Source organism: Hakea prostrata, chromosome 10 (assembly GCF_041222555.1).
Source record: "Hakea prostrata isolate BN-2017 chromosome 10, UWA_Hpros_2, whole genome shotgun sequence".
In the NCBI taxonomy this organism is placed as follows: Eukaryota; Viridiplantae; Streptophyta; class Magnoliopsida; order Proteales; family Proteaceae; genus Hakea; species Hakea prostrata.
In genome coordinates this window covers 8,387,633-8,531,811 of record NC_142609.1, presented here as the reverse complement: position 1 = coordinate 8,531,811, position 144,179 = coordinate 8,387,633, and the positions used below count along the sequence as shown (strand labels likewise).

The 144,179-nt window shown below is 39.4% G+C and overlaps 2 protein-coding genes across 4 annotated transcripts; both read right to left on the bottom strand.

Annotated features, from left to right (window-relative positions):
- Positions 1-21,675: 21,675 nt before the first annotated feature.
- On the bottom strand, positions 21,676-36,641 carry LOC149001801 (transcription factor RF2b-like). Its single transcript, XM_089136962.1, has 4 exons — positions 35,789-36,641; positions 26,409-26,541; positions 23,751-23,835; positions 21,676-22,276 (listed from the first exon to the last, which is right to left on the bottom strand). The coding sequence occupies exons 1-4, from the start codon at positions 36,409-36,411 to the stop codon at positions 21,909-21,911; spliced, it is 1,209 nt and encodes a 402-aa protein (XP_088993088.1). The 5' UTR covers positions 36,412-36,641; the 3' UTR covers positions 21,676-21,908.
- Positions 36,642-50,436: 13,795 nt separating this feature from the next.
- Positions 50,437-96,776, bottom strand: LOC149001800 (uncharacterized). Of its 3 annotated transcripts, XM_089136383.1 has the most exons (9): positions 96,627-96,776; positions 96,024-96,520; positions 95,603-95,915; positions 90,518-90,599; positions 85,559-85,616; positions 53,551-53,639; positions 53,301-53,396; positions 53,154-53,224; positions 50,437-50,821 (listed from the first exon to the last, which is right to left on the bottom strand). In XM_089136383.1, exons 1-9 carry the CDS (start codon positions 96,692-96,694, stop codon positions 50,701-50,703), a joined length of 1,395 nt encoding a protein of 464 aa, XP_088992509.1. In that variant the 5' UTR covers positions 96,695-96,776; the 3' UTR covers positions 50,437-50,700. The 3 variants fall into 3 exon arrangements, with proteins under 3 accessions (XP_088992509.1, XP_088992507.1, XP_088992508.1); XM_089136381.1 differs by having other exon boundaries at positions 50,734-53,224; XM_089136382.1 differs by having other exon boundaries at positions 50,734-53,224; positions 53,551-53,624.
- Positions 96,777-144,179: the final 47,403 nt, after the last annotated feature.

The following is a 144,179-nucleotide window of genomic DNA, read 5'->3' as shown; positions in this document are numbered from 1 at the left end:
AAAGCAATAGAGGAAGAGTTAGAGTAGATGAAAGTTAACCATGTCTGGGACTTGGTTGACTTGCCGCCGGGCCGAAAGGCAATTGGGAACAAGTGAGCTCTCAAGATCAAGAGAAAGGTGGATGGATCTATTAAGAGATTCAAGGCTCTTTTAGTGGCAAAGGGCTACACCCAACGAGAGGGCATTGATTATGAGGAAACATTTTCCCATGTGGTTAGGTTTGCCTCATCCGCCTCATACTAGCCATTGTTGCTCAGTTGGACTTGGAGCTTTATCAGATGGATGTAAAAACTATTTTTCTCAATGGAGAACTTGAGGAGAGATCTATATGGATCAACCTCAAGGCTTTGAAGCTAATGGACTTGAGTGCAAAGTGTGCAAGCTTAAGAAGTCCATATATGGCTTAAAGCAAGCATCTAGACAGTGGAATGTGCGCTTCCACCAAGCTATGATGGAAAATGGTTTTTCCATGCTTGAGGAAGACCACTGTGTTTACACCAAGAGATCTAATAGTAATTATGTCATTTTGACACTGTCACATCCACCCAGCCGATACCCTATCTGGCATACCCGAGTGTGATCCACAGTCCACAAGATCCAGTAGTTAGTAAAATCAACCTCCCACATTCACAACAATAAAATCAAGAACAAGACTAAATCAAGGGTAACAATATTATTCAAATGAATCAAAGTAAAGTAACGAGATAATCATCAGAGTGCGGAAATGATACCAATAGATATATAAATCAAATGTAGAGTGAGGCGGAATCTCACTCCACGAGTACAGCGGAATGTAGTTTGAAAATCGAAGGAGATTACAACTGATTCTAAAGATAAGAAAGAAAGATATAATCTAACTAAGCTAGAGTCTTTTCTACTTTATAAAGAACGTCTTCATAAACGTAGACTTCATCAATTAAGCTCAGAAGCTCCCACTCCACAGTAGAGCTAATCTTGGTAACCAGTGAGACCACTCGAGGAATCCTCAAAGTAATCTTCATAGTCGCCAACACCTTGCGTATGGTACACTTCTCCATCTTGCGCTTCCTCATATTGAGCTTCATAGCCATCAAGACCTGTAGAATAATCTAACAAAAGATGTTGTACAAAAAGGAGTGAGTTTCAAAAGAAACTCAGCAAGGCAAGTTATTCCATAATAGCATAAATAACATAGTAACATAAACAAAGCATAAAGTGATATGATATGAGACAGACAATGCATGTATGAATCTAACTCTATGTATGCTGGTCTCTATAGGCAGACATGCTTTAAGTCATAGCACCATACTTCTTTGGGTAGGTCTCAATTCACTCATCCTCGGTTGGCAAAGGGTCTTTCATCCCTCTCGGACAATCCATGGCTAGGGGTTAAGTCACCTCTCTCTTACATCACCGTTTGGTCTAAGTATTGGCGCATGTCAGGGTTAAGCCTAGCCCAATGCAAGTCTTCTACTTAGTTACATCAACTCAGATCCAGATACGTCCATTCCTCCCCTCTCAGGATCCTTTTCGGTATCCTTCAATCTAGAGTCAGCGTTTCCGACTCTCTCAAATACGGACTCATCAACCCTATCGGTCATCCACATATAGTAAACGGGAAGCTCTCATGTCCTCTCACAGGTTGGTTACCGGTCTTGAACGCCCATGAGCCCAAGTCTATCTATATGCAACTCTACCCATAAATGGTCCCCACAATGTGATTCATGTCCCCTCACGGATATAACTCACCGGTCTTGAGCACCCATGAATCCCCATTGCTACCACGGGTTGTTCGGTCTCAATACCCTTCCGAATCGGGTCTGATATAACAAGGGTATAACCTAGCCAAACACTGCTAGACAAGTCCTAGGTATGACAACCAATAATCCGGGAAAGTGTCAAAGGGAAACATTGGAAATATCCCATACTACTCCCAATGAGGTCCAAGGACAGAAATGTCAAAAGGACATTCCCCAATCCCAAATCATACCTAAGCAATCACATTCATAATTCAGTCATATCATCCACGATAGATATCTCATCATATGAAAGAGTATAATAAGACAAGATTAAATGAATAAGCAACATACATGAATAAGTATACATACATGATCAAGTACACAAGGTAAATAAGGAAATAAGATCTTAATGTACTTGCAGCATTCATATCATAATAGAAACTAACATAACAGTAGCAAATCTAAGTAGTTCCCAAATTAGAAACTAAATCTATGCAATCTATGTTAACATGGTAACAAATTTCCTTACCTTAAATAGATTTGAGTATATTCTAGACGGACATGAGGTTGAATCCAAAGTTAGCAAACAAACCCTAGAATAGCATCACATAATCATTAGGAAGTAGTCCTAAAAGAATAAACATCAATCGAATCGAATCGGACAAAAAAATCAGATTCTGTTCTTTCGGGTTGATTGGCTGGGTTGACTGAGCCAGTCGACCCAAGCAATCTGCCCAAGAGCAAATCCGAATTCAAGAATAGAATCTTGATCCGAAACCTATGCTACACAATCCAGAATGCGATGAAACTTGGAGAGAATGTCTAACACATTAGTCTAAGACTAAGAAGCATAATTTAGACATCAAACAACCATTAAAACCATTACTTAGTAATTTGAAATCATAGTTTCTATTTTGGTAAAAATCATGGTTTTCATTAGAAACATGCTATGAACGAAAGAGATGAACTAGAGATGATAAGATCGCATTCTAGTACGAGAACACAGTAGATCAGAGGTATGAATAATCATGGAGAGGCCTCTACAATGCTAGAATAAATCAAAATAAGAATATGATCATAGTTTAAGAAGAAATCATAAAAATCATGTTAAGAATGATGATCATGGCATAAGAGAATGAAAAGAGATTGTAAAGATATGACTACAAGGTTGCAGCATCTTCATCATAATCTCAGTTCAAAGATGAGAGTGATCATGGAAAGAATGAATCAAGAATACAAAAGATTGAATACTAACCTTTGATTGATGAACAAGAGAGAGAATTTGCAAGATTGCAAGATTAGGTCTTCTTCTTCACTCTTGGAGGCTTGGAGATGGTTTCCCTTCGTTCTCTAAGTGTTTTGGAGGCTAGGGATACTAAAATCATGAAGTCATGGGGTATATAAAGCAAAATACTCAAAACAGAAGATTCTGCTCGAGTTTAGCAACTCTGGGTCGATTGGCTGGGTAGCATGGCCCAGTCGACCCAAGCAGTCGACCCAGGCAGACAGCAAATCCAAAGACAAGGATTTGAGGGTCTTCCACTACTTGGAATCAAACGAAACTTTAAACACATATACTTTAACATACCTAGCATGGAAAAATGGCTTTAAATCATATCCCACCAAGCTCTAAGGTCATCAACTAAACTTCTCTTCATCAAGGTGCAGTCTCTTCTCTATATCCAACATTGTATTCAAGTATGGGGCATCATCTTCAATCTCCATAGGTTCGGAGTCGAACACTATGTCTTCTACTAATATGGCACATAGTTGACTTTCACTTCTACTTCGGGTCTTCGGACCTACAGTCAAAGAGTATCCGGGTTAAGGTTAGGGCCAAGTTTCACAGACACTGTACGTAGATGACATACTTATGGCTAGCAATAGCAAGGAGCTATTGGAAACCATTAAGAAATGGTTGTCCTCCGTATTTGATATGAAGGACATAGGTGAAGCAAGCTATGTGCTTGGTGTCATGATTGTCAAAAATAGGCAAAATAGATTACTGGGTTTATCTCAGGAGACCTATATTGACAATGTCTTGGCGAGATACCAGATGCACAACTGCAAACCAATTGATACTCCAGTGGATAAGGGTTTGCATTTGAGCTTTGATATGGGTCCTAAGACTCCAGAGGAGAAAACCAAGATGGAAAGAGTTCCATATTCCAGTGCAGTGGGTAGCCTAATGTACGATATGATGTTACCTAGGCCGGATATTTGTTATGCAGTGGGTTTGGTTAGTCGGTACCAATCAAACCCAGGCATAGAGCACTGGAAAGCAGTCAAGAGGATATTGAGATATCTCAGAGGAATGAGTAACTACATGCTATGTTACCAAGGATCGGATTTGTGGTTAGTTGACTATAGTGATCCCGACTAGGCCGGAGACATTTATGAGAGCGAATCAACCTTTAGATATGCTTTCTTGCTGAATGGCGGGGCCATTTCGTGGTGTAGCAAGAACCAGACTTGTATATCACTCTCGACCATGGAATCAGAGTATGTGGCATGCTCAGCTGCAGTTCAAGAGGCTGTTTGGTTGAGGAGATTCCTTCGACATACTGGGATTGTGATGACATCCAAAGAGGCTGCCCTTGTCTATTTTGATAGTACGGCAGCTCTTAGCTATGTTAAGGACCCCAAGTATCATGGGAAGACCAAACATATACAGGTGAGATATCACTTTGTTAGAGACATTACATCAATGAAGAAAGTTGTACTTAAGCACATATCTACTAGTCAGATGGTAGCTGACCCTCTTACCAAACCTATAGCCAAGGATGTTTTTATTTCTCATGTAAAATCCTTGGGCTTGTTTAGATTGTGACTTACTTTTGTACTGAGACTTTCTTATTATTGAGTAATATGAGTTCATTTCAGCATTTATTTTATTCACTTTCTATGTGATTGTGTTACTTCTAGCATAAAACAAGATATGTCAATAGGCAAGAGAATGGCTCACTCACACGAGCATTCGCCTCTAGCGCCTTGGAGGCGAGCAGAGATGAGACGGATTGTGAATGACTTTGTGTAGGTCAGTTCATAATCATGATGTCGCCTTGACTTGGAATCAAGATGAGTTTCTCTATTGTGAAGAGAATCGACATGAGTGTTCCCATTATTCATGTTGCCTATAGGAGCCAGTGTGAGTACTTTATGTGGCGCTAGGGTGGCGACAATAAAGAAACTCGGGTTAGGCGCAAGAGGTTGCGACTAGACTAAGACCTGTATGGTGTTGAGATGGACATACGTTCTATTGTATATAGAATGCTCCACCATAGCACGTATATCATACTATGTGTGCTTAGCGATCATTGGAAGGATGGATCCCTGCTCCTCTCATTGTGTGAGTCCTGAACCTTATGGTCCATTAGTGTTCTTAGTGACTTTCGACGACATCATGAAACACAAGATTGATGTGGCTACTTTGGGGTGTTACCTATGGTCATGATAGATTCGATCTAAAGGTGCACTACCGGGAAAGGAGTCAATCCTAAGTGTAGTGATGGTCTGGGGCGAAAGGATTTGTTTGATTCAACTGCACCCTAAATGTGTTTGCTGGCGCCAACTGTATGTGTCATAGTAGTGAACATTTTAAGGACAAGAAGGTGATCTTTCAGAGGGATCGAGATACCTTCAGTCTGGTGAGTTTGAATAAGCCTAGGACACTGTGTTATACTAATGCTTATTTGATATGTTTCTTTGAGTGATGTGCCATTCTGGCCTTCTGGAAAGGTTTCTAGTTTGGGGCTCAAGCGTGCAAGTATATCACCGGTCGCACAACCCATTTTGCCAGTATGACTTGTGGATATTAGTGTCTGGGACACAGGTGGTCTATGTATCTGGGATACATAGTGAAGAGATCAATATATATATACATATATATACATAGTGAAGAGATCTATATATATATATATATATATATATATATATGTATGTATGTATGTATGTATGTATGTATGTATGTATGTATGTATGTATGTATGTATGTATGTATGTATGTATGTATGTATGTATGTATGTATGTATGTATGTATGTATGTATGTCTGGGACACAAGAGGTCTATGTATCTAGGATACATAGCAGAGAGATTGAATGTGTATATCTGGGATATACATGTGTGTCTGAGACACATTGAAAGATTAACACTTGCTCTTGTGCAAGTGAGAACTGTTGGAATTTATTAATATAATTAATAAATTAAATGCCCAAGGGCAAATTTGGAAACTCACTATTAGGGCGGTTACAAAATAGGGTTATATATTTTGGTAACCACCGCATAAGTGAGTGTGTTTACATTACGCAAGTTTTCAAAGAAAAGGAGGCGGCTCCCATTTCTCTCCCTCTCTCCAAGAAATGCAGGAAGGACAAACCTACTGGAGGTTTCCTTCCTTTGCCTTAGATCTTTATTCCATCTTCTTTCCACATGGCATTTGGTTGTGGAAATACTTCCCTTTCCTTGTGATTGTGGAATCATCTTGGTAGAGATTTGGTGGTGGAACGAGAACGTGGATCCAAATTTACTTCCGCTGCGAATACTTCACAAAAAGGAAAGCGAATCCAAGTAATGAATCTTTTCCCCGTCAATTAAATTGAATTGATATATTTGAAGAATTACCAACAGTATTCTTACGTGATATTCGTTGTATTACTAGTATCAATAAAGCGAATGAAATTTGAAGGGTTTAATCACCTTCATTGTCATTTTGTAACTCCTTTTAAGTTGTGCCATGTGAGGAAGTTTGATCTAACCAATAAAGACATCTATGTTGAAAATCCAAGTGCTAAATCAATTCCTCCCTCTTTTAGCTCTCTCAAAACCAAAAAACTCAGTCTTATATTCTTACATGATATTCACAGTTAGAGATGATGTACTGCCTTTGCTTAAAAGCATTCCATTAAACCCTAATCTTTGACACAAGATTCTATACTTTTTGCAAGGTAAAGAAAGATAATATAGGAAAATTGAGAATACAATATATGCTGAATCATTACGTAACCCCATCATTATAAGGGGAGTAGTGTTGATCTTGAATTTGCAATCAATTACATCTATTAACCCTAAGAAAAAATCAATTACAAATGTCCTCATACTATTTTGGATCTAAAGTGAAGTGATGTTGTCTCACTAAACAAATATTTGAAATACCAATTTTACCGATCCTTATCCAAGTAATTTTTACAATACCAATTTTACCGTCATCCCTTTATTTTATTCTCTCTCTTCTTTCCACTCTCACTCTTTGATCTTCTCCTTCCTCGGGTGACAACTACTGGTTGATAGTGAAACTAATACTTGCAAAGGATACCAGATAATGAGAGTGGAGAGAGGAGAAAGAATATAATAAAGGAATGAGTATTGATACGGAGGAAATATGATCGAACCTGGTTCGTACTCGGTTTGACCCTCGACCCCGGTCCAGGCGGAGGGAATCGACTCGCTTCCGAGCGAGCCGGGTCCAGAAGATAGCTTGCTGAGGAAGAAAACTAAATCGGCAAGAAGCATGCCCCTAATCCGACTTATGGATTAGGTTAATTACCCTAATTATGGCAGACACAACTTGGCGGCTGTCACTTATCATTATTGAAGGGATAATCATTGAATAACCGTGAGGTTATCTCAGGAGTCCTCTACTAGTTCAAACTAGTAGAAGTCTATCACTCAACGGATCTAACTGTTAGAATCCAACGACTATCCGAAGAAGGCTCAAATGCATCCAATGAAGAAGATTCGAAGGTACACTCTATATAAACCTTACTTACCTATGAGGTAGAGGAGGACTCAGATCCATATACACACTGGTAGACGTAAACTATCAGAGGCTTACGATCTAGATCACTTCCCAGTTTTTCATTCCTTAGCTCTGTGTCTAACAAAGCCTTTTGTGATTAAGTTCATCAACTGACTTAGCCTTCGGAGGTGCACTCTCGACCCCAGCAGTCGGGCCACATCTGACGCTTTCGTTTTGCAAGTCATCACAAGGAGATCTAAGGGCTGAGCAGATTTTGGACGCATCATTTGGCACCGTCTATGGGAAAGACTTATAAAGCTATGGTGACTAGATTGGCAGCAGCCGCTGCTGCACAACGTGATACTGGTGTTCTAATTCCTGGAGAGAATAATCCAGATATTCCCCAAGGAAGTCTACCTCCTCTTGAGGTAGATGGTGGTCAAGGAGGACATGATCCTTCGGGGACATTCCAAGATCAATTGAATCAGATAAAGATTCAACTTCTGGAGGTGAGCCAAGCACTTCGTGTGCTAACCAGACGAGTGGTATTACCACAAGAACTGGATCATCGCGATTCAGGGAGGCATGTATTGCCACGTGATCAAAGATTGACTGAAGATCGGAATATCGGTCAAAACTTTCACGAAGGTGACCGAGGGCCTAGGAGTAGGCGGGACGATCGGTTTGATAGACCACAGGAAAATACAACCGACTCAAATACAAGGTTGGATACACGAGTAAGGACTCACTCACCGACTGTTAGATGAACCGTTCGTGATGATCGAGCAGTTCACGATGAGCCGAATGTTCGTGACGGACGGGCCGTTCGTGATGATCGGATAGCTCGTGAAGATCGTGTTGTTCGAGGTTGTGATCGTAATGCAGAAGATCACTCGACTCATTTTGGTCAGGAATTGGCCAATATCAATAAAAAAAAACTAGGACAATTGGCTAGAGGAAGAATAACTGAGGATATTTATTCAGTTATTCGGAAAACCCCCTTTGCCGAGCCAATTGCAGGATATCAGTTTCCCCACAACTTCCGTTTGCCTACATTTTCTACATTCGATGGCTCCGGAGATCCTACGGCCCACATCGGCTATTATCAGCTTACCATGGCAGTTGCAGGTAATTTTGATGAAATTCTCTGCAGGGTTTTTGGTTCATCTTTAACCGGAGCAGCACAAAATTGGTTTTCGAGCCTCCCATCTGGAAGGATCGTAAACTTTGATGAGTTGGCGTGCAAATTCATAGGGCGATTCCAGAGTGGAATCCAGGTCAAGAAGACGGAAGAAACCTTGTTTACCATCAGACAAGGAAAGAGCGAATCGATCAGAGAGTATCTGAAAAGATTCAATAGAGTAACAATGGAGATAGAGAATTTGGATGAGCAAGTAGCTAAAACTGCTCTATTCACTGGACTCACTAACCGAAGACTCCTGGAGTTATTACTACAGGATATGCCTACAACTTATGCTGAGTTGGTACAGAGATGCCAAAAGCAGGCTGAAGTCATGGAGATCTTAGATGCGCGCCAGGGAGACAACAAAGCCTCCACTAAAGAACCAAAGGCTCCTGAGCAAAAGCAGGAGCCAAAGCAGAATGTTTGAGATCGGGTTGGAAAGCCTTAGGCTTGGCGACAGAGATCTCCTGGTAAAAGTGAGTATACTCCATTGAATGCTCCTCGGGCGGATATTCTGAATATCATCAAAAGGCGAAATATTTTGAAGTGGCCACCCAAAATTCCTTTAAAGCCTGGAGAGCAGCAGGATCGAGAAAAATATTGCCGATTCCACAAGGATTATGGTCATTATACTAATGACTGTCGTCATTTAAAAGCAGATATTGAGAGATTAATATCTTAGGGACATTTGTCCAATTTTGTTAGTAGAAGAAGGGAGGAGCCACGTGAGGCTACCCCTAAAAGAGATCGTTCGGTTAGTTCAGAACGACCGAAGGAGGCTTCGAAGTCTAAAAAAGGTAAGGAGGTGATTGATGCTACTCGGTCACCGATCCTTACAATTTTTGGAGGCCCAGAACCCGAATCACTCCGGAGGTTAAAGACAAAATCTAAATTTGTTGGAACCGGAGAGGCGCAGAAGTGGAAGAGGCCAAATGGTGAAGATTCTATCACCTTTGGCGAGGAGGATGAAAGAGGCGTTTGTCTACCTCATGATGATGCCATAGTCATCAAGGTAGAGATTGCGCACGCCGAGAGGTACATAGAGTTTTAGTTGATACAGGGTCTGCAGCTGACCTAATTTCTTATGAAGTGTATCAAAAGCTGAAGGTGGATGAGGATTTGATGGAACCGTCAGCCACGCATTTATATGGCTTTACGGGATCGTCCGCAGTAGCGGAAGGATCTGTCCAGTTGGATTTATCTATTGGAAGTTTTCCCAAGGAGACTACCGTTCGAATCAATTTTTTGGTGGTTCGGGAACTTCCAGCTTATAATGTTATCCTTGGACGGCCATCATTGTCCAAGATTGGTGCTATTGTTTCGACGAAACACCTGAAGATAAAATTCCCGACTAACATGGGAATTGGTCAAGTTTCCTCTGATCAGAGGATCTCTCGGCAATGTTATGTTGCCTACTTAAAGGACAAGGAGGGCCCGAAGAAAGTGATGGCCTTGCCTATAGAAGTTTGAGATGATCGAGAAGAAGCAGAAATGCAAAGGCCCGAGCCAGTAGAAAAGCTAAAGCAAGTCCAGCTGTGCACCGAGGATGAGAAAAAGATTACTTATATCGGGTCTGAGCAGCTGGAGGAATTCAAGGAGGAGTTGAAGTTTTTTCTTCAACAAAATAGTGATGTATTCGCATGGTCTGCCGAAGACATGCCAGGAATTGATCGGGCTGTCGCAGAGCACAAACTCTGGATAGATCCTAAGGTGAAACCAGTTATCCAAAAAAGGAGAAATTTCTCCATTGAAAAATATGAGGCCGTTCGGGGCGAAGTTGAAAAACTGAAGAATTCTGGTTTCATAGAACCAATTGAATGCCCAACTTGGTTGGCCAACATGGTAATGGTCAAAAAGGCGAATGGGAAGTGGAGGATGTGTACAGACTACACAGACCTCAACAAGGCTTGCCCTAAAGATTGCTATCCATTGCCACGGATTGATCTCTTGATAGATGCAACTGCAGGATATGAAACTTTGAGTTTCATGGATGCCTACTCAGGGTATAATCAGATCCTTATGAATAAGGATGATGAAAAGTATACGGCTTTCATGACTGATCGTGAAAACTTTTATTACAAAGTCATGCCATTTGGCTTGAAAAATGCAGGAGCCACATATCAGAGGGTCGTCAACAAAATTTTCAAGGATTTAATCGGGAAGAAGGTTGAAGCTTATGTTGACAACATGCTAGTAAAGAGCTTTACAAGAGCAAGTCATATCGCAAATTTAACAGAAGTATTCTCAGTACTGTGAAAATATCAAATGAAGCTGAATCCAGAAAAGTGCACCTTTGGAGTTTCTTCAGGCAAATTTTTGGGCTTCATGGTATCGCAGAGAGGTATTGAGGCTAATCCAGCCAAAATACAGGCTCTAATCGACATGGAGGCTCCCAAAAGTGTTCGTGATGTGCAGTGCTTAACAGGGAGAATTGCCGCTTTGAATCGTTTCATCTCCAAGTCTGGGGAGAAATGTTTACCATTCTTCAAAGCACTCAAAGATTTGAGGGGCAGCAAGGAAGCGAATTGGACTGAAGAGTGCCAGAAAGCTTTCGAGGAGTTAAAAGAAGCACTGGGACAGCCACCACTTTTGTCCCGACCGGAGAAGGGGGAAATCTTACAGCTATATCTAGCGGCGTCCCTTTCAGCGGTCAGTGCAGTACTTGTTCATGAAAAAGATAAGAAGCAGTGGCCAATTTACTATGTGAGTCACGTATTACTTGATGCGGAGACACGATATTCGCAAATTGAGAAGCAAGCTTTGGCTCTCATGACAGCAGCCAGGAAGCTACGGCCATACTTTCAGGCTCATCTGATAGAGGTATTTACGACTTTCCCTCTTAGTAAAGTTCTTAATAAACCTGATTTGTCTGAAAGGATGGTAGCCTGGTCGGTCGAACTCAGTGAGTTCCAAGTGAGTTTTAAGCCCAGAACGGCAATCAAAGCTCAGGTGTTAGCTAATTTTGTAGTAGAAACTACTACACCAATGGAGACCACTATTGAAGATCCCATTATACCAACCATTTGGGAAGTATATGTGGATGGCTCGAGTAATAAGGATGGAGCAGGCGCTGGAATTCTATTGAAAAGTCTAGCAGGATTTATCATTCGATATGCATTGAGATTTGCATTCGAAGCTAGTAACAACGAAGCAGAATATGAAGCCCTGATAGCTGGACTTAGGTTGTCAAAAGCATTGGCCATAGTACATGTTACTATTTATAGTGACTCTCAACTTATAGTCAACCAAGTCCAGGGGGAGTATGGTATTAAAGAGCCTCGCTTGCAGAAGTATCAAGAGATTGTGCAGGCATTTCAAAAAGAATTCAGGAGTTTGAAAGTATGTCAAATTTCGAAGACAAAAAACACAATGGCAGATGAGCTATCCCGATTAGCCAATGCCAAAGAAAAAAATCTAGACCCTTCGGTCTACATTGAAGAGATAACATTTCCAAGTTATCATGAGAAAGAAATTTTTTATATTGAAGCAGAGCGTTGCTAGATGGATCCGATAGTTGAATATCTGAGAGATGACAAACTACCTGAGGATCCGAAAGAGGCAAGATTGATCAAGATACGATCAGCAAGATTTATCATGCAGAATGGGAGATTATACAAAAGATCTTATCTGGACCCCTTCTGAGATGTTTAGGTCCCGAAGGAGCAAACTCGGCTCTCGCCGAAGTTCATGAATGAATTTGTGGAGCTCACATGGGTGGACGAGCCCTGGCACACAAGATTCTAAGACTTGGGTTATATTGGCCTAAAATCCAAGAAGCTGCTATGGAGTATGTTCGTCGATGTAGCAATTGTCAAATTCATGCTACAGTATCAAAGCGCCCAGCGGAAACCATGACCTCGATTCTAGACCCCATCCCCTTCGCGATGTGGGGAATCGATATCATGGGTAAATTCACCAAGGCATCAGGCGGACGGGAATATCTGATAGTAGCAATTGATTACTCAAAATGGGTTGAGGTCAGCGCCTTGGCAACAATCACTGAGAAAAAAGTGGAGAAATTTGTGCTTGAGTCAATCATATATCGCTTTGGGATTCCAAAGATTATCATCACTGACCATGGCACCCAGTTCGACTGTCCACAATTCGAGCAATTTTGTGGAACGTATATGATCGAGCATCGTATGTCCTCAGTGGCATACCCCCAAAGCAATGGACAGGTAGAAGTTACTAACCGAACGCTGCTTGAGGGGATAAAGAGAAGACTTGAGGCTGACAAGGCCTTATGGGTCAAAGAACTGCATAATGTACTGTGGGCTTATCGAACTACAGTTCGAACACCTACAGGAGAAACTCCATTCAGGTTGGCATATGGGTCCGAAGCGTTGGCACCTGTGGAGATAATGGCGGGAACACTACGAGACAGAGAGTTCGAAGAAAAAGCGAACGACCAAGGACTGCTTGATAGTCTTGATTTGTTGGACGAAGTTCGGGCAAAGGCAATAGCACGAACTCAACATTATCAAAGAAGGATAGCGTCACATTATAATGCCCGAGTAAAGAATCGTCGGTACTTAGCGGGAAATTTGGTATTAAGAAATACCTTAGTTTCATATCCACGCAACCAAAGAAAACTGGACCCTCCCTGGGAAGGACCTTATATGGTTGTAAAACCAGTTGGTTCAGGAGCTTACAAGCTGAAGAACATCAACACCCAGAAAGAGTTGGATCGTTCGTGGAATACCAGGCATCTCAAAAAAATTTATCCTTGATGATGATTTCAATTTTGTTCGTGATGTAACCATTTTGAACTCAATCAATGCAATTATTGGCTTTCAACAAATTATCTTTTGATTGGGGGGCATCATACACCACAAGATCCAACTACAAGGCATCGGATGAGAATCCGTGTGGGTCCTTCAACACTTATTGAATTTTTTTGGAATTTCTTAAGTCAAGGCATCGGATGAGAATCCGTGTGGGTCCTTCAACACTTATTGAATTTTTTTGGAATTTCTTAAGTCAAGGCATCGGATGAAAATCCAAGTGAGTTCCTTCCGCAAGGCATCGGTTTGAAACCAGAGTAAGTTCCTTCAAGACTTATTGAATTTTTGAAATATCTTTAAGTAAAGGCATCGGTTTAAAACCCAAGTGAGTTCCTTTTACAAGGCATCGGTTTAAAACCCAAGTGAGTTCCTTCTCAGACTTATTGTATTTCTCCGGAAATCCTTAAGTAAAGGCATCGGTTTAAAACCCGAGTGAGTTCCTTCTACAAGGCATCGGGTTAAAACCCGAGTGAGTTCCTTCTCAGACTTTTTGTATTTCTCCGGAAATCTTTAAGTAAAGGCATTATGACTGGCAAAGTTCAAGATGAAGTTAATTTCTTATTTCTTCAAAAGACCGAAAGAGGCCAACCTTTATATCAAACATACATATGAGATTACAAGAGTTGGGATACAATCTTCGGTCAAAAAAGAAAGTCATCACCGGTGATTATTAAGAAATCGTACAAGATCACTACAGCTTTGCCAGAACAAACACAAGAGTCAAGCAGCAGCATGGATTCAATAAAAAGAAGAGGAGAAACGAGGATTACAAAAGCATTTCAGTGTGTACAAAATCCTCTGCAATTTCATACTCTTTGTCCAGCTTGTCCAGAAGACGTATGGTCCTCGACCAAACTTGCATTCAAGGCGAGCTCTTCATAATTGAATCCTTCCAGGGGAGAATAAACAGGAGAATCTTCCAGGTAATGCATAATATCCGGATCAGAAGGCGGAGGATCAGTCTTATTTTTGGTCCAGTCAGGAGAAGGAAGACCCAGGTTGGTAAACACTTCAGGATGGCAAACAGCACTGTAGGGAGTCGTATCAAAATGGGGATCTTTCCTTAGTATCAATTCCCATACTTCGTTCTCACCATCCCGGTATGCCTGCAAGTTATAAGCATTCAGCATGTCAACAAAGGGCTTACTGTGTAAATACTTGAAGATGCAAGCTCTGCGAACGTCAGCTAGAAGGGATTCGGGCAAAGGAATGACAGCTTGCCTTTGAGGTAACGCTTCAGATCCTTTGGCTCCTGACTTTCCAACTTCTCGCTCCAGTTGCCGGATCTTCTCCCTGGCATCATCCAAGTCTGACCGAAGACGCTCGATCACCGAATTCTTTTCTCCTACAACCTCCCAAGCTAGCTTCCTAAGGCGAGCAATTTCAGCATCCTTGGCTTTGGAGTCTTCCCGAAGCCTGGAAACCTCATTCCTCGAGCCTAGAGGCTGCTTCCACTTGGTTGTGGAAGTTACCAGTAAGACTCCTGCAAACAACTTCCGAGTTAAACAGAAGCAGAAGAGTAACCTTCAGAATCAAAAGATAATGAAGAAAGACTTACATCACCGTTGACTTCATAAAGTCCTCGTCTGGAAGTTTGGAAAGAACTGTGCTCTCAGAAGTCATTCGAGCAGCAGTACACCATTCCAACGCTTTGTCAAACTCGTTTGACACTAATTCAGGCGAAGGATGAGAAGGATGAGCTACATCAAGAGAAGGATGAGCTGCATCACTTGCCAACCGACGATGCTTCCTAGTGGCAAAATCCTCCGGCTCCAAAGAAGGAGAGGCAGAGGATGCCAAACAAGCTCTAGAGTTGGAAATAGAAGCAGCACTTGCGGGGACTGCACCTTCATCAGACGCCAACATAGTTGCCTCAGATGTCCGAAGGGTCTCCTTCGAGGATGCACGAACGGTCACTACAGCAGGGGCATCAGCAACGGAGTGATCAAGATCTTCCTAGGAAGAACGAGCGATCTCTTCAGGCAGAGGAAGCGTAGGAGTGGCATCAGTAGAAACTATGGGAATTTGACTTGAAGATTCACCAACAGTAGTCACCTTACGCTTAGAGGATTCACCAGATGAAACCACCTCGCTGGCCCCAACCGCCGCCGATACTGGAACGATTTTCTTATAGGATTTCGCCCTAATAAAGTTCGGATCGATTCTGGGAGCCACTGTGTACACAGAAAAAGCCGTATCAGTACAAAAAACCAACAAAACAAGAAACAAAGGAAAACCCTAGTTCTCTATTATATTTGAACTCCTCAGAAGACCCATTACTACTGTGAAGTTTACTCAGGGGGAAGGAGAAGAGATTGGTGATAGCAAAAAGCTCACTTGTTCAGAGGCTGATAGAGCTATTGTTGGAGTACGAGGAATACGGATGCAGAAGACGGAATGTCGTTTTTGCAAATCTAACTTGCAGATAGCAGGATAGATGGAGAGTACCCTCGAAGGACTTAAATAGCCTCAGGTATTAAGACGACGGTTGAGAGCCAAAGGCAACCAATGGCCCAGATCGAAAAAACGCTTCGAAATCCTCAACAAGCAAGATCAATGGTCATAGGGAGGCCACGTGGAAAGGCACCTGATACGAGAATACCTCCAACCGTCGCACCACTGGTTGTATTACCAATTCATTGAAAACAATGAATGGTATACCAAGGCAAGAAAACGTTTGGACTTCGCAGCAAATGAAAGGAAACGTGTGGACTTTGCAATAAATGAAGGAGTAAGGAAGGATAAAGGCTAAGGCATCTTTCCAAAACATCTCTTCATGATATCTTTACAAGATTATCATTCGTCGAGGAATGCGAAGTTAAGTGATAAGTTTTATCATTTATATTTGGGATAATTACTGTTGCCCCCCTGTACTTTGATTTTATTACTAATAAAACCCTGTTCTTTACAAAATTACTGATGCCCCCCTTCCTTATAACGGTGTTAAGTAGCCGTTAAGTTTGAATATGTAATGTCCACTTTGTCCTTCATTAAAATTAAGAAATCAAAAGACGATACTACCCCATTTATAAAAACCAGATTAAATGTCAATTTTACCCTAACTTCATTTATTTTGAATTAAAAAAAATATTGGTTTTCTACCTTCACTAAACTTATTTATTTTGAATTAAAGAAATTGGCAAAATTCAAATTCGATTTGGTTTCCCACCTTCTCCTCTAGCATACGTAGGGAAGGAAACCACAATTTTTTTTTTTTTTTTTTGGGGGACTGGTGCTTTTTTAATATTGGAAACGAAACGTAACACCTCCCCATGGGAGTTTAGACTTTTAACCGCTTTACTAACCCACCATTGACGAAACCACAAAATCTTGCCAGAGAATGAATTAACGAAGTAGGTGATATTCAGTTTCCAAATTTGAGTTGAATTCTATCTTCCCTCCTCTTCGGTTTCTATTTTAATTTTATTCAATTATTATTTCTTTATTTTGGTGATTTTTTTTTAGAGTAAAACAGATTATGATAATTTTTTTCTCTACAATTAATTAAGGGTATTACTGTAACTTGACAAAAGGGCAAATAAGTAAAGAGATAAGTAAAAAGGTATTTTGGGATTTTCAAAAAATATGGAGATGCCACATCATCAGTAAACTAACGGAACTTAACGGAGGGGGGGCATTAGTAATTATAGACAAAGTTAAAGGTTGGATTAGTAATTTTTCAAAATACAGGGGATACATTAGTAATAAAATCAAAGTACAGGGGGGCAATAGTAATTATCCCTTTATATTTTGATATTCAAGACAAGCTTTCGATAGGAGACGAGGAAATATTAAGGCAAACATGGAAGAAGTATCTATTCATTAATGAGGAGGATCAATCTTTACAAAAAAAAAAAAAGGGTAACTCCCTAAGCTTCTTCCTCATTGTTGCCCGAAGAGTCCTGCACAAGAGAGCCTTTCTCAGGGTCCTGAGAAGAGCCTTCCTTAGGATTGTCATTATCAGAGTCCTCTTCAGCAACAACTTGTGACTTTTCCTCTTGGAGTGGCGGTTCGTCAGCAAGATATTCCTTGTATTTTGGGTCAGCTGGAAAAGGATCATCCTCTTCCCGAGCCCAGTCAGGGAGATCCATTTTTAACTTCCCGAAGACCTCTCTGTGACACACCTCACGAAAGGGAGTTGTATCGAAGGAAGGGATGGATTCAAGAATTTTTTTTTCCCAAATGTCATTCTGCCCCAAGCAGTAAGCTTGGATGTTGAAGGCACCCGCAGCAGTTTGGAGAAAGGTACGTTGTTCAGGTACTTCCGAACACAATCCTTTCGAAGCTCCGGCTTGATATGCTCAAGTTTGCTAGGAACCGCTAGCTTCAAATATTCTTCGTTCTCTGTGCACTTAAGCTCAAGTCTCTCACCAAACAATGTGGCAGCTGCTTTTTGCTTCTTAGCCTCTCACTCGGCAGCAACAGCGCGAGCCGTTGAAGAGTCGAGGGCCTTCTTTAAGGAGTTCATCTCCTCGTCATGCTTTATCTGCAGCTCCTTAGCAGCTGCTGTCAGCTGGTCTATCTCGGAATTGGCCTTGGCCAAATTCTCTTCACATGTCTGCAATAAGGAGCCGTTGCAGCCAACCCGGCTCAATGCTTCCATGTGCTGATAAAAACTCAACACGGCATTCCTGGGGAAGAGGAGATTATCAGAAGATGTCATAAGAGATTATGAAAAAATCAATGAAAAATCAGGAAGGCCGGTACCTTGTGGACTGACTAACAAGGGCATCATCGTTCAGGGCTTCAAAATCCCGACGATCGGAGGGCAGAAGACTGAGGGAGCTCCATTATGCAGCTCTCTCAGGGTTTTGTGTCACCCTATCAGTCTACTTTAATGTCCACTTAGGAATGAAAACCTCCTCACAATCTTCAGTATTTTTGGATTTTTTGTGGGAGGAAGCAACAACTGTATCGTGCTTCCTTTTGGTTCGAGCGAAGGAGGAGATATTTGACCTCTCCACCATCGGCTTCTTCCCTTTTCCCTAAGCGTCAGCCATGGCTTTGATATTCCTGATACCCTTGTAAGAAGGGTCGGGAGAGGGAACAGAAGCCTCTTGATCAGCAGTTAGGGCTAGGGGCGACCGTTGCTCAGCTGTCACAACGGCCCTAGCAGCCTTTGCCTGAAGATGCTCAGGGTTCATTCTTGGAGGCACTACAAAGAAGAACAAGAATCAGAATTACGAAAAGACATATCACTTTAGTAAATTTGAAGGATGATGGTTAGAAGCTCACAATGAGCCAAGCCCCAGTACTGAAGGATGGAGTTGTACTCCACCTCAAGACCATGTATCTCTTGATACCATGGAATGGATTTGATCGTCTTGGCTGCCGTCTCGTCTTCTTTGGATAAAGGAAGGACCCGGTTACTTTCAGAGTATGAAGTATACTGTTTCTAGACGATCGAGAAGTTGAGATTTGACTAAGGCGCAAGACAGAAAAAGTATCGTTCGCGCCATCCTTTGTGGTTAGAAGGGCAAGTTCCTTTGGCAAGAATGCTGCCCCTCCAGTCAAGCTCAGTCTTATTACACTTGAAGAGTACAACCCAACCGGGAGGATGGGAGATAGAAAGAAGATGAAAGTGCACAAAAAGAGCAAGAGATGGCGTAACGCCAAGTTCAAAGCACAAACCCAAGAAGCCGACGATGAGACGCCAGCTATTGGGAAGGAGCATTCCAAGGCAAATGTCCCAGTGATTCAGAATGGCTGAGAACAAAGGATTGAAAAAAGGAAAGCGAACCCCACTTTCCAGTGCATCTATGTACAGGGAAAACTCGCCCGGAAGGGTCGAATCAACCCTCTCATCAGAATGGGGAGCCCTAATATGATAAGAGGAAGGAAAATCAAAACCCTGGATTGCCGAAAGAAAGGTTTCCTCCTTGTAAGAGGAGGGAACAGAACCAGGTCCGCCATAAGACTTGGAAGTTTGTTTTGACTGCCTAGAAGACTCGGCAGTCACCCTAGGAGTCTTGGAAGATCCAGACTCAAGAAGGGTGGAAGAAGTTTCGTCCTTTCTCTCTAAACTTTTATGGGAAACTTCAGCAAATTCACGCCAAAGGACAGTTAGGGTTTTATTATCACTATGCGACTGTTCGGAAGGAAGGGAAGCAAAAGCTTCGTTACCACTACTATTACTGACACTGGGTACCAGGGAAGAAGAAACCCTATTATTCTCCATTACTAGTTTCAGTAAGGTACAAAAAAAAAAAACTGGAGACAAGAAGTTTAAACTTTGCAAAAGGATCAGCAAACTTATTGATTTGGTGAAGCAAAGGCTTGAGAGCGAGAAGGCGTGAAGCAGACGACGAAGGTTCAAATTCCAGACAAGAAGAATGAAACCTACGAAGACAACGAACCTCTTTTAAGCACCCACACGAGTGTTCGAGGACCTGAACGATCGAGATTGATTCAGCATCTACGGTCGAGATTTGAAGACGTTTTGAAAGTTTGAACTCATGAATCAAAAACAGGCATTCGAAAACCGTCGCTTGGGTTACGTGAGCCACGATAGATTGCCTGCAAAGAGACGCGTGGCATTGCCCTCACAACGCTCGAGGAAAAGTGACCACCGCATTAAATGTGATATGACATTTAGTGGGATATGCAGAGACTATTGCCTGACGAAGAACCCAGTTAAAAACCAAGCCCTCGGGATCGACCGAACGCTTGGTCTGGGGGGCTCGTGATACGGAGGAAATATGATGGAACCTGGTTCGTACTCGGTTTGACCCTCGACCCCGGTTGAGGCGGAGGGAATTGACTCGCTTCCAAGCGAGCCGGGTCCAGAAGATAGCTTGCTGAGGAAGAAAACTAAATCGGCAAGAAGCACGCCCCTAATCCGACTTATGGATTAGGTTAATTACCCTAATGATGGCAGACACAACTTGGCGGCCGTCACTTATCATTATTGAAGGGATAGTCATTGAATAACCGTGAGGTTATCTCAGGAGTCCTCTACTAGTTCAAACTAGTAGAAGTCTATCACTCAACGGATCTAACTGTTAGAATCCAACGACTATCCGAAGAAGGTTCAAATGCATCCAACGAAGAAGATTCGAAGGTAAACTCTATATAAACCTTACTTACCTACGAGGTAGAGGAGGACTCAAATCCATATACACACTGGTTGACGTAAACTATCAGAGGCTTACGATCTAGATCACTTTCCCAGTTTTTCATTCCTTAACTCTGTGTCTAATAGAGCCTTTTGTGATTAAGTTCATCAATTAACTTAGCCTTCGGAGGTGGACTCCCGACCCCAGCAGTCGGGCCACATCTGACGCTTTCGTTTTGCATGTTATCACAAGGAGATCTAAGTGCTGAGCAGATTTTGGACGCATCAAGTATAAAACTAATATGATAAAAAGTACATGAATAAGAAAGAATAAAGTTAGTATTTCAAAAAAAAATTCTTTTTTTTTTTTTTTGGTAACCTTTCAAATATTTATTTAGTGATAACATTATCATTTTAACTCCAATCCTTAACAGGTAGGAAGTGATTGTAATTTAATTTTTTCAAGGGGTTTATACGTAATTTGCTTTAATAAATAAGGTAGCTTAATGCTAGATCATTATAACCCACCATCATTGCCGCCGTTACTCCTCAATCTTTACACATGTTTTCAACCTCAATAAATGGTCATGGATCTAAAATGCTCTTAAGATCGCTGCACATTGAGAGAGCAACCCCTTTTAATAGACTTCCCATTAAAATCAGTAGCCTGGAGAGTGGGATTTCTATTCCAATCTGTAGCTGGAATGGTTTTTTGGGGTAAATAATAGTAGAAATATAAATTAAGGGTTTGAATCCATAGATCAATCCATGGGTTCCAACTTTCTGGAGGCGACCTGGTACAGAGATTAACTTGGCCCAATCAACCAGGACAGAAAAAGAAAACACTACGACTTCAATAACCAATTCTTCCATAGTAAACCACAAAAAGAATGACAACGGATTCAACCTCACTTCCCCAAGTAAAGCAACATTACAAGAGCACAGTCAAAAACATCCAGTCAACTCCCATCAAATAGAACGAAATGAGAGAGAAAAGTTAGCAGTCCACCAGGAGAGAAAGAAAATTTAGCACAGTCCACCAGGAGAATGGATACCAAACTGAATGGGGAGATGAACTCCTGAAACTGCCACAACATCACAGCCTGAATTTTGACACAGAAATACATATGTATAGCAAAAAGGAGATCTCCTGAACAACTCCTTCCTTCTTTTTCTTTTTTTTTGGGGGGGTTGGGGGGGGGGAGGGTGGGAAGGAGAGTTAGGGTTCGGGGTGATCCTTAAGAAAGGAATAAGGCTTTTCTTATTAACAAATATGATAAGGAATGAAAGAAAAAAGAACATAAAACAGTAACAAAGAATGATAAAGAAGACTGGATAATCGACTAGATGCCGAACTATAGACAGTGTAACAAATGAATTGGGGGCAATGATATGTTTTGCAAGTCGATGTCGATACTGATACCAAGTTCAGTTCAATAAGTGCTGCTGCTCTCACTGGCAGATAATGAAGGGCCTTCAGATTTCACAAGATGTGAACCCCTGCTACTGATATCAAGGCCCTGAAACCTGCCGATCTGGTCCTGCTGTAGCATATCTGAGAGAAGATGAGGTTGGGCCCCAATCATGGGATGGCTTCCCATATTAGTGTGGGAAGGGTGGAACTGCTGTAACTGAATGTTTTGATGGCCTCCAGAACCAGCTTGTTGTGGCAGTGAGAAGAATGATGGAGACGCATACTGCATGTGGTGCACTCCCAGGCTAAATGTCTCAACAGGGTTTGATATTTCCCCAGTTGCAATCTTGAGCCTCTCAACCTCCTGCTTCAGTGCTTCATTCAAAGCTGCAAAACAGCCAATCAATAAGATTTACATGCTATTCCATAACTGATATCAATGTAATTAATGTAGCTTGAGGTCCATCCCTATGTGGTAATCAGATGAACCATGTAACTACGAAGGACTTTATGCATTTGCAATATTTACTAATGGAAGTTTATGTTTCATCATCAAAAAAAAAAAAAAAAAAAAAGCAGCTAATATCATTCAAAGATAACAATTAAAATATCTAGACAATGTTTCACCTGACAAATTAAAAGTATACAACATTATAAGATGAATGAACTTCATAAGTGAGTAATTCGAAATATAAGAATGTGTGGCATAGTTCAGGGGGTGTCTATGCTTTTCGCTATACATCTTCGGGTGTCCCTGAAATTTTCACTTTATTAGAAACAAGGACTCATGTAACATTGACATAAGTTCAAGATTCTCCTGATATATTCTTCAGTATTTTCTGTTAAATGTAGGGGCTATTTAACTGCTAAGATATTCTATTTTTCAAGGAGCTAGTCAAGCACAGGGTAGCTGATTAAGGAACCCCTGTTCTCCCGTTACGTTGTTCAGACAGGAGAAATGCTCCAACACAACAAATGAACTATATTTCAACATGTTCATTTTCTGGACAAGCACCAAATCAGCTTTCAGTACTATTTGCCAAACAAAACCTGTACTCCAAAGTTTCAACCCAACCTTTCTACATTCCTAGAACCACAAATAACAACCCTGATGTACATAAGAGTCCTGGCTGTTTACTTCTAAAATTCATTTTACACCTTGGCTTGCTTTTTTTCCTAACAACACTTCTCTAGGTCAGACATACCATTACACGGTTACAACAGGTGTAGGTGTTTACCAATTTGAGATGCTACGCATAATCGCATATACACATATTTTCTGTATAACAACTGCAACAACATTAATTAATTGATTCATGACGAAAACAATCTTCACCAATTTGGATCATTTTGTGTGCAGCTGTGTTGCTATTTTCATGATCTAATGATCATTTTCTTTTACCAAAATAATCAAAATAAAATATTTCTTCATAGAAATTTCCAAGGATGCAAGCATTCATTTTTTAAACAGAAGTTTAAAAGAGGCAGACTTAAAAATGATATATTGATACTATATAAACATATTAGTTAATTGAATATACAAGGTTCCAACGTGAAAGTCAACAGGATTCTTTAAATGGGACAGGCTTTATTTGGACAACAATTTGTAAATGCAACCTAGATGTAAAGAAGGAATTTTCCTTGATTGGTTGGAGTAAATCATGAGATGCAGTTTGACACATGCAAAACAAGTGAGCTAACAAACAGACCACCACTAGTAACATGAATCCCCTAATGGAGCATTGTTTCATGTCAGAAAAATGCCAGGAACAGGTTTAACAGACTAAACCTTACACTATTGATAACAATAAATAAATTAAATTAAATTAACAAATAAAAGAATCTAAGAATGAAACATTACCATCACGCAACTGAGCTTGTTGTTCCATAGCTTGTAACCGAATCTTAAGCTCTGTATTCTCAGTAGTCAGACCTGTTGTATCTCTCTAGAAGGAAAGACAAGAAAGTAAGATTCAATCACATAGAAGACAAACACCAAGCTTGAAGAAGTTTCACATTAGAAAAGCATAGCATAGTTGTCAAGGCAGTGGAGGGGTACAAAATGTTTAGGTGATGAGGCACCTGCCAAGGCACTTGAGTGTTAATTCTATTTCCTGTCTTTTCTAACATTATTTATCAAGTTACAGTGTATCCCTTATATCATTAAAAATCAATAATAAGCTGCATCAAGTCAAAACATTTAGAAAGATCAAAATATACTCTCATTCTTTTACTGTATTGCTGTGCAGATCACCCTGATGTTGATTTAGAAAAATATTCTTGTTCTCTAAGAATATTGATTGGTAAATGATTTATTTGAGCCTTAGATATTTTGTATTAGGTAGGGGGAAAAAAAAAAGGTGCCCAACAAGTCAAATATTACTAAAATCTAATTTATGTTGAACAAGTTAGGTTCTGCAAAAACCTTATTTGGTGTGTGCAAAACTGCAAATACTATTGAAACCACTCTATATCAAAACTGATATATCTTCTACCATACTTTTAAATTTTAGCAAGTATTTAACCATGCTAAGATTTAAGAAACTTTTAGATTTGTGCAAAAACTCATCATTAGAAAATTGAAAATTTCACCTACTGCCACATATCCCATCTCCGTCCTTGAACAAGTGTTGGCTTTTACTCTCTTTTTGCAATTTTACTTTTAAACTTTTGAACAGGGGTGAGTTAGTTTATTATGAATAATATCTTAGTTTATTATGAATAATATCTCCAGCAAAAGAAATAATATTTTTTTTTTAAATTATACTTGGCATAAATGAAGGTGAATGCATTGATAGAATCAATACCACTAAGGCTAACTAGAGTCCTAGACCCTGAAAAATCCACCTAGATGCCTAGGTGGCAAAATGAGTGTAAAAAGCCACCACCAGTTCAAGACAAAAATGGGATATGTCTTGTAGGTGAAATTTTCAACTTTTTAATGTTGAGTTTTGGCACAAATCTAGAAGTTCCTTAAATCTTAGCATGGTTAAACTCTTGCTAAGATTTAAAAATATGGTAAAAGATATATTGGTTTTGATATAGAGTGATTTCAATAGTATTTGCAGTTTTGCACACACCAAACAAGGTTAGTGCAAACCCCCAAAAACCCACCCGGATGCCTACGTGGTGCCAGTGACAACTCATTAACCATGTAGCAAAGTCAGAACACCTGGGTTTTGGAAGGTGACTAACCAGAATGACCATGCTGAAACAGTCAATTAGGTAACTTCAAATTCTCAAGAACTAGGAAATTTACCTAATTTTAATCGCTGTGAAGATAAATACCAAACCATTAAACCATATGCTTATAATAAATCAATATAACGGATCTCATGGCACCTAGGTGAACCAAGAAGATCGAGGGGGCATAAGCCAAAATCAGCAAGGAACAATCCAGACAAAGTAGCCTGAATGCAAAGACATCACCATGGCAACAATGATTCTTACAATCACTCCTGAAATCACACCTTAATCCTAGACTTCTAGAATATAAGGAGTTTCTTCTTTAGGTAGCAGTTGTTCAACCATGGTTTTAACTCAGTTTCAACCACAGTTGTCAAAGCATCGCCTAGGAGTCCAGGCCCTTTGGTGGTTCTAGGCCTCCAGGTGTCGCCTAGTCACCTTGGTTTTCTTTGACCTCTTAGACACCCTGTCACCTAGACGTGTTGACAAGTTGGTTTCAACCCTGCATTTTTTTTAACAACACTAAAGCACTGTTTAGGTGCCAGTCGCTTAACCATAGTTTTAAGTTTCAACCTCAGTTTCAGCCCCAAACACTTCTTTATCAACCCAAAGCATTGTTTAGAACTGAACTCAGAAAACATAGCAGTGGAAGTTTCAGATGTACCCCAGCAAAATCACCTAATCTTCCCTAACCAAAAAGATTACTAATGCCGCCCCCCCCCCCCCGCGGAAGAACACCATCAAACAGATTATCTGACTACAATCTACATGCTCAGGTCAGCTCCAGAAAGTTCAATATTATCTAGTTGAAGAAAGTAATGGTATTGTTTTTTCAGTTGTTTTATTTATAATTTTGTATATGACCTTGGATGGAGCCTATTGAGGATCTAGCATTCATGTTATTGACCCCATCTAGCTAGGTTTTTGCTGACTTTCTGGGCTGGGTCTCTCTCCTCTTAACTTTTCTAGTCTCACAATTCTAACATCTTATGTCTACCTAGCTTCTTTCTCACTTACCTTCAGTCAGCTCTCCGTAAATTTACTTGGATTCATGTAGTAGACCCCATACAGCAAAACCTGTTAAAGAGTACAGCAATCACAGAAAACACGTTGCGAATTTAACACCCAGTAAAAACAGAGACCAGAAAATAATTACTCCCATGCCACATCTCCAACAATATTCTAAAATAGACAGGAAAATTAATATATAAAAGAAAAAAAAGGAACATGAGTTGAAAAAAAAAAAAAAAAGCAACCAACATTATATAGACTTTTCTGAGTTAAATCTTAATTTACAATAGACTTTTAGATGACGGCTTTGATGATTACAAACCTGGAATAGTGTGAGTTGTGCAGAAAGAGTAGTTGCTTCAGTTTGAAGTGTCTGAACTTTTCGCTCAAGCTCTGAGATGTAATGGGCCTTCCTCTCTTTTGAGCGAGCAGCAGATTGTCGATTTGCTAGAATCCTGTACGACAAGGAATTATGAATGTAATGCATAAGTGAATTTCATGAGTGCTACCCAATAGACTACAATCAAATGTACAGACAAAAGCTAAGAAATCTCATATTATACAACCAATTGATTACGGAAATCAATGTACCAAAAATAGTGTCATTAAACGAGTCCCAAAAAAAGAGGCTCAAGCAGAGATTAGTTGATGCAGTCCAAAGCAATTAGAAGACGGTAAAACAAGGCCCAAAGCCATGATGAAGACCAATACTAAAAGGCCATACTACACATCAACACTGTGTCTGGCTGGAGAATAGGCAGTGTTCAGACTTTAATATTGACCTTCGCTCCTAGTATTTCCCTGTTTTCCTGTGACTGAATTTGAGTTTTAATCCAGTGTTAACAGCACCTAAGATCCTACTGTAGGGTTTAGGACATCTATGACCTAGCTCTTACATCATCAGTGGTGTATTTCAATGGCTGATATTAGTAATGCGAGGTCCAGCTGATGGGCTCATTTCTTGTGATTGCATGATAACCCAATGCAGTGGCTGCCTAAAAACAGCTTTAAACGTAAGGATTCCTCAATATTCCTACACTAGCACCACAATCGTGACACAGTTAGAATATTTAAATTTTTTTTAACTAGTTCTTTAATTAAGTCATTATGCGAAGTAGTAAGTCTGAGAATTCCTAATTACTCCCTGTTGTTTCATTGTTTTCCCACGACCTAAATCACCCACTGACCATTCCCACCATCACAAGTGTCCATACTAGGTTCAAACCTCAACACAACCCTAGTCTAAAGGCTGCGCGATTCTGGCCATTCAAACCTAAAAATTCCATCTCAGGTTTCTTCCATGAAACCCTAAAATTTCAACAGCCAAAACTAACCATCAGTATTTTATACATATATGACCAATTACTCCCCATATCCTTCTAACAGAACCAGTCAAATTTGGTCGAATTCTGATCATTATAACCTTAGATTCCACCCAAAGTTTGTTTCCCAAAACCTGGAAACCAAACTGTTTATTTTTTATTCAAATTCACCAAAAGTCAACCATCAATGAAACACCAAACTTTCACTGATAGACTCCCATAATATCAACATAACACAACCATACCATCAATCCGTAGGTTCTACCAAACCCTGACCATAATTTTCACCTAAAACCCTTTCTTGACCTAACCAAGCTTACAGTTATCCCAGGTCAGGGACCAGGCCTCAGGATCCTCTTTTAGAGAATCAGCAGTGATTAGGATTTAAACTTTGCAGTATTAGGTCAAATCTCAGTCTATTCTTAATGGACAGCAGCCATGTTTAATCAATTATAACCTGCAGTCGTAGGTCTAGAGCTGGATAGATGGTTCTAAGGTTTTAGGAGGGTTTGGCGGCTTCAGATAGCATTAGGATTGTAGGGTTTATAGAATTCAGTTCAAAACCTTGCTGTAACTTAGAATTCAGAACTACTTCCAGCTTGAGGATTCAGAGAAAAGCTAGGGCTTGTGTTTAGGTATTAGGGTTGATTGGGGGTAGGGAACATGATTTGGCTATGTAATAAACTTGTTAGAAAATAAGCTTTAATCAATCAAAACAGTATCTAAACTTGGAAGATAATGGAGAAGAAGAAGAAGCAGCAATGGCCTGCGACTCTAGGAGTGCTTAGCACTCCTAGAATCGCAGCCTCTTATTTATAGATATCAGTAGTTTAGATTACAACTTGAGAAGCAAGCCATCTTGCCCTCTAAAAAAGGAATTAGAGAGTACAACTTATGGGCTCATGAATCTGTCCAAAATAGAAAGTGTAGAAAAATGAAATTTCTAAAAATAGAAACTATGCTTTCTAGAAATTACCAAAGCAAGATTCCTACGCTAGAAATAGAAAATATAGTATATCTAAAAAGGAAACAAGGTACAATGGCATAATACTGTTCACTTTACTGTTCAGGTGAACAGTAAAACAGCCCAAAACTTGCGTATACTTCAAAACTAATACCCTGCTTTGATTTTATTATTTTAATAATCAAGTTGGGCAGCAAGGACCTATCTAAACTGGACCAAAGCCTAAAGAGATTTAGGTTTGAAGGCCTTGATTACAATTAGCTAAATGGCTTAAGACATGGTGTTTAAGTAGTAACACAAGAGTTAGATTGATTTAACCCTGAACTAGTGGGATGGTTAGGTTCAAGGATTAACCAATAAACCAGGTTATAAATAGCCTAAAGTCTTCAATAGCAAGGAAAACCTAGACTAAAAATGATGGTAAAGAAGAGAAGAAGTGCAGTGAGAATTGAAGGGAAACTGGAGCAAGAGGAAGTGTGGATTCAAGGGGGTTTTCCTTTGATGATTTTGAGCTGCACATAAGGAATGCAACAGCTGAAGCAATAGTGAGGAAATTCAACCAAGATCTGGAACTAGATATGAGGTAAATGTGAACCCAACATGTGTTTGCAGAATTTACATTAATGGAGTTTTGAAGAATCCATGATAGGGTTGTTCTTGCAAAGTAAAAAGAAAAAGAATTGAACCTATATATGCTGAACTTAAACTAGGTTCGTTTTGAGTGTTGTTGGAGGGTAAAAATGATGGTAAAGAAGAGAAGAAGTGCAGTGAGAATTGAAGGGAAACTGGAGCAAGAGGAAGTGTGGATTCAAGGGGGTTTTCCTTTGATGATTTTGAGCTGCACATAAGGAATGCAACAGCTGAAGCAATAGTGAGGAAATTCAACCAAGATCTGGAACTAGATATGAGGTAAATGTGAACCCAACATGTGTTTGCAGAATTTACATTAATGGAGTTTTGAAGAATCCATGATAGGGTTGTTCTTGCAAAGTAAAAAGAAAAAGAATTGAACCTATATATGCTGAACTTAAACTAGGTTCGTTTTGAGTGTTGTTGGAGGGTAAAAATGATGTTTAAATCCCTTTTTAGGAGACCCTAGGGGTCGATTCTGTATATATCATAGTTGTCAAGGCATCGCTTAATCGTCGCCTCGGCGTCTGGGCTCCTTCGGAGCGCCTCAAATTGGCGTCGCCTTATTTTTAGGCAATAAGGCTTCCGCTTTTTTTTCTTTCTTTTTTAAATCACGAGAAAGATGCCTAATCGAAGGCATATATTGAAATACTTATTAGATTCTGATTGTAAAGTATCTATTGTTTGAACCTATATGCATATGTATAATGACGCTACATGTGATCAAATGTTAAAATAAAAATAAAAACAAACAAAATTGAAAGAGATTAAGTTCTTGACTCAAGTCTCTCACTCTCACTCTAATCCCTAATCTTTTTCTCTCTTCCTCTCTTCTTCTCTTCCATTCTTGCAGCGACACTTTGGCAAGCAGTGGTCAGTGACAAGCAACTTCTTCTCTTCCTTTTTTCTTGCGACTTTTTATTTAGGACCTATTATGTGTGGTTTGTAGTATGTTGGATGACTTGAGGTAGTCTGATATTAGTTTTTTTATTATATAAGATATGATAAATTTAGAGTGAATGAGATGTACACTAAAAATTTCACTTAAAACGCCTCAACCGCCTCAAAAGCGCCTCGGAGGGAGCCTCGTCGACTCATCGCCTCAATTAGCCTAAACCGCCTTGCATCGCCTCGTCGCCGTGACAACTATGGTATATATATAAGCCTCAAAATGTAAATCAGGGTATGAAATCCCTCACAGCCCTAATCTAAAAAATCTATGTTGTAGGTCCGAAGACTCGAAGTCAAGGTAGAAAATAGCTGTGGACCCTCTCATTTAAACCCATTGGGTCTGACCTAGAACTAATGGAGGTTGATATGAAGATCCTATTATGGAAACCTTGACTGACTTTGGTAGAAGATGTAGCTTTAATGATGATGGACTTGGAAGATGGACTATGAGTACTGTGATGACACCTTCAGAAGGTCCTATAAAGTCAGGTAAGACTCTCTCTTAAGTTGGAAGAGGACCCAAGTGGAGCTTGTGGCTTTCGGAAACCAAAAGGACCATTTGACCAAAAGGCACTACCTTGGTCAATTGCCTTGGGCGACCAAAGCTAGTTTAGGGCAGAATTGTCACTTTTTGAAAATTTAAGTTTTTGAAGCCCTATATATACAAACTTCGATCTAATTCGAACCACTTGCCTCTAAGCTGTTGGAGAACGTGAGAAGAACCCTAGAGCTTCCTCTTCAAGGCTAAGGAAGATCCCAAGCATCCATGAGAGATTCCTCCATTGAATCTTATTCTACAAGGTTAGTATTCACTTATATTATCTCTAGATCTACTCTCTCTTCTATTTCAACCAAAACTCTATTCTTTCCGTGGACAACACGGTGTGTTGCGGTATTAAACCTAGTATAATCTTCATGATCTTAATTCTACTTGTGTTATTTGACCTCTAATCTATGCTAGATCTATTCTTAAGTGAATTTTTTACCATAATCTACTGTTTTCTTATCTCTAGAATGAATTCCCATTCATTCTAGTCTATCCGTGAAATATAAGTATTAATTTCGGATTAAGCCTATTATGTGATCCAATAGATTTCTATTCAATGACCATGCTAGATGCTTAAATCATGCTAAATAGTCTTCTTATACTATTTCAGAATTTTCCTATTAATTTCAGAGTGATTGGAACTCAATTGATGAGTTTCCGATCAAAACTTAGCTTTTCTGTCCACACAGTCTGCTTGGTTGACTGCCTAAGGGTGTCTTGGACAGCAACTTTCTCCATTTTGACTCCATTTCGCCTCCAATCATTAGGGTTTGTTCCTTATGTTCTATACTTGTTTGTTTAGGGTTACTTTTGTGACTTTGGACCTACCCTCTTTGATCTCTTCTCTTTGAAGTTAGCGAATCGGATATAAGGTGAGTATGTTCACTCACAATTAACATGGTTACATGCTTTGATATGATATTTATGGAATCATGATGTGATGTGATTGCCTAAGTTGTGGTTGTGGAATGGGGAATGCCATTTGGGCGTTTCTGTCATTGGACACCAAAGGAGGTGGTATGGGACTCATTCCTATGGTGCCCCTTGGCGCTTTCCACAACTACTGGATGTCATACCTAGGACTTGTCTAAATGAGTTTCGCTAGGAAACCCCGTCATATCTAACCCCATCGGCAAGGGTATTGAGGCCGAGTGACCCGTGGCAGCAATGGAGAATTTGGGCGCTCAAGACCGGTAACCAACCCATGAGAGGACGCAATCACATTGTTGGGGTCATTCATTGGCAAGGCCGCACATAATAAGCCTGGGCTCATGGGCACTTAAGACCGGTAGCCAACCCGTGAGAGGATATAAGAGCTTCCCGTTTATTATATGTAGATGACCAATATGGTTAAGAGTCTGTAGTCCGAGTTGGTTGGAGCCATAGGATACGATGGCTCTAGGGAGGGAGATACCAGAACGGACTGTCTAGGCACTGAAAGGAGGCTATCATACAAGAACGAACTGTCTAGTGCACGGAAGGGAGGTATCTGACTCTGAGTTGATGTGACTCAGTAGAGGACTATGCATTGAGCTAGGTATAACTCTGACACGCGCCAATACTCATACCAATGTGGAGTGAGAGAGTGGTGAACTAAACCCCAGCCATAGAATGTTTGAGATGGATGCCCTGACCCAATTATTGCAGAGAACCCAAGATACTGAGATGGTTACGAGAAGAGTGACTGAGACTACCCAGAGGAGTATGATGTTCTACCTTAAGGCGTGTCTGCCACTAAAGACCAGCATATATAGAGTTAAAAGCATACTTGCATCATTAACTCATATCATTTGCATCATGCTTGTTCTGAACTGTTTGTAATTGTTTATTGTGATTGAACTACTTGCTGAGTTCTGTTGAGCTCACCCTTCGGGATATGTTTATAGATGATTTTGCAGGTTTGGAAGAGATCCCGAGCACCAATGCGGAGGACCCTTCCATATGTGATACAGCTACGGACTCAGTGGGAGAAACTGGTGACCAATGGTACGACCCGTACACCGGTCTGGACCACTTTGATAGCTCCTATTGAGAGCAATAGACACCGTCTTATTCGTCGTTGGGAACGTCAGTTAGATACTGATCCGAAGATGCAAGTGTATAAGCCCAAGGTGAAAAAGACGAAGATTGAAGAAGAAGAAGAAGACGAAGAACCTATGGAAGAATTTAGAATAGACTTAGTCTTTATACTTTTATTCAGTTGTAATGTTTTAAGGTTTTGATCTACCTTCCGCATTGATCTATAGAGTTATTTTCCACTATACTCTATAGTTGTTTCTTTGATTGGTATCATTTTATTTCGCACTCTAACATACTTTGAAATTTATTCTGAGATCTTTCTTTAATTGTTTCTTAATATAATTATACAATGATTATTCTTTACTTTCGATTATATTATTGTGAGACTGTGGATCACACCTCCAGGAATCGCAGTTAGGGTATACTGGCTGGGGGGATGTGACAGGGATTCTCTATGAAAAACCCCAAAAATCAATCTAGGAAAAGTGCAACAGAGCAACAAGCGGCTTGCCGCATGTTACTGCCGCTCGTGCTCTACCTAGTGCCACAACTCAAGTGTGCAGCCTGTTGTCCCTTGACTTCCTGGGGCTTAGTTTAAGGCCTTAAGAACTTTGGTTTTCAATGAGAATGGTGGTGTAAAGAGGCCATAAATAGGGGTTAAGATGACCCCAACACCTTAGGGAATTCAGCCAGCTCTTGGTGCCTCATGATTTGTGGGTTGTTTTGGGCCCAAATTATGCAGTGCCCTATACTTGTCAATCTTGGTTTTACATCAGATCCTAACCATCATTCCTAGTTGGATACTTTCTGATCTAGGACTAAATTATAACCTGCCAGTTGCCAATCTGAAATTTTTAATTAGTTAGATGTGGGCTATTTAAAAGTAAACACCTTTGACAATACAAGTCTCAAAATTTAATGATTTATGGGTGTGAAATGTCCAAAGCATTACTAAACAAACTTAGCGTACACAAACAATTGTCAGCTACACAAAAAATGTTCTACCACTTGGCTCTATTTTAAAATGCAAGCTTAAAGAGCTTTTTTTTTTTTTTTTTTTTTTGCTAATCTTTTATGTAGAAAATAAAACTTACAGAAGTAGAAAAATGTCAGGCAGAGTACCAAACTTTATTATAGGAGGATACAATAATTAAGCCATATAGGCTATTAGCTAGCCAGGGAACTGCCTACTTTAAGTAACAGGAAAATTATCACACTCATAAGTGAACCCATGGAGAAGTTTTGGTTGAAACCTAAGTTTCAGCCCAGCAAAAAAACTGAAATTTTCATGTTTCGACCAAAATTTCGACGTAAACCTAGTACTTTTTTAAAAATTTCAAGCCTTATATGACTTCCATTTCTTCTAATTTCTAGCCTTCTACCTATTTGAAACCTAATAAACACAATGGAACTAATATTTTGCCCCAGAAAGACCACTCAAAAGTTATCATTCAAGTATACTAACAAATAATTGGTTCTGACAAGTACAGACTGTATTGCATACATGCATAGAATTATCAACATAAATGAATTGTTTGATAGAATGGTTATATATACAACAAGTCAACAAAATACAATGACCAACTAGATCAAGTGATGATGTCTCACATGTATTAAGTTCAAGCTTATATATCATCTATACATATGTATTTTGAAATTTCCAAAATAGTTTTTAAGATTAAAAAAATTTTAAAAAAATAGTTGCAATGACCAAAATATAAGTTTAACAACACATAATCATTGATCAATAGTCCTAGACTAACCTAAATTAATTTCAGAGCAATACAAGATCATTTAAGGCTTGAAGAAAACAAAAATGAAAAAATGGATGTTTGGAACTGTTGGGTATGGGTCATGCTTCACATTCTGTTGTAGAAGAGTTTCTTTTGTAGTCAGGGCTTAAGCCCATGAATAGCTATTGAGGCTTAAAAGGTGTTTAAAGGCAAAAAAAGAGCAAAAGAGGTGTTTGAAGGCAAAGTAGTTGTGAAATTTAAGTGAAAATGGGATAGAAATTAACAAAAAAACTAAGTAAAAACAACTTTTAGTGTTGAAACCTGCAAAAATTCAGTCGAAACTTGCGAAATGGTCAAAATTCCAAAATTTTGGTCTAAACTTTGAACTTCAAGGAAATTCTTGGAGTTTCGTTTTGTTTTCAAATTTTGTGGATATTTTGGTAAAAATTTGGGAAATTTCGACTGAAATTTTTTCCATAAGTGAACCTAAAATCAGGTATCTCCTCAGCAGAGTTTCCCCTCAAAGAACACGTTGGATATATGGAGTCTAAGATTGTAACATAATAATGTATAATGGAAGGGTTCAGGTAAGTGCTCGAGGTGGGAGCTGGCAAACATGCCTTAACCTTAGTAAATAAGCACGGATCCACAGTAATCCTACCCTTTTTTTCAATTGTTACTTTCTTCTCTTTAGCTCCTGTTGTTTCATGGTAAAACTTTCTTAGCAAATGAAATTTTATATAAACATTTACTTCATGCAAATAATACTTTTTTTTCCTTTCTTTTAAAGCCATTTTTTACAATTTTACATTGACAGAAATGGCTGAAAACCTTTTTTACATGAATTTCACTTTTTCAGTCTTTCTATACTGAGAAACAATTTGTTTCCAGTTAAAAACTCTGAAATTACCAGAGAAATTTCATGTAAAATCCTGAATTTGTTATAACTTTATAAGCCAATATTTGTCATTTGGTTTTACCAGGAAAAATTAGAACCATATTCATTCTTCATTTCATCACATACTTCAAAAAGTTAGAGCAGAAAAGAAGCAAGGAAAAACCAGCTTTCCCAACTCCACATGTACTCTAGGTCAAATTATTGCTAAGATGGCTGCTGGTTCCTCTCCCAAATACTAATCTTCACTTCTAAGTAATCAAGAAACTCTAGTCCCCATCTGAGAAACAATAAACCCAAGTAGATCCTGCAACTGAAAATATTCCCTATGTAGGTCCCCCATCAATTTATTACAAGTGCACCAGATGGGCCTTCAAATTGAATGATTATCCTTATGGACATCTCAGGAAACTCGCTAGAAACAAGAAGATGATTGCTATGCTTACCACAGCATTATCATACTCCACTCTTCTTCTTTTACCTTTTATTGTTGGAAGGCAACTTTTAAAAATTTTGTGCTTGCACTAACACAACACAAACAACTTTACCTGAAAACAAACAAAGAAGAAACAAGCTCCAAATACAGAACCCAGAAGCAACAACCACCTATATCATTGAAAGAGAAATAAAAGAAAGGATACCTTTTGGCCCGCTTGGGATCCTGAGCCCAAAGCTCAGCAAGCTTGTCAGGAGCCATAGCCTTCTTGGGCTCTATTGTTTCTCCAAACAGAGACTGCTCTTTCGAGATCGAAGTCCCATCAACCGAATTGCTATGTCGATGCCTTGGCCTCGCATTTTTCTCCCCGATATTGTTCTCATTCTGTGAACCTCTATCACCACTGCCACCAGATCCCTCTGCCTCTCCTGCTCCTCTTCCTCCTCCATTACTCTGATTCACACCATTCCCTGCCAGGGAAGCGACATTGCCATCGTTGATTCGAGAATCTCCAGCCTTATTTCCTTCGTTTGGGCTATCATTAATTCTGGATCCAAGCTTCTCAATATCCAGATACGTGCAGATTAGATCGTCCTCAGATCCAACATCTTCGAAACTCCCAGTGGAGGCGTCAAATGGCTCGTTGTTGAGACCCATATCATCTGCAAACCTGAAATTTACCTCAGAATGGGCTCGCCTATGGTTAGAAGCCCGGAAAGTATGGTCGCTTCCGCTGCTGCTTTTAGGGTTTCCGACCACGTTTGTTGTTGCCTTAGACTTTTGAGCATTCAGGGAAGAGTTGGGATTTGCAGGATCTTGCATTTCCATGCTACTCTCTCTCTCTCTCTCCCCTTCCCTGCGTTCCCCTTGCTACATGTCCGATTGTCGTTTCAGTTTCACCTTCATTGCAAAGGCAATGCTGGGAAGAGAGAAGGAAGGCCAGGTTATAAAATGCAGAGATGATTACTTGTTGGATTTGGTTTGTCAAAAATAGGAAACAGGAAGATTTCCGGTTTTCGTTTCTTTTTCTGTATTTTGTTCGTCTCAAATGACAAATCTCGTTGTTATCTTTTTAGCCCCAAAAATTAAAAATCCTAACGTTCTTTAAATTTTTAAATTTGGATTTTTCGGTTCAACTCGGTTTGATGCACGAGGTTAATCCCATTGCTTCTTTTTTTTTGGGTTAAAAGGTTAATCCCATTGCTAGACCCAGCGGTTATCCTTTTTGCAGGACCCAGGAATTATGATACTATAAAATATAGTTTTGGGAAATTTTAGGGCCCCTCAAGTAACTTAGAAATCACAGACACCTCTTACGAAAAGAAGAAAAAAAGAAGAAAAAGAAAATAAATCAGAGACACTTTTTTTGGAGTATGTTAAATTGGCAATCATCATGATGAGCACATTTATGTATGAAATCTTAGGGCATAAAGCATGCATTCTATGTTGTTTTTACAGTTTTAGAACTTTTCAAAATTTAAGCAAATATATGGAGTATTTGGTATCAATCATGCAATTTACATGTCAAGAGGTCTGTTTAAATTCTCAAATACGAAAATGGGCCAGATCATGATGCACTAGAGATGTGATTATGGGCCAACTCTGAAATATTTAAGAGATAAAGAAGGCAAATTTGATCTACAGCTGAGATTATAAATTATCAATCAAATCTACAGAGATATTATTGAGAGAGTCCAAATGGAGAAAAGAGTCATTGCATACCTCAATATCTTATTTCCTATTTGTAATTTTATTAAAGAAAGAAAATTTGGGGGAAAATAATTATATTTAGATAAGGAAGAAGGAAAAATCTCGTTTTTGAATGTCTCTGTTCAATTTCGATCAAGCTCATCATCGAATATTCATCGGTGTCCGATCGAGCTGATTTTTTGAGGAGAGCTTCACGATTTCTTGATCGTCAAATCCAATGGTGGAATTGTGCATTTGATCTCTATAAGTCAGGCCAATTAGTACGACAAAACCCTAATTGGTTGAGTCAGATAGAAATTCTGAGTTTGATTCAAATTCTATCAAGATTCATATCCCATGTAAACTCTATAAAAGGAGAGCCGACTCCATCAAGGGAGAACACATTTTCTTTTATCTTCAGTTTATTTAGGCTTTCTCTAGTTTTCTTTGCTTGCATTTGTGAGATTTTAATTTACAGATTGAATGTTTAGGTTTAATTTTTCTATGTAATGCAACTCAAGTTTCAAGTTTTAAGATTCGCTTTTCTCTGGGTCTAGCAATTGCAGATCTAGATCATTCTAGATCTAGATCTGGTTGTTAGGGTTGGTTGAGATTCGAATCATTTGATCAATTCTCAAGTAAGTAACCTTCTTAATAATCTTCTCTCCTCCCTCCATTCCCACTTCTATCTACCCCTCCATATTCTTAATTTAGGATTTACTTTCACCATTTATTTATTATTCTCCCTTCTCCTGGGTCCTTGATCAGAGACGCCTACAGTCGTGCCTCTCTTTGATTAAGGTTTTCATTTTACTTTTATTGCTATATTATGTACTTTCTGCAATTTACTTTCAGCATTTATGTTGTAAGGAGGGGTATTTTTGACCTTTTGCTTGCTGTTAGGACTAGGCTGTCTTATTGATTTGTTTCAAGGGCAGGGTTGTCTTTTCCTATTCGTATTTGTATATTTCATTTGGGGTTAGGGTTTGGCTACCTCATTCGATCAATTGGTTCTCTCAGCTCTCATTCTCTCCTCTCTCTCTCTTCTTCTCTTTGGCTCTCGGTTCTCTGATGTTCTGCTAGCATATGACTCTCGGTTCTTGAGGGTTTGCTCTGGTTATGCTCTAGATTCTCTTCAAGATTCATGCTATACTATTGGATAATAGCTTCAGCTATTGTATGCGTTGAAGGCACTGTACATAGGTGTTCTTGGCTTGCGCAGGAAAGAGGAAAGCTTCGGTTCGATTGTGCTGGTTACAGGTGTGGTCATTCCAAGTCTTGTATGTTCTCTTTGGTCCATGTATAGAGTCTTCTTGTCTTGATTAGGGCTGTAACTTGATCTGGCTATTTGAAGATTGCATGAGCTTGGTGAGAGCTCATCTCATCCTTGGACGTAGGTCAAGACTGAACCAAGTAAATCTCTGTCTTGTGGATGTGATTACTTTTCTTCTCTTCCATTATTGTTGTTATTCCGTTGCATTAGGTTAGTTTCCTTAACAGTTTTGGCATCAGAGCCTGTTTCGTTTCTTGCTTGAGTCTGTTAACTTTTGGTTAACCTAGATTATGTTGTTGATTTGTGTTTCTGTTAACATTGAATCGTGTATGCTAATTATTTGATTGATTCTTGAATCTCTATTGCTTCAATTTCTTTTCCTGTTAAACCCTAATTCTTGGCCGAAACCCTAATCTAGGGTTTTACCCAAATTAGGTTGGGGCTTTTGTTGTAATTGATTAATTGAAGTTGTTTGTGTGTAATCTCTCTTCTCAATTCATTGAAATCGATTTCTGATTTGACAATTTAACCTATGTATTGGTTCGGCCATGGGGGTTTATTGAAATTGAGTTAGGGCTTTGCATCTATTATCTGTTTGGATCTGTCTGCATATCATATCTCAAGTTTATTGTTTGAAATTAGAATCTAATTTTGCTGATTGACTTAATAAGTGGTTCGGCTACCTTGGTTCTTTGAAAATAAATTGGGGTTTTATGCTAAATAGATTGCATATATGTAATTACTGTTAGAGTTTACTTTATAATCTGAAATTCAATTTGATTTGATTTTTTGGTTATAGTTGCATATAGATTATATAATCTGATTTTCTATTAACTTGTTACTGTTAACATTTCTTAGAGATTATTATTGAATTCTTGTATTTGTTAAATCACTAGATCTCTATCCCTTTTTCTCTTAGTTTAAATCTGATATTATTATATATCATTACTTCAGTTTTTGTGGTTATTTAAATTCTGAAATTTGATAGAGGTGATAATATCTTGTGTTACTAGTTTGAGATACAATCTGCTTGTATATTCTTCATTTGTTTGTCATGGCCCCTACCCGGTATGAGTTGGAGAAATTTGATGGTAAGGGGGACTATATGGTGTGGAAGAATAGGATGCATGCTATTCTTGTACAAAACAAATGTCATAAGGCATTGAAGACTGATAAAGAACTTCCCTTGTCCATGACTGATGAAGAGAAGGAAGATATGCAAGATATGTGCTATAGCACTATCATTTTGCATTTGAGTAACACCGTAATGAGAAGGGTAAGAGAGTGTAAGACGGCTGCCCAGGTTTGGCTTAAACTTGAACAACTATATATGGCTGCTTCTATTCCTAGTGTTACATTATTAAAAGAACAATTGTTTAGTTTCAAGATGGATGCTTCTAAGTCTTTAACTGATAATGTAGAAGACTTTTATAAATTGTCATGTGATTTGGCTGATTTGGATGAAGAGTTATCTGATAATACACTTGTTGTCCTATTGTTGAAATCCTTGCCTGATTCTCATGTTGGTGTTAAAAATGCTATTAAGTATGGTAAACAATCTATAACCCTTGATGATGTGATGGAAGCATTGAAAATTAGGGATATAGAATTGAAAACTGAGAGGAAGGTAAAGCATGTTAGTGATGGCTTGTATATTAACTCTGATAATAAAACCATGCATGAAACTAAGAAAAAGTTCAACAAAAATAATAAGAAAAAGAAGAAGTTTGTTGCAAAGAACACTAATGTTAATACAAATCAGAATTTTAATGGAAAGTCTTATAATAACAAGAGGGTTTGTTATTATTGTAAAAAGGAAGGTCACATAAGAAAGTATTGTAGAGAGAGATTTCAAAAGTTGCAAAGTTAGAATGGAAATGAGAGAATGGAGGCCACACATGTGGCTGATGTTACTAGTGATGCACTAGTGGTTTCATCTTGTAGTGATCATGATGCTTGGATCTTAGATTCAGGCTGTACCTTTCATATGACTCCTAGAAGGGAGTGGTTTATCACTTTTGAGTCTATTAGAAGTGGTAAAGTATTAATGGGTAATGATCATGCTTGTGATGTTATGGGAATTGGATCAATAAGACTTAAATTGAATGATGGGACTGTTAGAGACTTAAAGGAGGTAAGACATGTACCTGGACTTAGGAGAAACCTGCTGTCCCTGAGTTAGCTTGATGCTAGGGGGTTTCATTATACCTCTAGGGATGGTTCTCTTAGGGTTATGAGGGGTAGTAGTGTAATTCTAACTGCTGATTTGAAGAATGGTTTATACTTCTTAAATGGAAGTGTGGTTTTAGGGGCTGCATCAGTCTCTAGTAGGGTTGTTAGTGAGGTGGAGCTATGGCATAGGAGATTGGGTCATATAAGTAGTAAGGGGCTTGGACACTTGTATAAAAGTGGCCAGATAAGTCTTAAGAAATTTAGCTCTTTGACTTTTTGTAATGTGTGTGCCATGGGTAAGCTCAATAAGACTAAATTCTCTCATTCTTCATTTAAGACCTCTCATGTACTTGAATATATACATTCTGATTTGTGGGGAAGTCCACATGTACCTTTATCTCTTTCTGGTGCCCAATATTTCTTGTCTATTATTGATGATTACTCTAGAAAGACATGGCTGTATTTTCTTAGGGATAAATCAGCTGTCTTTGATAAGTTCCTAGAGTAGAAAGTATTGGTTGAAAATCAAACTGAAAGGAAAATCAAGAAACTTAGAACTGATGATGGTCTTAAATTTGTGAATGAGAAGTTTCTGATTTTTTGTAAGGAACATGATATTACTAGACATAGAACATGCACCTGTACTCCTCAGCAGACTGGAGTGGCTGAGAGGATGAATAGGACAATCATGGATAGGGTTAGATGCATGTTGATAGAATCTGGCCTAAGTAAGAAATTCTGGGCTAAAGCTGCTAGTACAGCTTGTTATGTCATTAATAAATCTCCTTGTTCCTCTGTTGATTTTGAAACACCTGATTTTAGGTGGAGTAAAGTGCATACTGATTACAATTTGTTGAAACATTTTGGTTGTGTTTGTTTTGTTCATCAAAACAAGGGTAAACTTGAGCCTAGGGGTAGGAAGTGTATCTTCCTAGGGTATCCTTTAGGTGTTAAAGGATATAGACTTTGGTGTTTACAAGATAAGAAAATTGTAATTAGTAGAGATGTTAAATTCAATGAACTTGAATTTCTGAAAGTTGATTCATCAAGTGTTAGACCTAACTCCAATGATCTAGACAAGACTATATTTGAGGTGGAGTTAGGGGATAAATCTAAAACTATGGTTGATGAATCTGATCCTAAGGTTGAGGATGATGATTTAGAAGTTGGTAGTGATTCTTTTGATATTAAAGAAGAGCTTAAAGATGAGGATCCTTTAGATGGTTATTTATTGGCAAGAGATAGGTCTAGAAGAGAGATAAAGAGACCTTCTATATATGCTAATATGTGTGATTCTAATGGGAGTCCAAATCTGATTTCTTATGCTTTAAATGTAGTTGACCAGCTTGAGGGATGTGAGCCTAGAACTTATAAAGAGTCTCTTGGATGTGGGGATAGCAAGCTTTGGCTTGTTGCCATGGAAGATGAAATGGAATCTTTAATGAAAAATTAGACTTGGACTCTTGTAGATAGACCCAAAGGAAAGAAACTTATTGGTTGCAAGTGGGTTTATAAATTTAAGGCTGGTATTCCTGGTGTTGAACAACCTAGGTATAAAGCAAGACTTGTAGCTAAGGGGTATTCCCAAGTTGAGGGAATTGATTATAATGAAGTGTTTTCACCTGTTGTGAAACATACTTCTATTAGAGTGCTTCTTGCCCTGACTGCTCTCTTTGATCTTGAACTTGAACAATTAGATGTGAAAACTGCATTCTTGAATAGTAAGTTAGATGAGCATATTTATATGGTTCAGCCTGAGGGCTTTGTTGTGAAGGGGAGTGAGACAAAGGTCTCTTTATTGTTAAGGTCATTGTATGGCTTGAAACAATCTCCTAGGCAATGGTATATAAGGTTTGATGAATTCATGCTTAAGAATGGTTACAAGAGAAGCTCCTATGATAGTTGTATTTATTATTGTGAGTTTAGCACTAATTCTTTCATTTATCTTTTACTTTATGTTGATGACATGCTTATTGCATCAAAGGATAAATCTAAGATTTGTAAGCTTAAGTCTATGTTGAAATCTGAGTTTGAATGAAAGATTTAGGGGCTGCTAAAAGGATTCTTGGCATTGATATTCATAGAGATAGGCCTAGTGGTGTTTTGAACTTGTCTCAGGTTGGATATATTCATAAACTTATTAACAAGTTTGGACATGATAATATTAGGACTGTTAATACTCCTCTTGGTGCTCATTTCAAGCTTAGAATGGATTCTATTGCTGCTGTAACTAATAGATCATATCAAGAATGTGTTGGTAGTCTCATGTATTCTATGGTTTGTTGTAGGCCTGATATTGCTTATGCAGTTGGTCTTGTTTGTAGATACATGAGTAGGCCATGTGATTCACATTGGGATGCAGTTATGTGGTTGTTGAGATATCTGAAAAATTCTGCATCTTATAAAATTGTTCATGATAACTCTTGTGTTGATAAGTTAGACATTGTTGGATATTGTGACTCAGATTTTGCCTCTGATTTGGATAAGAGAAGGCCCATTACTGGATACTTGTTTACTCTTGGTGGGAATCTAGTGAGTTGGAAGTCCACCCTCCAACATGTGGTGGCTCTTTCAACCACTGAGGCTGAGTACATTGCTTTGTCTAAGGCTGTGAAGGAATGCATGTGGCTTAAGGGGCTTTTAGGGGAGCTTGGTTTTCATGACTTGCATTCTCTTGTTTATTGTGATTCCCAGAGTGCTTTGTGTCTTGCTAGGAACAGTGTGTTTCATGAAAGAACAAAGCATGTTGATGTAAAGTTGCATTTTATTAGGGATATTATTGCTAAGAGTTTAATTGATGTGTGTAAGATAGATACTTTCATTAACCCTGCAGATGTTATGACTAACGTTGTACCTGTTAATAAGTTTAAATCTGCCTTAAACTCATTGAAATTGATATCTCTATAATTTTGTTTTACATTGTTTTATATTTTATTTGATGGGTTGTATTTTCTCCCAGGTTTATGCATCGACAAAATAGCTAAGTCAAGGTGGAGAATGTTGTAAGGAGGGGTATTTTTGACCTTTTGCTTGCTGTTAGTGTCACACCCCGCCCGCCAGGCCCGGTTACCCGCCCGACGACCCGTGGGTGCGATCCGTCACAAGATCCATGGTTTTAGTCTATCAATAATAATAAATACAAATACCTGTAATCAAGAGCAAGAATAGTGCAATAATTAATAAAAAGGTTACAGGAGTCCAAATACTCCAATAAATATCCAAGAAATAATCAAAGGAAAGAATCAAGAATCAAATGTAATATCGAGTTCAGCGGAAGCAAAAAGAATAACTAAATAATCTTCATCTTCATGAGGCTTCATGCTCTGCAAGTCCATGTACCACTGTCTGTCTCACATCAGCTTCAAACGAGAAGGCTCTTTCATATGAATCATCTCCAACTTCCGACATTGTGCAACCATCTGTACAGTTTATATAATACATACAATGAAAGGAATGAGTTCCAACGAACTCGCTAAGGAACAAGCAATTCTCATATATATGTCAATACAATCCACGAATGCACGAGATGAAATGATATGGATGGTATGCGAAAATATGAATGCTACTAAGATCTAACTATGCAAGTCTCTAATGGCTGACATGCTTTAAGATATACACCAGCCCTCCTTTGGGTAAGTCTCATCACTCGATCCGGCAAGGACTGGTTACCTCTGTAGGGGATCCCGGGCAAAGGGGTAAGTCCACACTGGCTCTCAAACCGTGGCAAGGGGTTAAGTCAACACTCTCTCACCACAACCATTGGCAATGAGTACTGGCGCATGTCGGGGTTTCTAATCCAATGCAAGGTCATAATGGTAACATACTATATGAAGTCCAGATACTTCCCCTATGGCACCAAACAACTCGGTTCAGTATCCTTCGCAACCTAGGAGTGAGAATCCTCACGGACTGGCTACCTCTGTTGGACTCCACTCCTTAACCCTATGGTCATCCACATATTATTGGGGCGGATGCTCTCATGACTCCTCGCGACACCCGGTCCGCTCCTTGGACGTCCATGAGCCCAACCCTAACATATGCAACCCTACCATTACATGACCAATAGTGGACCACTGAGTCTCCGCACGGACTGATTACCGCTGTTGGATGAAACATAGTCACGTCACCATTGTCACGGGTCACCCGGCTTCAATTCCCCTGCCGAAAGGGTAATAGCATGTGGGGTACCTAGCCATGCAATTCTAGACACTCCTAAGTATATCATCCAGTAATCATGATAGTGCTGGAGACATCAGCAGGCATGTGTCCCATTCCACAGCCTTTTGATATCCCAAGCCAAGATATCCCAATGGAATACCCCTTCCATCTCAATCACACTACAACACTCTTTATCATATCATGAACAGTTGTGCAATATCATAAAAGATGAAGTACATCAATGAATACCACAAACAGCAAGTGTACAATAAGATTCACATACTTTATACAATTACAGCAAGTTACATGATCAAAGAATAGTAAATAGAACAACAGAATCATCATGTATATGTAATTGCATATAAATAAGAATGCATGTCCTTACCTGTAATTTAGTAGAAGTCCTCTAACTTGCAATCCAAAAACTATTATAAGACTTTTATTTGAAACAGAGAACACCTAGGCATAGGGTTACAAGAATGTATAAGAGTCAAGAGTCAAAACAATTCAAAAATCAAACCTACACAGTTACTGGAAACCAGCCGGTTGCTTGTGGCGGTTGCTTAAGTTAAGCGACCTCCACAAGCGACCGCCCCTGTTCGCAGACAGCTTTCCAACTCCGAAAATCAGACTTTTTATCATCCGATTTCAATCCGTTTTGGGATGATCTTAGTCCGAAATTCAAGCATAATAAGTCTAGAACAAGGGGGTAACAAGAAACCCTAAAATTAACAAAGATTTATTACCCAAATCATTCCCCTTGATGGGATCCATCCATTAAACAAATGCGGGGATTCGTTTCTGGACAGGATCTCATCAAGAACATTGGAAAGGGAGTACAACAAATCAATTGGGTAACCACCAACAAAATGGGGATGGGTTCATATCAATCAGAGGTTAAAAAGAAGAGAATAGAAGATGGAGATTCATTACCTTAATAAGAATCACCAAGAATAGAAGAGAAAAGGTTTCATATCATTAACAGCACTTCAGACCTGAATCCCGCACGTTTCCACAGCCGCCTAATCGCCCAAAATAGCAATCCCGAACATAATAATGCGTTAATAGGGCGAGGGATGCTATTTATAACGAACAGGGGGCAAAATAGGGCATTTTCCCGAAAGCAGAACCGGGCGGTCGCTTAAGGAGGTCGCTTGGTTTAATCAACCGCCACTAGTAACCGCCCCCAAGTATATTGCTATACAAGGGTGCTTTGCTCATGGGGTTGAAGACCAAGTACAACCAAACCCCAAATGAAGACATGGGGGAGATCATAGTCCGAAAAATCAATCATAATAGGTTTGTAACAAAGAGGTTAGGGTTTCATCATAACATATGGCTCATGAAAAGGTTATGATCAGGGAAAGAGAGGGAATGATTGTTATCAAGAAAATAACAAGAAATCATAGGAAATCTAGTTTATGTTAACAGAAACATTACCCATGAGGTTTCCCGCACATGGAAGGTTACAAGAGGTTTCCAGAAAGATCATTCAAGGGTTAGGGTTAAGGTTTCAAGAATCTATTAGCTAGGGTTAAGATCATGATGATGATCATAGATCTCAAAGAATAGAATGAGATCATGGAATAGATGGTTGCAAGAATGCATCATCTTCTTCCTGATCTCAAAAAGAACAAGAACGAAGAAAGAATAATTAGAAATCCTAATTAGGTTAAACATGGATCATGAAGAAAATATAGTGATCAAGTTTAGGTTAACACAAATATCACCCAAGGGAAAGAGAAACAAAGAATGCACAATCTGAAAAAGTGTTGGGAAGTTTCCAACAAATAAAAGAACAATAGGGTTTTTAGATATGGTTACCTCTCATAAGAGTTGGTTACCTCTCATGAGAGTTACCCATAATTAATTCTCACAAAAACAACCCAAGATAGATAAAGGAAAATCTCATTAGTATTTCAAAATAAAGAATGGAATTAGAAAGGGTCTACTAATGAGAGAAAATAAGGTTCTCAATTAAAGTGAAGGGAAACAAATTCAAATCATACAATTAGGGATTTACTAACAAGAATCCGTGTATCCCACGAAAAGACTAAGGAGAATAAAGATTCACCCTTAGGGCAAGGAATTTACAATCAAGAAAGGTTTTGGGGAGGGTCCAATGAATTAATAGAAAATAAAAGGGTTGCCAATTGTTCCAAAGAAAAACAAGGATCAACTCCTCAATCATGAGGACACAAGGGAAGGTCATGGTAATAATATGAGACCTTCCCCATAATAATAAAGATAGGTAGGAAATTAGGGAAAGTATCATTAAGAGCTTTGGTGGAATCAAATTCAAGGATCATCGCCATATGGCTTTAAGATCATAGAGTGAATTGGGGGATTCACTCTAGGGCTAAAAGAATTAAAGAAGAGGTTATTACAGCAGTGTAATACCCTTCTCATGATCAGAAAATCAGAAGTAGAGAAGAAAGAATGAATTAAAGAAGAAACGAATTGCATACCAACCTTTTAGAAGAGAAACCGCTGAAGAAACTTGAACAGTTGCTTGAGGATCTTCCTTGGCTTCGAAGGAGAGGATCTAGGGATCTTCCCACGTTCTCCAAAGACTTAGAAACAGATTGAGAGTGAAACACATGGAGTTCCCCCTTTTAAATAGCACAAAGAGTTCAAGAGTTACTAGGGTTTCACCGAACTGACCAAACTGACCCTGTTGGTTGATTGGTTGCCAAAGAGGAAGTTCAAAGGTCGATCCCACACTATCAAGAGGTTTAGAAACATAATGGGAATAGTTTACCACGAAATTAAAAGAAATAAAGCTTTTGAAAACCTTTAAAACAGATATTTACCAAAATGCCACTGCCTAGACAGCTTATTCAAAAATAGGGATTTAATGGGCCTAACTTCAATATTTTTGGATGGGCTTCTTTCAACACATCATACTACTTACCTAGTATGGAGGGAAGTCTTCAAAACAGGTCCAACTAAGCTCTTCTTCACAAATAAATAGTTCAACACCAAATCAAATAAGATTTCCATAAGGAAACACCATCATCAATTTTGGGTCAAACACCATATCTTCTACTGAGATGGCCCACAAAGACATCTTCCTAAGATTTTCAAAGATAGTAAAACTGAAATCACGGTCAAACTTCAAAGTCAACATTAAACAAAACCCGACTTCACCCAAAACACATCGGGTTTCCGGGCTAGATTTAGGCTGGGTGTCACAGTTAGGACTAGGCTGTCTTATTGATTTGTTTCAAGGGCAGGGTTGTCTTTTCCTATTTGTATTTGTATATTTCATTTGGGGTTAGGGTTTGGCTACCTCATTCGATCAATTGGTTCTCTCAGCTCTCATTCTCTCCTCTCTCTCTTCTTCTCTCTGGCTCTCGGTTCTCTGATGTTCTGCTAGCATATGACTCTCGGTTCTTGAGGGTTTGCTCTGGTTATGCTCTAGATTCTCTTCAAAATTCATGCTATACTATTGGATAATAGCTTCAGCTATTGTATGCGTTGAAGGCACTGTACAGAGGTGTTCTTGGCTTGCGCAGGAAAGAGGAAAGCTTCGGTTCAATTGTGCTGGTTACAGGTGTGGTCATTCCAAGTCTTGTATGTTCTCTTTGGTCCATGTATAGAGTCTTCTTGTCTTGATTAGGGCTGTAACTTGATCTGGCTATTTGAAGATTGCATGAGCTTGGTGAGAGCTCATCTCATCCTTGGACGTAGGTCGAAAAACCGAACCAAGTAAATCTCTGTCTTGTGGATGTGATTACTTTTCTTCTCTTCCATTATTGTTGTTATTCCGTTGCATTAGGTTAGTTTCCTTAACAATTTATTTATTGTTCTCCCTTCCCCTGGATCCTTGATCAGAGATATCTACAGTCGTGTCTCTCTTTGGTTAAAATTTTAATTTTACTTTTACTACTTTGATTATTTCCTTTCTACAATTTCTTGTTCTCTATATCCGTTCATCCGATCGGTGGACTGTAGCTTACGGCAAAGGGTCCACGGTCAAAGTCATTATAATTATACTTTCCTTCCCTAGATCCAGAGCTGACACTCGGATCACTTCCCTTTTATTTTTATTTATTTATTATTTGCATTTTTTCTGCCTTTGTTAATTATGCGTTGATTATGCTTGCTTTAATTTTCGTTTCAATTCGATCATATTAGATGTATGGATTAGGACCATTCGTTTAGTTTAATTAAGTAATTAACAAATTTTAATCATTGCACTCTTGCATTATTATTACGAAGTTAATTCTAAAGTGGTATATCTCCTTGAGATCGACCCGTTAGCTATACGATACCGTGCGCTTGTAGTTACTTTTAATTTCACAAACACATCCCTTCTCAAATGTCTATTAAATTTACAAACAGTGCACGTCATTAACTAATTTTGTTCGATCATGGTTAGATAATTCATAATCCTTAATTTGCCCCCTTATCTCTTCTGATTTTGCGGTATTGCCGTTAGTCTTGTGTGACTTTACAGTTTGTTCTTAATCTCGGTGACACTATTCTATATATATATATATATATATATATATATATATATATATATATATACCAGCTCTAGCTTGACATTAGATCTATTTCAAATATCTCAACTTTTTCGCTACAAGAGCTTATCTATACAACCCTAATCAAATGCACAAATCAACACCATCAATAAAGCCAATAATTTGAATATCTTGTGAAACAAAAATTTCCAATTTTTAAAAAATTCACTGATGAAATAAAAACACTAGAAAAACAAAAAACCCAAAAACACTCAAGAAAGTGCCCTCCAAACTCCCCCACAAAGCTGGTGCAGGCATGCCTGACCAGCAGAAATCTGTTTCTGTCAAAGTTTAATTACTAGAATCAGTAACTTTGTATGGTTAAGATTACAAAAATTCTCCTTTTTGTTTATGCTCTACTTCTGCTTTGCCTTGCCGGGGTTACAAATGAAGTTCGTGGCTGAATGGATTGGGCAATGAATGAACTTGATATTTTGAACTTTTTCCACAGTTTTTGCAACTTATTCAAGAGTAGGGGGGAAAAACTACTAACATCCAAACATATATAAAGAAAATGACTACAAGAAGGTGAGTCAGTACATACATAACATTTTAAGGGCATATTTGGTTACATGAGCCTGGAGATTCCGAATATCTAGAGATTTCAAGTCTATGGAGTAACAATTCATAAAATTAACTGTTTGGTTAACCCGGATCTATTGAATGAAATTTGTGGATTCATTTGTGATATTTGTGAATGTGCAAATGTTTAGCGCTTTTATAGTAGAGCGAAAATCTCTGGATTTCACCCCATACCCATAAATCTATAGATTCACGTTTTTAGTGTAAAAAAATGAATCTCTAGATTTCATGAATCCAGTAATTTTCACAACCAAACAGGTATAAATCTCACATTCGTGAATCCAGAGATTTAAAAATTTTGAATTCATATAACCAAATAGGCCCTAAGACAATATAACAAGCTTGTAGACAGCATTTCGAGGAAACATCAAAAAAAAATATATTGCTTATAGAGGGGAGAGAAAGTGAAGGGGCGGGGGGGGGGGTGTTATTGTGGAGGAAGAAATCAACTCATACAAACACCTGCAGGATGTAATATATTTCCCATGAAAATAATTACAAGATGTTCAAATTATGATCCAATTCTAAAATCTACTAAATGGCCTCCTGTGGGGCTTTGGTAATTTACATCCCCAGTATATCACTAATCAACAGATTGGTCAAATACCAAACCTTTTCAGCATACGAGTCGAATTCAATACCCTGAAGCCATCTCTATTTTGTTTACACACATCATTGCTCAAAGCTATCTCTATTTTGTTTACATATAATTGCTCAAAGCCAGTTAGTTTTCATGCCTGAGATGGTGTTTGGAGAAGGATTATCTGAGACCTTGGCCAACGAACGGTACTGCAGTTTGACACTCTCTGCATTGTCTAATGTCTTCACCACATACCTTCAGAAATTTTTTGAGATTAAAGAGGAACCAAACGTAATGCTAGTAAATTCAACCTTGACAAATCAATTCCACGTCATTAACAAAAGAATGCACATAAAGAGAAAAAGACTAAGCCTGTAAATTTTCCTTTCTCCAATTTCTGTTTTCTATACCAACGGGAAGCCATGAAATTTGATGCAACAACATGTTTCATATTGTTTCCATCAGTCTACTGATAGCTGTGCTGTGCTCGCTTATTCAAAGAAAAATGTAAGGTCAATGCATAAAAACTGAACCATAAAATAAACAAATGACAGCATATGGGAAAGAAATATTCAATGAATGATCCTGAAGTAACACAAAAGAAAGAAATACTGTAGCTGGTAAGCTTTAATGCATATTCTATTTCATGTCAATGTCTAAACATCATCCGAGAATTATGTTTTTCCATAACCATATACCACGACAGTGCCTTTCCACCAAGACTAAAATTTAATGCCATCTAGTCTGAAACTGAATAACCTACCAATATGAATGTTTTGCACCTGCAAGGCTATTGAACAGTCAAAAAGGAGACAAAAGTTTATTGCATGCCTCGAGTGCTGCAAGCGTGTAGTATTCTATACGTGCATTACTACACCAACTACCAAAATTAGATATAGGTGAAAATTGAGGTGAATGACTCATCATTCAATATGGAAAATTTGAGGGATGAATTTTCCAAACAATGTAACAGTACTCTGGAGCCAAGAAAGGGATGGACACTCTTGGAATGGGTTCCATTCAATTATGCTGGGAAATGAAGGCATAGACTCGAAACTGATGCAGTGGACACCCAATGATTAGGTATCGAAGATGTTCCAAGTTTAGCCCATATTTTGGGACAACTTATCCAGTGGACATCCACCCAGCTAGCCATCAAATCTGTCAAAAATATGCCACCAACCAGAAGAGCCATATCCCAGATTCGGAAAGAGGTCAAGTCAGCCTAAGGAGATTCAAACTTTGCCAGTTCTGGCATATTAGTATATGCTGAGTCTCCTGTTTTATGCGTCGCAAAGAAAATGAGCAATTTTTTACAAAATGGCACTTCAATAAACTCAGAATTAACTTGATACATTTTTCAGAAAATTACATCCAGAAGTGTTATTCATAGTTTTGCAATTTTCTATGCTAGGTCTGAAGTAAACTTGGTTGCCGATTTAACCTGTGTTCTGTTCATCTGGCGCAATCCACTAAATGCACAAGGAAATTAAGTTATGCCAGCTTAGTGGAGCTCAACTACATTTTCTGGATAATTAAAGTGATCAAATTTTTATTTTGCAAAGACAGCAACAAGGTTCAAGACGTAACTGACTTCACTTCCAAGGTATAAATAAGCTGAAGTTCCACGCTCTGGGTCAGATTAAAAGATGATAGAGATTCTTGTTGCCAACAAAACCATTCCTTTAACAATCCTATTCAATCACAAAGATGGAATGTCATGATATATTGGAAGAAGCGCTCGAAGCCCATCACAACTCACAAGTTCCCAAAAGCCTGATGTTTCACTATCCACATTCTCTAGGAAAACCCACGTCAGATATAGATCACCAGGTTGAGAAAATGATGCAAATGTGCATCCACTGTTGTTGCTTGGTGGAGAGGACTGATAGGGTGGTTGGAGGCATGGAAAGATAAATATGCTATACATGAAAAATGTCATGGCCTGTGACTGATCATCATATTGCTGTGGAAAGAAGAATAATATTAAGAGTTATGCTAATCAAACCCAATACACCCATCACTGGCTTATAGAAAACCTGTATTTCTAAAAAGTTGTTCCAGTAAGAGTTGGAGGAGGGATGGCCAAACTCAAGTTGAAACTTGTAAAATACCCATTCAACTGACTTCTTGCTTTTATACCAAGTGGTTGTACTGCAACAGCGAAACAAAATAGTACAACCCAAACCTACTGAGACTTTGACCTATAAACTGGAATACATTGTGAACTGGACATGCATCGAGAGCCGGGTAGAAACTGAAATCTTCCAGTAAAAGTTTGACCAAAAGAACTGAAATTTCGAACCATGGACAGCAATGGCAGGAAATATATGAAATATAAAATAAAGGGAACAAATTGATGATGGAGTAAATACATCAATGACTGTACAAATTAAAAGGCTTAGAGACTTGGTATCATATTCAAAAATCAGTTCAGTAGATGTATATTTCATTTAAACATGCGAAGTAAAAGTATTGTATTACTCCATTTATTTGGTGCATAACCCTACAAATAGTGATGAAAAAATATAGACCATAATAAGCAATCATGAAATGGAAAAAAGGCAAATCCAGGGAAATTACAAACCATCCATTCAAGCATTGTGTTGTTACAACAGCCTCACGTCCAACAAACCGTTGTGGCGTCCTCTTGTTCCCCTGCTTGATATTCTTGGCACATGTTATATTATAACTTCAAAATAAGCAAGAATAGAAAGAGGTCTCTATAAACTACCTTTATAATAACCCTATCAGTGACAGTAAATGGAAACTGAACACCTTTACCCCTTGAAGTTTCAACAGGAAATGGATCACCATAATCACACTTGTCCTGCAAGAATGAGGAATAAATTTCAAGAGTCAATGCCCTACATGAGAACATTTTAACTAGAAACTATATGCTAATTATGTAATATCCTGTCAGACACCCCCATATCTTGGTCCTTCTTAACAATTTCTAAGGTAAAGACCCAAAAAAGACAAACCTGTTCAAGTCTGTCCCTTCTTCTTTTTAATGAACGGCTGGATAGCATCTCTTCTTCACGACGAAATGCCTGAACTGCAGAACGAAGAGCTGTAAAATAAAATGGAAAAAGATTTAATTCAGGGACTTCCTATTTGCTCTAGTATCGTTGGATGCACAGCATGAAACTGAACAAACTGGACATGTATATCAACAGTTGGTTATGGTAAAAAACTAAAACTGAATCTGGGAATCGATATTTATTTTACTTAGGCATATATCGATATGCTTTGATAATGAGATCAGTTAATGCAAAGGTGAACTTGAACTAGGACGCAGCAGGAGATACATAGCAGCCAGGATCAACACAATAAAAATGAAAAAACTGAATAACTGAACTATTTGTTTCTTGCTTTCCAGTTTACTATGAAAGAAGAAACACAGAAAGATAAGAAGGGAATATCCAAGAAATGGGGACAGGGATAGGGATAGTGAGCTATCTCACCCTAGGGCCTCTCACCCATGATGTAAGCACAAACCCGCCCCCTGGCTGAAACCCTGGTTTGGGCCACAAGGCCCAACCAAAATGGCGTACTTCGGGCTGGCCAAACCCCTGTAGGGGCAAGTTGCTCATTTTTTTCGTCTTAAGTAGTTGATTATTGTTGCCCTCCTATACTATAGCTTAATTACTATTTTATCCCCTATACTTTTTAAAATTACTAATCCAACCTTAGACTTTACCTGTAATTGTTGTTGCTCCCCTACCGTTAAACTCCATTAGTTAAGTGATGACGTGGCAATTTTTATTTATTTAAATATCCCAAAATAACCCCTAAGGTTTTATTCTACTTATTTACATTTTATATTAAATTACATTATTACATTATTACATTAGGGAGTAGGAAATAAACCCTAATTTGGTGGGTTCTTATTTTTTAGCTTTTTTTATATTTACTTTTCAATTTAGTGTTATTTTTTTATTTTGTTACTTACTTTCCGATTGGACGTTATCCATTTTAAGTAAGTTCCCACTTCCATTTGGTTTTCATTTATTTACTATCTAATTAGGCGTTATCAATTTTAGGAAGTTCCTTTTCTTAGCAGAAAAAAATAATTTAAGTAATCTTTCTTTGGAATTCAAAATAATAAGAATACAACTCTAAAATTGATACTTGATTTTTTTTTCTTTCTTCTTCTTCTTCTAAATAAGGACAATATTATGTTTTGACTTCTTAATTTTAGGAGGACAAAATAAACATTAAACCTTCAACTGTAACGGTTTCTTAACACTGTTAGATCTGAGGGGGAGGGGGGGGGGGGGCAACAATAATTTCATAATGAACAAGGTCCTTGATTATTTTATTTCAAGATTTTTTGTTTTAATTTTCTATTTTCAAGTCCATGTTTGAGTTAGTTAATTGGTGACTAGTGCCATTGGGTATCAATTTTAAATAAAGATTCCTTAAGCATAATTAAGTCTTTTAGTATAAGTTAGATTATTTAAATTATGCAGCTGTTATTTAACTAAATGTTAAGGGAATCCTAGTCTATAAAGGAAACCCTAGTCGAGTCTATCTCTATTTCCTAGTTAGAGTCAAATTCTTTCTTTTTTAATATAAGGTCATAAATAAGCCATTTCCCTCATTGTAAACCTAGACTGAGTTGAATAAAGAATTAAGACTCTTGTGGGAGAACAAGCCGTGGTTTTCTTGGCTTTCTTCATCAACAGAGGTTGGGTGTGGAGTTCGTCAAGAAGACTACGTAAATTGGGGCAAAGGAAAGTCTGTCCAATCTAACAATGCGGATCTCCAATTGGAGAGGAGTTCCTAACACCGAGCCTACTCTGCTGAGACATTCTTTGTTCTAATATTCAAGGGGGGTGGATATGGTAAAATGATCCACAGCGGGTCGAAATGAAGTCTATCTTGCGAAGCTTGGAAGATGGCTCCCATTGACAAAGGAAGTTTGTTTGTTGCTAACATGCCAAGGAGCTCCATCAAGTGCAAATTCTTTGGCCAACAAGGAGGGAAATTTGAAAAGTAAGAGTTTGTTGTTGAGAAGGTAACATCTAGAAAGCCTTAGACCCTCCATTGCTTGGATAAAGATGCTTTGACAACATTGAAAGAGGGCTAAATTCCAAGGAATTGCCCAACCAATGCACAGTTCTAGAGTTGGATACCAGGTGTGATGTAAACCCAATTTTAGGGATGGAAAGATTCTCTAAAAATTAGGGTTTGCCCTGAATCTTCCAGCAACACATCTCCAACATAGTTATCACGGTGACAAGGCAATGTGAGGCAGTTTGGGCCAGTTGAGGCGATGATTCAATGAGGCTCCCTACAAGGCGGTTTTGAGGTGGTCAAGGCCTTTTAAGTGAAATTTTGAGTGTACACTTCATACTATACACTCTAGTTCATTATAAATTTATCATATCTTATATAATAAAAGAACTAAAATCAACCCACCTTAAGTCAATAAACATACTACAAACCACACCTAGCAATTAACTAGCACCTGAGTGTCTTCTAATTCTTTTTCAAAATGAAGAAACTAAGAGAATCTCAAAAGCAACTATTAGAGCATGATGGTATTCAATAACAAGTCATAGGAAGTCCCTAAGCGTAGAACATATTGATTAAGCATTTCTAGAAACTGAGTTCGGAAAAAAATTGCCGAAGACATATCATTGCCTGAGAAGACGGTGAGCAAACACCCAAAAGATCACCAGAGTTCAAGGCAAATTGATGATTGATTTTGTTAAGATTATTAGACTTAACAAAATCACAGATTACCGGGGGGGTAGAAAAAGAAGAAAACAACATTAGCAACCTCGTCCTTCACCTAAGATGAATAGACGATGTTATTCTCTTCGCCGGAGTGTTGCTGCAACTAGTTTGTACCAAATTTTTTTAGGAATAAAAAAAGGAAAAAGAAGAAGAAAGAAGTCATCGGGGGGAGAGTAGAAGCACCTATCGAAGTGCTTTTGCAACTTAAGACTGCAGGTGCTACAAGCCTACAACTAGTTTGTACCAGATTTTTTAGAAAAGAAAGAAGGAAAACGAAGAAGAAAGAAGTCGCTGGAGAAAGTAGAAGCACCTACCGCTTGGTTGCCGCAAACCTCTGAGCTGGAAAGTGGTGGTCACTGATGTGTCAAACTCTCGATCATCGTCTATAGGAAGAGAGCAACGACAGTTTAAGGGCTTTAGACTTGAGCATTCAATATTTTTTTCTTTTTCTTTTTTGGTTAATGTAACAATTTGATCCCATGTAGCATCACTGTAAGTATGCATATTAGTTCCAGCCAATCGTTAATTTCCAATCGGAATCTAATTGCCAATTAATTCTCTGCCTTTGATTTGGCATTTTAGATATTTGATTTTAAAAAATCAAAAAGTCGGTAGCCTAGGGGTCCAGGGAGTCCGAGGTGCCTAAGGCAACACCTTAAACCCCAAGGCGACTGCCTTATGGGCTAACAATAAGGCGACACGCGCCTGGACGCCTAGGCAACGCCTTAACAACTATAATCTCCAAAACTCAATGGGATGATCTTCAAATACCAAGGATGTCCCTAAAATTAGTTGGGAAGGTTTGGATAAGATTTGTTGAGAATTGCGCAGAGACTCCAATGTTGTTGCCTTGATGCGAAAGCCTTGGCAGCAGCTGCCTTTTTCATCACTTTCTATTTTGGTGCTAGTTTCTATTTTCAGAACTTTCTATTTTGGACAGATTTTAGGAGTTAGAAAATTAGTAAGTTTTGTCTTTAAGCTGTATTTTTTTATTTCCTTTTTTAGAGGACAGTTTTCTTGTTTCTCAAGTTGTATTAGATCTCTTAAAAACTATAAATATATGCATCTTGCGATTCTAGGCTCTTTAGCTAGAATCACAGGTCTTCTCTACTAGTTCTTCACCTCTCTTCTCTTTCTTCTTCTTCTTCTTCTCTCTTTTCTTTTCAAGTTCAGCTACTGTTTTGATTATTTAAAACTGGTTTTCTTGATTTAACAAAACTAGATGGGTTGAAGAATTTCATTAACAGAGAAATGTGGGATGGGTTAGGGTTTTTAAAACCCAAGATGGGATGGTTTACTTGGTAATAGGGTATCCAGCTTACCCTAGATAAGATGGGAGAGGAAAGGGAAGCTTGCGGTTGGGATGGGGAGGAATAGGATAAATCTTTTGGGTGAAACTATTGAATTTATAGGTTTAATGGATTTTCTGCCGGAGTGAGAAGATCTTGGGCAATCTTTGAATTTTTCTTTTCTTTTCTTTTCTCTCCTTTTTTTTTTTTTTTTTTTTTTTTTTTTTTTTGAAGGGGAGGGTTGTGATGAAGAAACAAGAAGGAAAGACCAGGCAGCAAGGTAGAGGAGTGGTGGGGGAGGGGCTGGAGGAGGGTTTTAGGGGCTGTCAGGGTTTGGGGAAGCTGCTGCCAGAGGTGTGACAGCAAGGGGGAGGGGTTTAGGGTTTTGTGCAGGCAGAGGAAGGGCTTGGGGAGGGGTGCAATGGGTTTGAGAAGTGAGGGAATGGGTGGGGCTGCTGTACTTACATGGAAGCTTCTGTAGATTCTTGAATTTGCTGAAGACTGGAAGAAGAGTACTAGAGCTGAAGGTAGGTGCTGATCTTTGAAGAAAACTCTCAAATTCTTGACTCAACTTTGGCCCCCTCAACAAGGCCTTGATCCTTCAACTCAATTAATCTTTTTCAAATAATCAGATTTAAGAGGGTTCGGCCTGCCCTAGATGCGCCACTTTGGAGTGGCCTTGGGCCCCACTCCAAGATTTCGGCCACAGGGTGAACCATTGTTCATATCAGGGTGCAAGGGTGGCTGTTGGGCAGAAGGCTCGGGTTGAAAGGCCATCAGATAGATGGGAAAGTAATGAAGGTTGAGATTAGGAATTTCAGACAAGGATGATGGAGCAGTGGAGGAGAACAAGGAAGATCATAATCTAAGGATAGAGGGTTGAGGGAGGGAATGTGGAAGTGATGTGAACATGAAATTGCCCCTTGGCCGAAACCCTAAGTGGGGCCAACAAGATGCACCTAAGAAGCCTCCCTAGGCTAGTTGAACCCTCTAGGAGGAGTATTTTGGGCATTTTCAGCCCAATTTAGTTGCTGAAGTTTAATTCCCACTTAATTCTAGAGCCCTAGTTGGTTAAGAAGTCTTAATTTGAGTTAGAAATTGAGTCCTCAATTCTTTCAAAGTCTAGCCCGTATGGCAATTATTGTAACAACCCCCGTATTTCTAACCCGAGATCCGTATTACATGTCCAATAACCCGAAGGTCAAGCCGGAATAAATTGTGGAGTATCCACATTGAAGTCGATGATCCATATCTTGAGTCCATGGATCTGGATTCTGCTGATGAAGAACCTGCCCTACTGGGAAAATGGATCACCAGTAGGAGTTAAGAGGTGTCTGAAGATGTTCGGGATCAAGGTAAGAACTCCCCCACATGTTGTCTAGGGTTAGGTTTGAGTTGGGGATCAACCCCTTGAGCAAAGCACCCAACTAATGAAAAGTCACAAGGGGCGGTTGCTTAAGGCGGTTGATTGGCCAATCAACCGCCCCAAGCAACCGTCAGGTCTGCTTGCGAGATTTTTGCCCTAATTTGCCCCCAATTCCATATATATAGTAAACCCCGACCTTTTTACTTATTATTCTATTCGGGATTGATGTTGTGGATGGTTAGGAGGTAGAGAACACGTGCTGGAAGGTGAGAGAAGTGTGGTTTGCGAAGAAGATCCAATCCTTCATCCGTTTTGCGAATCTAGTAGAGGTAAGTGATTCCCACTCTATTTTCTTTCCTCATCTCTTGGAATGATGTGGATCTATTCCCCTTTAGGTTGGTGGTGATTGAATTGTATTGGTTCTATTCCCCATTAGTGAATTTGATTAGATCCTATCCGGAAACGAATCCTTGCATTCAAATAAAGGATAGATCTAATCGAAGGAGATGATTTGAATATTGAATCTTCATAATTTTAGGTTGTTCGTGCTGGTGTTGTAGACTCCTTAAAAATTAATTCAGATTTAAATCTTCCCAAAACTGAATTAAAATTAGGAGATCAAAAGTCGGAATTTCGGACTTAGAAGTAGTATGTAACAGGGGCGGTCGCTAATGGTGGTCGATTGCCTAACCAACCGACCCAAGCAACTGGCTGAGTCACAGTAGCTCTGTGAAGTTGGTATTTGCTCTGATTTGACTCATGTCTTTTATGTATTTTTGCAACTATATATTTAGGTGATCTCTGAGTTTATTAGAAGTGTTGTGGGTGAAGTTTATTTGCATTCTAGTAAGCTTTTACATATTTACAGGCATGGTGGGAGATCTTGTGAGATATCTTGCTATCCTGAGATAGCGAGACGAGATGAGAGGCAAGAGTGGAGAGATGGGAGACCTCGCCAAAGGTGGTCCAACCACCTCTTTAGGGGGTTTAAAAGCCCTGTCTCACTCGAGAGAGGCCTATCTCGCCTCTCTCGAGCCTCTCTCAAGCCTCTCTCTTGTTGTATGTGCATTTTTGGCCAGAAAAGTCGATTTTTGGACAGAATTTGTTGGGGATTCAACTTCTAAACATCATTAACACATCTACAACAACAGATTCAAGCCTATTTCAAGTGATCTTCAACAAAGGTAAGAATTTCCCCCAAATTTGAATTCTTTTAAATAGAAGGTTTTACAATGGGTGTGTGAGTGTAGTATAAATATATATTGATGATCAAGCTTTGATCTACACTTTCATGGAAAAATTTAATTTTCTGTTATTATTATTATTATTATTTTGAATTTTCGTATTTAAAAAATATATTATCTAAAAATTTAAAATTATAAGTTATAAAAAAATACTTATGATATGAATGTGATTATCACTTATGTTAAACTATATTGAGAGGGCTACAATCACATGTATTCATATTTTGATTATCATGCTTATTGTATTTTTTTATTTAAATAATCATGAAAAATAATATTTTATTAAAACATTATCTTTTTTTTTTTTTTTTTTTTTTTTTAAATGATGCTTATATTATGTAGTTTATTTTAAAACTACAAACATGACAATTTGAGCATTGTATATATGTTATCTTCAAACAAAGTGTATTTTGTTGTTTTATAAATTGTTTTTACATAAAATAATTATAAAAAATAATATTTTATTAAAAAACTATCTTTTTTTTTATTTTTTAAATGATGTTCATATTATGTAGTTTATTTTAAAAATACAAACATGTCTATTTGAGCATGTATATATGTTATCTTAGAACAAAGTGTGTGTTTTGTCGTTTTATAAGTTGTTTTTACATGTTTTTATTTATCTAAAAATTATTCTAATGATTATTTGGGGACATTCATGTATGTATTTTAGTGTTGTAGACTTGTATCTTAAATGGCAACTAATGGGAGTGGTGGCACTGGTAGTGAGACTCAGGACATTGCTTGGCAACATGGGGATCCACTAACCTGCGACAAGAAAAAATCCCGATGCAAGTATTGCCTCAAGACTTTGAATTCTGGTGGTTCAACCAAATTAAAGCAACATTTGGCTGGTGGCTACAAAGATGTTTCCAGTGTCCCACGGTTCCTTATGAAGTGCAAAAAGTAATTGCAACAACTTTAAAGGGAGAGAAAAAAAAAAAAAAAGGAGGAGATGGCACGAAAGCAAAGGGAATTTGAGGATACAGTGCTAGCTAGACCTTTTGTTGATGTTGATGAGGAGTCAGACGACGATTAGGAGAGGAGGGTTATGGGTGTTGAGTCACAGGCCGAGAGGAGATAGATGGAAGCTAGCAGACAGTTCTCACATTCTGAAAATTTGAGGCAATATGAACAGACAAGAGGAGCAGGTGGTTCGGGGTCAGGGGCATCCATGCCACCTAGACATAATTTTCATGGAAGTGAGAGGACCGAAAGGAGGAGGAAGACTAGACATTATGATGCCACATTTGACCAAGACCCCTCCCTCTTCAAGCATCAAGACATCTATCAAAGAAGCATTCCATAAATGTTTGTTGGAGGTAAAGAAGGCAGTAGGGAGGAGGAAGCTAGGTTGGCAATCAATAAATTCATGCTCTACAACAACATTGCAGCCAATGTAGCCAAACCAACATACTATCAAGGGATGATCAATGTAGTTGCTAGGGCAGGTGTAGGGGTTAAAGGCCCAACAGCTTGGGAAGTAATGAATAAATATTTACCAAAGGTAAAGCAAGAGGTGGAGGAATACATTGGTTCATTAAAGAAAAAATGGAGTACATATGGTGTTATTGTGATGGCTGATGGATGGACTGGTCCTATTAGACAGTCCATCATTAATTTCATGTTGAGTTGCAATGCAAGACAACCTTCCTTAAGTCAGTGGATGCCTTAGACAAAATTAAAGATGCTGACTACCTTTACAAGCTTCTTAGGGAGATGGTCCTCGAGGTAGGGCCAAAGAATGTTATCCAAATTGTCACAGATAACGGTGCTAACTTCAAAAAAGCTGGTGAAATGTTGATAAAGAAAAAGAGTAGCAGGATCCACCTCTTTTGGACACCATGTGTAGCACATTTAATTGATCTTAAATTGAAGGATTTGGGGAAAAGAAAGTCAATCAATGCTGTGGTTGACAGGGCTAGAAGGGTAAGTAATTTTATTTATAATCATGGTTATGTGCTGAAGATGATGAGGAACCACTGTAAGGGTGATTTAGTCAGACCTGGATTGACTAGATTTGCCACCAACTATGTAGCTCTGAAAAGCTTCCAAAAGAAAGTGGTGGGTCTACGGCACATGTTTGCAAGTGAGGAGTGGTTTAATTGGCGTGGATCTAGCCATCCTGATGCAGTACTAGTCCAACAAACCATTGATGATGATTCCTTTTGAAGGTAGTTGAATAGGACAGTGGGCATTATAGAGCCTATTGTGTTTGTTTTAAGGATGGTGGATTCGGAGAAGAAGCCCACAATGCACCACATATAGGCTGCCCTCCAACAAATGAAAGAGTTGGTTAGAGCTGCTGCCCCTAGCTCCTTCAAATCCTACGAGAGGATCATCGATGATAGATGGGAGATGCACTTGATGCATCCTTTGCACTTGGCTGGTGAGTCACTTTTAAGTCTTTAAGTTTTTGTTGTATACTTTAATTTACATTCTTAATTTGTTATAAGTTATAAGTTATAACTTATAATTTATAAACAAGTAAACAACCAAATCACTACCCAATTTTTTTATTTCCACAATGCAAGCTTACTACCTCAACCCAAAATACCATTACAAGAATGATCTGGGGCTTAATGTAAGGTTGATGAATGCGGTGCAAGACATGGTGGAGAAGCTTGTGTCAAATCCCGTCATGCAAGGGACAATTAATGGAGAGGTGAGAACTTATTCAATTGTTTCTTCAACTTCTTGCATTAGTTCATTAAGCATATACATAACACAATAATTGAAGAATTGGTGTACAAATCAGGGAGTTCAGGGATGCCTCTGGGAGTTTTGGAAAGCCTTCTGCAATTGCAACTAGGCAAAAAAAAAAAAGATCCTAGTAAATAGTCCATTACTTTAAGTCATTAAGTCTATAACTCTGTAAATGATAACTGATAAGTTATAAATATTAAGATTTACTTGCATAATGCATTCTTTTTTTGGTTATGCAGCTGACTAGTGGGTGCTATATGGAACTAGTGCGCCAAATCTCAGGCACATAACCATGGTAAAAAATTCGAGGGAAACTCAAGTTTCGACCGGGTGAAAATGGGAAATTTAGGTGGAAACTTGAGAAATTTCAAGGAAACCGAGGACTTTTCCGTACAAGTTTCGACAGGTTTTAGAGAGTATTTTGGGGTGGGATCCTGTATTTAAGCTAATTAGAGTATAAATAATAAATTTGTTGTATTTTGCTAAAAAAATCAATGTAGATATGTCATTTAATGTACATAACATCAATGTAGAGTTGTCAAAAAAGTACATTATAAACTTAACTACTTAAGCACATAACATTCAATATATAATTTCTAACTTCAAAATAGTTGACAATAAAAGGAAAATACAACTTAGTGTTAAGAGGAGTGCCAATAGTGGATTCATCCTGTGAGCTGAGTAGTACTATGCCTGTAACATCCTCTCCTCCAACCAACGAACATAGACATCCCATGACATTTTATGCTATGGTTGTCAAGTTAATCAACAACTGTAACTTTATGAGTCTGGTCATCAATATGCTTAAGATAACCAACCTGAGGGAATACGCGCTTTGGATAGGGAAGTCCTGATGGAGGGGGTTATTTGTCGTGGGTACTTGGGGAAACATGAAATAAACAAAAAAATTGAAAATTTGGGAAAACTACAAAATTTACAGGGAAAAAGTCCCAAGTTTCCACGAAATTTCCTAGGTTTCCACGAAATTTCCCAAGTTTCCATGAAATTTCCCAAGTTTCCCACGAAATTTGGGAATTTTTTTCCTTATGAACCAGCTGGTCCAACTGGGTTGAACCAAGTTTCGACAGGTTTCGAGGTTTCAACAAGTTTTGGTGAAATTTCGACAGTTTCGATCGAAACTGAGGACTTTTTTTTGGTCCCCATGAGTTTCGTTTCGCATTTTTCAAAATGGGAAATTTCGGTGGAAATTTCGCAAGTTTCGATGGAATTTTGTTCTATGCACATAACAATTAAAGTACTCTCACAGACTTGCTCATCCTCTGGTTGCGAGAGGAACTGGAGCACCTTCTCGCTCATTCATAGTAAGGTACGAAACAAATTGGGGAGTACAAGGCTCGAGGACTTAGTGTATGTGCACTACAACATGATATTGAGAGTATAGCACATACAAGATGACGGAAATCGTGAACCAATTGAGTTGATTGATATATTCCACGAGCCCCCCGCAGAAGATGAGGAAGATGATGTCATATATCAGTGGGATAGGGATCGAGGTGGCCCAATGCTGGATGGGCCAGGAGGGCAGCCGGATCCTACTGTTGCTGCTGTTATGGGCTTAGATGTTGTGGCTGAGCATGTGTCTTCTGATGAGGATCAGGTTGTTATAGCAGCATCAAAAGGACCAACTGTACCACATGTGGAGCCACCTAGTCAACTTGAAACAATTGCGGTGAAGTCTAGTAGTGGGAGTTCAGATGATGCCGATGATGCCAGAGGGCCAAGTGGCCCAAGTCAGCCATCGAGTCATTGAGGCAGTCAGGCTGGTGGTGTTTGCTAGTGGAAGTCAAGGTCAACAAAGGGAGTCACCTCCACCAGGTCCAAGTCATCCGACACATGCGAGCCACAGTTCCCTTATCTCTCGGACTTATACTAGGAGTAGAAAGAGCAGATCAAACCAAGGGCAAACGAATGATGATGCGAGCATGCATGATCTTGAATTAAACATGGGAAGCATGAGCCTAGATCATGGTCACAATGATTCACAACAGCAAAGTTTGGATAGTTGGCAATCATTGAGGTACATATACGGGGATCAAAGCACCGGGTCAGATTACATGGGGTATTCTTCTCATGGAGATCATGCTATTCCTCAAGACCCTACACCAGGAGAGTACACATATGGGAGTGAAGGTGGGTTGTTAACTGAGTGGTTTAGAAACCCCTACCCACATACTCAACAGAAATATGAACAACATAATGAATGGCACTTTCACCCACCCATGATTGACGGTTATCCCAGAGTGCTATTCCTCTAGTATTCTGACATGGAGACATCAATTCCATATAAACCGATATGTGACATACTACAATGATGGGTTGACTTATGAGTCATATGTGGCCACCGTTCAGAATCAGTTGATGTAGAATTCTAAGTGATACTCTTATAGTATTATTGTTTTGTAGTCTTGTAAGTTGTAAGTTGTAACTTTGTAAGTTGTAAATCGTAATCTTGTTACTCTTGTACTCTTGTCAGTCTTGTGACTTGTGAGTTGTGATTGTGAACTTATGGATTATGATCTATGACTAACTAAAGGTCTAAAACTTCTTATGGTTGTAAAATTTGAAGACATTTAAGTTATTTGATAGTTTGATCACTTGAATAATTGATGTGTAATGCTAATGTATTTGATAGTTGATAGTTGATAACTTGAATTACTTAATATCTTTACATTACATGATGTCTAACCTTGCATTTCACAGAATTTCAGTTTTACACATAGGGTTGACTTAGAAGCCATACTTAGGGTTATTTTCTCACAAATTTAAGGCCACCAATGTGTTCAAAAGGCCTTAAATAGGCTAAATACCAAGTTTCAGCCCAACCAGGGCCCTAAAACCCATCGAGATTACGCCAGAATTTTGGTAGATCTCGATCAAAATCCAGCCATCTCGGTCGAGATCTCGCTTTTTATGAGTGGCGAGATCTCGCTCATGTTTACAGGTAAGGACACACTTTCTTATTTATATGTGATGACATGCTATATGATGAATTGTTTAATTCTTACATTATTCATTGCTTATGTAACTTGCTATAGTTGTAGAAGTCATTGAATTGTAGTTGAATGTATGTTGTAAATGATGTTTATATATACTTTATCACTTTGTGATATAGATTGAATGATTATGTTATAATGGTTGATGATATGATATAGTTGTGATGGAAGGGTATCCATTTCGGGATCCATTGCTTGGGATATCAGAGGGTTGTGGTATGGGACACATGCTCACTGATGCCCCCAGCACTACTATGATTGCTGGATGACATACCTAGGGAGTCTAGATTGCATGATTAGGTACCCTTACATGCTACTACCATTTTAGTAAGAAATTGAAGCCGAATGAACCATGTTAATAGTGATGTGACTCTTTCATCCTACAGCGCTAACCAATCCGTGCGGAGATTCAGTGGTCCACTGTTGATCATGTATTGGTAGGGTTGTTTATGTTAGGGTTTGGACTCATGGACATCCAAGGAGCGGCCGGAGTCGTGAGGGGTCATGAGAGCATCCGCCCCAACAATATGTGGATGACTATAAGGTTAGGGAATGGAGTCCAACAACGGTAGCCAGTCCATGAGGGTTCTCATTCCTAGGTAGAGAAGGATACGAAACTGAGTTGGTTTGTGCCATAGGGGAAGTATCTGAACTTCATGTAGTGTGTTACTATATGATCTTGCATTGGATTAAAAACCCCGACATGCACCAGTACTCATCCCAATGGTCGTGGTAAGAGAGTGTTAACTTAAACCCCAGCCATGGTTGATTGACGATGACTGAACCCCTTTACTCGGGATCCCAACAAAGGTAACCAGTCTGTGAGGGATCAGATTGACTAGACCTACCCAGAGGAGGGCTGGTGTTATATCTTAAAGCACGTCAACCGTCTAGAGACTTGCATAGTTAGATCATAGTAGCATTCATATACTTGCATATCATTCATTACATATATGCTTACCTGGATATATTGTCATATGTATGAGAGAAGTGTTATCCTTACTGAGTTCGTTAGAACTCAATCCTTTCTTTATATGTTATATTATATTGTACAAATGGTGTTCCGAAATCATGAGAAGTTCCGTATGACTGGAGCAACTCCTATGAAGAGAATGTGGTACCGTTAGTGGGAGATGGAGATGTGGGCCACGAAGCCTCCTCCGAGTGCTTGGAGTGCGCTTACAGCACCCATTGATGGAAGGAGGCAGATCACCCGACATTTTGAGAAGTCCTTAGAGAAGAACTGGAGAACCCCTTTATTGCTAGATTAAAAGAGCAATTTTTGGCTCAAGAGCGAGTTACTGGAAAGAAGCTGATTTAGTTTATAATTTTGCTTCCGTGAACTTTGAAACTTGATTCCTTTGATTCTTTTCTTTGAGTATTTGGACTCTTGTAATCCTTTTTTAATTAATTATTTGAACTTGTTCTTGCTTATGATTACTATTTCTTGCATTTATTATTATTGGTGGTAAGACCGTGAATCCTGTGACGGATCGCACCCACGGGTTATTGGGCGGAACCGATATAAGCGGGTGGGGTGTGACAATTACAGTTTGAATTAAATAGAATTTAACATGTGCTTATTAGGGTTTTACATTATTTAAACTTTCATTTCAGCATGTCCATTAGGGACCCTTGGATCTTAGTTCAATGGTTGTGATAATTGTGGTGGGTTCTTAATCAATAAAGGAATCCCACTTAGTGTTGAGTTCTTTTTAGTAGGCTATTAATCAAGGCCTATTCTTTTTTTTAAGTTAAGTCTGATTAGGTGAATAAAAAGTTGAGTTTTTGGAGGACTGTGGTTCCTGTTTGAGGGGGCCACAGTGGATTTTAAGAAAGCATTCTTCTTCAATAATCAGCAACCTATCTAGTATTCTTCTTCAACAACTCCAGCACCCACCTTCAGCATTCAACCTTCAATACCAGCAAGTGCAGTGAGCATTTAACCTGCAGACATCAGTTCAGCTCAGACCCAGGTAGGTACAACATCCCAGCAGCCATGGCACCACTTTCCCCAATCCCTCCCTAGTCTGCACAACCCTAAAACCCAATCCCCCTGCTGTCGCACCCCTATAGCAGCAGCCCCCAAACCCCTGACAAATCCTAGCTCCCTTCCCCAACATAGTTGTTAAGGCATCGCCTAGGCGTCTGGGCGCCCTTGGATGTTGTAAGGCGCGTGTCGCCTTATTATTAGCCCATAAGGTAGTCGCCCTAGGGTCTAAGGCTTCGCCTTAAGCGCTTCGAACGCCCTGGACCCCTAGGAGACCTACTTTTTGATGTTTTTAAAATCAAATATCAAATATGCCAAATCAAAGGCAAAAAATTAATTATGTTAATCGATATGTTCTGCCCTTGGGGACTTCGTATGACCTATTATTGAATACCCTCATACTCTGATAGTTGCTTTTGAGATTCTCTTAGTTTCCTCATTTTGAAAAAGAATTAGAAGACACACTCAGGTGCTAGTTAATTATGTTAATCGTAGTGGGTGGATCCCACTACAATTTGCACCATAGGTGGCGGCAAGACGGTTATGTAGTCAAAAATAACTACCCCTCTATTTAGTTCAGTCTAAGCAGGACCCTAATATTCCTCTCTTGGATGAGTCTAAGGAAAACCCTAATTAAGGAATTAGGGTTGGGTTGAGGGAAAATATATATAAATAGAGGGATAGAATACCAAACAGAGTACCACTGATATTGAATAGTCTCATATGCTTTGCAAATTCTCCAAGGTAATCCTGAACTTCCATCACTGTGGTTTGCCGATTTGGAAGCGTAGAAATAACCTTTAGAGTACACAAGCTGAAAGAAGGGAAAGGGAACGCAAAGAGGCACCTCCAGTGTCTAGATCCATTGCAAAACATCACTAAGGTAAAGGATCTAGAACTCTTTCTTTTATGATTTCAATTTACATTAGTATCAAAGCCTAGTTGGGGTTAGGGTCACTGGCAACGGCTAGTTTTATGGGTGTTGGTTGATTTAGGATGAAAATCATGGGTTTTATTTTTCCCATTGACATGAATGAGTGAAAGATTTATTCCCTAACCAATTACCTGACCTCTACCCAATCTGTGGTATGAAATTTAATGAATAAGTTTTTTTCTTTTCCTTTATGTGGAAGGAATTTGTTTTTTAGATTAAAATAAATAAATAAAAAGAGTTCATCGTTACTGTGTTGTTCACCTTTTTTATTATTAAAAAAATATATTTTGAATCTTCGAATGCGAAGATTTTTTTTTTTTGGTGAGCAGTTATTTTTGTTTTAAAAAAAAAACTCTGATTCTTCACATCGTGAAGGAATCTTCATGTTTCATTCAAAAAATTCAGTTTATAAAAAAAAAAATTTAAAAAAGGAAGATAAAAGAGATAGAGAGGGTCTCTCTCTTTCCATTTTTTTTTTCTTCAAATTTCGGATTGTGGTGATCCTCTCCGTAAGGATCCTTTGAATTTTTTTTTTAATTCAGTTTTCTAATTCTAATTTGAAAAAGAATCTTTGGGGTTTGTCTTCTTTAATTCAGTTTTGAAAAAAAATTCCAATGAGTTGTGAAAAATATACTATGCCTTTTCGCATTCTGGATGGAGTCTAAATGGCCTCTAAAAATGTGATCGCTGACCTTCTCATGGGTGAGAAACTTTTCGGTCATGAAAACTTTGAGAAGTGGCAACAGAAAGTCCAGTACTACCTAAATGACAGAGATGAGCCTAGAGCATCTTACCACGGAAATGACTGAACCGACCAATCCTCCCTTAAGAAGAGAGACTACACAGTCTCATAGAGATAAGGATCTGTATGATGCTTGGGTTAAGAAAGACCGAAGTGCGCGGTTTTTCATGCTAAGTGCCATGCAAGATGACCTACAAGGAGAATATCAGGGTTTCCCTACAGTTAAGTCCATGTGAGACGACCTGAAGCATGCTTTTGGTGGTACATCCACAACCAGACTACAAGGTATGATCCTCAAGTTTGAGATGTACCGAATGGACCCCAAGCATAAAATGACTAAGCACATCAGAACTGTCAAGGAAATGGTTCGCAAATTAAAAGATGTTGGACATGACCTTTCTGATGAGCAACAGATCCAAGCCTTGAATAGGACCCGACTGATTCCTGGGCACCAATGAAACAAGTACTTGTTCACCTTGAGAGCATCAAGACGTATGCTAATCTAGCTCAACACCTTGATATGGAAGCGAAGCGCCTAAAGGCGACTTGCACAACTGCTCTTGTTCCTTAGGCAAGTATACGTAAGGGCAAATGGCCCAAATGTAAGGGACTTAAGAGAGGGAATCAAGAGGGTACTAGGAACTTGGCACCTAGGGGATGTATGGTCAAACAGAAACGTGGAAAGCACGGGGGTAAGAAAGACATGTCCAAAATAACGTGCTACAACTGCCAAAAGAAGGAACAATTTGCTCGTGATTGCACTGAGTCAAAGAAGGTATCATCTTATCCTTTCCTTGTACCTTTGTGAGTACAAATGTTTTGGTTGCCTTGACACAATCAGATTGGATTGTTGATACAGGAGCAACCAGGAACGTCGCACGGGAAAGAGGCAGTTTCATAAATTATCGCAAAGTGCCATTGGTAATGCATAGAATCTACATGGGAAACGGTGCCAACATTGATGTTCAAGGCATTGGAGCAGTCCAACTTAGCTTACGAACGGGCTGCACGTTGATCCTCCATGATATACTCTATGCAACAGACATAATCCATAATTTAGTTTCATTTTCAGCAATTTTAAGTTTTGGATATTCTTTCAATTTTTCAAACAGTACTTTGGATTTATTATTTGAAGGGACCATATAGGGCCACAACATTCTTGACAGTGGATTTTTTAAATTAGATTTGATTTCGGTTATCTCTAATTCTTCTTCTTTAATTGTTGACAGTAATATAGAATCTGTAAAATAGCATTCTAGATTAGGTCACATTGGGAAGGATAGGATGTCACGGTTAGCTAGAGCTAGCCTTTTAGGCTCACTTGCTAAAGTAGACCTCCCATATGTGAACCTTGTCTGGCTGGAAAGGCTCATTGGATGCCTTTTGGAAAAGCACCCAGATCAACTCAACCATTAGAGTTAGTACACTCTGACATCTGTGGACCCATGAATGTTAAGGCAAGACATGGAACCTCCTATTTTCTCACCTTTATAGATGATCATTCGCAATATGGTTACGTTTATTTGATCGCTCACCATCATGAAGCATTAGATTGCTTCAAACACTTTGTGACAAAGGTTGAGAATCAATTAGGTAGGAATTTAAAAATTCTGCGAATTGACCGTGGACGCGAATATTTATCTGAACAATTTACAGAATTGTGTGAAGAAAAAAGAATTGTGAGACAATTAACTATTCCTAACACTCCGTAACAAAATGGAGTAGCAGAAAGAAGGAATACAACTCTATTGGACATGGTTAAGTCCATGATGGCGCAAATAAACCTCCCAATTAGTTTTTGGGGAGATGCACTTTAGACTGCAGCCTATATCCCGAATAAAGTACCATCTCAGTCAATACCATCTATACCCTATAAGCTATAAAAAGGTACAAAGCTTGCTCTAGGACATTTACGACCATGGGGTTGTGCTGGGTATGTTCACACCCCTTCCCATAAGTACGGGAAGTTAGGACCTAGAGCTAAGAAATGCATATTTGTGAGGTATCCTAATAGCTTTAAGGGATACATTATGTACGGTGAACACCCTAGTGGAGGTATGACTGAGATTGAGTCACGAGATGTCGAATTTCTAAAAGCAGATTACCCTAGTTTATCTGATGTGCATAGAGATCTTGACATTTATAAGATAAAGGAGGATCACAGCATACCAAATCCTCTTGGCGATGGTGGGGATAGAACACATCCTTTAGTTACCAGAAGATATTGGTCATAGTGCACCAAGTGGGAGCATGAATGTAAACTATGAACCTAGTGGGAGTGTACCTGGTGGGGACACACCCATAAACCAATGTGATCTCAATGCATGTAGAAGCACAAAAGGACATATTCCCCATCGCCGATTTGAGATTGAAGGGGACGCCCTTTTGTGTGCCTTAGCTGATGAGGAGGAGCATGCATCCCTAAATGAAGCGCTATCATCACATGCTAAAGACAAATGGTTTGTTGCTATAGAAGATGAGCTGAGTTCTATGGAAAAGAACCAAGTCTGGGAGTTAATTAATCCTTCACCTAATTGCAAAACTATTGGGAATAAATGGGTTCTTAAGGTTAAGCGTAAGGCCGATGGATCTATTGACAAATATAAGGCACGACTAGTGGCGAAAGGCTACACCCAAAGAGAGGGTGTGGACTATGATGAGACATTCTCCCATGTGGTGAGGATAGCATCCATTCGTCTTATATTGTCCATTGACAAGACTAGATCTAGAACTCTTTCAAATGGACGTTAAAACGGCATTTCTCAATGGAGAACTGGACGAAAAGATCTACATGGATCAACCTGTGGGTTTTGAGTCCAAAGGACATGAGCGCAAAGTTTGCCGCCTAAAACGTTCTATATATGACCTCAAACAAGCGTCTAGACAATGGTATTTTAGATTTCATCATGTCGTAACTTCGAATGGCTTTGATGTGATTGAAGAAGATCATTGTGTATATAAAACAGTCCAAGAAAGGATTCTTAGTTCTCTCTTTATATGTTGATGATATCCTTTTAGCAGGGAATGACATTGACCTGATTATCGCCACTAAAGAGTGGCTGTCCTCCACATTTGAGATGAAGGACATAGGCGAAGCCAACTTTGTGTTAGGCATCAAGATAGTGAGGAATCACTCAAAGAATTTTCTTGGTTTGACTCAACAAACTTACTTAGAGAAAAGTCCTTGAACGATTCCACATGCAAAATTCTAAGCCCATTGACACACCAATGGACAAAGCGTGTAGACTGAGCCTAGATAAATGCCCTAAGAATGAAGAAGAGAAAAATCAAATGTCAAGAATACCCTATGCTTCTACGGTTGGTAGTTTGATGTACGCGATGATGTGCACGCACCCAGATATCTACTATGTTGTTGGGATGGTCAGTCGTTACCAGAGTAACCCAGGACTTACCCATTGGCAAGTAGTAAAAAGGATTTTCCATTACCTTCGTGAGACGACAAATCTCATGCTCACATATAATGGTTCAGATTTGAGGTTGAGAGGTTACAGTGATACTGATTGGGGCAGTGATCAGGACGAGCGAAAGTCTACCTCAGGTGATGTTTTTGTCCTTGGAGGTGGAGCCGTTACTTGGAGCAGCAAGAAGCAAACATGCATTGCTTTGTCCACCCACGATGGAGGTTGAGTATGTTGCATGCTCAGCTGCTGTTCAAGAGGCAGTTTGGCTTAGAAGATTTTTGAGAAGTCTCAGCCTATTCTCACATGCAGATGATGTGGTGCTCCTACACACTGATAGTACAGCAGCTTTGGCTTTTTCTAAGGATGCTATGTTCCATGGAAAAGCCAAACACATAGAGATCCGCTACCATTTTATCCGAGATATGATTGCGAAGGGAGAAGTTGTCTTAAAGCACATCTCCACATCCAACACGGTGGCTGACCCATTGACTAAGCCTATACCAAGGGATGTGTTTTTGTCACATGTTAGGAGTCTGGGTCTTAGACGTGGATGATGTTTTCTTTTATTTCTTAAGACATCTTCTTTTGGACATAATGAAATATTGAAATCATTTTTTTTTCGTGCATATATGACGTATGTTTATGATAAGTGAGTTAGTATATTTTATAAAGATGTCACCAAGCATTGAATTGACCCACTCACACGGGTAATTCGCCTTGGTGCTTGTAGATAGCGAGCAAGATGAGCCTATGGGTTTGTAAGGCTTCAGGGGGCTTTCAAACCAATGACATGCGCCTTAGTTGGAACTAAGATGAGACCTTAATAGTCGAACATAGAATCATCACATTTCTGTGTTGCCTGTATTGTAGTTGAATGTGAATCTTTTATAATTGGTCATTGACTAACTGATTATAGAAGAATCAGGTTAGGCGGTTTAGGTAGCGACTGAACCAAGATTCATATGGCCGTTTTTTTCTTTCTTTTGTGACATGCCTATAATCAGTCGGAGTTAAGCCATAGCATACATATTTGTTGCATGTGCTGAAGTCGACCGATGATGAGAGTGATTGAATGGATCTCTGCTTCGTCATTGTGTGAGCCATCAGAATCACACTTTGTTGATCCTACTTGTACCCGTTACTTTAGACTATGCCACGAAAAGGACACCCAATGATGCTACTTTAGCTTGTTCCTTAGGATCATGGATGATGCGGTCTCGCAGGACTAGACAGGGAAAGCAGTTGGGGATAATCCAAATGGCATGAGGGCTATGGGAAAACTTTTCATTCTATACCCAACAGTGATGTGACTCATTGCCTGGGTGACAACTTGTCATTTGACAAAGTCATGAGTACATCATATGAGGACAGTTCACATTGCTCACTATGAGGGATCGAGAGTGTGGAAATGGGTATAATTGAATTGTTTAGGGTATAATGAGATAATTCTCAAGTGATGTGCTATGTTGGTTAGATGGAGACTTGATATAGCACTCCTACCCTAGATACATCTCTTAGGTCGCACATTCCATTTCCGCATTGAAAGGATTAGAGTTGATGAGACCATTTGGATAACTCCGCCACCTTGAGGCGAGTGGGAGATGTTAATCGTAGTAGGTGGATCACACTACAATTTGTGCCATATGTGGCGGCAAGACAGTTATGTAGTCTAAGATAACTACCCCCCTATTTAGTTCAGTCTAAGCAGGACTCTAATATTCCTCTCTTGGATGAGTTTAAGGAAAACCCTAATTAAGGAATTAGGGTTGGGTTGAGGGAAAATATTATAAATAGAGGGATGGAATACCAAACAGAGTCCACTGATATTGAATACTCTCCTATATTCTGCGAATTCTCCAAGCTAATCCTGAACCTCCATCACTATGGTTCGTCGATTTGGAAGCATGGAAATAACCTATAGAGTACACAAAATGAAAGAAGGGATCGGGAATGCAAAGAGGCACCTCCAAGGTCTAGATCCATTGCATAAAATCACTAAGGTAAAGGATCCAGAACTCTTCCTTTTATGATTTCAATTTACAGTTACTATGTGTAGTTTGTAGTATGTTGGATGACTTAAGATAGGCTAATGTTAGTTCTTTTAATATATAAGATATGATAGATTTATAATGAACTTGAGTGTATGAGATGTACACTAAAAATTTCACTTAAAAAGCTATGACTGTCTCCAAAAGTGCCTCGTAGGGCCCCTCGTCGACTCATCGCCTCAACTGGCCTAAACCGCCTCGCATCACCTCGTCGCCATGACAACTATGTACCCCAGCCCCCTACAGTACTTCCTTGCCACTCCTCCAACCCTCTCCTACCCTACTGCCCTTCTTTCCCTCTCTTCTCTTCATTGCAACACCCCCTCCCCTATTTTGGCTTGTAGCAGATCTGAAACAGAAAAGGAAAAGCAGAAAAAAGAAAAGAAGAAAAAAAAAAAGAAAGAAAAAGGAAAGAGAATAGAAGAAAAGAAAGACGAGGAAGAACAAGAATGAGAATTCAAGATTTGCCAAAGATCTTTTCCCTTTTCCAAGATTCAACCAATATCCATCATAAGATCCTTTCTCAAACCCAGTTCTATTTAGAAACCCCAATTTCCCTACCATCCCATATCTGTCTCTTCCCATATCATTCTTGGGTATCTCAAACTATCCCTTTGGTGATCTATAAACAATCCTAACTTGTCCCTAAGGTTTCCCATAAATTCTTACAAGGTCCCCAATTATCCCAAGACCTTCCCATAATATTTAACCATAATTGCTAGAAGATTCCTAGTGATTCCTTAATTCTAGGAGATTATTTTAGAAACCCTAACCCTAGAATCGGGTTCACATCAGGATGGGGTGGAGCTAGTGGACAGGAGGGGAAGGTGAGAAACTGGTGATAGGGTTGGTAGGGTTCAATGGGAGGAAATTACAAGGGCTAGGGGGGTTATTAAGGGGAGGGGAGACACCTTACTCCATTTGAGTGCTTTATTCCTTAAAAGGAAAGTTTTATAGGATCATCATACAACTAGCTATGATGCATCGTGTAGAATGTTGGGTAGTTAAGAAGCATCAAATAGATAAACTCAATGTGGTAGAAATGAGGATGTTGAGATGGACGAGTGACCAAACTAGGAAGGCTAAAGTAAGGAATGAATTTGCCATAGATGGTATATGAGTAGCTCCAATATGTGATAAGCTACAAGAAAGTGCTAATAGAAGCCTTTAAATGGCCCAATACGGAGGAGTGATCTAACCCAAATGAGTTAAGGCAGACCTAAAATAACCTTAGGAGAAGAGGTGAGAAACGATATGCATGGCTTAGGCCCAATATCCAATATGACCTCGCGGAGCGGATTGGAAGGCAAGGATCCATGTAGCCCCCATTAAGTTTGGATCAGGCTAAGTTGTAATCTTCGTACCAGCCATCCATATCAGCAAACCAGGCTGCCTCTCATCATAGTTTGTATTCCACAATCTTACTAGGTTGGTTTTGGGGCTTGTTGCCATGGCTGCATATGGACTTGATCTGCATCACAAGTACATAGATACAAAGTTTGAAGATGCCAAAAATCAATTAGTAAGGTGTTTCTAATCAAAATCAAGATCAGCCTCCTAAAATCCCAAATGTTACTCTTCGGTACCTCTAATTCCAACAAATGTTAAGTCCTCCACATGACTGGTTCCTCTTTCAGTTCTCTCCTAGTCAAAAATCTGAGGCTTCCTCTCATTCCATCAGCATCCTGAAATCCCATACAGTACTCTTAGGTAACTCTGGTTCCAACATAGAATACACTATCTCCTCTGCCTGACCAATTCCTGTCTAGGTTCCAACCTAGTCAAATATCTAAGGCTTCCACTCATCCCTGACTAGCCACCATTGCACTCCTATGCTTGACTTTATCCACAAAAGGCTTCAATTAGGAAAGCAAAGTGATGAGGAGGTTATCAGATTGCTAGGGTGATATGGTTCAATGAGGAGCACTGCTCATAAGCAGTGTATCATGTTATTTTCCCTAGTCTTAGTAGGTTGGGTAGTTATTTGCAATTGAATTTTTTTAATTTTATGTTTGAGTCTTTGTGGGCTAGGCCTAGAGTGTATTTTGGCCCAATTTTGAATTAATTTATGTTTGGGTTATATTTGCTACTAAAGTTGGGATTATTTTGGGAATTAAGCATATAGCGTTGGGAGGGATTGATTTTATTATTTAAATTATGTATGGGACTCGTTTTTGGCAACATGAATGAATGAAAACAAAAAAAAAAAAAAAAGAAAAGCTTTCTTTCTCTCTCTTGTGCAAATCTCCCTTGGCGTGAATCCTCACTCTCTCAGGTAAGTTCTCTTCTCTTCTCCTACTTTCTCTCTTATGTGAATTAGGCTTCTCTCCTTTTCTTTTCTTCTTTAGTTGCTATCTTCTCTCTTGTTTCTTTCTATCGTCTCTTTCTATTCTACTCTCAGATTTCTTTCTTCTTTCTTTTCTCCTCTTTTCTCTTCTGTTCTGTCCATTAGAAATTCTTCCTTTATCTGCCGTACCCTTTCTTTCTATCTACTTTTCTTTTTCTCCTTCTCTATTCTCACTTCTTGTACAGCAACCTTGCTGTATTTCTTCTTTCTAACCCTACTGTCCATTCTGTTGTTTCATCATTGCCCAAAAATTCTTTCTTTCTATTGTTTCTGTTCCTTGGTATTTTCTAAACCCTGTTTGCAGCCAGAACCAACAGGTAATTTTATTAAATCTTTCCTTAAATATTTCTCGCTTTATATTTCTTCCTTTTTGCAGTAGCTTCTTTAAAACAGAACTTCCAAGGTTTCCTTTTCATTGTTAATTGCTGAATTCTTTGTTAGAAATCTGATATTGACTAGAACAGTTTTAATTTTCTTTAAGTTTCTTAATATTCTTGCATTCAATTTAGTGTTATGGTGTCAACATCCCCATCCCCTTGTTTCTCTATTGATTCTTGTCTAGTTGTGCTCATCAGTTAGGACTTATTGTGCTTCTTTCTCTGCTTTAACTGTCTTATATGCATGCTTAATCAGAATCCAGGTGCTGCAATTCCTTTTTCTTTTATTACCTGTCAAGGATAGTAGGTGTCTCATTCTAAGAGCCTAGTAGCCCACTTTGTAGGTCCCCTAGTATCTAGGGTTTCCCCTACATCACAAACTCCTCTCCTACGCATGCAGGTTAGACTTGATTAGCAATGTCCTCCAATCCTCCTATACATTTGTTCTAGCATTCGTGGTTTACCAAACCCATAATTATGCAATGGAATCTCTCTTTTGTTCCTTTGAAAGTTGAAGAATTTTCCAAATCCATCCATCATGTTAGCTAGTTACCATTTTGTTTCCCAAACCTAAAGGAGGTCTCAGAAGGAGCCGAGACTCCAACCCAATAGGTATCCTCAAATGGAGTACTCCTATCTCTATGGACTGATCCACAGCCTACAAAGACCTCCTTGGTGGTGCAAAATCCTCATCTCTAGTGTTTAGTTGGACCATGTTGTATAATAGAAAAGAATTAAAGAGGCACTCTTCTAGAACCTGAAATGAAAAAGGGAGGAAGGACAACAGCGTTCCCGCCTAACCAGATCCCGGATAAGAAAACAAGCCCAATTACAACTTTAATAAACATGTAGCTCTGTGTCCTCCTATATTAGATGCTCAAGCTCTTTAAGGGACTCCAAAGGTTCTCACTACACCTGGTTTCGTCCCACTTGTACCCTCACTATGTGTAACTAGCCAGCTGGTTTTATTCTTCCCAGACATGCCCAAGCGCCCTTAAAATGCAACAGCTGCCACTTGCACGGTTTTCCCTATTGAAGCACTTTCACGGCCCTTGCTTCTTATTGCCATCTCCTCAATAATTGCTAATGGAGCCTCCGCTTCTCTTTAGCTTGACCCTGGGCACATCTTTGACGTGCCATTCAACACCCTTGGGGCCATGCTGTCTACTCCTCTAACATCCTTAAACATGCTCTATTCTGCTTTATCTCTGATGGGTATCGTCCCGCACTAACTAGTGGCTTTGATTTGTAGGAGGCTTTTGGGAGATTCTAAGTCTCTGTTGGTAATGCAGATGACAAACTGGTGTTTGCACATGTCACCTCGTAACTAATGCAGTAGCCTTGGCCTGGCTGCACCAACATGATCCACTTTGCAAACCTAGACCAAGGGCTGGACCTAAACCGGTTTTCTGGTCTAGGAAAGGTTGGGATAGTAATATTACTAATATTTAGTTACTTTATTAAAGTACATGTCGTATGGTTTTCTTAGGTAGTTTCTTAATGGATTATGCTAGTTTCTTATTTCAGTTGTTTCTATTCTAGCTTTTCTTTTTGGGTTAATGTTTCTATTCTAGATAGGTTTCTACTTTTTATGCAAAGTTTATGCCAGTTTATTAATGTAACCGTTTTAGGAACTCTCAGTTTTGAGTTATGGAACTTGACTAGTAAAATTTCAGCAGGGAAACTACAGCAAGAGTATGCAAATGTGTTTTTTCCATTCCTTGTTTCCTTCCTATTCTCCTAGTTCTCACTTCTCACACGGTGCAGCCCATCTCAGGTCTACATTAAGAATCTTCATAGCTGGACTTTCAACTCCCATTATTTACCATTGTTGAAGTATATACACTTGGGCTATTTACTGTTCACGACACTATTCACGTGAACAGTAAAAAATCTGTTTTTACTGTTCACGGTACTGTTCATGTGAACAGTAAAACCTGTGTTACTGTTCACGTGAACAGTATATGCTAGTGATGCTACTCTACTTTCTATTTCTAATGTTGGAGTCTTGCTACATAAGTTTTGGGAGTTTTTAGAAAGTATAGTTTCTATTTTGGTAGTAGTTTCTATTTTCAGAATTTTCTATTTTAGGAGCTAGGAAGTTACTAAAGTTGTAATTTTTTGTTTCGTTTTTCTAGAGGACAATTACTTGTCTCTCAAGTTTTATTAGATTCATTAAAAGCTATAAATAAAAGGGCTCTGTGATTCTAGACTCTTAAGCAAGAATCACAAGCCTCTTCTACTAGTTCTTCATCTCTCTTCTCTTCTTCTTCTTCTCTCTTTTCTTTGTTCAAGTTCAGCTGCTGTTATGATTATTTAATGCTTGTTTTCTAACAACCATGATTTGGAAAACCATTTTCTTCAATGGTGGTCCCAAGCTTCAGTTGCTTTGACATAGCCCTCTTTTAGACACCCCCAAGTTGTTTAGGCAACTCTACTTATGAAGCAGCCAGCAAATTAGTGTTCAAATGTCATGTTGCACATTTGCATGGAGCCAAACCTTCATATATGGACTTTCAACTCCTGTTCTTTTGACATGATGTCGATGTTAGCTCCAAGCTTCAGTTGCTTCAATATGGCTGATAAGTTGATTTCATGTATATTATTTTATACGATTAATTTACAATATTTCCATGTGTTTACAATTGTTTTACATCAATTTACCCTAATATGATATGAAAATGAATATGTTGCACCCTTTCCTTTTATTTCTATAATTTTGGTGATTTTATATATTTCCTAACAAATTCTAATTAAGATTTATTACTTTTATGTGTAGGAAATTATCAATCAAATCTGGCTATTATTGCAAGAGTCCTAATGGAACTCAACTGGATTTTATTCCACTCCAGAAAGGAAAGTCTTGATCATCAAGTTACAGTGCACTCTAGAAGCTTCCTCAAGTCAAAAACATAAAGAGAATGAGTCCTTGGATGATTCTATATTTTATTTCCTAATTAGGATTTGATCAAAGAAGGGAAAAGAGGAAAAAGAATCCAATTCAAATAAGACTCAAAAATCCCGTTTTTGAGTGTTTCTGTCCAGTTTTGATCAAGCACTTCATTGGATGGTCATCCGGTGTCCGATTGAGCCGATTTTTGGAGGAGAGCTTCACGACTTCTTGATATTCAAATCCAACTGTGGGATTGTTCATTGGAGATCTCTAAGTTAGTCTGATTCGTACTTCAAAACACTCCTTGGTTAAGTCAGATAGGAACTCTGAGTTTGATTCAAACTCTGAGTCTAATTAATCCATAAAAGGAGAGCAAACTCCAGCAAGAGAGAAGAACGTTTGTGGGAGCTTTGGAAGAGCATAGAGAACCTTCTTGGAGCTTTGGATGAGCAGAGAGGTCGAACCAGGAGACGTTGGATGCCTTTGGAGATCTGAAGTTTGGGAATAAGTTTTTCTTCATCTTCTTTCAATGTTCACGAACTCTTCTGTAATGTTTTTAATTTCTAATATGAACTAATTTAGTTTTTCTAGGGATCAGATGTAGCCTATCTTTGAATTCCCACTCTTGAATTCATCAATATAATTTTGAATATTGTTTCCTTTGATTGAGTTTTTACTTCTATTCTTCATGCTTTTGATTAATTGGCCACTAATCAACTGATTCGTTGATCATAATGAACTGAGAGGGGATTTATGTGTTCAGTTCATTGGAGTAAAAGCCATGAATTACATGTAGGTGTTAGAATTTGAAGAAATAATTGCTCAGAAGGTTATCCTCATTCATAGGCCCCAATGGGGTATTTATAGTTACAATCTGAGTAAATCCTACTCTGAGTAGGATAAGGAAATACAAAGCAAATAGAATAGAAACATAACTAAAAGAGGAGTCTAGTCCAATTAGGAAACCTTAATCATACTTCCAACACTCCCCCTCAAGTTGAGGCATGGATATCACACATGCCCAACTTGACCAAAAGAGTATAAAACATCTGTCCAGGTAAACATCTGCAATTTGATCTTCAAACTTATAAATTACTTCTGCCTTATAGACTTCCATTTGTTTTATCCTCATCTTTACTGCAACTTTATGTCTCCAAGGAAGAACGCCCAAGAAAAAAGGTAGAATCTTCAAATGTTGAGAAGACTAAATTTCTGCGCAAATCTGAAGAAAAATATATTTTTGGGGTAACAATTGCTAGGGTAAAACAGCCAAAGTGAAACTTTTGATTTGTAGCAATGTTAGATCTTTAAAGGGAAAGTTTGCCAAGGGACATTCTCCAAAGGTAGGGGAAAATTTGTCAAGATAAGTGACAATCTCCAAAGGTAATAGAGATCAAGTTCTGCAAAGGTCAAACGACAAATCTTTTGCAATGTTAGATCTTCGAAGGGAAGATGTCAAATTAAGGGGCAAATCTCCAGGGTTAACAGAGATCAAGTTCTGCACAGTCAAAAAGATAGCTCTATAGCAATGTTAGATCTCCAAAGTAGAAAATTGCAAAGGTAAGGGACAAACTTTCAAAGGTAACAAAGATCAAATTCTACATAAGGAAGTCTACATGAAAGGCATTGAATTGTAGACATCTTCAATCTCCCCCTCACGTGTAGTTTTACACGTGGGAAAAACAATAACAAAGGAAATCCCTAAATGATATGGTCCATGGTCTACCAAGGTAAGATAATGGCTTGAATGTAATTAGAAGAATTCTTTTAAGACAAAATTCAAGCCAATGGGGAAACTTGGAAAGGAAGAAATTGTAATGGTAAGATGAAAGTATCAGGAAAACAAATCTAAAGAAAATGACAAAATTTGAAAGGGGGATGACCGAGCCTACGGTGCCACTGATGAAGGTCTAATATTACCGAATGGACCGAATTAGAAGATGTAGTCAAAGCAGAAGTAGATCCTCCAATCGGCTCGAGCAAATAAAGTCCATTTACCACGTCTAATCTCCTTCCCCGTGTCCAGATCCTGAAGTAGCAAGGTAGGAGTTGGTAGGGGTAGTAGAGGAAGCAGTGGTCGAGGCTGTACCGGCAGTAGAAGACTGCAGAATACGTCGTAGAGTAGCGAACTCCTCCTGTGAAAAACCAACGTCTGCAGAGGGTGTGGTGGAAATTGTCTCAGAAAGATTAGCCTTTGGTTTTCCCTTTCTTTGTGCTCGTTTTTGCTCAAAATCAGCAGGCTTCCCATGCAGTTTCCAACAATTTTCCTTGGTATGATATGGTTTGTGACAGTGCTCACACTTGACAATCTCCTTAGCCCGATCAGATTTAGTGTGAACAGACTGTAAAGCTGATTTCTCCATAATAGGAGTATGAAGCATGACTAATCGATGACTTTCCTCACACTGAACAAGAGCATAAAGACTGTTCTAGTGTAGGAAAGGGAGAATGACTTAAGATTTGCACTCTGATCTGATCGTACTCCACGTTCAAACCTGCCAAGAAGTCATATACTCGAATCTTATCAATGTACTTCTTATATGTCGCCACATCATCTGGATTAGTGGGGTGATAAATCCCTATAATGATCCAACTCTTGCCAAAGAGATCGCAACTCAGCATAATAATGGGCCACAATTAGTTCCTTTTGGGTAGTCTCATAAAGCTTCTTTCGTAGTTCATAAACATGTGCATCATTCCCCAACTGTCCATATGTTTCAGTAGTAGCCTTCCAGATTTGGGCTGCAGTATCAAGTAATAGGTAACCCCGGGCAATATTTGGATGCATGGAATTCAAAAGGAATGACATAATAAGAGAGTCATTTGATATCCATTAATCCTGTAAAACACCTACGGTAGTGGGTTTGATAGTGGTGCCCGTAATGTATCCAACTAGTCCTCTTTCAGCAATAGTCAGGTAAGCAGATCGAGACCAGATCAAGTAATTTGTGCCATCAAATCTTACCGAAAGAGAATGAAGAGTGGGAAAATATTCGGATCCAGTGGGAGCATTAGTATCATTGGTGGCTGCCATGTTGAAAGAATTGTCTGCAGTTCTTCAGTCTTCACCCCTTCTGAAAAAAAAACTAAAACGTTGCAGAATGCAATAGCCGAACAACCCAAACAAGTCTAAGTAATGACAAGTCTGGGTAATGATATGATATGAGCCAATTATGTTTCTCTTTTTTTTCCTTCTTTTCTTCTGATTCTAATTCTGATTCTGATTCTGAATCTGATTCCTGATTCTGAATCATGATTCTGATTCTGAAGTTATGGAAAATCACAAACAGGTCCCTAAAGATATGAAAATTTACAAATAAGCCCCTGAAGATTTATAAAATTACAACTAGGTCCCCGAAAATATGCGAATTTACAGGTAGACCCCTGAAAATATGCAAATTTCCAAAACAAGTCCCTGAGAATGGAACCGTAGGTTAGAAAGGAAAAAAAAATCAAGATATGGTTATACCAGGATTGAGTTGGTCTTGGCATGTGGAGAAAAGCCCAAAGTGAAGCGAAAATGAGTCTTTAAAGAATAGTGTAGGATTACTCTTTGGAAGGCGCGCTTGTTCCGACGATTAAAAAAACAAAAAAAGGTCTGGCTGCTCTTGCAGTTCCAAAAAGAAGAAACTGCTGCCGGAAGGCAGCGATTGATTCTTACGATTCCAAGAAAAAATCATGCTGTTCTTGCAATTCCAAAAGAAGCTATTGCAAGAATAAAAAAATTGCTGCTCTTGCGATTCCAAAAAAAACTGCTGGTGGAAGGCGATGGGAATGGGAAAGAAAAAACAGCCAAAATCTACTCTTGTGAGAAACAAGTACCTGATTCTTCACGGCAATAGAATAGGAAAAAAATAGCCAACTGCTAGAAGCGATGGATGTTGAAGAGTTGAAGAATTGAAGAGTTGAAGAGCAGCGATGGTGTAGTCGCAGCAGTAGCAAGCCTAGTCGTAGAATCATGAGAGAGAAACGATCATTCATTTCTAATCGATTTTTGGCTCTGATACCATGTTAGAATTTGAAGAAATAATTGCTCAGAAGGTTATCCTCATTCATAGGCCCCAATGGGGTATTTATAGTTACAATCTGAGTAAATCCTACTCTGAGTAGGTTAAGGAAATACAAAGCAAATAGAATAGAAGCATAACTAAAAGAGGAGTCTACTCCAATTAGGAAACCTTAATCATACTTCCAACAGTAGGATAGAGATAAACTTACATGGTTTGTGTAGTTGTTACATGGGAATCCATAGAATTTAATGATTTCTCAGTTGTTGTAACCCACATAGAAATATAGTGGGTTAGCAATTGAGGGAATTTCTATTAGTACTCGAGAGAGACTAGTAGATAGGAAAGGGAATCTCGACTATCAATCAGAAAAATATTTCTCAAATTATAAAGATGGATCAAAGGGTGGGAATGCTTAGTTATGGTGAAATTGACCCCTAGGTTTTTAGCTATTAATAATTTTAATTTTAATTTCAATTTGCATTATAGTCTAGAATAATTCTCTTCATTATTAATAGTTCGAATAAAATTGGTTTAATTAATTTGGTACTTAATCTATAGTCCTCAAGGGAATGATCTTTTATCATTATATTACTTGTTACGACAACGTACACTTGCGTTGTTATTTTTCACAACAATGGCCCTCTTTTAGACACTCCAATCAATAGTCCTATTGTTAATTTAAGATCTTGATATTTCCAGGGTTTCAGACTCCTGCCAGCCTTTTTAAGGTTCATGGCTCCTTTGTGAAGCTATTCAACCCCCAATCCCCCTTTTTTCCCTCTTCCTAGGAGGTGTTTGGCGTGAATTTGTTATTCACCAGAAATATATTACTCAAGGAAAAGAAACTTCCATGTTGACTTACAAAGATTTGGTGCCACCAAGTCATCTGAAACTGGCTGTGAACATGTAAAGCAAGATTTCTGCACATGCAGAGAACATAAAATTAGCTTAACTGTTCAACAACCATATTTTTTTGGGGGTAAAAATTGTTCAACAACCATAAATATAAAAAGGTAGTAAATCATGGCTCGGAGTAGTTTCCGCTAAGCTTGATAACCTGTGCAATTGTTAGATAACAGAAACATAATCATAAAAAATGTATCTATATGGTATCAGATTCTCCCAATATTATATTAAGTTGATATTAACAAAAGAAAGTATAGCCAGACAGCAACCAGCACCTCCATTTAAAAAAAATAAGACAAAATACTTGTTTTGGTAGATTGCCTAGCATTATTGCTCCAACAGCAGGCTAGATCCATGATTGGTAGGTTCGTGGTAAATACCAGTACACCAAAAATTACACCCATGAATAATTAGCTACAAAATAAGTACTCCTAAAAATCCTATGAACGATTCATGAAATGAGTTGGTATAACGAGTTTCATGAAATGACAATAGCTTTCTGACGAGGAAGACACAAAGGTTGCAGGATCCCGATCTGCATGGGCCAAAAGCAAATAATTTCACTTGGGTATTAACCGACTGATGGCTGTAACTTTAAGGTACAATGCAGCACAAAAAGTACTTCGGGTTCAGCAGATTACTACTTTTTAAATCAAATTGCTCACTAAATTGGAAATCTTATCATCACAAATAACATTTGGGGTCAAAGCTCGCCAATCCAATTGCAGAAGCCAAACTGCCATATATTCTTCCAATCAAAATATACTTATAGAAGAGGTTTTCTAGTTCAGCAGGTCCAGAGGGTGTATCTAGAGCCAGACCAGCACAAATATCTGCATCATGACATATTGGATAGTGCAGAAATTCTGAGAACAGGCAAACCTCAGGGTTTCCTATCCACACATCAAGTTCCAACCAACTTGGACTTAGCCAAGAAGTTACATAATAAATCTATGAAAATCCAATGAAAAAGAAACTTATTCTAAGAAAAAAGAAACACCAAAAATACAAGCTAATATGCCCAGAAGGTTCTTTGAGTCTCTTGTTGTCCTGTTTCTGTTTCCTCCCCCCACCCCACCCTCCAGGGACTTTGTCCTCTTATTCTGTTTCAGGCTTCTATTATTTGTTTCCTCTTTTCTTCTCCCAGTCTCCTCCTCTTCTCTAACTTTCTTTTCCACCCTTTTCTTTCTTCTGGTTTCTTTACTTACTTTTTACTTTTGTATTTTCTTAAATTTCAAATGCATCTTCTACTTATTTGGATGCCTGAGTGGCTCCATCTGATGGTATCCTGCCACTCCTCCCTGAAACCCTCTATTTCCCTGTCTCTTTTTATTATTTTATTTCTGTGCTTCTTTAGTCTTTGCTTCTCTGTTCCACTGTGCAAGTAGTGGGGGCTCACCAGCTGGCTTCCACCAGTGTTGGTCCGCGGCGTTGGCTGCTATCATGCCTGCTGCTGCTACAAGAATTCAACACTGAAAAGTCTATGGGAGATGAAGGTCCAAGGTTTAAGGTAATTGCTAGTAATATAGTATTAGTTATGCATCCCATCTCTTAGTATACTGCTATGCAGCAATGTAGTTATGAGTCTGATTGATTATGCAATTATCTGGTTCACAGATTTTGAATTTTATCCACTGATTTTGCTTAACAGTTACCACTGAGCACAGATAAGGTTTTGTCATTGATCATTTATTGATGAATAGGGGTCCAGGTCAGCTGACAGATGTAGCATGCATGGTTGTCAAAGCGTCCGCCTAGGCGGCAAGGCGGTTTTTCAACCTCCTAGTTTTGAACCGCTTTGATAACATGCAGTTTTTTTGCCGCTTTTTCACCTAATTGCTACCACTTTGTCGTCTTGTGCACTGTATTGCGGCCTAAACGCCAAAATGGTCGCCTTTTGACATTTTGTACATAATTATATTTTTTCTTGATTTTTTTAAAAAATAAATGTTATTCTACAAAGCCGTATGCGAACTTAATAATTACTCATTTCGGAATCAGGAATCAAGGAATCATTAAATGGATAAGGCACTTATTTGACATCACACTATCATAGAGGTAAGTAAACATGTAAAATTACTACTTTCATTTTCATACTTATAATTTGATATAGTTTATAGTCATATGTGATGAACTTATGCTTGCGTTCTTTTTTTAATGATCTTTTATAATTATGATTCTTAAATGCTTTTTTTTTTAGATGAATGTGATTCTTGAATGTTTGTTCAGCTTATAATAGAAATTTATCAGCTTAAAAGTAGTCGTATTGAAAAAAATTGACACGACCGCTTTGGTCGCCTTATTGCCGCCTAGGTGTCGCTTTATAGCCTAGACAGACCCCAACCGCTTTAGTCACCTTGCCGTCTTGACAACCTTGATAGCATGTGCTTTCAGAAATTGGTAGTTGACTTGCTCATTGCATGCAAAATAGCTAGGAAGGTTCAATAGGTCCTCTTGGATCCTACATCCTATATCAGAAAGTTTGATGATTACAACAAATAATAAAAGATATATGAATATCATAGCCAACATACGTTTCGGCACAGAAGGCATGTCTCATGGTAGCACTTGTTAGAAAATTTATGAAGGCTTTTTGTGGTTTCCTTTCTTTTTTTCCCCACCCCAAAAGAGAGAGAGAGAGAGAGAGAGAGAGAGAGAACCCTTTGGGGGTTTGCCGGGGCATGTGCCGGGAAGGTTTTTTTCTTCTTTTTTTCGGTTTTCTTTGGTGGAATAGATGCATCTTTGTAGGGAAAACTAAAATTAAACATAGTAATAAAATCAAGAGTTCAATGGAGTTCAAAGATCAAATATTGATAATAATTTGTAAGATCTGATTCAATAGGACATTATTTGTTTATGGTTAGTGTTCTTTTTTCCTAGTTCACATTCACAAGGCACACAGGCATATACTTCATGAAGTTTTATAGTTTCTGATATGGGCGATCCATAAGGAACAGGTCAGACCAGACTTATACGAGTCGGTTCGACCCGATTCATGGTCGAGCTGATCGTGGACTGGCTCGACCAACGTTGTGGTCGAACCATGCGCTAAGCAACAAAGATTCACCTGTATAACGTAGGTAATCTGGCCTCCTAAGAATCAGGGATAAAAAGATAAGACTCAAATTACTTATAGAATACAAATCGAACTCCATAACAGCAACACAAAGGAAGAGAGTCCAAACTGGAGTCCAGTTCGAACTTTGGGTTTCCAGCACTTCAAGGTAACTCCACTGAACTCTATAAATACTCGGAGAATCGCTGAAGAAAGGAGGGTATTCTACAGTCATCCTCTATGGTTGGAATAGAGATTAGGCTTTCTCACTTATAATTTCTTGCTGACTTGATCGTCGGAGGCATTACTCGACCAACACAGTCAAGCATGTGCTTGCAGGTACCTTCATTCAGGTGGTCGAACAAGATTCCGCATCAACAGTTTCAACTTTCAACTTTCAACAAAATCCTCTTCAGCTTCCAAGGCATCAAGGACTGGAGAAAGATCCTCTAATAATTAAGTAAATACCACACGCTTATAAAGATCATAATGGAAGTAACTACAAGTTAAACTTCTTTTAGATTTCATAGACAAATAAATCATGATAGATGATTGTACATAACTACAGAATATAACAGAAAAGCAATGCATTTGCTTATTAATTTATAATGAATAAATAATTCTGAAGAAGGCAGGGAAGGGGAGACGCAGAATGAAAGGAGGAACTAACGAATAGGCCGGCCAGGCCAAGCTGCAACGAGACAATAAAAACTTGAAAAAATTAAAAAGAAACAAAACAAAGATTATAGGGGTAAGGATTCGAAAATGCAGCCGAAGATTTTAGGTGTCTAAAATCGCAAGTCTCAGACAAAGAAAAAAAAATCTCCACTACTAGATTCTCTCAAGAGTTGTAATAATAATGCAATTAACAAATCCTAAAACTAATAAAAGGTCTTTACCTCATCTCAAAGATGAACAAAAAATTTGGGACAGCCAAAAATGGGAAGGAGAACTGTCTTGTGGAATAGAGGAAATAACAATTATCATAAGTGGAAAGGCTAAGAAATTGTCATAACAATAAAATTAAACCTATATGCTTATGAGAAGAAGAATCAATAGTCACAAGTCATAGTTAGCAAAAAAACAGGAAACAACAAAAAAAAATGGAATCTAACCTAACGCATTTTAAATAGCAAAAGATAACAAAAGAAAGGTCAAACAAGACAAGCAAATAAACGGAGAACAGTAAAAAAGGAAATAGATGGAACATGTTTTAAATGTGTAGTTTTCAAAGTAAAAAAGACAGCACTACACATAAATTGAGGTAGTTTGAAGACTTGCAAGCAGTGGTAGCAACGAAAACTAATCATATATAGATTACAAAAAGGGTAAGCTCCAAGACACTCATGGAGTGATGCACGTTTGGTTGGAATTGGAAGTCTTAAGAAACTTTTTCCAGAGATGCATTAGTTTGTAGCTCAATTTTGGAATCTCTAAAATTTTGAATACGATATTGTCAGATATATAACACTTCAAGTCATCTTAACATCGGTGGAAAAATCAGGTCAATCAATGTTTGGGAGAGAAGTGGCATGATCATTATGTGAAACAAGTCCAAGATCATAAAAAGGGCAAAGATATGGGAAGGCTTGCCGATTGCGCATTTTTGTCTTCTACCATGCAATGAAATGGCAGATAGTGTTTCAAACAGAAACAGGGGGGAGGGGACACATTTTAAAGGCTTTTATAAATAGTTTCTGCTGAAAAAGGCCAGAACTATAAATTAAGCAAATTACTCCTTCCTCAGTTCATGAGTTCAACTACTATAGAAACCAGCTTTTCCAATCAAAATGATGCTATCTCATGATACTTGAAATGGTCAAATGAATTACCCAATACAAACGAGTGGTCATAACCCACCATTCTAAGAACATGCTGCATCCCACCACTTCCAAAAGAATGGCCACAAGGCAATATCATAGCGTCATCCATGAGAGACCCACTACACAAACAGACAAAAACAATCAAAGATACAATCATGAAACTAATCTATATTATTTAGTAGCTAATGCCACTGTTAATAATACAGTGACTATAGAATGTAGACAACAAAAACTACTCTTCAATGATAGGCAACACAGAAAGTTATCACCGGTTACAATGCTAGGTGTAGTGTGAATAATGTAGTATGAATTCACATCGCACCAAAAAAAAAAAAAAACAGTGACACAAGGAACAACTTAGGGGGTGGAAAACACACAAACACACACACAGAGAGAGGAAAAGAGAGAAGCATAAACTGATGGTCGCCTGCAAAATCAACTGTAAATTAGCATAATTCTAAGGCAGTTCCTATAAGCCTGAACGCTGGACACAGAGGATCATTAACAAGAAGAACCTTCACTACAATGCTATGCTAGTCTGGCACAACAGACAACCTAAAATCCAGTTAATCAAGTGACTTCAGGTAAGGAAAAGGTCTGAGATGCTGATGGTTTCTTGACTGCTATATGTAAAAGGTACTGATACTTAATCTACTACCATCACTTTGATATAAGTTCTCCATGTCCCCAACCTTGCTGCTAATTTACTTTCCATTTTTCATCTCATTGTTGAACTTAACTGCACTGTACATTTTAATTCAACTCATCTTCTTTTTCAGGATTTGATGAGAGGAGAAACAATTGGATATGTTAGGAGTACTTGGTGGGCAATATTATTTAGACTTGCACTGCTACACCTCCTCTCGTATCAGCTAATTCTTCAGGTAGAGAATTCTCTTCCTCAGTTGCATCAATGGCACCACCATTTACTCATCCCTCTTTTGTTTTTACATTGTTTATTCTTTTCTTTGGTAAAGAATTGTACTCAGGAAGTTGCTTGAGATGTTTGAACTGATGAAGCATACTCAGTCCCCTTACTCTCACAGCCGTATAAAAGTAATGTTCCATTATCACTATGATTTGTGGAGTCCTTCAAGTCCCATAATACCATGACCAACATGGTGGGAGATCTCGGCGAGATCTCGCGAGATATCTCGTTTTTTCACCTTGGCGAGACGAGATGGAGGTCGAGATCTGCGAGTTGGGATATCTCGCTCAAGATCTCGCCATATCTCGCCATATCTCGCCATATCTCGCTATATCTCGCCATATCTCGCGCTAGATCTCGCTGGAACTCTCAATTTTTGCCTTTTTTTTTTGTAGATTTTGGCTGAATTTTCACTTACAACTACTCTTAGCACATCTACAACAAGGAAGATCAATCATTCTCTACTTGTCTTATGAATTTATGATTTAATGACTTATATAGAACTTCTAATGGTTGTATAATTATTTTATTCTTGAAAATTGAGATTGTGATACTCATATGGATGGAATTTTGATAACATTTAAGTTAGTTGATGCATTTGATATACTTGCTTTTCATTTATATGCTTTAAAGGTTCTATATTACATGTTGTATAACATTGCATTCCCTAATCCTACTACATTTCGGTTTCACACTATGGGTAGACTTAGAAATCATACATAGGGTTGTTTCTGACAAATCCAAGTCACCAACGTGTTCAAAGGGCCTTAAATAAGCTAAATACCAAGTTTCAACCCAATTGGGACCCTAAAACCCACCGAGATGGGCCACCGAGTTGACGCCAAAAAATTGTATATCTCGACCGAGATCTCACCGAGATGGTCGAGATCTCTCTTTTTCAAGGTGGCGAGATCTCTCTCGAGAGCGAGATCTTCTACCATGATGACCAAAACTCAGTTCAATGACCAGGTTCAGATTTTACAAAGCAACAACAGAACGAAATACATTCCATTTCCACAATGTCTTGACAAGCACAGTATTTTGCCCCAAGCCTTTTATTTATACCCAGTGTAGAGAGGATTAACCAACAGGCAAGTTTCTTGGATGCTAGAAGTTAGAATTTGCACCAGGTTATCAAGGCGCCTAGCAACATTCAGGCATCCAAGTTTCTTGGACACTTAGGCATGTTATTGCATTGTTGATGTCGCCTTAGTCTATCTGTCCTCTCCGATGTCATGCTTGCCTTGTCACCTTGATAACTATGCAGCGCAAATCTGAGAAGGATCTGGTATGAGGGGGCTTCAGATAGGGGAAAATTAGAAAAATAGGAAGAAACGGGAAAGGGGGGTGGAAGAGTGCACACTCAACACAGTCACATAGGCTCTCAAATTCATAAACTCCAATCATATTTTTCTACTCTGAAATTCTCACCCTAATAACAGCTATTAAAAAGAAGAAAATCCAACCACCAAAGGAAACTAGTAAACTAAGAACTGAATTAAACAAGGAATAATCTCCTACATATCCTACTAACCAACAGAAAATCTTAATTCTTGCAAGCATATCCCATTATCTAAAATTAAAATAATAATAATAATAATACTTTATTACTAATACTAGACTCGTGACTCAATTTGGACCTGATTCATCTTGGTTTGGAAAGCCATTTGGATTTGGGTTGATCCAAGGCACTGTTCTGCATCACGATGGTTGGCAGCTAGAAACTGTCTCCTATGAGCCAAAGAAGACGTAGTAACAACTTTGTAAATGCCACCATCGTGGAATGAAATCCTGTGAAATTCGGATATCTCAACTCTTCCCTGGAAAACATGATGGGGGGGGGGGGGTTGAAACCAATTCAATGGATTTCTTGAGATTTTATTATCTCCAAAGGCCTTTAAAAAAAAAAGGGAAAAAAATACAGATAATTCTTGTCAAAATCTTAGTGGTTTCGACCAAGATTTTGGTAAGACCTCTAGTTTCAATGGGTAATCCCATAAAAGAGGCGGCTTTTTTACCCTTTTATGGCAAACACAAGGAACCAATGGATTGAAATTCACAACACCAGGATTGAAGTGTTAGTTCTTCTCAGAGTCTATGACGTGGGATTCCTATGTGTCCCAGTCAGAGCGCAATGCACATCAAGTCCGACAAACTTACTGAGGGATTGAACAAGGTAGACATAGCAGCTTCCATTAGTCTGATCTTTAAAGGAATCTATTTGGTGTTGTATTTCCTATAAATCAAGTTGTCATGTAAACTCTCTTTCATGTACAGTTTACATGAGTTATATTTGATATTACACTACTAATGATGTATGTGCATATGTTTTAATCATATGTTATGCATATTTCGATGTAGGTTTAATGTTTAACGTTTTACTACATAATCAACTAAAAATGCTTACCATCTATGTCAACTTAAACTTCAATCACATTTAGATATGTGAAAATCCAACAATTTTCGTTCACATAACAAACAAGCATGAATGCAAATCCAAAAAACCATTGTGTGTTGCTTTTTAGTCAAACTAACCATAGATGTGTCTTTATATGCCTTAAAATAGGCTATCCAAGATGAACCAGACCCAAAAAATGCATAAAACACATTGAATCCAGGCAGAACTTCACTAGGTTTCAATGATATCTGAAATCTCTAGATCTTGGTGGTCTTGACCCCACCAAAACCTCAAAAAAGATGAGACAAGGTTTCAATCCTTGGCCAATAGATCCCCATTTCTCTAAATTATCCTTATGAAGTCTAGTAATTCAATGTTAGTATATCTTATATTTGCTTCCAAGTTGATCCTTGCATAACAAATCTAATTTCCTAATAGGCTGTATTCATCTACCAACCAATTTAACCCCTAGAATATCCTGATTATAACGTAATTGCTATTGTCATTCTATTTTCGGACTTATGTTACTCGGAGGAGCCATTAATGACCTAAATGGGATTTCCTGACCCAAGATCTGATTCAAAGAGAAAAGGAAAGGTTATATCCTACCAAGGAAGGTAAATGGGCATTTGACTGCCCTAATTCGTGGACCAGTACACAAGTGACGGGTAGACATGAACCCCCGCCCCCCAAAAGGAAAAGAAAAAGAACACCTTATCACTGACTTGTCCCAGATAAATGGGGTTTGCCTCTCAATTTCATTGAAGATAATATGTAAGTAGTCAAGCCAAAGGCATAGACATGTGTTTTCACTACCCCCAACTGATTCAGCTCTACACTACATTGTTTTAATCCTTTTTTGTTTTTTTTTTGGTTGGGGGGGTTTACAGAAACAGGGTCAGAGACCTAAGAGAAAAGACAGCAGGCTTAGCTCAAACAAAATTCCAGATCTGCCTTGCGCAGATCGTCCACTTCCGGTGGGGGAACTCGGTAAAATGCCCACAGCTGAGTTGAGGGCATCTTAACCTTTGCCATAGAGTCAACAACTCTGTTAGCTTTCCTTCCAACATGTTGGAACCAAAAACAACCATTAACACCTACAAGGGTTTGGATCTCCTCCACATAATGCACGAAGCAGCCTGCATCAATACAGCAAAGATTCTAGTTGCACCATGTTGCTTCTTACTAATGGTGCATTCAATAAAAAATTATGTGCATGTTCAGAGTTCAAACCACCTAAAAACTGTTCTCCCTCAACTTCTTAACAATTTGAACCACTCCTTAATTACCTACAAAATATTCATTCTTAATTTTATCTTTCCTATTTGAGCCTTAACCCCAACATTTCTTAGCTGTACTTGTTGAAGCAATGAATTGCTTCTTTAAGAATTATGACCAAACATCTGGGTAGCAAAGACAACCACATCTAAAATAACTGAAAAAGGAAATTGATCTGTTGGACATGGAAAAATATACCATAAAAAGTATTCATCAAATGATAGTCCACTTAATAGCCGAGAGAGACAGATTTTTATGACGCCCACAAAGTTAGGCTGTCATGCTGTGAAAGATAAATTGGAGATCAAGGATTTACATCATTTTGAGATGCATCATCTAGTTTAATAAAACCCTGGCAAGAGGAATACTTTCTAAATCAGATTTAAATTCAATGACCAACGCTGCTGCTTAGTAGCAGTCCTTGTCAGGGTAACTGAAGTAATCACCAAAACATCACAAATGTACATAGAAAAAATAGCATCCTGATATTCTTCCCTTACATATTCACAACCACTTACGTTATGGGATCAGAGAAAATGGCCCTCAGAGGATCCCCTGATTCACTTGACAGAGAAGCATCCTTTCTCCCACTAAACCCGCAACCATTATCCCCATCCATTTCTTTCTGCGCAAGTGAAGGCCCATCAGACCCTTGAGGAAAATGAATATAATACATATCGCGTTCTGCAATTGCAGCTGCATTATCCAAATGATTGGCTGGTCCTGGCTGGCGCAGCTGCTGAAACTCTTGCTGTTGTTCATTTGGGCTACTTCTAATATTATTATTAGAATGAACAAAATTGTTCTCCACCAACACTCCACTACTTGAACCTATTATCAACAAGAAACCGCAAGTAAACCATAGAGAACCTATACAACACAAGAACTTCCTAGCAGAAACAGAAGAAAGAAACAACTTAGAAAATTGAATTACTATACCAAAAGAAGAATGATGTGCCTGTAAATTTCCTTTATCCTTGCGTAATTTCCCTGAACTACTACGTACACTACTACTGCTATTGTTATTCTTACTATTGCCATCATCGCTAGGAACGAAGACTTCAACTTCACCATCACCTTCGCCAACGTCATCGTCGTCGTCGTCATCTTCTTCTTCTTGCGATCCATCACCACTGGGCGTCCCATTGCTTTCATCACCATTATTCCAGTTCTGATTCTCAGGTTGCTCCTGTCGTCCGGGCGAGGTATCGAAAATATTACGACGAAATTCTGCCTCCGGCGGCGACCGGAAAAACTGCTCTCGCTCGACCGAGAAAATCTTCTCATCTTCAAAACCGCTCATTTCTCTAGTTCTCCTGCCAGAGAACTGCAATGTCTCATCCTGGAAAACCATCTGTGAATTCAATCCATTTTCCATCCGCTGTGCTGGAACCAAATTCATCTCTTCCGGCGCCATTACTGGAAGCTCCGAAACCCTAACGAAATACCAGAACTGCCATGATTACCGTTTGAACGAGCCAAACAACGACGACACAGTCACGTATCAGGTAAAATTGATAAGCACGAAGAGGACAGATTTACCTTAGAAACTGACGGTTCCCTGGTGCAACTGCGCAAGTAGAAGTTAGAGATAAGGATTCTCTGGTCATTGTCAGAGGGTAGAAGTTCGCAGGAGGAATGTGGGATAAATAATTTTAATTTTCCATCGCAGGGCTGCCGGAGTGTTGAGAGTTAAGACCAACAGCTAGTAGTGAATCATATTCCCATGCCGTTTGGCCTGTGTGGTATTTATTTATTATTATTATTTTTTTTTTTTTTGTAAATGGGATATATGGATTCATAATTCAAAATATTAATTATTTGATTCGCCTCAAAACTATTAAAGTTCGTAAAATTCCATTATTTTACGTGAATGTTCAAATTTCATCAATTTTATGATTGAGACTCAACACCCAAGAATGGTTTAATTCACATATTTAGGCAAAAAAGGTGAAATCTGAAATCTAGGGATGTTTTACAATCAAATAGATATAAATCTCAGATTCATGAATTTGGGGATTTGAAATTGCTAGATTCAGATAAACAAACAGGACCTTACGTCATCCATAAGCTTAAAACACTTTGTTGGTACAGATTTTGCCAGGGTCTATAAACCGTGAATCTCATACCAAACTTTATAAGATTTGGCTCGATCTGACCTAGAACTTACACTCTCCTGCAAGATAGAAGAAGGATTATTAGAAACAGAGCCGATCAACTGGATCGGCTCTCCGTCACCAACAATCAAGTCAGTGAATGACGGAAAGTTAGGGTTGCAGAGCCCTTGGAGCCTTTGGAACGTTTGAATGTCTAAAGGTGGGAAAATTGCAGGTTCGAGTTAGTAAATTTGAGTGTCTTACCATCTGTGCACGTCACATCCCTATTTATAGACTCCTTCTACTGACTTGAGCCTCTCATGACCGTTGATTGAATGATTTAGATCTGATGGCCAAGATTAGATCTTTGTGTGGCTTTCGGGTTGACCCCTTGTTTGGTTCCAACCATTGGTCGATCTCGACCAGACCGGTATGAACCGGGTCTAAGGAGATTTATTCACAACCTGAGCCCCCAAGCCTGCTAATCAGGTTGAAATCGAATTGAGACTCTAGTCAGGAGGTTTAGGTCCTTTTCCTAACCCTTTAAATTGTCTTTATCTAATCAGCTTTAGTTCATCTCTTCACCCGGTCTGGGCTGTGAGAATTCCTCAGTATTTGATCTCATCTCCAGTCAAGAGGAATCATTTGAATGCTGAGTTCATCCTTCAGTTGAGAGAGTTCATCAGAAATTCTAAGTTTAATCTATTGAATCATAGAGCTCATCCGAATTTTGAGCTCATCTTTAAACTATGGAGCTCGGAAGTTCCGAGCTCATCCTTTGATCATTTGAGTTCATCAGAGATTCTGAATTCAATCTATTGAATCATAGAGCTCATTAGAATCCTAAGCTCATCACTTGATCTAGGGAGTTCATCTGGTATCATCAAGTTCTACTCTAAGCTGGATTGTTCATCAATGAATACTGAATTCAATCAGAGTCATTCTTCCTTCATTTCTGCTTTTGAAGTTAATTGTTCAAGTATTCAGTTTTGAATGTTGATTCTCAATGTTGCCCTCCATGTGGTGAAATTCAGATTCGTCAACTTTTGAGTTTCTAAAACCATCATAATTAATTTATGAAATCGTAATTTTGGCTTGGCTTTTCAAAACCAAAATTATGATTTACGATTTGAATCCCATCGAAAACGAACTTCTCTCATCTCAGAAAATGCTTAACCTCTTGTAATCAATTCAAAAACAGAGCTCAGCCCCAAAACCTCTCAAATATCTGATGAAGATCTCAGCTTGTCAGTGTGAAATCCAGCCCAGACCTAGCCCGGGGTACCCTATTTTTTTGGGATAAAGAAAGACTTGTTTAATGTTAGACCTTGAAGTTGGACCTTGATTTCAATGTTGTTATCCTTGAAAGCCTTAGGAGGCCATATCCGGCCTTATCCTTACCCTGACCCAGCCCGAAAATTGTATTGTCTGCAGATCCAATGACCCAAAGTGGTGGGAAAAGTCCTTGTGGACCCTTTTGGTTGATGATTTGGTGTCGGAGCCCAAGCCCATGGACATTGGCGATGATGCCCCTCACTTGAGAGCATTGTCAGTGTTAGTTTTGAATCTGCGCACCGAAGAGGGGTGAATTAGTTGAAATACCTAATGAACTCCTGTGCTCAATCCAAAAGTATTTCCCGAAACTATACTTCTTGATGGACTTGTAGGAGAAAACCCCACTCAATTTGACCCCATATAGCCCTCCAAATCCCTGTCTGAAGTTGCTGAACTATGTCTGGCAAATCCTGCTTGCGCATCGAAGAAGGTGAGCTTAGTTGATGGACCTAATGAACTCTCATGCTTGATCCAAAGGTATTTATGGAAACTAGACTTCTTTATTGACTTGTAGGAGAAAACCTCACTCAATTTGACCTTGTATAGCCTTCCGAATCCCTGTTCGAAGTTGTTGAACTATTCCTGAAAATCCTGTTGAGACTCTGTTGGTTGATACTATCTGTTAATGTCTAAAATGGTCATTCTATATCCCCCGGTCTGAACCGGCAGTTGCACGATCCGACCAGGTCCGCAACCTAACAAGGTCCGGCCAGGCAGTTCATGGTAGGACCGACCACACTAATAAGCCCATCCGAATAGCAGAATGAGATGGCCTCATGAAGGTAGACTCCTACCACCCAACAACTGGAGAAGAGAGTTAGCTAGGTAAAAGGACTCTTCTAAAGAGTTACTATCCTACAACAACTCATATCAGGGTTATTCCGAATATAACTCCATCACCATACACTATATAAACACCTCTGGTAAACACTAGGAGGTAGGTATTCATATTTCTTGTGATCAATTACTTGAATTCTCTATTGAGTAGTTGAGATCAGATTATTGGTACTGACTTGTTCGTCGGAGACGTACCTCGACCCCCCAAGGTCGAGCTCGTATCTTGCAGGTTCGTGACAGGGAAGGACGAGCGAAGATTCCGTATCAACAATTGGCGCCGTCTGTGGGAAACGCATCAAAAAGTCATGGTGCGATCGAAAGTGAAGGCTGTAAATCAGAAGGAGGTGGAAGATGATGCTTCGAAGGAAATTCCTCAACCTGAAAAATGGGTAATTCCCGACCAGGTGGAAATTAATTCCGACCATATGGAGAAAAATACCGATCAAGGGGAGAAAAACCCCGAACACCCGAGTCATGGAGCATTAGCAAATCAAGTGGAGGCACTCCAGAAGGAACAAATAAAGCTTCGGGAGGAATTATCCTCCATGAATGAACTACTCAGGATGGCCGTGGGTCATATAATTGCCCTTAATGCAGATCCTAAAAATACTCAAAAAATATTTGAGGGAAGCAAGAATAACCACTTGGTCCTTCCTGACCGAACGCCTCGACCATCTCTAGAAGACGGACAGAAGTCAAAAGAGAAGGTAGGCGAAAAATCCCGGGCATCTGAGAAAGAAATTCCAAATAAAGATCCTCTGTTCAATGAAGATCATGATCGAGGAAGTAGCAATGATCCTCTCAAAGAACCAAAAAACAAGAGGGTTGAGTCCGGACCGAACAAGCGGGAAGATCGTTTGAGCAAACAAATCAAAGAGTTAGATGAGAAGGTAAACAAGTTAAACGATCCAAAGAAAGAAGAGCTGTATGCTTTTCTAAAAGAGGATCCTTTCATCCAAGCTATCTCTGAGGCGGAAATACCAAAGAGTTTCAAATGCCCAACTTTCATACTGTTTGATGGATCACAATGTCCAAAACATCACATCACTCGCTACAGATCAACCATGTCAATTTATAAGCATAATGAGGCAGCCATGTGCCAAAGTTTTGCAGCCTCTTTAACCGGTTCCGCATTGGACTGGTTCTTGGCACTGCCAAGCAGTTCGATTGTGAGTTTCGATCAACTAGGACGAGTGTTTGTGCTGCGCTTCCAGGGAGGAGTCGGATTGAAGAAAAGAGAAGATACTTTGTTTTCTATAAAACAAGGTAGAACGGAGTCTATCCGAAGTTTCCTTCAGAGATTCAATAATCTTACCATGCAAATTGAAAGCATGGACGAGAAAATTGCCTTTCATGTGTTATACCAAGGAATTACTCATGAAGGATTGCTAGAGCGATCGCTCCAAGATATGCCAAAAACATATGCGAATCGAGCGAAAGATGTCACAAACAAGCGAGAGATTTCGGAAACCATAGAATCTCGAAAAAGAGAACCAAGGGCCGAAAGAAGAAGCGATCGAGAAAGGGCTCAACCGACCAGGATGTTAGGGATAAGCTCGACCAAGAAAGCTCGAGCAGAATCCCCAAAAAAGCAAGAGATTAGTAATCTCCCTCCACTGAATACAAGAATATCCGAAATCTTGATGCAAATCAAAAATCAAGGAAATATGAAGTGGCCGGATAAAATCCGAGCACCGCCAGGAAAACGTGATAAACGAAAGTATTGTGAATATCACAAAGATCACGGCCACTGGACGGACGATTGCAAAAATCTAAAGACGGAGATAGAAAACTTAATCTCCCGAGGACACTTAAAGAAGTATATCCAATCTAAAGAAGTTGGCCGAACCACAGGACAACCCAATCCCGAAGAGAGAAAGGTCAAGCCACAGAGAAGAAAGAAGAAGTCCGGCCAAACGCCGACCTGAGGCGGATGAAAAACAAAGAAAAAGATCTCCAGTCTATCGTATTTGGTGGTCCGACAGAAGAATCAAATCGACAAGCAAAAAGAAAAGTACGATATATTGGGAATACTGAAACCCATAAAAATATATCTACTGAGCCAATAATTTTCTCTTCCGAGGATCTACGGGATATCACAATCCCTCACGATGATGCCTTGGTAGTCAAAATCCTCCTGGAAGGAACTGAAATTCATAGAGTGCTGGTAGACACTGGATCGTCAGCAGACATATTATCTTTAGATGCATTCAAAAAGATGAAGTTAAAAGAAAACATGCTCGTCCCTTGCGAAACCCAGCTTTATGGTTTCACAGGATCATCAACCCGAGCAGAAGGAACGATCCGATTAGAGCTACGGATTGGAGAGCACCCACGAGATAGAATCATACAGACTAATTTTATGGTCGTACGAGATTTATCAGCATACAATGCAATCATAGGGCGACCAACCCTTTGTGCACTTGAAGCAGTGGTCTCCTTGCTACACATGAAGATGAAATTCCCGACTACTGAGGGAATAGGGGAATGTGTAGCCGACCAGAAAAGTAGCCGGCAAAGTTACAACGACTACATGCGGAAAAAGAAAAGGACGAAGGCGACCATGACCATTGAAGTTAGAGACGACCGCGATGAAGAAACCTTGCAAAGGGCTGAACCAGTGGAAAAACTAGAAAGAATCCACTTCAATCCCGACCAGAATGAGCAAGGTACCATGATCGGTTCCGAGCAAGAAGCAGAATTCAAATCAGAGCTCACTGAGTTTCTAAAAAAGAATTATGATGTTTTCGCTTGGTCGGCTGAAGATATGCCGGGGATCGACGGGGAGGTGGTCGAGCATAAACTCGTATTGATCCACAGGCAATTCCGGTTGTTCGAAAAGAAGAAACTTCGCCATTGAAAAACATGAAGCCATTCGAACTGAAGTGCAAAAGCTAAAACAATCTGGCTTTATAAAACGCACAGACCACCCGCAATGGCTAGCTAATGTGGTAATGGTCAAAAAAGCAAACGGGAAATGGCGGATGTGTACTGATTACACAGATCTCAACAAAGCCTGCCCAAAGGATCACTATCCACTACCAAGAATCGACCTTCTTATAGATGCAACGGCAGGACACGAAATGCTCAGTTTCATGGATGCATATTCAGGATACAATCAAATCCTTATGCATCCTGATGACGAAAAGCATACGGCATTCATGACTGATAGGGACAGCTATTACTATAAAGTAATGCCTTTCGGTCTAAAAAATGCGGGAGCAACATACCAAAGAGCGGTAAATAAAATTTTCAAGCATCAAATTGGTCTAAATATGGAAGTGTATGTGGACGGCATGCTGGTAAAAAGCATCTCAAAAGAAAATCATCTAACTGACCTGGCAGAAGTATTCAAAGTACTCCGAAAATACAAGATGAAGCTCAATCCTGAAAAGTGCGCTTTCGGAGTATCTTCGGGCAAATTCCTCGGGTTCATGGTATCCCAAAGAGGAATTGAAGCCAATCCTGAGAAAATCAGGGCAATTTTGGATATGAAAGCACCCAAAACCATCAGAGAAGTCCAATGTCTAACTGGTCGGGTGGCAAACAGATTTATTTCTAGATCAGGGGAGAAATGCCTGCCATTTTTCAAAATTTTAAAGCAGGTAGCAGGTCAAAAAGGAAACATCTGGAATGATGAATGCGAGGGAGCATTTGAAGACCTAAAAGACAAACTATCCAGACCACCCTTGCTTGTTATGCCAACCAGAAAGAAAGAGCTACAACTATATTTAGCAGCTTCGTCGGTAGCGGTTAGTGCAGTTCTCGTGCAAGAAGAGGGTAACATCCAACAACCTGTCTACTATGTTAGTCATGTCCTGAATGATGCCGAGACTCGCTACCCAGAAGTGGACAAACAAGCCCTAGCACTGGTTATAGCGGCCAGAAAACTCCGTCCATATTTCCAATCTCACCCCATTACAGTGATGACGAATTTACCACTCAAAAAAATTCTTCACCGACCAGACCTGGCCGGAAGGATGGTGACATGGGCCGTGGAATTGAGTGAACATCAAATAGAATTCAAACCCCGACCAAGTATCAAGGCTCAATCCCTGGCAGACTTCATTGTTGAAAAACAAGAAACAAGTCAAGAGGAGGACGAGCAAGGGGTAGAATCAATCAAAAGATGGACTCTGTTCGTGGACGGGTCGAGCAACTCGCAAGGAGGTGGAGCAGGCCTATTAATGAAGAGTCCTGGGGGATTTGAAATAAAATATGCCCTTCGTTTCAAGTTCAAAGCATCCAACAATGAGGCTGAATACAAAGCTATGTTAGCAGGACTCAGAATGGCCAAAGCTTTAAGCATTCAACATCTGGAGATCAAAAGTGATTCACAACTGATTGTGAATCAGGTGAAGGGAGTTTATGGAGCCAAAGAAAGAAGAATGGAGAAATACTTGAACCTGGTCAACAACTACAAACAGTACTTTAAAGAGCTAGAAATAACTCAAGTACCAAGGGTTGAAAACGACCAGGCTGATTCATTATCTCGCTTGGCTACGGAAGGAATGAATGTACAAGCACCAGTGATCTACCTTGAAGAACTGGATAGCCCTAGCATAAACAAGGTCGACCACATGCAAATTTCATCCGACCTGGGGTGGATGGAGCCGATCATACATTATCTTGACAACGACCAGCTCCCAGTAGACCAAAAATTTGCTCGGGCAATAAGACAAAGAGCAACCAGGTTCACCATCAGGGACGGACTGTTATACAAAAGATCATTCACTCGACCACTTCTAAGATGTTTGGGACCAGTAGAAGCTACGAATGTGTTAAGAGAAGTTCATGAAGGAACCTGCGGATCTCACGTAGGATCCCGAACACTCTCTAATACAATTATACGCCAAGGATTCTATTGGCCGACCTTAGAAGAAGATGCCAAAGACTTCGTCAAGAAGTGTGACAAGTGCCAGGCACATGCAAAGATCTCCCATATCCCCGCAGTCCCTTTAACATCAACTCTATCCCCAATACCTTTTGCAAGATGGGGAATAGACCTGGTAGGGAAACTACCTAAAGCATCAGGAGGAAGAGAATACTTGGTAGTAGCAATAGACTACTTTACAAAGTGGGTAGAAGCTGAACCCCTTGCAACTATCAGTACCGAGCAGATGAAGCGTTTTGTCAAGCATAATATATCATACAGATATGGAGTTCCAAAAATATTAGTAACCGACCATGGAAAGCAGTTCGAGAATGCAGCATTCTCAACATTCTGCAAAGAACAAGGGATCGAGCATAGATTTTCTTCAGTAGCTTATCCCCAAAGTAACGGCCAGGTCGAAGTTACTAATAGAACCATGCTCGACGGACTCAAGAAAAGGCTCGACCAGCTGAAAGGGAGATGGGTAGATGAACTACCTAGTGTACTGTGGTCGTACCGAACAACTCCCAGGACGACCACAGGAGAATCTCCATTCCGACTAGCGTATGGAGCAGAAGCCAGAGTCCCAAAGTAGAAATTCAAATTGGATCACTTCGAGAAATAGAATTCGAAGAAGAAGCAAACATCGAAGGAATGCGAACCAATCTGGATCTGATTGACGAAGTAAGGGACAAAGCCCAGTTCCGTCTTGAAGAATATCAAAGAAGAATAGCGACATATTATAATGCAAAGGTTCGAAATGAACAATACTTGCCAGGCGAACTGGTACTTCGCCGAACAGCTGCTTCAGATCCGACTAATCAAGGGAAGTTATCCCCAAGTTGGGAAGGACCATACATAGTTATACGACAAGTCGCCCCCGGAGCATATCATTTACAAGATCCCGAGACGAGCGACAGGATCCCTCGATCATGGAATTCGAACAATCTCAGGAAATACTATCAATAAGAATAGCATCTGAGAAAGTCGTAAACACGACAAATTTTGAGCGTTTCATTCCAGTTTTGCCAGTTATTTCAGTATGTAGACAACATGGGAGATTCATAATCCCAAGAAGTCATATTAGTCTTTATATATAAATAAAGACATTCGTACAAATTATTACTCAACTTCAACATGACACTCAAGGAAAAGACTTGAAATTCTCAGGCAGAAAAGACCTGAAATTCTCGAGGGGAAAAGACCGAAATTCTCGAGCGAAAAAGACCCGAAATTCTCGAGCGAAAAGACACCGAAACTCTCGAGGAGAAAAGACCTGAAACTCTCAGGCAAAAAAGACCGGAGATTCTTAGGAAGGCCCTACGAATCTTAAGGCATAAAAGACCTACACTCGATAGGCAATAAAGACCTAAAATTTCTTAGGCATAAAAACTCCAGAATCATACCAAGTAAACATGCCCGGGAGGAAGGGGTTATGGATGAGCAGTTGTTGACGAACAGCTACTTAGTTCTTGACCGAACAAAACCTTACTATACCGAACAACATGGCTTGAGATGATACAAAAGTAAACCTTTGTCTACCGAACAAGGGTATTAAACCGACCAAGTAAACTTGATATGAAGGGGGAAATATGCCAAACAAGGTTATCTTACCGAACACGTATACTTGTGCAAAAGGGGGAAAATATGCCAAACAAGGTTATCTTACCGAACACGTATACTTGTGCAAAAAGAGGATATTTCCATAAATAAATTGAAGTTTACATTGGCAAAACAACCTATCTATTACAAGTTCATCCTTGTTCAAAAAGTTGTTCCTAAACAACAAACAATAAATTGCCCAAAGAAAAAAGGAAGGCTATTCGGCAATTTCATCATCGGTTGGATTGGTGGTCGGCAAGAGGTCGACTGGATTAGTAGTTGTTGAGGGACCGGCTTCATCTCCCTCCTCAGGGGCCGGTTCCCAGTCGGAGTCTAGAAAATCCTGCACGCCCACCCTGTTCGGCATAGGGAAAGCATCCTTACCAACTGCCCAAGATGGTCGAGGAAGCTTAAGCTCGTCAAAGATACTTGGATCGACATATTTTTGTAACAATCCAAGGTCGATTTCCGGATAATTTTCAACGACTCTTGAAAAAGCGTCCTTCCGACCATACTTAAAGCCCGGGGCTGCAATTTTGGAGACAAAGCCAATGCAACCTTTAGTACGTACCCACCTCTGAATCACATCCCGACGTAATTCCTCGGAAAGATTCTCAAAAGAGGTCGGGCAAGCTCGCGCGAGTTGATCGGTCAAATCTTTTATAAACTGATCCTTCTCCTGCTCGAGCTGTGTAAAGGCAACATCTTTGTTTTCCAGAGAAATCTTCAGACTTGCAACCTCATGCTCGAGAACTGAAATACGCTCTTCGGCAGATAGAGCCCGAGCATCAGTAATAGCTTTCTCGTCCCTCAGGGCAGCGTTTTCACCAATTGCACTCTCCAACCGACCATTCAAATCCTTGACTTTATCATCAAGATGGTGAATGGTGGACTGATCCCTCCGAGCAGCCTCCAAATTGCCTCCCCAAGCTTGAGATAGGGCACAAACCAACCTACCAAGAAGAAAGGGCAAAAAAATGAGGAAAGAGGACTGCACGGGAAAAAACAATCTTATACAGAAGCCACATACCTAGTCATTATATCTTGAGTCCGGGTGGGTCCAATTTTTTGAAGAAACTGTTGGTCGGTGGGAAGAAGTACTGCCGGCAACCATGCCTTAGCAACTTCAGTGCCATCAGTTGTATTGTTCAAAACATAAGATCCAGCTTTCAAAGGACCACTGGAAGGAATGTCAGCAGTTTGAGTGTTCGGGGTATCCTCACGAGGAACAGAAGGGGAGGCACCATCATCTACTTCAGATCCTGCAGCAGCCTTTTTCTTGTTCGGCCTGGGAGGCCCAACAGGCACATCAGCCGATCTCTTCGGGCTTGATTGCACTTGTTTCTTTTTATCCGACCGAACACGATCAGACTTGGTAGGGATACGGGTTTCAGCATCTTCCATATCCTCATCAGCTGCCCGGGAACAGGCTTCCCGACTAAGCATCACTGGGAACAGATAAAAAGTTAACCCCGATCAATACAAGATGGCTACAAAATGAACATCTACCAACTATACCAACAACCAAAGATACTCACCAGGAAGGAACCCCCAATAACGTAGTATATTGGGATATTCCGGACAATGGCCGTGAACGGCATACATGTTCTTATCTTCGGAAGGAAGCCGAAGAATCTTCTCCCTAGCACGTTGCTCGGCTCCAGATAAAGTAGGGATGTCATTGGAACCTGTAGTCGGTCCACGAACCCAGAAAATGGGAAATGAAGGTTTGGACGGTGGCCGAACAAAGAAATATTTGGGACGCCAACCCTTGGTATTGGAAGGCAGAGTCCCCGTCCCGACAAAGTTACCCTCCCAACCACATTGGGAGAAGGTACGTTTAGACAGTAAAACCAACCGTCCCGCTCCTGCCTCTTCGCCATAAAGAAATGGAGGAACAAAGCCAGGGATGGTCGAACTCCTACCCTTTGGCAAAAACCCCAAAAGCAAATAAAATTGCGCCAACTGTTCGGCACAAACATTCCCGGACACATTTTAAAATGTACCATTATGCCTACAAACAGGGGGTGTACGGGAAGACGAAAACCACTCTTCAGAGCATCCTCGTAAAGGGCAAATTCCCCCGGGGAAGGAGAGTTGGCACGCTCATGTATGGTCGGCACGCGTATTCTATGATCTGAAGGAATTTCATACTTAACTCTAAGGTACTCTAGACGTTCCTCCGTCATTTGGGAAGGTATGAAGTCGGGACCAGACGAATAGGGGTCATAGTCAATGTGATCGGGAGTCAACTCCTTGATCTGTTCGAGCTTATACTCCTCAAGGGTCAAACTATTTTTCCACCGTTGTCTCTCAGCCTTGAAACGAGCTCGAGCACTTTGACCGACTATAACGGACGGGACTCCACTGCCTCCTCACCATCCCTGTTACAAGTCTCTTGACCAACAGAGACCTCGGGTACATCTTCGGACCTACCATCATGGCTAAGGTCGGGATCTACGGGGTGATCGGGAGTTTCAGAACAAGAGGGTCCTTCTTCTAAGTCTCTCCTATGTTTCAAAATAGCAGAACTCCTCTTCAGTATTACCATGATTCTTTAAATAAAGGGAATATGAAGAAAAAAGGAGAAAAAGACATAGACAGAGAACAGAGAAAAAACAACACAAAAAAACTATAAGAAACCGCAACAAACATGCTTTCATCCAACCAAATGCAGAAAGGAAAAGAATAAGCAATGAAAGAGCTTACTCGTTTGTAAAGGGGCGGTGAGTTTGAAGCACTCAAACCAAGCAAAGGAGAAAACTTCAGAAAACCAAAGCCCAGCCTTAGTTTCGCAGCAATTGCAGAGAAAAACGAAAAGCAAGAAGGAAATGAAAAAACGAAGATAGAAGTCAGAAACAAAGAGAAGAAGGAGAAAACCATATAAATACACAGCCATAGATTCTAATCTAAGGACTGGTATCAATATGCCATCAACGGTCAAAACTCAGACTCCAACATGTCCACATCCAATGGTGTAGAATAAACAACATACGTATGATGGAAATGAAGAGTCTCTTCATCATCATGAAAACAATTAATGAGAAGTGACAGCATTGACACGTGTCAAACACACACATAGTTCGAAGAACGTGCTTCGGTTTCCACGCAAAGAATGACGGCTACTCATAAAGGGGACGTTACAGATTTCGAGGAAAAATGTGTTGGTCGAACCGACCATACACCCCCTAAATGAAAAATACTCCCTTGAGCCGAGCACAAAGTTCTCGACCACAATGGACTAGGGGGCTTATGTTAATGTCTAAAATGGTCATTCTATATCCCCCGGTCTGAACCGGCAGTTGCACGATCCGACCAGGTCCGCAACCTAACAAGGTCCGGCCAGGCAGTTCATGGTAGGACCGACCACACTAATAAGCCCATCCGAATAGCAGAATGAGATGGCCTCATGAAGGTAGACTCCTACCACCCAACAACTGGAGAAGAGAGTTAGCTAGGTAAAAGGACTTTTCTAAAGAGTTACTATCCTACAACAACTCATATCAGGGTTATTCCGAATATAACTCCATCACCATACACTATATAAACACCTCTGGTAAACACTAGGAGGTAGGTATTCATATTTCTTGTGATCAATTACTTGAATTCTCTATTGAGTAGTTGAGATCAGATTATTGGTACTGACTTGTTCGTCGGAGACGTACCTCGACCCCCCAAGGTCGAGCTCGTATCTTGCAGGTTCGTGACAGGGAAGGATGAGCGAGATTCCATATCAACACTATCAACCAAAGGTATCGACCAAAACAAGCCCAGAATCGTGAAAAAGATGCTTTTTGGATATTCCTTTCTCCTTTTAAGTGAAACCTCGAACCTAAATCATTATTTCACTCATTTCAACATTTGAGAACGTGGGAAAGCTCCTCTAAGCCTCCTCCTTGGCTTGGGTGTTGATCTTCTTCAAGAATCATTGTCTCTCTTCTCTAATCTCTTCTCCAAGGTATGTAATCTCTCACTCTCTCTCTAATCTACTCCTACCCCATCTTGTTCTTGCTACTGAGTTCGTGAAGAAGGTGCTGCAACCTTGCAACCACCTCTTCTACAAGCTCTCTTGGGTTGATTAAACCTCTCTTCATTCTTTCCATGCTATGTTTCTTATACTTGATATTCTTGCTTTCTTATTTTGATTCCCTCTTCATGGAAACATGAGTTCATCTTCTTAATCTGATTTTCCTAAGCAAATAGGTCTGATTATATGTTAGTAATTGTCTATATTCTGCTGCTCATCATTCTATTGATTAAATTCCTAAGTTCTCTTCCAATTTCAATTGATTCCATTGAAGAACATGATTCTTGCAAGTTTAAACCTAGGACCTCAATTTGGGGGTTTTCAATTTGACCATTGGATCATGTCAATTCTTGCTACATAGCCTCTTGCTACTGTTCCTAGCATCCCCTCCAAGTTTTGTATCTATCCGAGACCCGGAAGACCAATTTTGAGCCAAAACCCAAAGAAATAGCCAATGCCATGATTAACAACTCTTGAACTTGATATGCCAATTTGGGGATTTCTAATTTGACCATTGGATGATGTTAATTCTTTGATAATTAGTGTCTCCATATTGTGTTTGAACTGTTCCCCAAGTTTCGCATCGATCCGAGACCCGAAAGACCAATTTTGAACCAAAACCCAAAAAGCCAGCTTGCTGTCCGAGAGTCTATTGGTCGATGCTTGTTGGTCGATACTATCGACCCAATGTATCGACCAACAAGGTTGCTGTCAGAAACTTTTGCCCAGTTTTGATCCGTTCGATCTCCGATTTTTTTGATTTCTTCTCTAATCCTTCATATATGTTTGTTTAGGGTTTTAAGACTATAGTTGGACCATTCTCTTGTGACTTCGGATCATCTTCTTCACAATTTGAGGTAAGGACGGTTATTGCCATATAACATAGACTGTATGACTTTTATACTGTTGTTGGTAACTTAGTAGACTTAACTTATTAGTTGATTTTAGATATCATATGACTACTATAGTTACCTTATGACAGTAGCACCATGCTTAATTACTTGGTTTATCATGTTTACTTATTCTTGTCATTTATTTATACACTGTATTATGAGATGTTATGACATGTTTTCAAGATGATAATGTATTGTTGATATGTAATGGATGGAAATAAGCATGTGATTTCTTAGGTATGATTTGGGATTGGGGAGTGCCCTACTGGTACTTCTGTCCTTGGACATCGGAGGGAATAGTATGGGATGTTCTCCGAAGATGCCCATCGACACTTTCCTGGATCATTGGATGACATACACAGGACTTGTCTAGATGTATGGCTAGGATGTCCCTATCATATCAGACCCGATTCACAAGGGCATTGAGACCGAACGACCCGTGGTAGTAGTGTGGATTTGTGGGCGCTCAAGACCGGTAACCACTCCATGAGAGGACATAAATTGCATTGCGGATACCCGAAAGGGGCCATTTATTGGTAGGGTTGCAAATGGCTAGACTTGGGCTCACGGGCGCTCAAGACCGGTGAAATGATCCGTGAGGGGACGTGAGAGCTTTCCGTTTACCATTTTTGGATGACCAATAGGGTTGATGAGTCCGGTGAGTAATATCCGTGACTCTAGTGTGAAGGATACCGGAAAGGATCCCGAGAGGGGAGGAATGGACGTATCTGGAACTGACATGATATGATTAAGTAGATGACTTGCATTGGGCTAGGTTATACCTTGACATGCGCCAATACTTAGACCAAATGGTGATGTGAGAGAGTGGTGACCAAAACCCCCAACCATGGATTTGTCCGAGAGGGATGCAGGACCCAATTCCCCTCGGTGATGAGTGATTGAGACTACCTAAAGAAGTATGGTGCTTTGACTTAAAGCATGTCTACCATAGAGACTAGCATACTTAGAGTTAGAATCATATTTGCATCTTATGTCTCATATCATTTGCATTATTTCATGATTGATATCATATGGCTTATGTATTTTGGAATAACTTTCCTTGCTGAGTTCTTTTGAACTCACTCCTTTTTGCAACATATTTGTTAGACTTTTCTGCAGGTACTACTACTGTTGACTGTGACGGTCAACACTTTGAAGACTAAGTTGGTGACTCATACCACTTTGGCTACGGCTACTACATCGGTGAAGGTTATCAGTTCAAGACTCATATTTGTTAGGAGTAGATCCGACCTGGTTTAGTTTCTTATGATTATGTTATTGAGGAGACATTGTATAAGTTAGAAGAAACTATAACTTAGTTGCTTACCTTGTTATTTCCCTTCTTTGGAGATCTGGTTGTAATCTTAACCTTAATTTTAGTCGATCTACCTTCCGCTATTATTATAGGATGGGTTTCCTCCCTCCTTTTCACACTTGACTGTTTATCCTATTTGAATCATTTCCGCACTCTGATGTTATTTGTGAAACCTTCTGTGATCCTTTCTTGATTTTACTATTAAATTATTTGAATACAAAGAATTGTTCTTGCGTTTGATTATATTATTGTGATAAGTGGATATGATCGTTCCTAAACTAGATCTGTTGGGCTGTGGATCACTCCCGAGTAACCCAGATAGGGTACCCCCTGGGTGGAATTGGGGTGGGATGTGATAGTCAGCCTTTTCCATTCCTTCATAATTGCAAGCTTTCAGTTTCCTACAGATGTTATTTATCTCCAATGCACGATTCCAACGCCTTTTTCTCGACTTACTCGATTCTTCCACGTGTTCAGTTGTATCATTCCAAAATCAAGTGATTAACCTTAGATATCAATTTGGATTAGTCGCGGCCATTGATTTGAATCATCGTATATTTTCCCTCCAAATTTCAAGAGTTTCCAATCACGTCACCCTACCCCTTATGTCACATCCACCCAGCCAATACCCTATCTGGCATACCCGAGTGTGTGATCCACAACCCCAAAGATCAGTATCGAGGAAACCAACCTCCCACATTTACAATAACATAATCAAGAACATGACTAAATCAATGTTATATCATATTAATTGATAAATCAAGACAATATTTAAAAGAATAACAATATAATCAGAGTGCGGAAAATGATACCAATATAATAATCGAATGTAGAGTGTCACGGAAAATCACTCCACAATCACAGCAGAAAAGTAGATTGAAAGTCAAAAGAGAGATTACAACCGATTCCAAAAATAACTGTAATAGAAAAGAAGTAATCAAAACTAAACTAAGGTCTCTTCTAACTTATAAATAAAACTTCTAAAAGTAAAAGTCTCAGAATCCAGATAATGCGTAACAAGCACATGGGTACAACTAATCCTGACGCGATACGTCTTCACCCAAGAATTCTTCACTTTCATAATCACCATAGCCAACACCTTGGGAGTAGTATGCGTCATCCGCTTGTACTTCATAGTACTGGCCTTCATAGTGGTTAGTACCTGCAGGATAGTCAAACAAAGATATTTTGCAAAAAGGAGTGAGTTCAAAAGAACTCAACAAGGCAGTTCATTTCATAACAACGTAGGTAAATATAATAGCATAACATAACAGATGCAATATGATATGAGATAGACATTGATGTATGAATCCAACTCTATGTATACTGGTCTCTATTGGCAGACATGCTTTAAGTCATAGCACCATACTCCTCTGGGTAGGTCTCAAATCACTCTCCCTCAACCATCTCGATATCTTGGGTTCTCCGGTGGTAATTGGGCCCTACATCCCTCTCAGACATTCCTTGGCTGGGGTTTAGGTCACCGCTCTCTCACATCATTGGTCTGAGTATTGGTGCATGTCAAGGTTAAGCCTAGCCTAATGCAAGTCTTCTACTTAGTTATATCAAGTCGAGTCCAGATACTTTCATTCCTCGCCTCTCGCGATCCTTTCCAGTATCTTTCTCACTATAGTCAGTGTAACCTATGGCTACAACCAACTCGAACTACGGACTCATCAATCCTATTGGTCATCCACAAATAGTAAACGAGAAGCTCTCATGTCCTCTCACGGGTTGGATACCGGTCTTGAATGCCCATGAGCCCAAGTCTACTACTGGAACCCTACTAATGAATGGCCCCCACAATGTGATCCATGTCCTCTCACAGGTTGGCTACCGGTCTTGAGCGCCCACAAACCCACATTACTGCCACGGGTTACTCAGTTTCAATACCCTTCCGAATCAGGTCTGATATAACAGGGACATCCTAGCTCAACACTGTTAGACAAGCCTTATGTATGACAACCAACAATTTGGGAAAGAGTCAAAGGGCACCGTACGAAATGTCCCATACCACTTCCACTGATGTCCAAGGATAGATGTCGAAAGGACATTCCCCAATCCCAAATCCTACCTAAGCAATCACATTCCTAGTTCAGTGATAACATACACAACTGATATTCCAATATATAGAAGAATAAGTATTCATACATGATCAATGTAATAAGAGAAATACATGAACAATGTCATATTGTACTTAAAGTACTTACAACAGTAATATCATGATAAGAAACTATAAGAATAGCAATGATCTCATGAAATTCCTAAATTAGAAACTAAGATCATGCAATCTAGGTTATTATGGAAACAATTGTCCTTACCTTAATTAGCTTCGAAGAAAATCCGGAGGAACGAGAGAATAAGTCCAAGGTTAGCAAAGAAATCCTAAACAAGCATAAATACATCATTAGGAATAAGCCCTAGAAGATTAGAGGTCAAACGGATCAAATTAGACGAAGAAATCCAATACTGTCACCTTGAACAGCTTGGTGGGTAGCTTGTTCAATCGACCCAATGAACAGTACACAACAGAAATCATAACTTTGATCCGAAACTCATCTTCCGGGATTCAAAACACTCCGAAAATTCAAAGGAATATTAGGAATAGTAACCTAAGACCAACCAGCATAGATTAGACACCAACAATGATCAAAATCATGACTTTCTAAATTTGATCAAAATCAAGGTTTTCATAGCATATAGTCCATAGATTCAATGGAGAAGCTAGAGAGAATAAGGATTCACTCTAGATGAATATTAGTAGTAGATCAGAAATAAGAACTAACATGAAATAGATCTAATCATGCTAGAGAAGTCAAAACAATAAGATTAATCACATATTCATGAAGATATCATATGATCTCTTCTTAGATTCAACTATATAGATCAAAGATGTCACATCCCGCCCAAATACACCCAGCCTATACCCTATCTGGGTTACTCGGGGGAGTGATCCACAGCCCAAAAGATCAAGTTTAGGAACGATCATATCCATTTAGCACAATAACATAATCAAAAGCAAGAACAAATCATTGTATTCTAATAAGTTAAAAATAAAATTCAAGAAAAGATCTCAGAAGGATCACTAAGAATATTAGAGTGCGAATTAACAAGATACCAAATAAAAAGACAACTGTAGAGTATAGCGGAAATATACTCCACAACATATGCGGAAGGTAGATCGAAATCTAAGTAAAGTTCTAAGCTAATACAAGTAAAGTAAAAGATACGTCTAGAAGAAACAAGAGAAATCTAATCCACATCTTCAGTTGGCTTTTCTTCATCTTCTTCACCTTGCGCTTCCTCATACGTACCGTCATAGTAATCCGAACCTGTAGAGAAGTCTAACAAAAGATATGGTACAAAAGGAGTGAGTTTCAAAAGAAACCCAGTAAGGCAAGTTAACTCATAACAACAAAAATAACATGCGGCAGAACATAACAAGATGCAATGCAGTATGAAACAGATAATGTAGGTACGCATCTAAACTCTATGTATGCTGGTCTCTATTGGTAGACATGCTTTAAGTCATAGCATCGACTTCTTTGGGTAGGTCAATCACACAACGCCTTTTGGTAGTGGGTCCGGCATCCCTCGGGACATTCCATGGCTGGGGGTTAAGTCACCACTCTCTCACATCACCATTGGTCTAAGTACTGGTGTGAAACCCAACCCTAACCTAACCCTGACCTTGACCCTGTAACCCGGTTGTTTTTAGGTCCGAAGACTTGGAGTAAAGAAAGAAGCCAACTATGGGCCATCTCAGTAGAAGACATGGTGTTTGACTCTGAACCCATGGATGTTGTTAATGGAGTTCCATACTTGGATGTCTGTGTAGATTTGGAGAGGAAGCTGCAGTTGTCTGAAGATGAGATTAGTTGAAGGACTTGGAGTATTATCTGACTTGGTTTGAAGGTATTTCTTCACACTTGACTTGTTACTTGATGTGTATGCAAAAGCCCATAAGGTTTAAAGCCCATTTGATCCTCCAAATCCCTGATTTTTCCTTACTGTCTGCTTTGGTCGACTGACTGGTCGAGTGGGCCACTCGACCAAGCACTCGACCAAAGGAAGGTGAAATCCGAGAAATTGTAATTTTAGGGTTTTTCACTCTTATTTAAACCCTACTTCGTATTTCTTTGTTACGGCTGCCTCCTAAACACTTTGTGAACGTGAGAACACCTCTCCGAAACTCTCTCTGGTGATTTCGAAGATTCCTCTGCAGATCTGAAACCTCTCTTCTCTGTTCTTACAATTCAAGGTTAGTATCTCTTCTAAATTATTAATTCTCTTTTATTGATCTTGTTCTTGATTGAGATCAGGAAGTTGATGCTGCATCCTTGCAACCATCCCTTCGTGATCTCCTTCGTTTCTTTGAGATCTATGATCATCATCATGATCTCAACCCTAGCCGAAGATTTTCTTGAAACCCTAACCCTTGCTTGAGTTCTGGAAACTCTTGTTAACCTCCCATGCGAGGGAAACCTCATGGGTAATATTTCTAGTAACCTAAATTAGTTTTCCTATGATTTTCTTATTGCCTTTGGCCAATTATTTAATTTTATTTCATTCTGTGATCTCAACCTTTTTATGGGAACCATAAGGTTGAAACCCTAAATTCTTGGGTTAAACCAAGAACCCAAATTTTCCCCATGACTTGATGTTTTTATCTTACTATATGATCCTAATATACCTTAGGAAGTTCCCCTTCGAATTTCGGATCATTCCGACTTCAAACGAAGAAGTTATGGCCAAAGCAGTCTGTACAATTCCGTACTGACTTGCTTGGTCAACTGCTTGGTCGATTGGGCCAGTCTACCAAGCACTCGACCAAAGGAGTCAGTAGCTTCGTTTTTCACCTGATTTGATTCGTTTGCTCTCTGATCTTTTAGGCATCTTCCCTAATGTTGTATCTATGATTGTTAGGAGTCTATTTGCTAAGTTTGGAGTTGCTCTCTTTGATCTTTGGATCATCTTCTTCGATAATAAGGTAAGGACAGTTAATTCCTTAACTACATAGATTACTTGTTCTCTGGTTTCTACCTTATGAAACTATGAGATTACTTACTGTTATTATAATTTAATTTTGATCTCTTACTGTGAGATCAGTAGCACTTGTTTATATTATCTTTTTCATTTTTCATGTTATATGAATTACCTATTATTGCCTAATCTAATTTTGCTTTTACATTCTCTTGTATATGATGAACTGTTGGTTGTATATGTTATGACTGATCTGAGAATGTGTTTGCTTAAGTTTGGTTTGGGATTGGGAAGTTGTCCTTTTGACACTTCTGTCCTTGGACATCGGAGGGAATAGTATGGGATGTTCTCCGAAGATGCCCATCGACGCTTTCCCGAATCAATGGTTGTCATACCTAGGGCTGTCTAGCAGTGTTTGGCTAGGATATACCCCTGTTATATCAGACCCGAATCGGAAGGGTATTGAGACTGAACGACTCGTGGTAGCAATGGGGATTCGTGGGCGCTCAAGACCGGTGAAAAGATCTGTGAGAGGACATGGATCACATTGTGGATACTCGAAAGAGGCCATTTATTGGAGGGTTGCATATGGCTAGACTTGGGCTCATGGGCGCTCAAGACCGGTGAAATGATCCGTGAGGGGACATGAGAGCTTCCCGTTTACCATATGTGGATAACCAATAGGGTTGATGAGTCCGTAGTCAGGGACTATTAGGACTCTAGTGGAAAGGATACCGGAAAGGATCGTCAGGGACGAGGAATGGAAGTATCTGGACCTGAGTTGATGTAATTGAGTAGATGACTTGCATTGGGCTAGGCTTTTCCCTGACATGCGCCAGTACTTATGCCAAATGGTTGTGAGAGAGTGTGTTGACTTAACCCCCTACCATGGTTTGTCCCGAGGGATGCAGGACCCATTACCAACCGGTTGCCCAAGATACCTTAAATGGGTGAGGGAATCCAAGATATCTTAAATGGTTGAGGATGTGAGCGGACCTTCCCAAAGAAGTACGGTGCTATGACTTAAAGCATGTCTACCATAGAGACCAGCATACATAGAGTTAGATGCATACATTCATTACTTGTTTCATACTGCATTGCATCATGTTATGTTTTGCCACATGTTATCTATGATGTTATGGATTAACTTGCCTTACTGAGTTTCTTCGAAACTCATTCCTTTTTGTACATTTTCTTGTTAGATTATCCTGCAGGTATAGAGTATTATGACGAGCAGTACAGCGAAGCACAAGCTGACGAAGCGTATTACATGCAAGGTGCTGGCAACGATCAAGCTTACTCTGATGATCCCTCGGCGGATCAAGCTGCATACTACTTTTGAGAACGGCATAGAGTTAGAACGGATTCATTGGATTGATGAAGTCCATACTTATGAAGACGTTATCTATAAACTTGAAGACGCTTGATCTTAGTTTATTTCTTAGTACATTTGTTTCAGTTGTAATCCCTTTTGATTTTCATACTATGTTCCGCTATTTTTGGTAAAGTGAGTTTCTGCCTCACTTTACTCCTTTTTGATATCATTGGATATCTGGTATCTTTCTGCACTCTGATTATACTGATTGTTCATTTCTTGTTTTGAACCTTGTTTAGAATATTAAAACTTGATTTATTTCCTGTTTATGATTATGTTATTGTATATGTGGGAGGATGATTTCCTCGATACTTGATCTTCGGGGCTGTTGATCACACTCCCGGGTATGCCAGTTAGGGTACCGGCTGGGGGGATGTGACAACTGGCGCATGTCAGGGTTAAGCCTAGCCCAATGCAAGTCATCTACTCAGTTACATCAACTCAGTTCCAGATACGTCCATTCCTCGTCCCTGACGATCCTTTCCGGTATCCTTCACTAGAGTCCTAATAGTCCCTGACTACGGACTCATCAACCCTATTGGTTATCCACATATGGTAAATGGGAAACTCTCATGTCCTCTCACGGGTTGGTTACCGGTCTTGAGCGCCCATGAGCCCAAGTCTAGCCATATGCAACCCTCCAATAAATGGCCCCCACAATATGATTCCCGTCCTTTCACAGGTTGGTTACCGGTCTTGAGTGCCCGTGAATCACATTGCTACCACGGGTCGTTCGGTCTCAATACCCTTCTGATTCGGGTCTGATATAACGGGGACATCCTAGCCAAACACTGCTAGATAGCCCTAGGTATGACAACCAATGATTCGGGAAAGCGTCAATGGGTAACCTCGAAAACATACCATTCTATTTCCGGTAATGTCCAAGGATACAAGTGTCAAAAGGACACCTCTCAATCCCAAACCATACCTAGTCAAACACATTCTTAGATCAGTCATGACATACTCAATCAACACTTCATCATATAAAAAAGAATATAAAAGCATAAGCTAATCGTTAAACAATGTAGCAATAAACAATTCATATAAGCTTGAATAATAAAAAGAAAACATAAGTGAAGTGCTACTGTACTTACAGTAGTTCATCAGAAGTATAGAATATAAGAACAGTAAACAAACTCATAGTTTCATAAAGTAAAAACCAGAGAGTATGCGATCTATGTTATTATGAAATAACTGTCCTTACCTTGATTATCGCTGAAGATAATCCAAAGATCAAAGAGAGAGCAAATAAACCCCTAACAATCATAGATACAACATTAGGAAAGATACCTAAAAGATCAGAGAGCAAATGAATCGAATCGGGCGAAAAATGAGAAGCTACTGCCTCCTTTGGTCGAGTGCTTGGTCTACTGACCAAGTTGACCAAGCAGTCGACCAACCGAGTCAGTACGGAATTGCAGAAACTGATTTGGTCATAACTTCTTCGTTTGAAGTCGGATTGATCCGAAATTTGAAGGGGAACTTCCTAGAACATTTTAGAATTATTTAGGAAGATAAAAACATCAAGTCATTGTCAAAATATGGGTTCTTGATTTGACCCAAGAAACTAGGGTTTCAACCTTATGGCTCTCATGAAAAGGTTATGATCACAAGATGAAAGGGAATGATTGCTATCAAGAAAACAACAAGAAAAATCATTGAACAATCAAGTTTAGATTAACATAAATATTACCCATGATGTTTCCCTCGCATGGGAGGTTACCAAAGGTTTCCATAAAAATCATACAAGGGTCAGGGTTTCAAGAAATTAATCAGGCTAGGGTTAAGATCTTGACGATGATCATAGATCTCAAAGAATAGAATGAGATCATGGAATAGATGGTTGCAAGAATGCAGCATTTTCTTCCTGATCTCAATAAGAAACAAGATCGAAGAAAGAATAATTTAGAATTCAGAAGAGATACTAACCTTAGAATGACGGATCGGTGATGAGAAACTTCAGATCTGCAGAGGAATCGTTTGAACACCAGAGAGAGTTTCGGAAAGGTCTTCTCACGTTCAAAAAGTGTTTAGGAGGCTGCCGTAACTAAGAAACATGAAGTAGGGTTTAAATAAAAGTGAAAAACCCTAAAATTGCATTTTCTCGGATTTAACACACCATTGGTCGATTGATTGGTCTACTGGCCCCAATCGACCAACCAGTCGACCAATGCACAGTTTAGCAACTTCGGACAGGGATTCAGAGGGCTATACGGGGTCAAATTGTGTCACATCCACCCAGCCGGTACCCTATCTGGCATACCCGAGTGCGTGATCCATAGTCCATAAGATTCAGTAGTTAGTAAAATCAACCTCCCACATTCACAACAATATAATCAAGAACAAGACTAAACCAATGTTAACAATATTATTCAAATGAATCAAAGTAAAGTAATGAGATAATCATCAGAGTGCGGAAATGATACCAATAGATATATAAATCAAAAGTAGAGTGAGGCGGAATCTCACTCCACGAGTATAGCGGAATGTAGTTCGAAAATCGAAGGGGTTACAACTGATTCTAAAGACAAGAAAGAAAGATATAATCTAACTAAACTAGAGTCTTTTCTACTTTATAAAAGATGTCTTCATAAACATAGACTTCATCGATTATGCTCAGACGCTCCCACTCCACAGTAGGGCTAATCTTGGTAACAAGAGAGACCACTCGAGGAATCCTCAAAGTAATCTTCGTAGTCGCCAACACTTTGCGTATGGTACACTTCTTCATCTTGCGCTTCCTCATATTGCGCTTCATAGCCATCAAAACCTGTAGAATAATCTAACAAACGATATTGTACAAAAAGGAGTGAGTTTCAAAAGGAACTCAGCAAGGCAAGTTATTCCATAATAGCATAAATAACATAGTAACATGAACAAAGCATAAAGTGATATGATATAAGACAAACACTGTATGTATGAGTCTAACTCCATGTATGCTGGTCTCTTTAGGCAGAAATGCTTTAAATCATAGCACCATACTTCTTTGGTTAGGTCAATCACTCCCCCTCAACCATCTTAGCATCTTGGGTCTGCCGGTGGTAGTTGGGTCTTGCATCCTTCTTGGACATTCCTTGGTTGGGGGTTAAGTCACCTCTCTCTCACATCACCATTGGTCTAAGTATTGGCGCATGTCAGGGTAAAGCCTAGCCCAATGCAAGTCTTCTACTTAGTCATATCAACTCAAATCCAGATACGTCCATTCCTCGCCCCTGGCGATCATTTCCAGTATCCTTCACACTAGAGTCAGCATAGTCCCAGATTACAGACTCATCAACCCTATAGGTCATCCACATATAGTAAACGGGAAGCTCTCATGTCTTCTCACGGGTTGGTTACCGGTCTTGAACGCCCATGAGCCCAAGTCTATCCATATGCAACTCTACCTATAAATGGCCCCCACAATGTGATTCATGTCCACTCACGGGTTGGTTACCGGTCTTGAGCGCCCATAAATCCCCATTGCTACCATGGGTCGTTCGGTCTCAATACCCTTCCGAATCGGGTCTGATATAACAGGGGTATAACCTAGCCAAACACTGCTAGACAAGTCCTAGGTATGACAACAAATAATCCGCGAAAACGTCAAAGGGCAACATTGGAAATATCCCATACTACTCCCAATGAGGTCCAAGGACAGAAATGTCAAAAGGACATTCCCCAATCCCAAATCATACCTAAACAATCACAATCATAATTCATTCATATCATCCATGACAGATATCTCATCATATGAAAGAGTATAATAAGACAGATTAAATAAATAAGAAACATACATGAGTAAGTATTCATACATAATCAAGTACATAAAGTAAATAAGGAAATAAGATCCTAATGTACTTGCAGCATTCATATCATAATAGAAACTAGCATAACAGTAGCAAATCTAAGTAGTTCCCAAATTAGAAACTAAATCTATGCAATCTATGTTAATATGGTAACAACTTCCTTACCTTAAATAGATTCGAATGTATTCCGGACGGACAAGAGGATGAATCCAAAGTTAGCAAACAAACCCTAGAATAGCATCACACAATCATTAAGAAGTAGTCCTAAAAGAATAAGCATGAATCGAATCGGACGAAGAAATCAGATTCTATTCTTGTGGGTTGATTGGCTGGGTTGAGTGCTCCAGTCGACCCAGGCAATCTGCCCAAGAGCAAATCCAAAAATAAAAAGAGAATCTTGATCCGAAACCTATGCTACACAAACCAGAATGCGACGAAACTTGGAGAGCATGTCTAACACAATAGTCTAAGACTAAAAAGCATAATTTAGACATCAAACCACCATTAAAACCATTACTTACTAATTTAGAATCATAGTTTCTATTTTGGTAAAGATCATAGTTTTCATTGGAAACATGCTATGAATGAAAGAGATGAACTAGAGATGATTAGATCTCATTCTAGTACAAGAACACAGTAGATCAGAGGTATGAATAATCATAGAGAAGGATCTATAATGCTAGAATAAATCAAAATAGGAATATGATCATAGTTTAAGAAGAAATCATAAGAATCATGTCAAGAATGAATGAGATGATCATAGCACAAGAGAATGAAAAGAGATTGTAAAGATATGACTACAAGGTTGCAGCATCTTCATCATAATCTCAGTTCAGAGATGAGAGTGATCATGGAAAGAATAAATCATTAACATAAAAGATAGATTACTAACCTTTAATTGAAGAACAAGAGAGAGAGTTTGCAAGATTGCAAGATTAGGTCTTCTTCTTCACTCTTGGAGGCTTGGAGATGGTTTCCCTTCGTTCTCTAAGTGTTATGGAGGCTAGGGATACTAAAATCACGAAGTCATGGGGTATATATAGCAAGATACTCAAAATAGAAGATTCTGTTTGAGTTCAACATCTCTAGGTTGATTGGCTGGCTAGCATGGCCCAGTCGACCCAAGCAGTCGACCCAGGTTGTCAGCAAAGCCAAAGACAGGGATTTGAGGGTCTTCCACTACTCGAAATCAAGCGAAACTTTAAACACATATTCTATAACATACCTAGCATGGAACCCAACAGTATGAAAGAAATTCAAAGCTTAACAGGAAGAGTTGCAACATTAAGTAGATTTATATCAAGATCAGGAGATAAGTGTGCACCATTCTTCAAGGCGTTGAAAAATCTAAATGCACTCAATGAATTCAAATGGTCGGAGGACTGTCAAAATTCATTTGAAGAGCTGAAGAGGAGGCTGACCAGTCCACCAGTTTTATCTCGACCAAAGCTCGGAGAGAGCTTGCAGATATATCTATCTTCTTCAAAGGCGGCAGTAAGCGCGATGTTAATCCGGGAAGAAGGTATTGTCCAAAATCCTATCTACTTTGTATGTCATACATTGTTAGATGCAGAATCTAGATATCCAGAATTTGAGAAACAGGCTTTCGCCTTAATAATAGCAGCCAGGAAGCTCCGACCCTACTGTCAGGCTCATCCAATTATTGTTCTTACCAACTGGCCTTTAAAGAAAATATTGCATAAGCCTGATCTGGCGGGGAGAATGGTATCATGGGTAGTAGAATTAATAGAACACGATATAGATTATAAACCTAGAACTACGATAAAGGCACAAGTTTTGGCTGATTTTATTGCTGAAAGTATTTCATCACCAGAGGAGGAAAAAGATTCTAGTGAGGTGTCTTCTGTGTGGACCTTACATGTAGATGGGTCAAGTCATTCACAGGGATCAGGAGCGGGGGTGATTTTACAGAGTCCGTTCGGATTTGTAATTCAAAATACACTTCGGTTTAATTTTCATGCTTCAAACAACGAAGCAGAGTATGAAGCTCTTATTGCAGGATTACGACTAGCCAGATCCCTCTGTGTTCAAAGCATTGAAGTAAAAAGTGATTATGAGCTAGTGGTCAGTCAAGTCACGGGAGCGTATGGTGCGAAAGACGATCGAATGTTCAGCTATCTTAAAAAAGTATCGCAATGTAAGGAGTGGTTCGCACAATTCTCAGTCACGAGGATATCTCGAAATCAAAATAATGAAGTAGATTCTCTGGAAAAATTGGCATCCGCAAAGTCTATTTCTATTCCACAAACTGTATATTATGAGGAGCTAGATATTCCAGCATATTCAGAACCAGAGATAATGGAAATTGACAAAGAGATATCTTGGATGGATCCTATTATACAGTGATCGAAGGATGGTATTCTTCCTGAAGATAGGGAAAAGCTCAGAACTGTGAAAAGAAGAGCTGCCAGGTTTATTCTAAAGAATGGGCTATTATATAAAAGAACAGTTTCTGGGCCACTTTTGAAATGTTTAGGACCCTCTGATGCTCTTTATGCCTTATCCAGGTCCACGAAGGAATCTGTGGAAACCACTTAGGTGGGAAAGCTTTGGCTTATAAAATTCTAAGACAAGGATTTTATTGGCCACGTATGCAATCTAAGGCGATTGAATATGTAAGAAGGTGTCATCAATGTCAGATTCATGCACCAATTCAGAATCAGCTAGCAGAGCAACTAACATCAATTCTTAATCCCCTCCCATTTTCTATGTGGGGTATGGATTTGTTGGGGCCCTTTCCCGTTACAACTGGAGGAAAAAAGTTTGTAGTGGCTGCAATCGATTATTTCACGAAATGGGTAGAAGTAGAAGCCCTGGCAACAACTACCACAAGTCAAATTGAAAAGTTCTTTAGAAATCATGTCATATTCAGATATGGCCTACCAAAGATTCTACTGACTGATCACGGACCACAATTTGACAATGAAAGATTCAAGGAATTCTGTGCAGACTATCATATTGAGTGCAAGCACTCTTCTGTGGCATATCCTCAATGCAATGGCCAAATTGAGGTAACTAACAGAACACTTCTGCAAGGAATAAAAAGGAGGCTGGATGAAGCGCATAGTTTGTGGATCGATGAACTACCTCATGTACTATGGGCGTATAAGACTACGGTCAGGACTCCAACAGGAGAAACACCTTTCAGACTGGCATATGGGTCAGAAGCATTGGCTCCAGTGGAGGTTATGGTGGGATCAACCAGATATGAGGGATTTGATCCAATAACTAATGAAGAAGGACAGTGGGCAAACCTTGAATTTTTAGATGAAGTCAGAGAAAAGGCCTTATACCGTAATATAGAATATCAGAGGAGAACAGCGGCGTATTATAATGCTCGAATCAAACATAAATCTTTTAGAGTAGGAGATTTGGTTTTGAGGAAAAAATCAGCATCAGATCCAAGGAACTGTGGAAAGCTTTCTGCAAACTGGGAAGGGCCATATGTGGTGACAAAAACTGTGAGCAAAAACACATATTGGCTGAAAGATTCTCATGGGAGCTGTTTGAAACGACCGTGGAATGTAATTCACCTTAAGAAATATTATCAGTAGAAAGGATTTTCTGGTATTCTTGGAGAAAACATTTTATTAAACGTGGTCATCTAAAGTTTCTTCTTCATTATTAATCCAAGGGACATTTTTGCGAACTAGTTCTTCTGATCACGCCATTTCAACGCTGATCCAGGGTCATTCCTTCCGAGGATGATCCCGACTTTCCGAAGTTAGGCCTAAGTGGTCAGCTCTATGAAATCTGATCACGCCATTTCAACGCTGATCCAGGGTCATTCCTTCCGAGGATGATCCCGACTTTCCGAAGTCAGGCCCAAGTGGTCAGCCTTACGAGGTCACATCATGCCTTTTCAACGCTGATTCAGGGTCATTCCTTCCAAGGATGATCCCGGCTTTCTGAAGTCAGGCTCAAGTAGCCAGCCATCTGAGGCGTGATTATGCTAGCTGATCCAGATCATTCCTTCTGAGGGTGATTCCGACTCTTCATGAGTTAGGCTCAAGTAGCCAGCCTTCCGAGGCCTGGTCATGCTTTCCGAAGCTGATCACGGATCATTCCTTCCGAGGGTGGTCCCGACTCTTCGTGAGTTAGGCTCAAGTAGCCAGCCTTCCGAGGCCTGGTCATGCTTTCAGAAGCTGATCACGGATCATTCCTTCCAAGGATGGTCCCGACTTTACATAAGTCAGGCTCAGGTAGCCAGGTCATGCTAAGCTAATCACGGATCATTCCTTTCGCGAGAGTGATCCCGGATTGTTCCTTCTGAGGAATGATCCTGACTTTCCGAAGTCAGGCTCCAATAGCCATCTTTCTAAGGCAGCATTAGGATCGAGTACAACGGAATTAATCAATAAAATAACTCAAGGATCAGGTTACATCGAGGACTATTAATCGAAGTTCAAAGGTTATCTGTAAATCAACATCTCAAGGTATCTGATCAGGTATTAAAGTTCCTTTCAAATATTTTTTCGTCAGAAGTATTTCAGCAGAAGTCAATTTACAAAGTTTGATCAAAGATATATACATCTAATCAATTATGAATTGGTTAGAAGATGATAGCCAACATTACAAAAGATACTATTCTGTCAAAGCTAAAAAGAGCAAAAGAAAGGAAGAAAATTTCATTCATATAAAAGACTGACAAGTTAAAAAACCTCATATGCAGAAAAGGTAGACAAGGAGGAAAAAGGTAAGTTCATAAAACAAAAAAGATTGTATTCTTCAAATTTGTGGTTTTGCAGATGGATCAACATCTGTAGCATTACCAGAGGGATCAACATCAACAATATCATTAGCAGCAGTCTCTTCATCTCCTTGAGCAGGTAAGTTATCATCATCTTTGTTATCTGAATCACTGGCAGAATGATCTTGGCTAGAACTGGAGGAGTCACTCATATCATTGTCAGAATTATCTTCTGATGAGCAATCAGAGTTGGGATATTTCAAGTTCCTAAGATCAAAAAAGGTTCTGGAAGGGAGATATTCTGGGGATAATAGTTTGAAATCTAAACCAGGATGAATCTTAAGGATTTCTGAAAAGATTTGATCAGAGCAATCCTTTACCATATTCTTGCAAAATCCGAGGAAAGTTGGATTATCTCCAACTTCCTTCACTGAGGAGGTAACTGAATTTAAGACTATCTGATTTTCACTTTGTATTCTTTTCTTCTCAACTTCAAACTGTTTCCTCTCTGCTTCTAAATCTTCATGCAGTAAAGTTTTGAATTTTAAATTTTCATCCAGGAGAGCATGAAGACTTTCTTTCTCTTTAGAAACCAAACTAAGGGAAGCATCGAGATTATCCTTTTCTACTGTTATTTCATTAAGTCTCAACCCCAAATCATTATTTTTGTCCTCCAAAGCAGACTTCTCCAGCAAAATTGAACTGAAAGCTTTCACATGGTATTCTTGAGCCAACTCTAAAGTTGTATTTAGCTTTTAGATCTCATTGAACTTTTCCTGGAGTTCATTCTTTTCTTTCTCAATACTTTGTGACCAGACCAAGGCTCTGGTTAGCCTTCCTTTAAAATCCTCTCTTTCATCTGTGGCAATCCTAGCCCTGTCAAGGGCATCATTCTTTAACATTTCGAGCTGAAAAAGCTCATTCCTATAATTCAAAACGGCATCTCTCAACATAGAAACCTCTTCCTGCAATTCAGCACAACAATGGTCAGAGCAAAGTTCATAGTCAATGTGTAAGCTATCAAGATCATTCATCAAATCAATCTCTCTGAACTTAGCAGCTGTTAATTTTCTCTCTGAAGATTCCAATTTTCTCCGAAGATCTTGTACCTCATTGACCAATTCGAAATTCTTTTTGATCAGTTCATCATTTTCCTGAGACAAAGTTTTTTCTCTCTCCAATACTTCAGAAATTCATTGAAGGCAGCCCCAAAACATCTGTCGATCAATATATATATATATACACACACATTAAAAACAATATAAGTAATTAGATCAATAGTAAATAAATTCTAAATAGAAGAAAGGGAAAAAGGTCTATTTCTTACCCCCACCCATGTGAATAAAGGTCAGAATCAGACATTCGTGCAATATTCCTCTTGTCGCGGGGGATTCTGCCTTTTGTGCCCCACTCTCTGGCAGCCTCCCAATTACCGCTGGCCGTATGATTTTCTTTCAAAAACCACTCAGGGTGGAAAGGATTCCCGGAGTCAGCAATGCTCATGGTATCATCAGGCTGGTCAGGGACTGGTTGGAGATCAGCTATCTCAAGGATATTCTTAGGATTTACATTTACAGCAACGTCATTTGAACCAGTCTGCATGATGATATTTTCTTGGTTTTCATGACCATTTTGAGGATCAATTACCATGAGAGCTTCAGGTGGTGTCACATCCTCCCAGCCGGTACCCTATCTAGCATACCCGAGAGTGCGATCCACAGCCCAAAAGATCAAGTTTAGGAACGATCATATCCATTTCGCACAATAACATAATCAAAAGCAAGAACAAATCATAATGTTCAAGTAATTTATAATAAAAGTCAAGAAAGGATCTCAGAAGGATTACTATAGAATATCAGAGTGCGGAATAACAAGATACCAAAATCAAAAGACAACTGTAGAGTATAGCGGAATTATACCCTACAAATACATGCGGAAGGTAGATCGAAATCTAAGTAAAGCTCTAAGCTAATACAAGTAGAGTAAAAGATAAGTCTAGAAGAAACAAAAGAAATCTAATCCACATCTTCAGTCAGCTCTTCTTGTCCTTCAGTCTTCATCTTCTTCACCTTGTGCTTCCTCATACGTACCGTCAAAGAAATCCGAACCTGTAGAGAAGTCTAACAACAGATTGTACAAAAAAAGGAATGAGTTTCGAAAGAAACTCAGTAAGGCAAGTTAATCCATAACAACATAAATAACATGGAAGCAAACCATAACAAGATGCAATGCAATATGAAACAAGTAATGTATGTATGCATCTAACTCTATGTATGCTGGTCTCTATGGTAGACATGCTTTAAGTCATAGCACCGTACTTCTTTGGGTAGGTCCGCTCACATCCTCAACCATTTAAGATATCTTGGATTCCCTCCAACCATTTAAGATATCTCGGGCGACCGATTGGTAATGGGTCCTGCATCCTTCTCGGACAATTTCCATGGTAAGGGGTTAAGTCAACACACTCTCTCACAACCGTTTGGCATAAGTACCGGCGCATGTCGTGGAAAAGCCTAGCCCAATGCAAGTCATCTAGTCAGTTATATCAACTCAGTTCCAGATACGTCCATTCCTCGTCCCTGACGATCCTTTCCGGTATCCTTCGCACTAGAGTCAGCGTATCCTATGGCACCGACCAACTCGGACTACGGACTCATCAACCCTATTGGTTATCCACATATGGTAAACGGGAAGCTCTCATGTCCTCTCACGGATATAACTCACCGGTCTCGAGCGCCCATGAGCCCAAGTCTAGCCATATGCAACCCTCCAATAAATGGCCTCTTTTGAGTATCCACAATGTGATCCATGTCCTCTCACGGATCTTTTCACCGGTCTTGAGCGCCCACGAATCCCCATTGCTACCACGGGTCGTTCGGTCTCAATACCCTTCCGAATCGGGTCTGATATAACAGGGGTATATCCTAGCCAAACACTGCTAGACATCCCTAGGTATGACAACCATTGATTAGGGAAAGCGTCGATGGGCATCTTCGGAAAACAGCCCATACTATTCCCTCCGATGTCTAAGGACAGAAGCATCAATAGGATACTCCCCATTCCCAAACCAAACTTAAGCAAACACATTCTCGATCAGTCATGACATACACAACCAACAGTTCATCATATAAAAGAGAATGTAAAAGCAACATCGATTAAGCAAGTAATAAGTAATTCATATAACATAAACAATGAAAAGATGATATAAATAAGTGCTACTGTTCCCACAAGTAGGAGATCAGAATTAAAATACAATAACAGTAGGTAATCTCATAGTTTCATAAAGTAGAAACCAGAGAACAAGCAATCTATGTAGTTAAGGAATCAACTGTCCTTACCTGATTATCGCCGAAGATAATCCAAAGATCAAAGAGAGAGACACCAAACATGGCAAATAAACCCCTAACAAGCATAGATATAACATTAGGAAAGATACCTAAAAGATCAGAGAGCAAACGAATCAAATCGAGCGAAAATTGAAGCTACTAACTTCATTGGTCGATTGCCTTGGTCTACTGACCCAGTCGACCAATCAGTCGACCAATCGAGTCAGTACGGAATAGTGAAAACTGTTTTGGCCATAACTTCTTCGTTTGAAGTCGGATTGATCCGAAATTCGAAGGGGAACTTCTTAGGATGTATTAGAATCATATGGGAAGATAAAATCATCAAGTCATGGTAAAAATATGGGTTCTTGATTTAACCCAAGAAATTAGGGTTTCAACCTTTATGGCTCTCATGAAAAGGTTATGATCACAAGAAGAAGGGGAATGGTTGCAATCAAGAACATAATAAGAAAATCTTGTTTAGGTTAATAGAAACATTATGGGAAGATAATCATGGTCAAAAGATGGGTTCTTGATCTAACCCAAGAAATTAGGGTTTCACCCTTAAGTTCCCATAAAAAGGTTAAGATCACAGGAGGGAAGGAATTGATGATTGGCCAATTACAACAAGAAGAATTAAAGAATATTGAATTTAGATCAACCTCCACATTACCCATGAGGTTTCCCTCACATGGGAGGTTACCAAAAAGGTTCTCAGATAATCACCCAGGTTAGGGTTTCAAAGGATTAGGGTTAGGGTTTTCAAAGATTCCATCGGTGGGGTTGAGATCATGATGATGATCATAGATCTCAAGGAACAAGATGAGATCATGGAGTGGATGGTTGCAAGAGTGCATCATCTTCTTCCTGATCTCAGCCAAGAACAGATTAAAGAAAGAAAATCAGAGATGGAGAAGAAAGAAAAGAGAGTAGACATACCTTTGATGCGAGAGGAAGAAGATTACTTCAAGTCTTGTGAGAGATCACCAAGGAATGCAAGGGAATTGATTAGATTAGGGTTCTAACTCATTCCAGAGGCTTAGGAGGCATAGGAGGCGAAGTAATCCCGAGATTTGACTTAAATAGAGGAGACAGGACCAAATTGGTAAATTCGGACACCATTGGTCGATTGGATTGGTCTATCGGTCCAACCGACCAATGAGTCGACCAATCAGGACAGCAAGGTTCAAACAGGGATTCGGAGGGCTATACAAGGTCAAATTGAGTGAGATTTTCTTCTACGAGTCAATCAAGAAGTCTAGTTTCCAGAAATACCTTTGGATCAAGAATTGGAGTTCATTAGGTTCACCAACTAGGCTCATCTTCTTCGATGCGCAAGCAGGATTTGACAGACATAGTTCAGCAACTTCGGACAGGGATTTGGAAGGTTATATGGGGTCAAATTGAGTGAGATTTTCTCCTACAAGTCCATCAAGAAGTCTAGTTTCGGGAAATATAATCGGATTGAGCACAGGAGTTCATTAGGTATTTCAACTAATTCACCCCTCTTCGGTGCGCAGATTTAAAACTAACACTGACAATGCTCTCAAGTGAGGGGCGTCATCGACAATGTCCATGGGCTTGGGTTCCGACACCAAATCGTCAACCAAAAGGGTCTACAAGCAACAAGCTAAGATCAAATCAAGGTCCAACTTTAAAGTCAACATTTAAACTAACCCTTCTTTACCCAAAACAGATAGGGTGCCCTGGCTAGGTTTGGGCTGGATTTCACAGGTGGGGCAGGATTATTCTTTGGTGGAACTACTTCATGAATTTCCTGGTGAATATTTTGGTTATTTTCCTCCATGGGAGGAGCATCTTGATCATTTTCTTCAAAAGGGGGAACATCAATATTTGGGGCAGCAACATCCAACACAGGGATGGATAAAGGTAAAACGGAAACCGAAATTTCATTCACATGGTCCTCGGCAACAACATCCAAGGGAGAGACAAGAACATCAGCATTTTCATCACACAATTGGTCAGCTATTTCCTCAATAATACCACCTGCAACATGTATTAATATGTCTTCAGCAATTCTCTTCAGATGATCAGAAGAATAGTCAAATAAATCCTTACCTCGATCTTCATCCTCAACCATCTTTTCTGGGAAGATGGAAGTATCGTGAGGTAAATCGGCTGATGTGTGTGACAATAAGTTTTCTCTATTTTCCTCAACATCAGCCTCGGTGGTAGCAGGAATCTCTTCATGTGGATTATCTTCAACAGTGGGAACTTCTGTGGGAGCAGTATGAAATTCTTTTCTTTTCTTCTTCTTCTTTGAGCCAAACGAGCCCTGGGTCAGAAACTGGACCTAAGTCTGCATCTCAGTGTATTGGAGGTTCTGGAGGTCCTCGTCTTGGGACCAGGGGTCTTACTTGCAACAGTTTTCACAATTTGCACATCGATATCTTCTCTGACGATATCTTCTGGAGCCGGGATGGTTTTCTTTTGATCAGGGGGATCTTTTTCAACAGTTTTTCTTTTTGAAGGGTGACAGGCAGTATGTTTCCTTTTCTTGGAGGGTTTGGTAACCCTAGAATCGGATTTCTTTTCTTCTGAAACAATTCTTTGGAGATCAGCAACACTAGGGACCGGACGAGCAATTACTTTTGATGATAAAAGTATATGATAATGAATAAGGATTACAAAAAGAGAGAAAATAAGGAGAAAAGAAAGAAAGGTATACAGTTGTTATTATCTTTACCTGGAAAAAGGCCGTGACTAATGAGACCTGCATCTGTTTTCAACTTGGCTGCATCTATTGGAGTTCCGGTGGGAATCATACTCCAGGTTATTCGGTCATATTCAGTAAGTTCAGGACGCACTTTCAGAGGAGATAATGATTCCAAGGAATGTAAGCACCATCGAGACCGAAAGTTTGGATTTGGAATGGCACAGAAGAAGTACTTTTCCCGCCATTGCTTGTTGTCATGGGGAATGGAAGAATCAATGAAAATTTTGGATTCTCTTCCTAGTTCACTCACAATGCAGGTTCTTCTAGCAAAATGAAGGTATCCGCGTTCGCGGGATACTTTCAAGGTGTAATAATTTCTGAAAAAGGTCAACAGATGGGATACGATTCATCTGGAGAATAAACGCCTAATCTCCAACTATTTGGAGTAAGTTGAGAAGGGCAGACATGATAGTAGTCCAATAAAGATTGAGCTATGGGAATCAGGGGGATTCTAAAGCCTGAATCAAGATGATCAAGGTAAATGGTGATAACACCTGGGTCAACTAAGTAGGGACGGTCGGAGGAGCCAGGAACCCATATTCTAGCATCGGAAAGAAAATGGTAACTTCCCAAATAAGAGTCTAGATGGGACTTCTTTATTTTGGTGGGATACCACTCAGGACCAGCATGCTTTGGGTCCATTTTTTCTCTGGACATATTGACAGGAGTATAAATAAGAATGGCTTCATCGTGAGCATATGGAACAGGTTTCCAGTCTGAAGGATTATGCTGAGAGGAGGAGGCACTAGGCACGTCTTTCATTTGCTCGTTGCTTGGAGATATATCAGGTTGAGCAGAGGTACTGGGTACAGAAGGATTGGAAGCAGGATCCATGGCGGAGACAAGAAAGGAAGAAGAAGAAAGCCTGAAAGGTAAAATCTGAAAAGGAGTGATAAAGAAAATGGCAGATAGGTATGTTTGATGTTCACAAAAAAGAAGAGCAGAGTACGGAAAGGAACAAGTGACAGTTTGAAGATATATATATAAAGAATGAGAAAAGATTTTTTGAAAGGAGGGGGAAATGCACGATGGTCCAAAATCAATGGTCATTACCCTTCGTAACCGACGCATGGGATCAATCGGCAAACGTATGAAAACTGCAGTTAAAAAGGATAAGGATGATGTGTGAAAAGGTAAGGGAACAATATGATGGTAATACATGGGAAAAAGACGAAATTAATGATCAAGCAGCGGTAACGTTAAGGAAGCTGAAAAGTTATATTTGAAAATTCATAAAAAGTCTGACAAGACAGTGATTTCAGCCGGCTTTAAGATAACTTGGGGGCTGAATACAGTAATATAATTTCAACCAATGCAGAGGACATAATTTCATGAGGGACATGGTTATAAGATGATTTTCAAGATAATGATGATATGGTGACCTGCCATCAAAGTTTTGAAGAAATCGAGGATCACCTGGGGAAAAGGCGTAATAGCTGGACAAGGAATACTGTATGATTTTGATGAAAAGGATTAAACCTGCTGATCAGAGTCTCATTTAGATTCAACCTGATCAGTAGGCTTGGGGGCTTATGTTGTAACTAATATATCCACTGCCGGTTCATACTGGTCAAACCAACCTCAGCCAGGTTCGATTGAGAGATAAAAGTAAGATGATCAAAGACGTCCAAAGAGGAGCGATGATCCGATGGCCATGATTGAAAGAGTATTATAAGCGGGAAAGCCAGTTATAAAGCGAAGGAAGATCTGTAAGAAGGTAAGTCTCTAGAATCAACCAAAACTCTAAGCTCACTCTGATTGAACTCCATTACTAGCATTTTAGAAGCTCCAGAGAGCTCTGAAACACCATCGACACCATACTGACTGACTAGATCATCGGACACGAGACGCCGATCAAGACGATCGGCTCCGTTTCTTACTGGTATTCTATTTCTTTCAGGAGTGAGAGGTTGATCGATTGAAGAGCAAACCAGATTGAATCAGATCTGAGGAGTTCGGTGCGGAAAACTACGGTTCGAGGCGATGGGCAGAAATAGCACCAACACTAGCCATTGTTGCTCAGTTGGACTTGGAGCTTTATCAGATGGATGTAAATACTGCTTTTCTCAATGGAGAACTTGAGGAAGAGATCTATATGGATGAACCTCAAGGCTTTGAAGCTAATGGACTTAAGCGAAAAGTGTGCAAGCTTAAGAAGTCCATATATGGCAGAAAGCAAGCATCTAGACAGTGGAATGTGCACTTCCACCAAGCTATGATGGAAAATGATTTTTCCATACTTGGGGAAGACCATTGTGTTTACACCAAGAGATCTGATAGTAATTATGTCATTCTGACACTGTACGTAGATGACATACTTATGGCTAGCAATAGCAAGGAGCTATTGGAAACCATTAAGAAATGGTTGTCCTCCGTATTTGATATGAAGGACATGGGTGATGCAAGCTATGTGCTTGGTGTCAAGATTGTCAGAAATAGGCAAAAGAGATTACTGGGTTTATCTCAGGAGACCTATATTGACAATGTCTTGACGAGATACCAGATGCACAACTGCAAACCAATTGATACTACAATGGAGAAGGGTTTGCATTTGAGCCTTGATATGGGTCTTAAGACTCTAGAGGAGAAAACCAAGATGGAAAGAGTTCCATATTCCAGTGCAGTGGGTAGCCTTATGTACGCTATGATGTGTACTAGGCCGGATATTTGTTATGTAGTGGGTTTGGTTAGTCGGTACCAATCAAACCCAGGCATAGAGCACTGGAAAGAAGTCAGGAGGATATTGAGATATCTCAGAGGAATGAGTAACTACATGTTGTGTTACCAAGGATCGGATTTGCTGTTAGTTGGCTATAGCGACGCCGACTGGGCTAGAGACATTGATGAGAGTAAATCAACCTCTGGATATGCTTTCTTGCTGAATGGCGGGGCCATTTCGGGGTAAAGCAAGAAGCAGACTCGTATATCCCTCTCGACCATGAAAGCAGAGTATGTGGCATGCTCAGCTGCGGTTCAAGAGGCTGTTTGGTTGAGGAGATTCCTTCGACATACTGAGATTGTGATGACATCCAAAGAGGCTGCCCTTGTCTACTGTGATAGTACGACAGCTCTTAGCTATGTCAAGGACCCCAAGTATCATGGGAAGACCAAACATATACAGTTGAGATATCACTTTGTTAGAGACATTCTATCAAGGAAGAAAGTTGTACTTAAACACATATCTACTAGTCAGATGGTAGCTGACCCTCTTACCAAACCTATAGCCAAGGATGTTTTTATTTCTCACGTAAAATCCTTGGACTTGCGTAGATTGTGACTTACTTTTGTACTGAAACTTTCTTATTATTGAGTAATATGAGTACATTTCCAGCATTTATTTTATTCACTTTCTGTGTGATTGTGTTTTTCTAGCATAAAACAAGATATGTCAATAGGCAAGAGAATGGCTCACTTACACGAGCATTCGCCTCTAGCGCCTTGGAGGCGAGCAGAGATAAGACGGATTGTGAATGACTTTGTGTAGGTCAATTCATAATCATGATGTCGCCTTGATTTGGAATCAAGATGAGTTTCTCTATTGTGAAGAGAATCGACATGAATGTTCCCACTATTCATGTTGCCTATAGGAGCCAGGTGCAAGTACTTTATGTGGTGCTAGGGTGGCGACAATAAAGAAACTCGGGTTAGGCGCAAGAGGTTGCAACTAGACTAAGACCTGTATGGTGTTAAGATGGACATATATTCTATTGTATATAGAATGCTCCACCATAGCACGTATATCATACTATGTGTGCTTAGCGATCATTGGAAATGAGAGGATGAATCCCTGCTCCTCTCATTGTGTGAATCCTAGACCTTATGGTCCATTAGTGTTCTTAGTGACTTTTGACGACATCATGAAACGAAGGGTTGATTTGGCTACTTTGGGGTGTTACCTATGGTCATGATAGATTCGACCTAAAGGGGCATTTCTGGGAAAGGAGTCAATCCTAAGTGTAATGATGGTCTGGGGCGAAAGAAAATGTTTTATTCAACTGCACCCTAAAAAGTATTTGCTGGCGCCAACTGTATGTGTTACAGTAGTGAACATTTTAATGACAAGAAGGTGATCTCTCAGAGGGATCGAGATACCTTTAGTCTGGTGAGTTTGAATAAACCTAGGACACTGTGTTATACTAATGCTTATTTGATTTGTTTCTTTGAGTGGTGTGTCATTCTTGCCTTCTGGGAAGGTCTCTAGTTTGGGGCTCACGCGTGCAGGCATATCACCGGTCGCACAACCCATTTTGCCAGTATAATTTGTGGATGTTAGTGTCTGGGACACAGGTGGTCTATGTATCTGAGATACATAGCAAAGAGATCAATATATATGTATATCTGGGATATACATGTGTGTCTGGGACACAAGAGGTCTATGTATCTGGGATACATAGCAGAGAGATTGAATGTGTCTATCTAGAATATACATGTGTGTTTGGGACACATTGAGAGATTACACTTTCCCTTGTGGAAGTGGGAGATGTTGGAATTTATTAATATAATTAATAAATTAAATGCCCAAGGGCAAATCTGGAAAATCATTTTTAGGGTGGTTACAAAATATAAGTTATATATTTGTAACCACAGCATTACTTGAGAGTAAGTTTGTGAATCATTCGTACGTGAGTTTTTCAGAAACTGTGGCTCTCATCTCTCTCTCCCTCTCTCCTAGAAACGCAGGAAAGAGTTCCTTGCTTTAGATCACTCTTCCATCCTTTCCACATGGCATTTAGGTTGTGGAAATTATTCAATTCCCTAGTGATTGTGGAATCACCCCGGTAGAGCTTTGTTGGTGGAACGAGAACATGGATCCAGATTTACTTCCACTGCATATACTTCATCTTTGGGAAAGTGAATCTAGGTAAGGATCTTTCTCTTTATCAATTATGGAATTGAAAATTACATGGAGTATTACCTACACCTACCAATGCTTATTACCAATATTCGTGGTTGTTTATTTTGCCAATCAATACAATCAGATGATCACTTCTGAAGATGCATATCAGACGGTTGTGATCTTTTAGATGCATTGATTCCAATACATAGGATGATATAGTTGCATCGCACTCACCATTCAAAATTATTTCCAAAATTAGCCTACACAATGTAAATTTCAAACCACCTCAATAGAGTTTAGTCAATGGATGAAATAATGTATTATAACATTTTAAACCGTAGGTATTGTACCAAGGAGGACCTTTTCGGTACTTATTCTATTCTCCTTAAAATTTTTGTCTCTAATTTCTAGTGATCTATCTAACCTTCCTTGATGTTTCAAAATGGCTAACTCTTATTTTTGTCTCTAGAATGCATGACCCAAAATACTAGACGAGAGAACCTTATATACTAATTATGACCAATCAATATTCCTTCAGGCCCCGAACACCTTAGTATCGAAAGAAAAGTATTTTCAAACTTTACGTACTAAAGCTCTTTTTTGTATCAATTCTCATTCTCAATTATGAAAACTTTTCATTATTTTAAATTGTCTAGCATCTGTTATCACTTTCATTTTTATTTAAAGCAATAAAAAAAAACTTCAAAATCCATAATAGACTTTATTTTGTCTATTATGGATATGGTGAGAATTTCATTATCTTCATTTATGTGCAAGTATACTTAAAATTTTATAGTTAAGATCAGGGTAAAATAGTCAACGCACATTCTTTTATAAAAAGTATATTTTTTTCTTCTTTTATCACTTGCTCACTATCATTTTTTAACAATTTTTTATTTTGACACAAAACTTATTTTTTTATTTCATAATTTATTTTTGACAAAATTCACCAAACTATTTTTCTTTTTTGACCAATTATTGGATTCTTGTACTTATTTCTTTTAAAAGGCATAATAGAGAATGAGAATTGATATCAAAAAGAGCTTAAGTAATGTCAATCAATATTAGCTATTGATAGATTACTTGACTTCATTACTAATCCCCTGTGGAATTTTTAAAATTTTATGCCCACAACAGTGAAATCCTACTAATTAAAAAAAAAATTGTTCATTTAAAATGGATAGTAAAATGTGCAACGCAAATTTCGAGTTTAGATTCTCTGCCTAAAGGACAATTTTACAATTTTCATGGGTTACAGATGAGTTGGGATCCCCGATCATGCTCTCTCATCTTCTTACCACCACATGTTTAGGAGAAAGTTCCACTTGTGATCTACTTTATTAATGCTCGAGGATGGACCATTTTCTAAATGTGTGGTGAAGGATGCACAAAAGGAGAGTACAATCCTCTACTTGTTGGAATAGAAAATCTAGACCGATGAAAAAAAAGGCAAAATCCATTCATACTAATGTGGGCCCAATACACCCACATGGGAAGAAAATCTTACGTCCAAAACTTCTATTGAAGAACTTCAAATTCAAAGGGTCAATATCCCAGTGAACTCACATAAAATGAACAAATTATATACTAGAATCAAGTTGGAAAGGACACACATATATTTAATTGATACGGAAAAAATATAATCGAACCGAGTTCATCCTTGGTTCAACCCTCGACCCCGGTCGGGACGAAAGGAATCGACTCACTTCCGAGCGGGCCGGGTTCAAAAGGTAGCTTGCTGAGGAAGTAAACTGACTCAGTTTGCAGATACGCCCGAATCCGCTATAATCAGAATGGACTAATCATCAAGGAGACGGTTAGCAACATCTGCGCAAGATACCAATCATTATCATATGGATAACTACCATATAACGATTATATTATCAATGGAGTTATCTATTAGCCAAACCTCAAACGGATCTATCATTAAAGGATCTATTCGTTAAGATCTGACAGCTATCCGAAGAAGGCTCAAATACGTCCAATGAAGGAGATTCGAAGGTACACACTATATAAGACATCACCTACCCACAAGGTATCTTTGCTCTGTACTCAAGTAGAGCATTTTTATGATTAGTTCATCAACTGACTTACCAGCGGTCGGGCCACATCTGACGTTCGTTTCTACAGGTCATCCACAAGAGATCTAAGGGTTGAGCAGTTTTTGGATGCATCATTTGGTGCCGTCTGTGGGAATCGCTTCAAAAAGCCATGGTTACTAGATCAGCTGCAGCGGCCCAACGAGAATCTAGCGTTCAACTCCCCGGAGCAAATAATTCAGATATCCCTGAGGGAAGTCGACCTCATGAGGTATGGGAAGATGGTGGTCAGGGAGGTAATAATCCTCCTGATCCACTCAAATATCAACTAGATCAACTGAAACTCCAACTTTTGGAGGTGAGTCAAACGCTCCGTACGTTGACCAGGCAAGTGGTGGCACCGCAAGCACCTGATCAACGTGATGCGGGAAGGCGCGTGATGCAGAGGGAGGAAGTATTGACTTCACTCCTGCCAAGACGTTCTCCGCAAAGGAAGTGAAGACTGATCGATGACTAGAATGTCGGTTAAAATTTCCGGGAAGACACACGGAGGCAAGAAAGAGAACCTAGTAGAACTAGAGAACTCCCTAGGAGAGATGAGCGGATTGAAGGATCGCAAGGAAGCACAACTGATTAAACGACAAGGTTGGGTGCAGGAGTGCGAACTCACTCACCAACCGTAAGGCTCGCGGTTCGGGAGAATGATCGTGTTGTCAGTGATCGATCAGCACACGTTGGTCAAGAATTGGCCAATATCAATCAAAAACTCGGACAATTGGCGAGAGGGAGAATAACTGATGATATTTATTCAGTTATTCGAAAGACTCCATTTGCCAAGGCCATAGCCGGATCTCAATTTCCTCACAATTTCGATTTGCCAACCTTTTCCACATTCGATGGTTTGGGAGATCCCATCGCTCATATCAATTACTACTAGCAGACTATGGTTATTGCAGGTAATTCGGATGAGATCCTTTGCAGGGTTTTCGGTTCATCTTTGACTGGAGCAGCACAGAAATGGTTTTCAAATCTCCCATCGGGAAGGATCATGGACTTTGAAGAGTTGGCGCAAAAATTCATAGGACGATTCCAAAGTGGAATCCAGATAAAAAAGACCGAGGAGACCTTGTTTACTATCAGACAAGGGAAATGCGAATCGATTCGGGAATATCTAAAAAGATTTAACAGGGTCACAATGGAGATAGAGAATCTAGATGAACAGGTAGCTAAAACTACTTTGTTCACTGGACTCACTAATTGGCGACTCTTGGAGTTATTTCTTCAAGACATGCCCACCACCTATGCTAAACTAGTGCAAAGGTGCCAGAAGCAAGCAGAGGTGACAGAGAACCTAGATGCACGCTAGGGAGATAACAAAGCCTCTACAAAAGAACAGAAGGCCCCTGAGAACAAGTAGAGGCCGAGGCAAAATGTTCGTGATTGAATTGAAAAGCCTCGCCAGGCATGGCGGCAAAGATCTCCTGATAAAAGTGAGTATACTCCATTAAATACTCCTCGGGCTGACATCTTGAACATTATCAAGAGGCAGAATATCTTGAAATGACCACCAAAGCTTCCCACGAAGCCTGGGGAGCAAGATAGAGAATGGTATTTCCGTTTCCACAAGGATTATGGTCATTCTACTAATGATTGTAGGCACTTGAAGGCCGATATTGAAAGATTGATATCTCAAGGACACTTGTCCAATTTCGTCAGAGGAAGACGAACGGAACTGCGAGACACAGGTAACAAGAGGGAACGTTCGGTAAGTCCAAAACAACCGACCGAGGCTCCTAAATCTAAGAAAGGTAAGGAAGTGATCGATGCCACTCGATCACCCATACTGACAATATTTGGAGGTCCCAAACCTGAGTTGCTCCAGAAACTGAATGCTAAATCCAAGTTCGTTGGGACAGGAGAAAAGCAGAAGCGGAAAAGGTCGAATGGTGAGGGTTCGATCACTTTCGGTGAAGAAGATGAAAGAGGCATCTATTTACCCCATGATGATGCCATAGTCATCAAGGTAGAAATCGCACGCCGAGAAGTACACAGAGTGTTAGTTGACACAGCTCATCCGCAATAGCTGAAGGATCAGTATAGTTGGATTTGTCAATTGGAAGCTTCACTAAAGAGGCTACTGTTCGGGTAAACTTCTTGGCGGTTCGAGAACTTCCGGCTTATAACGTCATTCTTAGAAGGCCATCCCTATCAAAGTTAGGTGCTATAGTTTCAACAAAGCACCTGAAGATAAAATTCCCGACAGAAATGAGAATCGGTCAGGTTTCTTCTGACCAAAGAATCTCTTGACAGTGCTATGTAGCATATTTGAAAGATAAGGAGGGCCCAAGAAAGGTAACTGCGTTACCAATAGAAGTACGAGATGATCGGGACGAGGTAGAGATGCAAAGACCCAAGCTAGTTGAGAAGTTGGAACAAATCCAGCTGTATCCCGATAATGAAAAAGGAATTACTTACATTGGGTCTGAGCAGCCTAAGGAATTCAAGAAGGAACTGAAGTTTTTTCTTCAGCAAAACAGTGATGTGTTCGCATGGTCTGCAGAGGATATGCCAGGAATTGATCGGCAGGTTGTAGAGCATAAACTTTGGATAGATCCGAAGGTAAAACCAATAATTCAAAAGAGGAGAAATTTCTCCATAGAAAAGCATGAAGCCGTTCGGGGGGAGGTTGAAAAATTGAAGAACTCTAGTTTCATTGAACCCATTGAATGCCCAGTCTGGTTGGCCAACGTGGTAATGGTCAAGAGGGCAAATGGAAAGTGGAGAATGTGTACATATTACATAGATCTCATCAATGGTTGCCCAAAAGCTTGTTATCCGTTGCTCAGGATAGATCTGTTGATAGATGCCACCGCAGGCTATGAAACATTGAGTTTTATGGATGCAAACTCGTGATACAACCAGATGCTCATGAACAAAGAGGATGAAAAGTTTACTGCTTTCATGACCGATCGTGAAAGCTTCTACTACAAAGTCATGCCGTTTGGCCTGAAAAAAGCAGGGGCTACTTATCAAAGGACTGTCAACAAAATATTTAAAGACTTGATCGGGAGAAACGTGAAAGCATATGTTGATTAGTATTGTGGAAATACCAGACGAAGCTGAACCCGAAAAAATGCGCCTTCGGTGTCTCGTCAGGCAAGTTCCTGGGCTTTATGGTATCACAAAAAGGTATTGAGGCTAATCCGGCCAAAATACAAGCTTTGATCGACATGGAAGCACCCAAGACTGTTCGAGATGTGCAATGTCTAACGGGGAGAGTAGCTGCACTGAACTGGTTCATCTCACAGTCAGGAGAAAACTGCTTACCTTTTTTCAAAGCACTCAAAGATTTGAGAGGCGGTAAGGAGGCGAAATGGTCTGAAAATGTCAAAAGGCGATTGAAGATCTGAAGGAAACACTGGGAAGACCACCACTACTGTCCTGACCAAAAAAGGGAGAAATTTTGCAACTATATTTAGCAACATCCCCCTCGGCAATATGTACGGTACTCATTCGGGAAAAAGACAAAAAGCAGTGACCAATCTATTATGTCAACCACGTACTGCTCGATGCAGAAATGCGATATTCTCAGATTGAAAAGCAGGCTTTGGCTCTTATGATAGCAGCCAGAAAGCTACGGCCATACTTTCAGGCACATCCAATCGAGGTATTTACTACTTTTCCTCTTAGTAAAGCTCTTCGTAAACCTGATTTGTCTGGAAGAATGGTGGCTTGGTCGGTCGAGCTAAGTGAATTCCATGTAAGCTTTAAGCCTCAAACGGCAATTAAGGCCCAAGCATTGGCCAACTTCATAGTAGAAACTACTGAACCAATGGAGGAGATTGTCGAGCCTAGTATTCCAACCATGTGGGAAGTATACGTGGATGGCTCGAGCAATAAACAAGGAGCAGGGGCTGGAATTCTTTTGAAAAGCCCAGTAGGTTTTATTATTTGGTATGCGTTAAGATTCGCATTCGAAGAAAGTAACAATGAAGCGGAGTACGAGGCTCTAATAGCTGCACTTCATTTGTCAAAAGCATTGCGATAGCGGAGGTAACTATCTTTAGTGACTCACAGCTTATTGTCAATCAAGTACAAGGGGAATATGGTGTCAAAGAACCCCGACTACAAAAATATCAAGAGATTGTGCAAGCGTTGCAGAAAGAATTCAGGAATGAGCTATCAAGACTAGCTAATGCCAAGGAAAAGAATTTAGACCCTTCGGTCTATATAGAGGAAGTAACATTCCCAAGCAATCAGGAGAAGGAGATATCCTATCTTGAAGTTGAACGATGCTGGATGGACTCGATCATGGAATATC

Coding starts and splice junctions, on each gene's coding strand:
- LOC149001800 (XM_089136381.1), bottom strand. CDS start 96,694: ATGACCAGAGAATCCTTATCTCTAACTTCTACTTGCGCAGTTGCACCA. Junction 85,617..90,517: donor TGCAGCATGTTCTTAGAATG/GTGGGTTATGAC, acceptor CTGCATGTGCAG/AAATCTTGCTTTACATGTTC. Junction 53,640..85,558: donor CTTGGTGGCACCAAATCTTT/GTAAGTCAACAT, acceptor TTTATTTTACAG/CTCTTCGTTCTGCAGTTCAG.
- LOC149001801 (XM_089136962.1), bottom strand. CDS start 36,411: ATGGAAATGCAAGATCCTGCAAATCCCAACTCTTCCCTGAATGCTCAA. Junction 26,542..35,788: donor GATCCCAAGCGGGCCAAAAG/GTATCCTTTCTT, acceptor CTTGTCGTACAG/GATTCTAGCAAATCGACAAT. Junction 22,277..23,750: donor ACAAGCTCAGTTGCGTGATG/GTAATGTTTCAT, acceptor GCTGTTTTGCAG/CTTTGAATGAAGCACTGAAG.